This window comes from Synchiropus splendidus, chromosome 10, assembly GCF_027744825.2.
Source record: "Synchiropus splendidus isolate RoL2022-P1 chromosome 10, RoL_Sspl_1.0, whole genome shotgun sequence".
In the NCBI taxonomy this organism is placed as follows: domain Eukaryota; kingdom Metazoa; phylum Chordata; class Actinopteri; order Syngnathiformes; family Callionymidae; genus Synchiropus; species Synchiropus splendidus.
The window spans coordinates 18,046,540-18,190,718 of NC_071343.1; the positions used below are offsets into that span (position 1 = coordinate 18,046,540).

At 41.6% G+C, this 144,179-nt stretch overlaps 3 protein-coding genes across 11 annotated transcripts in view; 1 reads left to right on the forward strand and 2 right to left on the reverse strand.

Moving 5' to 3' along the window:
- The window catches only part of LOC128765662 (poly(rC)-binding protein 3), a 58,258-nt gene extending 57,635 nt beyond the window's left edge, over positions 1–623 (reverse strand). For 3 of the 6 annotated variants that reach the window (XM_053876576.1, XM_053876583.1, XM_053876575.1), the window contains exon 1: positions 324–621. The gene's annotated coding sequence lies outside the window, so the exon portion shown is untranslated. Of the gene's footprint in view, positions 1–323 lie in introns of all 6 variants that reach the window. The other 3 variants (XM_053876577.1, XM_053876580.1, XM_053876584.1) reach the window with 2 other exon arrangements.
- Positions 624–18,522: 17,899 nt separating this feature from the next.
- col18a1a (collagen type XVIII alpha 1 chain a) lies at positions 18,523–80,255 on the reverse strand. 2 transcript variants are annotated; one of them, XM_053877594.1, is made up of 41 exons: positions 80,138–80,255; positions 79,978–80,051; positions 41,736–42,274; positions 39,835–39,918; positions 38,308–38,370; positions 35,209–35,275; positions 33,391–33,506; positions 32,914–32,940; positions 32,603–32,809; positions 31,757–31,783; positions 31,580–31,642; positions 31,437–31,514; positions 31,322–31,372; positions 31,100–31,222; positions 30,959–31,021; positions 28,276–28,320; positions 27,699–27,830; positions 27,029–27,100; positions 26,515–26,541; positions 26,045–26,143; positions 25,744–25,779; positions 25,538–25,627; positions 24,673–24,708; positions 24,544–24,603; positions 24,383–24,460; positions 24,027–24,062; positions 23,905–23,958; positions 23,457–23,528; positions 23,261–23,335; positions 23,151–23,181; positions 23,019–23,072; positions 22,900–22,934; positions 22,706–22,822; positions 22,480–22,633; positions 22,353–22,417; positions 22,156–22,284; positions 21,814–21,846; positions 21,436–21,741; positions 21,176–21,373; positions 20,679–20,794; positions 18,523–19,720 (listed from the first exon to the last, which is right to left on the reverse strand). In XM_053877594.1, the coding sequence occupies exons 1-41, from the start codon at positions 80,140–80,142 to the stop codon at positions 19,507–19,509; spliced, it is 3,951 nt and encodes a 1,316-aa protein (XP_053733569.1). In that variant the 5' UTR covers positions 80,143–80,255; the 3' UTR covers positions 18,523–19,506. The 2 variants fall into 2 exon arrangements, with proteins under 2 accessions (XP_053733569.1, XP_053733568.1); XM_053877593.1 differs by lacking the exons at positions 79,978–80,051; positions 80,138–80,255 and adding an exon at positions 48,050–48,556.
- Positions 80,256–80,567: 312 nt separating this feature from the next.
- On the forward strand, positions 80,568–120,814 carry LOC128766495 (obscurin-like protein 1). Of its 3 annotated transcripts, XM_053878212.1 has the most exons (29): positions 85,411–85,591; positions 86,508–87,604; positions 91,734–92,003; positions 92,069–92,329; positions 92,408–92,719; positions 92,805–93,071; positions 93,150–93,425; positions 94,024–94,299; positions 94,484–94,759; positions 95,032–95,295; positions 100,853–101,131; positions 101,233–101,508; positions 104,856–105,131; positions 105,207–105,479; positions 106,130–106,405; positions 106,473–106,748; positions 106,829–107,104; positions 107,190–107,465; positions 107,566–107,835; positions 107,930–108,196; positions 108,268–108,537; positions 109,867–110,133; positions 110,930–111,196; positions 112,451–112,563; positions 113,304–113,457; positions 114,172–114,333; positions 115,946–116,050; positions 116,992–117,258; positions 120,003–120,814. In XM_053878212.1, exons 2-29 carry the CDS (start codon positions 86,590–86,592, stop codon positions 120,278–120,280), a joined length of 7,845 nt encoding a protein of 2,614 aa, XP_053734187.1. In that variant the 5' UTR covers positions 85,411–85,591; positions 86,508–86,589; the 3' UTR covers positions 120,281–120,814. The 3 variants fall into 3 exon arrangements, with proteins under 3 accessions (XP_053734188.1, XP_053734189.1, XP_053734187.1); XM_053878213.1 differs by lacking the exons at positions 85,411–85,591; positions 107,566–107,835 and adding an exon at positions 80,568–80,683; XM_053878214.1 differs by lacking the exons at positions 85,411–85,591; positions 106,829–107,104; positions 107,190–107,465; positions 107,566–107,835 and adding an exon at positions 80,568–80,683.
- The last annotated feature ends 23,365 nt before the right edge of the window (positions 120,815–144,179 follow it).

Here is a 144,179-nt window from a genome sequence, read left to right on the forward strand (position 1 = left end):
TATAAATAGTCCCATCTAACAAACATAAACAGAGGATGGAATCAATTAGAGAACGCACTGGCGTGAGGAGAAAAAACAGCTTGCGATCTCTGTAAACTTGAGCTGCAGGGCAGAGTCTCGCCGACACTTCGCGGCTCGGAGGCAGCAACGCAAGCGGCTTGTGATGTAGGGATGAAGAGATAAGTTATCAGAGCTCAACATCACAGGAAGTAGATGCTTGACCTCGTCTCTTTGATGCACTTTTGAGCCGGAGGGGAAACTCCACAGGAGGAGGAAACACGGTCGAGGTACCAGAAGTTGTGAGAGACACAAAGAGGTCTTACCTTCTGAGATGTTAGTGGGACAGAAGTGAGGAGAGTCAAAGGGTCCCGGGGCGGTCCAGGTGGTTGGGGATCTTGGTCCGGCTCCAAGAAAGGGCTGGAGAGGGGAGGAAGGATGGAGTGGCAAGGAGCAGGGATATGGGGGGGAGAAGAAATGCTTCTCGCCTCTCCTCTCTCTCTTTATCTTCCACCGATGTCCACATACACACACACACACAAAGACAGACACACGCGCTCGCAGGCAGACACCAAAACCCGGAGTCACTCGGATAAGCAGAGAAAGAGACTTTACATTTACACGCTCTGCCAGAGGGAGGATGGAGAGAGTTCCCCTCCCACCCACCTTCAGGCGACCAATGGGAGAGGGCCAAGAGGTGTCCTGGCAACCAATGGCAGCAGGAGCAGCCGGTGCTCTGCCCGAGCCAGTAAGTGCAATAGCTCATATCCAGTTGGAATAATGACAATATGGAAGGAGTCATGAGAAGCCTCCCCCCTCTTTGAAGGACGGGCCGAGCGGCGCAGGCAGTGATTTAGGGAGGCATCAGACATTAGAGTGATTAGATTCTCTCCTGCTTCTTGCCACAGAGCTGGCAGCCTCCCTCTCCGCCACACAGGCGCTGCAGGGACGCGCTAGTCAGCTGGAGTTTGACAGTTACTCATGTAGGAGCGGAGCAAAGGCCAGAAGCGTCACATCATCATCATCATCGTCGTGCACAACGCGGCCCATCTGTCAGATCACGCATTAACATTTGTGAGCCCGGTTGTTCGCATGTTTACCACTTCACTTCCAGGAGTCTTATTTTCCACCCACTCAATCGATGGCGGTGGCAGGCACCCAGCCTGATGACTGATCAATGGGAAGCTGTCAGGTTGAGAAATGAGAAGCACATCACATCCCCGAGTTTCCACAGGCAAGCGAACAAAACACCGGACGTAATGCAACATCAAAACCTGACCGGAGACTTGTTCTGTCAGCAGGACAGACAGTAACAGTAAGGACAGGAGGTGTCTGTCAGATATTGTTCCACATCAGCGTGAGGTGAAAAACGTCACCGACAGGCTGGCACACTTTGTCGTCTGGCCAGAAGCTCATGCTCAAACACAGCTCAGCTCAATATGTTTGGCATGAAGATGAAACACACATGGAAACAGAGGCTGCACTGTGTCTTGACAGCCCTTTTGTTTCAAGGTGATACTTTGCATTATTGGTGTCCATCTAGAGATCGAGAGTTCTTGAGATGTTCATCGCTTCATGGTGGCTACCAAAGGACGTAGTGGAGGTGTTGTGATAACATTTCCTGTCAGGTCAGCATCTGATGCAGACGATCTTGTGGATGGAGAATGTAAACAAGGCAGGTAGCAGTTTTTTGCCAGGGATAGTTGAAAATCAACACTCAATATCGGTAGTTTCCTGCACTAAAATAACTTACTTCTGCTTCTTTGACAATGCTACAGTATGATCGAGAACCAAAATCCTCCAGACTTCTAACCCTGAATTCTTGCAACCTCTACAACATTCTTGACGTTGCTTGCACAGTTACTTTATTCCTCGTAAAGGACAATATGAAATACAGTGGCACCTCGGTTGCTTGGGGCTAAACATCTAACACAACCTGAGTCACCAACCAGCTTACAAATAATTTTCTTTTTTAAATCCAGACTGTGCGACTGCATTGGCGTCACAGAAACTCAGAAAAATAAACATCGAATACATTTCTTTAATAGTAAAAAGGCTTATTGTGTGCTCTTCATCACTCCTTTTGACAGGCCACGAGAGACCAAACACCACCAGTATCCATTTCAACATCAGCTTCCACATCTTCAAAGTCTCTTTTATGGCCCATAGAATGGCAATAGTGAGCATTGTTTTTGTTGTGGGTCAGAAGATCAACATTTTGTGGAGCAGTCTAACACAAGATTGAAATTCATTTGAACTTCATCTATAAAAAGCTCCTGCGAGTCCCTTGAAATGGCTTGGTGGAACTAGGTTTGGCCCCCGAGCCATACCTTTGACACAAAGAAGCATAGAATAGAAGAATAATAATTAAAAAAAACAAAAACAAAAAAAAAACCTTTTGAAACCCAATTGCAAACCAGTGTCCAAAAATGTAGTTGAATAGTTCTGGTGACTTATGGTCAATACATTCTCAAGTGATGCGCTTCTGCAGTCGTCCATCAGTCTTAATGACGATTTCCATCATTGTGCAGCGCAGTGAGGATATTAAAGATAAGGTGATTAGATTCATCTATTATTACGCCATCTGCTTGAAAGTGATGTATATATGGAGCGTGAAGATCTTCAGCTGTTGAGTGATGGCATGCAAGAGCGCTGGAAATCAATAAGGCTGTCGATGCTTGAGTGGATTATAACAGAGTCGGATGTGCAGAGTGCAAGTGTGACATCAAACTGTCAGCAAAGTGCAGAGCGCAAAGCCAGAAGTGTGGGATTCTTCCAAATCAATACGCGCAAACAGCGGCGGCTTTTTAGGCCACGCATGCGGGCAGAAAGTCATTTCATGGATATCTAGTGTATTTGGGATGATCTGGCGGCCTGCATGCGCGCGTCTCCGCAACAACGCAGCCATGACAAATCCAATCGGCGTGAAGCCGACTGCCGAGCGTTTACAGGCCAAACAGTCCAGAAGGGTCACAGATTCCAAAGGCAACACTGTCGCCGTCGACTGCGAGGTGGTTCGACCCACCAGAGCTGATACGAGTGCCGTCTGCGTGTGAGTGAAAGAGGAAGAGACATCAAAAATTCATTAGAAGATGGAAGGAGATGTCACATCGGATCTGTAACCAGCTGCAGTGACGGCTGGGTGAAGTGAGCTGTGAGGGGAAGTGGCAGCCGAAACACTGTCTTCTGTCCTGCCGAGGCTCCGCTGTAGTTCATCGTCTGTTGTGCACTATTTCTGACATCAGAATTAACATGAACATGAACATTTACATACAATTATTCTTGTCCTTTAATGAGGTTTTAGTTTTTGGGTTGTTGGCGTGTTTCGGAAAAGGAAGCAAAAACAAACAATTTCATCAGGAATTTAAAAATATTGACTTCAAATCTGATGTTGATTCAAATACCCTGAATTTGTAACGGAAGTTAGCGTGCTCCATGGTATCGTCAGTTTGGGTGAGAGTTCGATACACAAGTGCAGGTGAACTGTATCAACACACACTGACGTCCCTCCTGTTCGCATGTCACTTTTATGGTAAACATCAACGTTTTTATTTATCTTGCAAAATAGAATCAGCTTAGAGTTTAAAAAAACAGTTCATTTCAGCTGATCCCATCCACCATTTTTGTAGTTCTTTTTCATTCTTGACAGTAATTCGATATAAATAGAGAGTTTTGAGCCAGTCAACCATTTTACAATATATATAAAATTTCACTTTGATGACAAGCGACACTGTACCTGAGATTTCATTACTGAAAGGGAAAAAAATGGGTTTTCAGTCACATTAAAAAGAGTTATCCAGGCCACAGAAGGCAGTGACCGGCTGGTGAAGCTCCATGAAACAGTGGCCTCATTTTCAGAGCCCACTAGTTGGCACTCTCTGCTCTTAACGCTATGGCTTTGAGAAAAAAAAAAAACTTCCAGCTATTGAGCTCTGAAATTGAGGACACTGTTTCATGAAGCCTCACCAAACCATCACTAACAGAAGGTGCTTCATGCTATGAATTCCATGCTACTAGCAAATCAAATGCGAGTGTTTATTTAACGTAATGTTTTTCTCTAAAAGAGTCAGGAGAATTATGATGTAACAAGTTGTGATTTTCAAAGATCTAACCATAACAAACCATGTGCATTATAGTTTACTTGCTGCATCGAAGCAAATACTTGAAAGTTTCATTGAAAATATCTGGCACTGGCAAATGTGTTGCAAACAATCTTTTGTCACACAGATCTGTCAACAGGCGTCCTTGCTGCAAACACACAAGAAGCCAGTTTTGAGGGAACAACAGCTTGTGACCTTTAAGAAGAATATCGTCTTGTCAGTCGTGACAACCCATAATACTGCAGTGCATCAAGGGATTTTCACTGAGGAAACTTTTCAGGATTTGTTGTGCAAAACTGTGGAGTGAAATTGGGTTGCTGCTTGAGTGAAAGGAATATTTCCAAAAAGACAAATGGTGACTTCAACCTCCATTAATAATTCAAGCAGCAGATGTTTAAAGTTGCAGTGATTGGAGGTGTTGTTTTGGACTCTCGCCAACTCTGGTAGGTTTCATTTTTTCGTCCCTTGAAGGCGCATACCTTGGTCTATATGACAGAAGATGATGCTTTCAAAGCGTGACTCCAAACGTCGGGATAATCCACGCCACATAACATCTTCCTCATCAAATATTTAAAGACCAGAGAGAGGGGAAAACTAATCTTAAATGCCAGCGGATTCACTGGGGGATTTGAAGACTGGGAGATTGTTACTCATTATCCATCTAAATGTCAATGAAATGTGAAAGCAGCACAGGCAACTATCACTGCTAACCAACTGCAACCCAAATTTTCCTCTGGGCCTTTTTACTGCTCTTTTAATGCACAGAGAAACATGTTGGCAAGTGAGCAATCCCCACTATCGTCTTTCTTGAGCTGCTCTTATTTTCATTCACCAATATATCTGAAAATATAATGCTTTTTTTCTTCTCTACTGGGTACAATACCTGTTTGTTTTATGGTTAAAACAAAACTATATATCTCATATATATATTTTTTTTTACTTTTTTTCTTTTACCTTTTTTCCATAGTCAAATAAATGTTGAGGGTCTGCGTGGAGAGTGCTGTTTATGCTTGTGTGTGTTTCATCCAAGCACTGTAGTGTCCCCTAAAATCTAGAAAAATAAATAAATAAAACGGCTTCCCCAGGCTCCAGCCCCCTGTTTAACATACAAGGAAATAAACTGAACAAAATGAATACAATTATGCTTCAGCTGGATGTCCAACAGTCAGCAGTAACACTTGGGTAGTGATGGATAGACGAGGTATCGTGATACAATATTGCAGGGTTGATGAAACTGTCACTAGATGGCGCTCTTGGTTTAGAAATGATGTGAGGTGTCATTGAATTTGTTGTGCAAGTCCAAACATTTTACAGCAGACAGTGCCATCCGGTGGCCTCTGAAAATCAGGACACTGTTTCATGAAACCTCATCAACCCAACACTAATACTTGGTGTTCTACAAGCCCAGGTACCAACATTAGGCCTGTCACAACAACACATTTTTCTGTAAACAGCAATGACGCAGTCGATGGAGAGTTCCTTTGACTCAACATCCAGTTTGCTGTCTCATCCATGCAGGTTTTGGATCCACTCGTCCTTACAACTGCCTGAATTCTGCAGTTCTGCAGCGACATGAGGGCTGGACTCAGCAACACCAACCATCCAAGTGTGCAGCCTGCACTCGACTCTTGCATGGAAAATCACCATAGGCTTGAATGGAGCCTTTCTTAGCCGTGGTGAGTGCAGGTCCTGAGTAGAAAAGGATTTCTCAAACAGGACCACATCAATATTTCTCCTATTTGATGACCAAAACAATACAGTGCTCCTGGCAAATTTGACTGGCACCAGCGGCGTCACACACAGTTCAATGGAATATTTGAAGGTCTTACACCCACTCATATTAGATCTGTCCATGGAGCATTCTGAAATTCCTCACCGATGTAAAAACTCCATTGACCAGCTAGAAGACCAGCGCTATGTAGGACAATGTGATACACCATTTAAACCCACTGACCAATCTAATACGCATGTTGGTCTGTTTGTTTTCTTTGAGGTTTATCTTGAGGTTTGTTCAATGTACAGCAATGTGCAGAGCCTTTGGTCGTTTAACTTTTCTTTTGTTCGTTCAATGGAATTTAGTCTCGGTGAAAACTATCACATTCAACACCAACTCCATGATGTTTGTTTCGATGTTTCCATTTTGTTTTAATACGCTTGATAACGTGAGATGTCATTGTTAAATCAAGCTCATTTTTCTGACCCATATAAACTTGCGTGGCTCTCACCACCACACTAGTTTATACATGGTGGAAACCCTCTTGTTGCACCGGTGCGCCCCGTCATTAACATATTAAATGTGAAAAAAATAAAAAAATCCAAAACGTCTTGACTTACCAAGGGCTAAGCCTGCAGTAGTCAGGCAGAACAGCGCAATAAGCGCTGGAATGTAAACATCTGTGTTTGCCCATAAAACCCTCTATCTGTTTCAGCCACAGGGTTCAGACAGCAAGAAAAAGGTAGCACTTAGTCTGGAAATTACTGTATGAGTATCCAAGCACAGGAAGCATACAAGTCACGGTCAACATGAGGCCAGCTGGATGGCCTCGCTGTCCCCAACTCATGATCTGATTGGCTATCGCACTATCCATCAACTATGTGTGTTGGTTCAGTCTGAGGGCACCTGCACTTTCGATTCTCAAGGACTGGCAGCTAGCTCAATTCTGATTGGTTAAAATCTCAGGAAAAACAGCACTGGGATGTTCTATGACGTGAATATGATTATACAGTAGTACCTACAATCCGTTCCAGACGGCCGTTCGAGAAGCGAATTGTTCGAAATCTGAATCAATTTTTCCCATTACAATGAATGGAGAAAGAAATAATGCGTTCCAAGCCTTAAAATAGTCTTTTGTAGGAGTGAATGTAGAGTGTCTGCTGCAGGTGCGCTGTTCCTCTATGTGTGTGGCCGCTGCATGTGGGAGGGGTTGCCGAGTGAGTGAGGTCTCTCCAGAAGTGAAGAGGTGCCCGGTGCGTGTCCAGCTCTGAATGTGCGCTTCTGTACAGTTTGGCTGTGACAAAGTCATAAACCAAGTAACGCTCTGTCCCAGACTCGCCTCATCCCTGTCCCAGCTCCAGCCCATAACAGGACATCAAACCCTGGAGTGAGCTCCAGCCTCGGAGGTGTGGAGAGCGAGCACCTGTGACACTCTACCACGGTCCAGTGCGGCGACAGGAAAGGCTTTACACCTCAATATGAAGAAACAAAAGTCAGTAAATGTAGCTAACGGGACACGTCTGCATACAGAGGCTGCGTTATACACCATAACAAAGTGGGTCAGCTGATCGGTCCGCACACGTTCCAGCGGTTTTTCCAGCTTTTTTTGGGTGCGTTCCAGTTCTGGATTTTCATTTGAAATCAGAAGCAAAAAAACTCAACATTTTGTTCGAACTCCGATATGTTCAATGTCCGGACGTTCGAAAACCGAGGTACCACTGTATATACATTTTAGGAAAATACATTATAAATGTAATGAACTTTTGTCATAAATAAGCTCATGATTTCTGGTTATGTTAGGCCAGCAAAGAAGGCCTTGCTGGCCTTGATGGTCGGCCACTGCTATCGCGTGACTTTTATGCAATTGCCTTTTATTTCTCACTGGTATATTTTCAACCATTGTAAATGAAATGCCAAGAACTTTTAAATCAGATTAAAATCAAGCACAACAAAATAAATAAATAAAATGGAATTAAATAGATTGATGCATTGCCTTTCTCTGTTGTCACCAACACTCATTGCGTTGCCAAGCCGCGGTTGAGGCTTTTTTACTGTCACCTTTTTACCTCAATTTCAACAACATCATTTTGCATTGCTCCGCTTAAGTCTCACTAACTCGCCCGCCGCCTGAACTGAGCACTTTTATGCTAGTATGACAACTGACTCTGAGATGACTGACAGGACAGTTTGGATGCAACCTGGGCCAAAGTCAACCCTGTCGCCAGTCACCTCACTCATCGTCGCTGATGGTGGAGTCAGAGGGCTGCAGGAAGTGGACTAAAGACAAGGAAATCACACATGCAAACAAGAATATTCAGGCCTCCAAGTGTGTTTGTCATAGATCCACTTTGGTTTTCATTGATCCAGCCTGAATGATTCGCACAACTCGAGACTGACCAGAGGTCCAAGCATGAAAAAACGAAACAACCACGGAACTGTGCAGAGGCTGAACATCACACCACTTTTGAGAATTTCACAAAGGCAGCGCTCTTGTGGGAAGACCCGAATAACAGCCACGATGCCCGGGTAACGCTTTCAGTCCATTGGCCAGTCAACCAGTCGCACTGGACAAGAATCATTCAAGTTAGCTGTCACATTTAGGTGGGACAACATGATGTTTTGGTTTGAGTTGAGTGAAGTGATTCACTGTTGGCAGCCTCCACTCTTTGTCTTTGGTTTTGAACAACGATTTGAATGGAATTTGATCATATTTATACCAATAGCGGCACCATCTGATTTCTGAAAACGAGGACACTGTTTCATGAAGCCTTATCATAATGTGTTTTAGTGTTTTGTGATTTCGTCAGGTCTGCAGATAAATCTCAGCAATTCAAGAAGCAGGTTTAACACCGATGTTCCGACTCCAGTTGTTTTTTTTAATGGTGGGATCAACCATTCCATCTTGGAAGGAGTTCCTCCATGAGAAGCTCTCATCAATGGACCGCAGAATACAGGATTCACCATGGCAACCTCCTACGTCTCCTCCGTGGAGACGAGAACATTCATGAGCGCATGTTGTGACATCCAATTCCAAATCTACAGAGGCGACAGCGACACAAAATGGCTGCCAACACTGAAACTATAATTCCCAGAAGGTTTCCACCCACGTGACAAACAATGAAGGACGACTGATCAGTGGAGATAGAAGCTGGAGAGTGGGAGAATCAGAGGAGGAGGAGGGAGACACTGTAGGAGACACAATACACTGTACTCACTCCTGATGGTACAATATGCAGGAAGTGAACAATAAGTTTAAGACAGATGCTCGAACCGCTGCACATCAAGGAATGATATAACAATCTGTCTGGATGGAGACCTCTTTGGAGGATGGTGACCATCTAGATGGAGACCTCAGTGTCTGTGCTTCATTGTGGAAACTCAGGATTACTGTACTTTGGGTTAGATACTAGTTAGAAGTAATAGATAGATGAGGTTTCATGACACAGTAATGAAGTGTTAATGATGTTTCATGAAACACGCTCCTGAATTTCAGAAGCCACCAGATGGCACTGTCTGCTGTAACATGTTTGGACTTGGACAGCTAACACCTAGCATCATTGGTAAAAGAAGAGCACCATCTAGTGGCCAATGTTCCCTCTAAGCTGCGCACGTGCGCAATTGTGCACAGCTGATACGATCTCAGCGCACAAAAATATCTACGCTGCGCAACAAAAATTCATCCTGAATTGAATATAAATTACCCCAATTTCCAGACTACAGGGCTTCTGACATCGCTACATACACAATGGGACGAACAGCTACTAGAAGAGCCGCTATTTGAAGTGAACGATTGGAGCTGGCTGATGTTTAAGAGCTGATTCCTCTTAAAGATACTCGTGATTGGTCAAAATGTGCGCATGCACTGAGCCAATTGGGCGGCGGAGTTATGCACAGGAGAGAGAAATGCGCAAGAGAGAGAATCATAGCAGCACAGGTGTCAGGTATCACTTCCGAGCGCTCACAGAATATATATATATATATATATATATATATATATATATATATATATATATATATGCACTGTTTCATCAACCCTGCAATACTGTTTCATGACACCTCATCTGCCCATCACTAGCAGTCAGGTTCACAGAGTATTGCCCGGGTTACTGACTCCCGAGGACCAGACCGAATCCGCTCTGGCTTCCGCTCTGGACCACATCCCGGGTTGCAGTGACTCACACCAGATCCAGTTTCTGTCTGGAGCGATGATGACCTGTGAGCACATGAAGACCCTAGCTAGTTATGCTAGCTAGCACTGAGTGTCTCAGCTACATGTTTATTTAAAACAAAAAGTCAAACCCATACAAACCTGACCAAGAGATTGTCTTGGGTGTGGGCGACCACAAGCTAAAGCAAACACCCGGCTTTATTGATAATGAACGGAGCTATTTTTTACGAGGCATTATTAAATAAAGCAGATCATCCCTGAGGTAAAAATCCATTACCAGGTCGCGGAGCAAAGCGGAGCGCTGCGGTGCGGGAATCGACGCGATAATTTGGGCTAATGTGACTGTGAGTCACCAGAGGAAACAACAAAAACACGGCCGCCGTCTGACAGGGGCTGCTTCTGCGTCCCGCCCCAAATGTAATGAAGTCCCTGGGTATCTGCCCGTCACCTTGTTGTATCATTAGCCCGCCAGGATTATTTCTCCCAACTTGCTTATTACTTAGCACCCACTAAATATAGCCTTCCTCAGGCAGCCAGCTGTGGGCTATTACATCCCAGCAGCCCCCGCGCGCTCGCCCACTTCACTCAGTCTTAAGTGAGCGACGCTCACACAAGTGGAGTTTTCTCCTCAGGATTCACCGAGTCCATGGAAGATTTGAGGCAGGCGTTGTCACGCTGGTTATTCTGTCGCTGCACCAGAGGCGAGTGTGTGACACTGAGCCCCCCCACTCAATCTTCATAAGCCTGATGGAAACTCTGCGGAGATGTTTGAGAGGCAGATTCCGATTAAAATGCGGGGGAAGCGTGATAATTTATAGATTAAAATGAGGAGCTCATCGTTTGTCAACATGGAGTCAAATAAATTGGACCCTGAATTAAATGTCAGGGATGATTCAACACAAATATTTGGTTAAGATTTAAAACATCACGATTGTTGTTCTTTGCAACTTCCTAAAGGTCCTTCAGAAAACTAGTGGAATATCATTATTATTAAAATAAAATAAAATAAAATAATAACCACTGGAAAATTATTACTGTAATATAACAATAATAATAATAATTACAAGAATAATACTGATACTAATATTAATACTACTACTACTACTAATAATAATAATAATAATAAACAAGTGGAATATTATTCCTATTAATAAAATACTACTGCTACTACTACTACTACTAATAATAATAATAATAATAATGATAATAATAATAATAATAACTTTTCCTTGCATTAAAGTACTAGTCTAGGAATGTAGGAGAGCTACATAAAAGAGGTGTAAGGTCTAAAATATGCAGTCATGAGACCTGGCCACTTATACACACACAAGTATAGTATTGTAGCTACAGTGGTTGTGAATGAAACACGTTTCATTTCACCTGCAGGTGTCCAAACTTGCCATGCAAAGCCTGAAACTAAACCATGTTAATTCAATGCAAAAAAAAAGTCTTCTGCCAGAGCATGTGTTCATGAATTAGTTTCATTGTACAGTCATTGAATGGGAAATACCACAAGAGTATTTTCCTGTCTTCAGATTGTTGAAGTCAAAACAGTTCTCTTTATTGGCTGGATCCTTCTCATACCCATAGTTTCATTTTAGATTCATCTGCGCATGTATGGCTGACATACAGTACATACGGCTTCAGTTAACCAGCGCTCTGGCCTGTTCAGGACTGTTGGGAGTGCTGGAGCCTATCCCTGCCGTCATTGGTTGAGAGGCATCCTGCCCTTCATCGGTTCCACCGCATGCGTTCAGTGCAAGTGTGGGTGAGTCCGAGGCTGAGAAACATATTACACCACACATTTTGTCCCTGATGTTTTTTTATACGCAATGGAATGCATTCAAAATCAGTTAGGTCACCCTGGCTACATGAAGCACATCCAGGTGGCAATAATGTGTGAGTGCCGCAGCGCCACAGTTTGTTTACGACACAAATACAAATATACAAATGTTTTTCCATGTTGTCTCTGACGACCGGTTTCAAATGGAATAGTCAGAAATCAGAGTCTGCCTCTCCAGCTCTCAGTACAACAGTATAACAACCAATCTTTCTCTGGACGTCCCGACACCCATTTGACCACAGCAGCTCAGAGTCCAGGAAGAACATGTGGTGTGAACATGGAGTAAGATTCCCACACTGGGAAGAGTCAAGAACCAATGAAGGACTCAGAGGTTGAAATGGCAATGTTTCTCTCGGAGTTCAATGTGTGCACCGTGGATCCTATGGATGTTATGAAATCTACAGGTGTTTTTGTAATGCTGCTGTAATGTGCCAGTGTGTGTATAAAACTATACTGTCACTGCCAGATCTGGTCCGGCAGAAATTCCAGTGCTGGAGTCAGAAGTTAGTAACGTGCTAGCACCAGTTCTACCGACTGATATTTACTAGTTTGTGAATTTTGTCTTTTTTTAATTATTAATAAAATAGTCTACATTTAACATTTTACGCTGTAAAATTGTGTGTTTGTTTTTAGGGTTTTTTTTAAATCCAACATAATTGAATCAATAGTCATTTCAAGCTCCTCCAATAGATTTGACCTGCAAAATGCGTTGCTTCCGAAACACTTCTCCTTATCTGTTTCACATAGATTCAAAATGAGCAGGAGTGAGCGCTTCTTCGCCGTTATACACTTTCACTGAACAAGGTTTCTGCAGCGACGGACCAGATCAAGCAGCGACAGACTCGACTGTGACAACGTGACAGCTAGCTTTGCCATTAGCCACTATTGGCTAGCGGACATTAGCATTTATGAAACTGAAAGTAAAGAAAGAAAGCAAGTTCATCAAATTTATAAAAGAAAAAAAGAAGAAAAAAAACCTTGATGCAAACTGTTGAGAAAATTGGAAAAACTGTACATCATGAATGAAATTCTGAAAAAAAAAAAAATATAACAAAACAATGTCAAAATCTTTCAAAACATTTTCTTTTTCATCAATAAACTAGTAAAGTAAAGAAAAGTGTAAATAAAAAAGTAAATAAAAGTATATCCATGATGTGTTCTAATTAATTATCAAAACAGTTTTTACTGTTGGGAGCGCCAACACTTTCTTTATTATTTCTTTTTTGTTATCTTCTTTTTTTTTTTGAGAAGTTGTAACACAAATTTGCAGCTGCTCAAGTCAATTCATTGACACACTACTGCCCCCATATGTGGCAATCGCTGGCATCACTGGTCTAGACAACTGGGCCGACTCCATGGTGGTGGGATCCAGTTTTACTGCAGTTTGGAATAACACTCTTTTACCAGCACGCTGCCAAAAACACACATTCTATAACTGCCCAGTGCCTGTCCAGCCCACATGGAAAGAACCTGGTTTGCCATGAAGGTCATGGCGACCTCAGCAGCTGACCACCGGACATGTGTCTGAGTCATCACCCGTGACTCAGATGTGTGATGGCGGGACATACTTAAGAGTGTTCCATACGAACTGCATGAATTGCCTCCTACAAAGACATGAATTATTAAAAAACACACTTACATTGTACTTAGATTTAAGTGCCTGCAACCTTTTCCCTTAGAACACTGGCGCCACACTTCCAAAAGTGTGGCCAAGGTAAGTCTTGCCATCGCTTCAGATTAGTGTCTAACTTAAGTACCAAACGTCCTTTTACCAATTCACCAACTTTAGAGGTTTTACAACACAAAAAATGCATGATGTGACCTACTTTCTACAAGAGAGTCACCGGGAGTCACTGGTCTACTTTTGACTGTTTCTTAGTTAGACATCATCTTCCTGTCTGCAGACTTGCTCTGTATGAATTTCACTCCTAACATGACCTGGATTCTGAATTTTGGCTCGTAGCTCCACACTGTTCTGTGGTGTGCAGAGAGCTATGTGACCAGCAACGATCGAAGGATTTCCTGAACTTGTCACCCGCCAGAAATGTCGGCGTTGATGTCATTTATTTGAGTCTTTCATCCTCATTGACATTCAAAGCCTCAAATACCAGGACCACAGCGAGCCATAATTCACGCTTTAACACAGACGCTACGAAAATATTTATTTATTATTTGACTTGACTTTGTTGAGTGACTTCATCTAATAGCAAACGCTTGCCAGCTGGAGACTGTGCCACTGCTCAAAGGGATGAAGCGCCAGGGAGCGCGAAGCTAATTCACAAATTAGCATTTCATAAAATATTTTTGAAACAATGCCTGGATGAAAACAAGCACATGCTCAAGCTAAATACATTTTAATGACATAGTGGAACTAAACGGTGTAAAAACTGGTCGTAATGAATCAGAAAACTAAGAGTGTAAAGTGAAATTGATTTTCATTGTTCAGTTGTTCAGTCTTCAGTTGAGGAGAAGGGACCAGGTGAATTTCCGTCTCAACACAAGACTGTGGTTTCCGTAGGTACGACATCATTTACCCTTCCAGTCTGTTTGCCAGGGAAAGCATTCGATCAGAGATTATGCTGTCTAACAGGTACAATCTGCCCTGGTGTCTAGCTCGAACTGTTGCCCAAACCTGGATATTCAAACCAGTTAAGGGGCGTTCCAGACTGTGAAAACAGAGACTGTCCATTGATGGCTGCAGACGGATGATATTTCAGCTCATAAGGGAGAAAGAGAGACAAAATACAGGTGATTCCTATTGAATAATGGCACCTGTGACTGAAACTGGTGAATTCAAAATCTGCTAAAACTGCCATTCAATAGCTCACTGCAGGAAAACTGCACCCGTTGACGCCGACACTCACGTTTGTCAGGGGGCAGCGTGTCGGCCCATTGGCACCTGTTGAATTTAACGCTGTTAAATTATGGATTTGTGTGCTGTACTGACTCAAAAGTGGGCTAATAGTGTTTAGATTCAAGCAGCGGCGGATTAAAATGGAGGCGGTTATTTTGAATTATTCATCGGTCCTGTGTGAAAGCACATGGGCAGAACTTTGTTTACATCGGGCACAATTGAAGGTGGAAGGGGATGCTGTCGAGGTCCAGACATTGAGGATGTGTCCTTTGACAAGACACCTGAACACCCTAGTGTTGTAACTGTCCACTTTCCGATAAACAGAGGAATTGGAATTTCAGCCTTCCATGACATCCTGCTTTGTACAGGATTCCTCAGGAATGAAAAACAGAGGTTGCAAATGGATACCTGAGTCCTGGGTCCTCGCTTGACCTGAACTATTTTTGCTTTCCAGTTTACCTTGTTCCTTACATCGGTGTATGAACTTTCCAACACATGTATTTTTGTGCATTCATGGTGACCTTGCCCGTTTTCTTTTTTTTTTTTCTTTTGTCATGGACCCTCCCGCCTGTGTGTGTTTTTGTTCTCTCTCTTGACGGCGTCAGGCGCGATCGGCGGCTGTAACCATTTTCCACTGATGAACCTCCCCCTCTTAAGGAGAAGCTGGAGGTTGATGCAGGGCCAGATTATGAAAGTTTCTACCATGTGGTTTGCTTATGCACTTCCGTTCTGAATATTTTTTTACTTCCTTGTATTATTTACTTCCTGGTTTGCCTTGTTTTTTGCCTTTGCGCCTGACAATTTCCGTCACTCTATTTTAGTTTAGGTTTTCTTGTTTCTTAGTTCCTCCTCACTCGGGCCCGACCTGTTGTCAGTGCGTTGTCACATTTTGACTTTTTCCCCTTCAAATGTGGGAGCGGCAGGTGCGACCTGTCCGGCCACTTCAATGCAATTCCAGTGACACATTTCAGTGTCATTTGTAGTGACAAACTCTCTCTGGCGTCAAGTCAAGAGTCCAGATTCTACAATGGCAATGCCATTCAAAACAGCCGAGGCGAGGGTTATAGGTACTACTGCAGTGGTAGATCACTGTGTGAGAGTGAGATGCTGGGATACTGTGCTGCTCTAACTGTCGTACGTGTTGCCGCGCTGCTATGTGCTACGGTGCCAGACGTGGCATAAAAACGTGGAATAAAAAAAAAAAAAAAGCATCTGCTGTCCGTGGTCATACGTACGGGTGGACGTGAGTCGGATGTTACTTGTATATGGATTTAACTTTGACTTGCCCTCGAGCAATGGAGCTAATCCACCTTAAATCAATTCATGTTGACCAAACTTACACAGTTGACCAGTTGATCTTAACCTATGTTAACTTGAGGCCCGTTTATGCTCTCTTTCTGTACAAAATTGTTCATCTAAGTTTCACATCATGTTACCGTCACTGACCACATTCTTTCATGCTTTCTTTTGCTGTTCACCAATATATCCACCAGGGGGAGCAGCCCAGCGTATTACTGATAACTTACCTCTCGTACAAAAGAGGAAAGCGGAGCAGCATTCTAGGAGGTCGGTGAGGGCAGTAAATATATTGTGATTGGAGGACGGACAATTTCTGCCATTGTTATGTCATCTTCATGTATCGGTAGTAACAGCAACACTGCACCATGGTTTGTGATGGTACTGCTCCATTTGGGCTGTATCAGTAAGCTTTGTGGAACCGTGCAGAAATATGGACAAAGTGAACGCATAGCATAGACAGAAGGCTCCGTCCACATCTGGATCTATATGTAACAGTGACAAACTTTCTAGCAAACAATCCACCTGCCATTCGCCATGATCAGGATCATCCATGAGCAATTGAGGTTTCTGCTCGGAGAAACTGCAAGGAACAATGGGGACCAAGTGGAAGAGGGTGCAGGCCAAAGCTTCTGCTACATCGTTGGAGGTAGAATCAAAGGCTCCAGCGCATGGAGACACCAACAGCATGTTTAGTGCTGTACGACAGTGTCTAAAGTAGCAATACCAGTCTTTACCGAACCTCGAACCCTGGTCTTTTTGGGGAACACAGTTTGTTTGCTTGGAATGCTGAGTACCTTCTCCAGCTTTTCAGTCCCTCTCTAGCAGCGAACCCTTCCTGCAGCCTCTCATACGCGTCACACACACACACGGAGTACACGTCAAGCTTAGCATCCCACACCTGACACCAGTTGTCATTGAACACCAACAAGCCGCCTCTGAAGGCTCGAGATGTGCGAGCAAACTGTAAACACAAAGAGACCATCAGGTGAGAATAACAGTACCACATTCTCCAGTCACATGCGTCAGGAAGCAAAGGAAATATTTATGATGTAATTTTACAGATTTATGGGAAACTATGAGGAAACGTCAGGCCAAGATGTATAAACACCAACGTGCCACCATCACTCAGCCTGACGGCCCAAGGGGATCCACAGTAAACTGCTTTTAATTTATTACACCTGACAGTGGAAACTCTGGCTGCTGCTTCCAGGTGCATCACTGAAGTGATGAACGATGAAATAATCAATACAGTTATTTGCATTCATTATTGAAAACATTCAACAATCCCTGAGGTTTGCTGTTGAAGCAGCAGCACTTCATGTTTCTCCCGCAGCATTACAGAATGCTTTCTGCATGGTTTCAAGCAAGCTAAATAGTGCGCCGCGCGGGATCCATTTATCCGTTCAATTGTTTTCGTCTGTCTAACTGAACACAGTTTGACCTCAGATCACATCCTGTCGTGTTTACTATCGAGCATGAACACCATTTCCTGTCAAGTAGCACAGCTCACATGGGCACTTCAGTCCTACTGTAGGTGCTCCTTCATCTTCATCTTCTTTTTTTTGGCCCTTGACTCCTCAGAACTTGGAACAGTTTCCAGTTGGGTTCGGCAAATCCAGGAGCAGGAATCACTTTCGTCTTTGACTTAGATTCCATGAGTTGTATCCACTTCCTTTGAGGCAACTGTAGATAACAATTACGAATGAATTGAGCTAAACATGTTTGGATTGAAGGGGTTTTTCCTTTTAAGCGTTGAACCCTCTGGTCACTCACAATATTGGGACATTGATCTCCAAGTCGCTTCCTTTGAGATTTCCTAGCTGGTCATTAAAGTCAAAAGACTGAATTAGTCTCAGCCTTGCTCATGGGAATCTGTCACCTAACCACAGGGAACCTTTCATATTAATGGCCTATTAGAAATGTCAATAAAAATTCCACATGTGGGAGGGGCTGATCACACACTCACGGCTGACACATCCTGTCTTCATGTGCGTATGACGTGGCTTCATGTGCATCCTACTACCAGATATCACTTCCAGATAAACATGACGCCGATGAGAATCCCGAAAGAAACATCATGTGTAATGACTACATGACAGGAATACGTCCGCTGCTCACGAAACTAAACTTCACTCCCTGGACACCTGATGGAATGGACTGGGGGAGGACATCTGAAAAACTAGCAATATTATTGTGATCAATTCAGTACATGTCAAAACTCCCCCTTTGCTTCCTTGTTTCTCAGTCGGATCCATTGTTGACATTCCTCCCACGCTACAGTTCAAGTCAGGAGCGGGCGACTCTCAAGTTTTGCTTGAAAATATTGTGCTCATATTACATTCACGATGGTCAGCCCTGACTGTTTTCAGAGTCGGTTATCGGGACATAACATTTCTTCTGTGCAAATACAAGTTCTGCCTGCGTCCTCCTTTCGATAGTATCTGTGTCGAAGCACCCTCTGGTGTCCACATGAGCTGATACGAAACACGATGCAGAAGTAAATCTCAGTCAGGTCCTTTAAAGAGTCCCAACTCGCACCTTTCTAGTTGAAAAGACTTTTATTCAGTGCCTGGGAGAAACAGCACAACGTGTTATTATACAAAACTGGAAATAGAAATACCACAGGTTCAGTCAAGACATCAGTAGCTCTAATAAAATTCCAGGTTAGTCTCTGAAATTTCATCACAAGGACTCCAAAAAAACAAAAAAAAACGACAAAATACTGGTTCTCGTGTCCCTGACAGGCGGGACTGCAGTCGCCTCAACAAAGATTAGCAGTAATTCCTTCCTGCTTCCTCCTCCACTTATGTCATCAATACTTAATTTAATCCCCCAAAGTTTCTTCTCATTATTGAAAAAAAACCTCCACCACTGGATGAGGGATTATTCATACAAGCACCATCTATTGGAATGACCTAAAAACAGAAGCTAAATGAATCAACTAAGAAGAGTGTGGTGTAAAATCCAGTCCCAGTTTGTCAGAAGGCACATGTGATCAAAGCCCTTATGTGTCGACTATAAATGGTGTCGCCTATTATCCCCAAATCATTTTTTTTACTCCTTACATAACTTCATTTAAAAATAAATACCTCTTCTTAAATTCTCAAATAGTCTTTTCTCTATACCCCGGAATAACCCACATGTCTAAGAAGAATTCTGAAAAATGATCCATATATAAAAATAAAAAAACAGAACCATGAATATAGCAATTTGAGACAGAAAATAATATCAAAAGAAAAACAAAACAATGACGACGCACATTATACAGATTTGTGTTTCTATAAAATGGAATACAAATGTAAAACTGGTTTATTGTAACTTTTGGTAGCCTTCAGTCAACGCCCCAGGGAAAACAGCGCCCTCTCTCTGACTCCGCTCTTTGGTGCTGGTCGAGGGGAGGAGCAGACGGTGCAGAGCGCCAAGGCTGTGCTGAAGCCACAGGGCAAGTTCATCGGACGCCAACGTGTTCACAAGAATATCAATTGAAAAAAAAAATAAAAAAATGTTGCACCTAAAAAATCCGGACGGCGGTTATTTTTGGGAGTTTGACGTGAGGGCGTTCTCAACGCACAAGACGATGTAGGAGCCGGAGCAGCTGCTGGACTGCTGCTGCAGGAGGCGGCCGCTCTGTAGCGACGAGGCCAAGCCCGTCACGGCGCGGTCGCTGGCCCGCCATGTTTCACAGTAGTGGTCAGTCTGTCTGTGGCCTTTGCTGCTGGAGCCGTGCCACACCATCTTCTCTGGCCTGGACAGAGAGAGAGAGTGGGGGGAGGTCAGAACACGGCAAAGACCAAAACCATTCAAATGAAGTATCAGACAGAAGTATTGTTCAAACATGAATGGGTCCTGAAGGGCCTGAACACACTGCGTACTGAGGCATAGACCATGATGTCTCCAAAGAAGGAAACTGGGTTGGTTTTAGTTTCAGTTTGAGGCTTGCTGACTACTTCAGTGACAGTCAGAGGTTTGCCTCGTCTGTTGGATCTGGCACTTAAAAAGAATGTATAGGAAAAAACAAACCGTATAAGTGGATTGATTTATCGAGATTTAAGCGTAATTCCATGTATATTTCCACTTTGATTTCCGTTTATTTCCCTTTATACTTTATACTTCCTTTTTCATTTTCAGACTTAGGTTTGGCAATCCACATTTTGAGCTTTCCAGATATCCACCAGAATAATGACTCAAAACAGAACTTCAAAGAACAGAACAGACTTTTGGCTTGTGATTTTTTATTTCAATTCTGATGAAAACTCTAAGAAAAATCTAATATTAGCACTAGTTATTTGACCGAAAAAAATCAGAATGTATATAAATAGATATTTAAAAAAAGTAATGGGTGAGTTTTATCTGTCAGTGGTTTGCAAAAAGAAATATTCATACATCCATATTGAGGGATACTGGTAAAAAATAAATAAATAAGAAAATGTAATCATGTAAGACTTTATGGAGAGGCTGCTCATTCTTTTCTGAGGAAATATGTCTGGTTTTTAATTTATTTACTTTCAGAAACATCCAGTGAATTGAGTATTTAGGCAGAGATGGTATCTGTTTTAGAAGTGGGTTTCAGGAAGTGAACATTTTGACACAGGGGCCCCGTTTAGTCTATGACTATTATGGCTATGACTACACACAGTCATAGTTTGGCAAGCTCTCGATCATTATATACCAATGTTTCCAAAAGTGAGGTTTGCGACACGCACCATGCACTGTCCCTGAGGATGTCCCGGCCATCGAAGGAGTAGATCGGAACATTCTCCCTCATTTGGTTTCCGTCCTCACTGAAGATCGACTCCCAGCTACTGAACAATGTTTGGTCCTAAGAAAACATGGTAAAGCGTAAATAACATCTTTCATAAACAACAAATGCCACTTCAAATGTGTATATATATATATATATATATCTATATATATACAGATATATATATATACCTAGTCAGATCACGTGTTCACATCAGGCATCTCATCCCAATAAGTCATGTTACTAAATCATATGTAACTTTATAGGGCTTTGTTCATTCATTTTCTTTGTCGTTTTTTTATTGGTTTTCTTTTCTGAATTTGTCTTGCAAATTGTCTTTTTCCTCAATATGTTATATATATGTAATATATGTCCGCCCTACTCCAGACATCAGTGAAAACAGTGAAGTACACCAGAGCTTGACTTTCAGACGTCGATCATCGGTCATCAGTTTCTCACCTTGAGGTTGACGATAGGGAGGCTGTCCCGGTCCGACCTGCGGACGATGGTGTAGAGGTCCTGCAGCTTGGAGGACAGGAACGCTCGGAACGTCCCCTTCAGGCCCATGGCCCGGGCCTGCTGGAAGCACATGAAGTCGGCGCCCCTGATGCCCCTCATGTTTCCAGTCTGCGGTGCGTTGAGAGCGATGAGGTGCAGCTAAGGGGAGAGACTCTTGTTAGCAACAGAAACCGGCTTTTTTAATGGTCAGTTCAGCTCACCCCTGACACAGATGTCCCGACTACCGGCGGCGCCACAGGCGGACTGGGTCGCCTCTGTGGAGTGACGGCGTATCTGTGGTCAGACTGCTGCGTGACCAGCCGTCCGTCCGTCTGACCCGGGATGCTCTGGTCAGGGAACCTGGGCTCGTACAGTGGAGGGAACACCGGGGGCCGCACCGGAGGCTCGATGGGTCTGGTGGAGGAACTTCCCTGAGAGTAGTGGCCTGCTCCATTGTTGACGGACCGGTCCTGCGGTTGTGGGTACACCACCACAGGCGGCGGTTGCACCTCTGCGACCTCATTCTCCTGGGAAGCAGATCTCTGTGAGCCGCAGTATCAAAAGAGAAACGTGGCAAATCCTGCGACGACAAAACTCACCAGGTCTCTGAAGAAGGGGCTGTAGTCACCCAACTGTGGGACACAGAACCGAGATTAGTCTGGAATACTGTTGCCATGACGCACTATGAGACTTTTGACTGACGTTTAGGGAGCATCTCTGTTCAGAGCTAACTGTTAAACACCAGTTCATTATCAAAGCCAGTCAAAGTTTCTCCTCAGTCATGTAGTTATGACTAAGACAAACAGATCTGAAGCATCAATCATGACCACTTCCTGCTTAGTTGCCTCATCCATTAAATCCTGCTTTTGTTGAGACAGAGTAGCTACGCTAAGAAACATTAGGATGTGCGATAAAAGAAAGAGTTTGGTTCAGCGTCGCACCAGGACTTGTCGCACTCCGTCGCGGACCCTCAGATAGAGGTCGGCTTTGTCGATGAGGTAGATGAGCGTCCCTTCCTGCTGCCGTCTGGCGGTGGCGATCATGGTCTCGTACGACCGCAGCACCGTCACCTGCGCATGAAGCTCTGTTAACATCTTATTGATGGGACAGCACAGTACCCAGCAGTGGTGAGCCTCACCCCGGATGTATGACCTGGAGCTCCAGGAGGACCAGGAGGGCCCGGTGGTCCAGGTAAACTCACAGCTGTTGAGGGAAAACAATGTTACACAATTTTCCTTTCAGAATTTAAGAACGTTGAACCTCACAGTGACTGGGTCTGTATGCTCCTGGTGAAGACCCCGGCGGCCCTGGTGGCCCAGGTGGACCGGGTTGTCCGGGACGGCCATCATAACCAATTCCTGGCTTTCCTGGAGGTCCCTGTGGTCCGGGGGGTCCCACAATAGACTCTCCTTTGGGTCCCTGACACACAAATCACACCGGTTCATCCACCATCTCAGGTGGGACTTTCTCTAAGCTTCTGTCGGCACTCACAGGCAGGCCGGGTTTGCCAGGAGGTCCAGGTTGACCCAGAACTCCGAATCTTGAATCATAAATCCCACCACCAGGCTCTCCTTTCTCTCCCTTCACTCCAGTTTCCCCACGTTCACCCTTTAATGGAGAAAAGGCAGATGAAATTTTTCAACAGGAACATTTGTAAAAAGGGTGGAAAACCGCCCTCCACTCACCTTGTATTGCAAGATATCAAAATTGGAGCCAGTTGCTGCAAAAATGTGGAAAATAATGGAGTCACAATTGCTTCCCTCGGAACATCAGTTATTTGGAAGAAAAACTGATCATAAATTACATGGGATTCCTGGAAGTCCAGGATCTCCTCGCTCTCCCTTCTCTCCTTTAATGGCTGGATAACAAAAAAAACAAAAAAAAGTCAGATGTTGTTTTCATTATGAGCTGACTGCCTCAAGCTGTTTCTCCTCACCTGTGTGACTCCTGGAGCTGTCATCATAGCGCTGCAAGCAAGAGAAAAGTGTGATAAGAAATATGAGCAATGGATCGCTGAGTCATCATTGATGGCTTTTTTAAACTTACACCGAAGCGATCGACAGGAATAGGTGGTCCTGGAGGTCCAGGTGGCCCTGGCGGACCTGGCAGTCCAGGGACTCCCTGTGAGGACAGTTATTTATTAAGAAACACAAAACTTTTTTTTCTCAAAGATGTAAAGTTTGTTGTATTTCAGGTTCGTGGTAATATGAGTTTATTTTATCACAATACAGTTCAGACTCACTGGGAAACCAAATCCTGCCCCTCCACCAGGCTCTCCTTTCTCGCCCTTGTATCCGTTCACGCCGGGTCGACCCTGAAATACATTGAAAAGAAAGAGAGTCACTTACTAGACACTTAGATGAGGTTTCATGAAACAGTGTCCTGATTTTCAGAGGCCACTAGATGGCACCAGATCTGCTGAAAAATGTTCGGACTTGAACAGCTAATTCAATGAAGCCACACATCATTTCTAAACCAAGAGCGCCATCTAGTGGCCTCTGAAAATTAAGACACTGTTTCATCAACCCTGCAATACTGTTCCATGAAACCTCATGTACCCAGCAATTCGACACACGACACTCAATCCATTCTCCATAGACACGTGCATATACTTAAGACCAATAAATCAATTATATTAACAAGAAATAATATAAGGTTAGTGGTTGTTAGTGGACTTCCTGTTGACGTACCGGTCTTCCTGGCATTCCGATTTCACCCTTTATGCCGGGAGGTCCGTATGGGCCCTGCACAGAGAGCTCAGGTCAGTGACTGTGATGAAGAGTACAGCTGATGGTTTGACAACTAAACTCACGGTTGGTCCGGCGGGGCCAGCAGGTCCTCGCTCTCCCTGTACCATCAAGCAACACAAAGGTCAGTGTGCAACATACAGAGAAGGTGTGTGTGTGTTCCAGGTTTATCTATACTTGTGAGGACACTTGCTTTGTGGGGACATTTTTGCTGGACCCACAAGGTTAAGTCTCAAATTGAGGATTCAAAACCTCAAAATAACTACGTCCTTATAATTGGGTTATAATTTGGTTAAAAGTCAAGGTTATGTTTAGGCATTTGTTTTGTTTGTTTAGGTTTAGGGTGAGAGGCTGGGGAAAGCATTATGTTCATGAAATGTCCCCACAAAGAAAGCGGTATAAGTGTGTGTGTGTGAATCACCTTTAGGCCCGTCAGTCCATCCAGGCGCAGCATGTTTCCATCGGGTCCGATCACTAATCCTGGCTCACCCTTCTCACCCTGGACATCAAAAACGAGGTACCAAAAATGAGTATTCTTATCTTCTTTCATTTCAATAGAAGAATAGAATTCAAGTCTCGCACCTTTATACCATAGCCTGGAAGACCTGGCTCGCCCGTGTCACCCTTTGGTCCAACTGGTCCCTGGAAAACACACACGGTTTAATGGCGTTTCAAAACAGTGGAAGAATTACATTTACACTGAAGACTCACAGGAAAACCTGCCTGGCCTGGCAATCCTGGACCTCCCTTCATAGGACAGAAAAAAAGATTGTCAAGTCAGACAAATCAGAAGAAGTTGTTAAATGAACCATATAAATTGCACCAATAAGACTCGAATCTTTGGAATCCTTACAGTTCTCTGCTTATTTCTGAGACAATGTTCCATTCCAACATATGCTATTTACCGTAATTTCAGAATAGTGGCTGCACCCACTACATTTAAGAAGGAAAACAGATCTTGTTCATACAAAGTGGTGCAGTGGTGCTGACTGTGCCGTGGAAAGTTCAGTGGTGCTTAAAAATGCATGAGGATCACTTCTAAACTAGTTTTGAAAAAAGGGTCCAGAATTGAGACTGACTCATGAATCAAACTTGACAATGTTCTCTACTGGAATCATGAACTCTTCACATCTTTTATGTTTTCGCCCAAATGTCCAAAGTTCCGACACCACAGTTGGTCTCAGCTGCTGCTTCACGTCTCTGTACCTCCAGGCTCTGTTGGCAGAGCTGGGGACACGCAGGCGAAAACAGCGCATTTTGATTGGTGAATAAAATTAATGTGAATAAAATGCCTGTGATTTCATCATTTTGATATGACAAAGCACAATAAATTGGTGGCCGTGTTGTTGTACAAGTCACAGGGTTGAGAATGCAACAAAAAAGTAGCAGCTTGTAGTCTGGAAATTACAGCAGTAGTTTGACCGATTGTGCGTAAAATGAACACTACGCAGATTTTAAAATGGGTTTAAGACAGAAATGCTCAAAACATTAACTCAACTGAAATCAGAAACATATATACTGGATACGATGATTCCGTTCCTAAGCAGCATTTCTGCTCGTCATTAATATTCCTTACATTCCCAGTTGTCGGGTAGATGATCTGTCCTGGAGGTCCAGGTGGCCCTGGTGGTCCAGGAAGTCCAGTTCCGTCTCGACCTGGCTCTCCCTGAAAGCACAGACTCGGTCAATGCGGGCTTTGCAGTTATTGAAAAAGGAAGCTTTTCCGAGCTAGCCAATGGAAAAAATAAAATAAAATAAAAAATAATACACATAAAGATTTACCGTTTCTCCTTTGTCTCCTCTGTCACCTTTGACACCCTGCAGAATCAGAAAATGTATCAATTGTTGAGTACAAAAGTAAAAGTAAAACAGGGTTAAATAAATACAAAATAGTGCTAAAAAATAATAACAGCAACAACAACAACCATACTACTTAATAATAATGATAGCAGACTTAATAATCACTTTTGAGAAGCATGTCTCAACAAAACCTAAAACGGACTGCACATACTTGCAACGCTGGTCTTTTTATCTTGTGTAATTTGAATAATCAAACCTTGAGCTCCCCAACTGATCATCTCACCTGAACTCCTGGGAATCCATCCAGACCTGGTTGACCATCTTTTCCTTGTGGACCTTCGCTGCCCTTCTGACCAGGCATCCCAGGGAAGCCAGGTTTACCCTGCACAAGAGAGTTTTACGATCAGGAACAGGAGCCCTGATTTAAGCGTCAAAAACAAAGCTAATCCCACCACGGGCACACAAGCTGTTATTAAGGCGCCACTATAGAATGCATGTACAGTTTACTCAGACGACTGTCTCAGTTGACAGGAGAGAAAGCGCCTCTTGTCCTCCTCGTGTGTGAGTGTTTATCTGTTGCTCCAAATTCCCTACAGAACTCTTTTTAACACAATGCTGGGACCTCATTTCCCCTCGGAAATCAGCTTAGAAGTCCCAGAAAAACAAACCAAGCGGAGAAGTGACAGCAGAGGAGAAACTCGGATCAACCTAGTGAACTCCAGTGAACTCATTTTCATGACGACCAATACTTACAGGAAGTCCAGGCAGCCCGGGAGGACCCTAGAAGGAGACACAAGCTTTCCATGAGTTTCGCTTTAGACCAGATGAATATCACCTTCTGGCCAAACATTGATCCCTCTGTCACTGCCTTCTATAGTGCCGGTTCTATGGCTGCCAGAATACGTAGACCAGAACCTGGATTTTTGGGGACTAACAGGATCACCTATTTATATTTACCAAAATATGAATGAAAACTGAAATTTGTATTTAAATGATGAGCTGAATTTAAATCATCCTTTTAATGGTTTGTATTTCTAAATGATAAACAAAAAAACCATAGAAATTTTTAAATTGTGTTTAGCAGCGTCTCCTGTAACACTGCTTGTATAATTTTAGTAAAATCACATTTTCTACACACATCAGATGAGACACTAAGAAAATCAATGCAATAGACATATTACCACGTCTTACAGATTCAGACCATCACTACTTTAGCAGTGATTTCTGTCACTAAGGTGGTCTGTAAAGGTATGAGAAGAGTGCTGACCTGTGGTCCCTCTGGTCCACGGACACCAGGAAGTCCATTAGAGAAGAATCCACCAGAGCCCTCCATGTCATCCTGCAAACACCAAAATCACTCATCAGTCGGCAAGATCCCCCTTCATTCTATTCATCGACTGTAAAACGACAGCCATTCAGTTCAAAGACACAAAAGAACCAGTGTCTGGAAGTACATACAGTACATGGCCACTACTGTTTTCAACTGGTTTCAACTATGTATAAATGATGCACTGCACCGTAAGATCCTTACTTTCACGGCTGCTTTGTCTTTATATTGCAGGGGAAGATTGGACATTGTTTTTGTGATGATAATATCGTGAATGTTTCTAATTTGTCATATCGCAAGATAGATACGACAACAATATATCAATCATCCCTAATATCAACCACATACAAGTATGAAAATACGACACGACTTGAAATAATCTTGCAGTTGAAGTTACTGACTGGCTTCAGATCAATATGTCTTTATTTATGAATATTATAATAAAAAATAAAAATCACATGAGGCAGTTGTCATTTTGTGTTGGAAAAACGATTTTCAAACAAATTTTTAAATTAATTTTAAAACTTTTTTTCTCTCGTATTTTTTTATTTTTTTAATATATAACCTTGTAAAAGAAAAAAAAATAATGATGTAAAAATGCGGCACTTACAAAACCAACCCGAAAGCCTGTTCCAGGAGGTCCGGGCGGCCCAGGGGGTCCGACAGGTCCCATTGGGCCAGGAAGGCCTGCAAGGCCTGGTTCTCCAGGCGTTCCAGGTAGTCCAGGATCCCCTCTGGATCCCTGATGAAGGGGGGAGAGTTGCAAGAAACCATCAAACACTTGACATCACACACACAAGTGTTAGTCAGGTGTCACAACAGATGAAAACCACTAACAGGAACACGTTAGTCTCAATGCTTTTGAAGACACAACTCCAACTGAAAGGTGGTGAATCTTAGATTACTTGCAGAGAAGTAGGCTTAACACTAGATGAGGAGGAAAAGGGAGGCAGGAGACTTGAGAGGAAGGAAAAGAAGGAACTGTGCTGCAGAACAGAGGGGGGGGGTGGGAAAGGCTCATAGAAAGACTCTCATCCAAACTGACTTTCATCCTGCTGGGTACCTCTTTTTCAGTCATCATGACCAACATAAAATCACATGATCAAAATAGATACAGTTGTAGTATGGGCAACCATTCACGGGCAGAAAGTGGCTGATCTCAAACAGAATAAGTCAGAGGCAAGTACCTTTTCCCCAACAGCTCCAGGAAGTCCCAGCTCACCAGAGTCGCCCTGAAACAAGACAGAATGAAAGGCAATTAAAAGTAATGCCATTTCAACTGAAAACAAGAGGTCTCACTACTGTGTCGGTGTAGAATACACGTACGAGCAGATGAAGAGGTAATAACCTGCCAGAGCTGTGGGCATCATGCTGATGAGGAAGCGAGTAATGACACAGACGCGCCTGATGTACGTTCATCATCCCGTTAATGGAGGGGGATAAATAAATTACCTCCTGATGATGGAACACCGGGGCTGACATGCTATTAGATTACGAGCAGCTGACATTATAATGTGAGTTTGTTATGTGCAGCTGCTTTATCGGCTCCAGACAATCATAACCAACAAGAGTTATCAGCACATGGTGCCAGGGAAGGGTGAAGTTACACAGAGCAGTCTGTGACAAGTATATCTGACGTGTCCCACTACAAGGATAGTCAAGGTGTGACCGGCCGACAAGTTATTGGCATACTCTTGATTTAAAGTTTCTGTTTGGTTCTGATCCGAAAAAAGCATCTTAGTTATCTAGGTAACTAGCTCGTGTTTCTCATTGGCTTCTCTGTTGACCACTGCAAATGACGTGTTTCTTAACAAGATAAAAGAGACTTAGATTTAGAAATCCGTGCTTAAAATGTATCTTATTTTAAGCAAGATTTGATATTTCTGGATTTTATCTCAAGCGTAACCCAATCTTTTTTGTCTACAATAGACAGGGAATCTTAAAATGAGGTAAATATCTGGTAATATATGATATTTTACATCGCTGCCTCTGTCTCATCAAAATAAAACTTGTTGCTTCATTCAAGTGGTTATTGTTGCTCTTAGTTCCAAGCATGTTGAGATACAGCCATATCACAACTCATCATCAAACAGTTATTTATTTCACTATTAAATTTAGTACATTGTAGCGATCCAGTCTGCCTATGGAACGAAGGATTATGGGAGCAGGGTTGAGGTATAAAAAGGATTGTTTGGATAGTTGTGTGTTTGTGTGAATTATCTGTCCTGTTCTTATTTGGGATGTTTGCGTAGAGTGTTAATGTTTCCCTTCCTTACAAATACAGTGAGCACCGTAAATTTGTAGGATATGAGTGGAGAGGACATGTGTTCTGTTACATTAAGCCATACCATACCATAAGCTTGAATGTATAACCTTGTTTTTGATGTCCCATTTGCAGTATGTTTTTTGAGAAATTCTTATTTTGTAATGAGGAAAACTGCTTCAGATTTGCTTTATCTTACCTAAACTAAACAAACATTTCCCCTTTATTTTGGAATTCATTACCTTGTTACTAGTCTTGATACAGAGACTCACTTTAAGTGATATATATATTGGAAGCTAGTTTCAATTTGCCACTTTCAGGGCGAATTTCAAGTACTTATTATCGAGAATTCAGTTACATACCTTCACCATAGAATTCTTATTTCTAGTCCTGAGCTGGCTTGTTTAAAGAAGAAAAAAGTATCTCAATGGACAGATAATTTCACAAAAATCAAGCACTTTTACGCTTCACATCAGTGTTAAAATCTTAAATTTGAAGCACCCTTTTTTTGAGTGTGTTTCTCATCTAATTTGTGCCGCTCTTGAGAGCATGTTTCTATATTGCTATCAGTTTATTGTTTGCTCACTTGTGATGGGTAGCTGAGGTATCACAATACAGCATTGCAGGGTTGATGAAACAGTGGCATTATTTTTCAATGCCACTAGATGGCGCTCTTGGTTAGGGTAGCATGCAAGGTCTAAGGTCTTTTGTTCAAAGACACGCATTGCACGACAGACAGTGCCATCTAGTGGCCTCTAAAATTCAGGACAGTTTCATCAACACTGTAATCAACTGTCAACTTTTTGGTTGTCCTGGTAGCCACCTAAACTGGTAAGCGCTGTCTATGAATATTATTATAATACACAAGTCGTTTTTCTGATAGAATAGTAGCGATAACTGCAGTAGTATGTCTGAGGGAAGTGAGTTGTGCCTCACTAAACCGAAGGGCCACTTTCTTACTGTCCTCACATACTTCTGTGATTCTCTTAACTTTCTCATACAACACCACACTTCCTCTCTGGGAACTCTGTCATCCAGAATCCATCAACAGCACAACCCCTTCTGACCTTCTTCGTACTTCTCTATCAACATCCTCAAAGTGGCTCTCTCCCTTAAACACTTTATTTACTTGACTATTGAGGGTACAAAGACAAATGCATTCATGGGAAACACTGTTGTTTATAATGTGATATGCATATACAATATCAATATACACTAGATATAATGTATGTATTTTTATAGTATATAAGATACAGGTGAAGGCGTGAAACTAAATGAATGCAACAATAAATCAATGTCAATGTACGAGGTGGATGAAAAAAGCCAAACATAAATATAATTATGTGACCTGAGGCAGGCGGAGAGGGCGGATGCTGTTGACACCAGATGATTTTTTTTAAGACTTAAGGCTTTCTGAGCATTTATTTTAGAGACATATGCTAGAAAAAACAGGGTTTGCATTTTGTACTGCTTTTTCTGTGCTGCGATTTGTGTTAATTCATTACAAAGCAGTGGACAGGAGCGTCATATGTGTCTCCACTTCATTGTAATTTTAATATGCTAGCTAACAAAGTATTGCATCGTTTTTGATAAGAGAGGGTCAATACCTTTTCTCCTTTGGGACCAGGAAGTCCGGGAAGTCCATCCACTCCTGGCATGCCAGGTAAACCCTAGTGAAGAACGGGATTCAATTTATTGTAAAATATTTGGATATACATGTACATAACATAAGTCACAATGACACTTACTGGTTGACCTTGTGCTCCATCTTTTCCTGGTGGTCCAAATGCTCCAGAGCTCAACGCTGTGCCTACAGTAGCAGGTCCAGGAGGTCCAGGAGGCCCAGGAGGACCTGGTGGTCCAGGTAAGCCCTGTGACGACAAAAAAAAGTGAATTTAATATTTCTTCATGATGATATTTTAATGGGAAAAGATTTTAATCGATCAATTTCAGTCTATAACGGCCCTTACCCTGATAGACTCCAGATCAGGGAATCCAGAACCTTCCATGTCCACAAATGTCTGCAACGAATGAAGGTAATGCTTCAGGTTTTACTTCATAATTTTATATTATATACCTACTTACAGATCTAACCCCCGGTCCTGGTGGTCCTGGAGGTCCTGGGGGACCTCTGGGTCCAGGCTGACCTTCGCCCCGGTCTCCCTACACACAATTCTCATCAGTTCTCTCAAGTCTTTCTTCAATAATCTTAAACTACCTCAACTCACCTTCTCTCCTTTAACTCCTGGATCACCTGGAGTTCCTGGAAAACCTGGTGGTCCCTCAGGGCCCTGAGTGGGAAAGAAGCCAATCAAAACTATAAAATGATGTAACCGCAAATGTTTTTATTAATTGGATATTTTATCTTCTATTTAATCCGATTAAAGTGAAAGAATAGGACTTACATCTTTTCCATCCTCTCCAGGATCACCCTGCAACATAGCAGTACACACATTAACCAAATAACTGGTACCGACCAGTGTGTCTTGGGTGGCTTGGTCACGTCAACCCATTACAACCCGGCAAATGTGCCTTAACCTGCTTGAAGTCTAAAGACAGTCTTTCACATTCCACACGAACCAAGGTTGTCTTGGAGGCTTTCTACCGCCATCTGGTGGTGGACTCATGCAATAGGCCAGGTTGATGAAAGCAAAAGGGTTGGCTTCCTGAATATCCTGACTAACAGCAGGAATTAGTCCACATTAAAAATGAACTGATAAGGAAACATATATTTGCATAATGGTGTTACTGCAACAGATATACGAGGAAACATCATTTGTTTGTCCCATTTTTCACCACTTTAGGCAATTAAAATGCACAACATTGAATATTAAGATTCCGTAAGATTTGAGAGCGAGCATAATTCCAGTGCACCTACACATAGATATTCCTGTCCAGATGAAATATGTTGGAGGAGAGTCTGGAGTAAAACACATTTCTAAGATCAAGCACCACTAAATAACAGTATTTTAGTGCTGTCCACCGCCCTGTACTTCACATGCTGATTTATCTCCGAACTCAACCTCTCAGGTAAATGGACGTGCCACCAAACCTGCTTTGAATCTTTAGCACAATCTTAGTAAATCACATGTCATGCCTGACTCTGCCCTTTGCATAAACCTCTACACAGCACGAGCAATTTACTAAACAGTAAATCATTCCCATACAACCTTTTGTATGAAAATGTCAATAAAATCAAATTGACTCCTCAAATTATTGGTGCGTAAAATATCAACTAGAGCCACACTCACTGCCTCTCCAGCCGCTCCTGGTGTACCGGGAGCTCCAGGCACACCTTGAGGTCCAGGTGGTCCTCTTGGTCCAGGTGCACAATTGGCAACTGAGCCATCGGCGCATTCTGCAAAGCCAGTTGCTTCCCCTGGAGGACCTGGTGGACCCGGAGGGCCAGGCACGCCAGGCTCTCCCTTCTTTCCTTGGTATCCAAAGCCAGCACTGCCCTGAAAGTGATAAAGTGAAAGTGAGATAAAGGATTTTTTTTTTTACATGAACATATGAGTGTTTCCGAGGTTTTACGTTTTAATGATATTTACTACAGGCTTACCTTTGCACCTTTGTCTCCTGGTTCCCCCTGAAATATAATAAAATAATCAGTTCATATCTGTTCCATCCAGCAGAAATCACTTGAATAATAAATAGTGGTAATCGATACAGTTCATCATTGTTCAATTATAGTAAAAAATCCACATTTGCAGTCATATGGGTTTAAGTACTTGCAGGACATTGCAACACAAATTATGATCAAATGGTGACACCATGTGTATCGTATCGTGCAGTTCTTGCCATTAGTCAACAACCAAGTTAAAATATATGTTCCTATGTCCAGCAGAGCAGTTATGTTCACATTTACGTTTATTTTCTTGTTTTTTTTTTTTTTTTTTTGGTAATAATCCATCCATAATAGTTCCACAAAAGTACAATACGTTTGTGAAGGGAGAATACTAGGACATGACGTCCCATCTTATTCATGACCGTCTGGCTCCACAATCACACAAACATCTATTACAAATGAAGTCCGTACCTTCTGTCCATGGCTTCCACTGTGTGCCACTGAACCGCTGTCACCCTTTGGCCCGATTGGACCTCTGTCTCCTTTCTGTCCCCTGTCTCCTTTCTCACCTTTGACTCCAACTGTGCCTGAACCGGAACACAGGAGGGAGAGGGTGAAAACCAGGCAACCATTCAACAGGCACTCTTTGACTAAATCTCTCTACGTGAGCGTCATTTGGCCTGCAGTATAGTCCATGTCGTCATACAGTATTATGATGACATGGAGTCACTCGCCTGCCTCTAACTTCAGCAGCAAAAAGATACATGCACATGCAAAGCTAACACAAATCCCACTTCAATTGTGGGAATGGGAGATTTACTGAATAACTTAATTCTGCTTGACAGTACAGCAAGAGTTCGACTAATCCCTGATATTTTTAAGTATGGCAGAACTTGCCAACTTTTCATTCGTCGCAAAAGAAAAAATAACTTTGGGGAACCACAGACTAAAAAAGAGATGACCCGATTTAACATGTATTTGTACCTCGTGGAAAACATCACAAGCGTGATCTGAAACAGGTAGAAAAAAATTTCCACCTGCTGTGTCTGTGCCTGAGACACAAAAAGCCACGGAAGCGAAATACAAAGGGTTAAAGAGCATGGATAGTGATCATTTTCAGAATCAGACGGCACTCTCAGCTTAAAAGGCTTTAAACAAGTAGTTCAACAAAAAACGTGCACATCTTTCAACCAACCTACTACCTAGAACACTGGCTGGTGAAGCTTCATCTGCTCATAACTGCTCCATTGCAACTAAACAACTATCTGAATGGATAAATGTAGTTTGATCGTGACCATTTTTTAGGTTTTCAACCATATGTCCACATTCAACGGCTGTATTTGCTCATTCACTTATAAAATCAGAGTCTGTTTTCTGCAGACTTTCATACAGTAATACAGCAGGCCAAGTAATTCCACTTTCACTGTTAAATGTCACATGCACATCCCACACTAGATGGCGGCCTGGAGCTAAAAACGACCCAGCTGACTTATGGAGTCTTCCGTTCCCTGATGAATCAGAAGTCTGATCATTGAGTTAGCAGACAGGAAAATAACTTTGGCATGTGGAATCATGTACTGCAGGGAAGGAATCGAGTGGAAAATGAATGTTGCTCTTGCCCAGCCAGGTTGCACTGTTGCCACAAACAGCAGATCTGAAATTCTAATTTCTCTATTTTTCTTCTCTACAGTTATGAGTTTTTATTTATATAAATTCATTTCATGAGTAAGGACACTAAAACTGTGAATACAAAACACAAACAAAAAGAAAAATAAACTTCTAAACATTTTTAAAACGAAACTTTGTAAATCATTATTTTTTTTCTTTTTTTGTTTTGCATTTACCTATTAACCTAATGAATAGTGATGATGATTGTGAAAACATCATGCAAACATTAAAAAATGCATCGATTAATACGACATTTCAACCTGAAAATACTTTCATATGCAACTGATAATGATCACTGGTGAGTTAAGAGACTGTGGCCTTATTTTAAATGGACCTAGATATACACATTTACTGAAGAAAATTGGCTTTTTTCAACTATGATAGAAAAAATGTTGAAAATTAAATATTCAGTTTCCTACAAAGTTCCTTGATGCGTCAGACAGTGAGCTTGTAGAGTGGCTTGTGTTGAGAACCTTGGAGTAAAACACATTGGAATGCATCTGCTTCAAAGTTTCTGTGAACCTAAAATCCCACTAGAGGTAGACATGTAGCAAGTTTCCTCCCTTGGAGTTGCTTCTTCACTCGCACACGTTCTCAAACAGACAAGTTGGGTGAGCTCACCTGAGTGACTTCCTCTCTCAACAATTGGTGGAGGCTGGATCGGTCTCAAAGGTGGAGAAGGTGTATACTGGTGGAACCAAAGCAGAAAAACACACATTAAAATGTAGGAACAAATCACAATTTGACAAAAGTGTCCCAGTTTATTCAAGTGTCTCCCTTTCTCCTAAACATCCCTATCAGGGAAGAGGCGACATAAAAGTAGAAATAACCTCCCACCCCACCATTCTTCCCCAGGGACACACCTTCAATTGTCACCAGTGGAATTCCAAAAGGCCCTGAGAAAGAGAGTGTAGGTGACTGAGTGAGGGGAGGAGGCTTGAGAAGCTGCTCCCCCTACTGCGTCACTCAATGCCAAACATGTCAAGAATGCGACCGCAGCATTATTAAAGTTGATGAATGCATGAACGTGACACAGGATATGCCACGTTTTCACTCCATCACCATAACTGGGGATAATGGAGGGAGAGATATTTTGAGGACAGCGATGATGGATTTTAAACACACTTGCTGCGTGAGAAGCCATAATGGATGCACAGTGCAGTCTTGGTTGGGTTGTTAATACTAATAGCAATACTTTGTTTTTCCTTCCATTTCATCGCTTGGTGATGAGTTGGATTGAGAAATGAAATGAGTGAGAACAGACGTGTCCTTAATAACAGGTAATAAACCACTCTCACATGAGTCTTATCAAGATCAGATCCAGAAATATTCCATGTACGGACGCAGGATGAGACTTTTCCTCTCGCAGCGTCAGGATAATGGATAAGTGTTTGTCGCCTTTCATCTATGAGAGTGAATTCCTGGATTAGAAAATGAAGAGTTTCCCCTCGCCTCTTTATCTCCTGTCTGCCCCGACATGCCTTTGCAGCGCCGGCTGGACAGTTGTGGAGGTTGCACTGTCGGTGAAGTGGAAATAAAACATGGGCAGGTAGGTATTAAGGCGCAGCTGTTGCCTCTTACGTGACATTAAACACGACGCTGACGAATGCCAATTATCAGATGGTGAATTCCACTTGTAAAAGTGACAGGAGCTCCAGACGGAGTCAGCCGAGGTGACGACAGAGACTTCCGACAGAAGAGGCGGTCTGCTCCGGCCTGCTCCGTCTCCTGCCTCTTCAGAAATCGGTTGCAGACGGTTGATTTGGAAACCAGGCGACTCGGATTACAATTGACATCTGGTTTCGTGTGCGGTAATAGTGAATGTGTGCACGCACAGCAGATGTGGAGCGTGCAGGGGAGCTGGGTGACTGCGTCAGAGTGAAACAGACTGAATGCAGACTGTATTTTTTTACTATCACCACCAATGGGAGTTAATAAGGATATCTATCGAATCTATCTGACATTACCCTTGGAAGAAACCTGCAGTACCGGTATCCAACAGAGAGGGAGCTGCTAAGAAAAGTTGCCTGTGTAGAGCCAGTCATAGCTGGTAAAACAAGGGATGGAAATTTTTCCCTTTTCTTTCTTTTTTTTTGACATAATTTGAGATTTTGAATCTTATTTGAAAAGCAAAAGATTATTTATGTAACAGTTCTCTGCTGGCTAGATTTACTACCAATACATTTATGAAACAAAGGAAGTGAATGATGTCGAGACAATTTCACACGGTTACATGTAAAGCAGTCAAACAAGATGGGATTATAATCCTCAATAAGAGAGGGATCAATGCTAAGTAAGTAGGTATATATGCTGAACACTCTTATCACTCATCTTAAATCCAATCAGAGTGGATTTACAATATTATAAATGAATGATAGATTAATGTTTTATTCAACAGCGCAGCTGGTCAGATAGCCAGTTATGTAGATTTTCTTCTCAACTCCTATATGGTTGTTCTCAGTGCTGTAACGCTACTGCAACCTGCTGAATGAGTTCATTGCAATCACCGATAATATATAAACTAAATGTTGGTCAATAATATTGGGTTTGATAAAACAGTGTGGGTGGAAATAATAATGGGTAGATGAGGTATCATGAAGCAGTATTGTACGGTTCATGAAACAGTGTCCAAATTTTCAGAGGCCACTCGATGGAGCTCTTTGTTTAGAAATGATGTGAGGTTTCATAGAATTAGTTGTTCCAGTCCACACATTATCCAGCAGACAGTGCCATCTGGTGGCCTCTGAAAATCAGGAGATTGTTTCATGAAACCTCATCTACCCATCACTAGTGGCAACGCGATACTTAAACTCCTTTGAATTGCTTTTTTTCCTGAGACAACTAAAGACTGGTCTGTCACCATAAAAATGACGACACAGTATCGTATTTTAATGAAATAAATGTGGACTGTTAATATCTGTAACAAATCAGGAGCATCTGGAAAGGTCAAACGAAACATACACCAGTACCGAACATTGTTAGGAAGACACCAAGTTTGATTATATTGTGCTTCATGATTGTAGTATATATGGAAACGCTGACCATCAAATGAATCCTGAATGCTAACTTGTAGTTTAAACAAGGGGTCACGAAACATTTTAGTGATTCCTGTTTTAAATGGTCATGATGTCCCACAAAACAGTTTTATTTTTGATTTGTTTATTTGTCAAATGCAGTCATGAAATTTAGCTAATGAAGGCAAGATGCTACTGTGGCTTAACTGTAGAAAAAACATATTTAAAAACTGGATAAAATTGCTCAAATGATCTTGCAATATTGGACAAATGCAAACCTGAAATCGGGTGAAACAGTCATAGTTACGGATGAAATTACTCATCCACCTGGAATGCCATGAATAAATGATAAATCACCTGTGTATTTTTATTTCTCAAAATTGACGGATTTTCCTCCCAGTGTCAACTTCCTGCCAGAAACAACTCTTTTTTGTAAGACAGCTTTGTTTCCAAATGTAAAAGACAGAGACAGCTCCTCTCCAAGACATCCACTCAGCAGTTTTTAATCTCTCCGCAGGGATGAAGGTTCCCTTCACTTCAGTCGAGTAATTTGAAACTCCAGTTGCACATCTAACTCAAAGATCTGTCCTAAAATGACTCAGCCACCGATGTATACGTCTTTGTCAGCAGGTATATGAAGTATGTTAATCAGATTAAACGCCTGTGTGACCAGGGCGCATTTCACTAAATCGAAGGCACGACTTACAGTTTGGGTCTGTTTATTCACAGTTGGTCGGGTTTCCACGTAGCCACTTCCTTCCCCTGAAGCCTGGAAAGACAAATCACTAGTTACAAAACCAGGATGCAAGACAAAAATCATCTCGAAAGTCAGCTTCTTGAGAAGACAACATGAGCCTCAGTGGGTCGAGAGATAACCTTGAAGCTGATGATGGGTCAATGAAGTTTCATGAAGCAGTGTCCTGATTTTCAGAGGCCTCTAGATGGCAATGTAAAAACTTTGCCTTTTAAACTACTATTTCAATGAAGCCTCACATACTTTCTAAACTAAGAACACCATTTAGTGGCCTCTGAAAACTAGGACACTGTTTCATCAACCCTACAATACTGTCTCCTGATACCTTATCTACCCATCACTATTAGATGCAGAAAGACATTTTTTGGGAGACATCCTGGAATACTTATTCTATGAGAATGAGTTAAGGAATTGAATATAGCGATGTTGTTACAGAAAGATAGAAGCTTATCGTCGTCATCGAGCCTCTCTTTAAACCATGGTTCAACTACACACTGATGTTTGTTTAACGGTGACATGACGACTTGTGTGAGAGGTGATCGTTTGTGATGAAAGAACATCCTGCAAGATGAAACCCCTCATTTCCACATGGAATGTCTTTTTCCCCATGTAATCCCGTGAGTGTGTCAAAGACACCAAGATGTAAAGCTCTGTCAGAGCAGACCAGGCAGTCAAGAGCAGCAGCTGTGGGGACTGTGTTGTGCTCAGTGACAGTAAAAAAGCTGCTGGTGGGCCACAGAGAAGCACCTGTGTTTGTGTGGGTGGTCAGGGTCAACCGGTCTCCTGATCCTATTTACTTGGAACACGTGTTCTCTGTGCTACCCTGCAACATTGTTCCGCTCTACATTATATGAAGTAAACAATGGTTTGATGCGGCTAAATATTGCTTTATTTTCATCTGGCTCAAGCATCTAGTTCAGTCAACAAAATATATAGCAAGCGTTCACAACTTCACTAAGTATGCAAGAGTTTACACCAACTTCAAGCACTGGTGACGTTATATATGCTCTATACCTAAGCACCATGCTCATTTGTCACAAGCTAAAATAAGCATTAATTCAGAATTAGGTCCTATATTCAGCATTTATCAATACAGGTGACAATAAACAATTGGCTTATTGTCCCAAAGCAATGACTTCTGTATGAAAAGAGATGCAGTGTCTTCATGATTATTTGAGTTTAGACTCTCCACTATAAGGGCCACCATATGCTAATGCTATGTTGATACAATATGATAAATATGCATTTGAATATGATTCAATATCACAGCATATTGAGTTGTAAATGTTGTCTGTAACAGACAGTGTTTTATGCCATTCATCAGGTTTACCACGATACCAGCATTGAAGCAATAAACCCCTAAGTTGATGCTGCAACAGCAGAGGTCATGGGGTGATATTCAGATGTAGTACAATCAAACCAAGGACTACATGTCAAGAGTTTGAGAATGGAAACCTTTATTTTTAATGGGTGACTCACCATATCCGAGTCATCTTCATCCTCCTCACAGTGCCTCTCCGCAGCGCGGGGGTCTCCCACCACCCGCAGCTCTCCGATCACCCCCTGTTGAACACCAGGGATATAAAAGTTAGACACATAGTGGCACATTCACGCCTCCCGTCACCCACATGCCCATGAAACAAAGCAACAGATGAAAGCCCAGTCTGGATTATTATCACGTCAGTAGGGCTGATAATATTTGGAAGGGAATTCCCTCACAAGAATGAGAGAAACTATTGATGTGAAAATGACACTTATCTGTAAAGCCATTACTCACACGCAGTCTAACATGAATGCTATCTTCCAGCCAATCACAGAAACAAGGAAGTTTCCGCTTGGGTCAGAAAATCTTGACAATAAATGTCCATCACACAGCTTTGAAGATAAAGGGTCATCGATTTGGCACTTTAAAGACTGCATTAAAATCAATTTGACCATTATAGGTCCAGGACACTAGTTCAGGGAAGATGAATGCAAGATATTCAGAGACAGGAAAAGGCTTTATTAAATCAGGAAGATGAAATCCACAAGGTCTGTAGCAGGCGAGGGTCAATGCAAACTGCATGCTAGTTAGCAGTGAGAGGAAGAGGAAACGTATCTTTGTCATTAAGCAACCTGCCCTAAAGAGCAGGACGACAAACTGGATTACAATCCAACAAGCAACCTTTTAATTTCAGAGGGTTCGAGGGTCTTTGAAAGAAGGGAATGTTGAAGCTGATTAACCTTTGGTCACCAGTCGATCCCAAATGGGTACAGAAATGAATGATCACAAAGAAGTCTCAGACTTCAGAGGGCTTCATGCTTCTTTTATGATGATCCATCAGTTTGAAATTTTTATTTTTTTTCTAATTATTGACGTAACAAAACACTTGGATGACTTGGCAATAATAAAAAAAAATTGAATAAATAAATAAAATAGCTTTGTATTTTCTGCAGCACCTCAAGACGCATAAAAAAGTGATATGATCTTCCGCTACGTTCATTTTCACTTTGTAGTTCCGCTGTCTTGCTTAGCTAGACAGTGGACCTTGCGACCAATGTGCATTACGTTACACATGGAAGAACATTAGAAGCATCAACATCACCAGCCAGACAAGGAGTATGAAATATTCCCTTTTTTTTTTTTACTTGTGCGACTTAATGGAGGTTGTTTTTAGCTAAGAACATGAAAGTGAAAGACGTCCATTTATCTATCTATTTATCTATATCATATGCAGCATAAAACCTGTGGAGTTTAAAATCTTATAGAAGAGTGTGACAGAATTAAAAGAGTAATTCTAAAAAATATTATTTTATTTGGATTAGTTCAAGAAATCCATGTTGTAAATATACTTACAACACCAAAATATATAATATTGATTCTCATCCCAACCATTACTTGTGATGTCACTTTAATGGGATTCTAATGGCACTGAGCCGTCAAAATAGTGCATTTCTCTGTCAATTTATCAACTTGTTATGAGAACAAAAACTTGCTTCTTAGGAATGCAATGCAATGGTATTCCTCTCTGCAGCTAACAAGGGCTGAACTGACATAACCCTTGAGCAGTGGAGGTGGGCAGCTGTTGGGGTCAAGTCCTGTGCAGCAGTCAAATGACAGAAGTTAATGACGTCCCTGCTGCGAGGCCTCCAATTATGAGCAGAGGAGTCAGCAGAGCTTGGTGAGATGATGTCTGTGATTAAATTATAGTTCATTCAGACCTGCCTGAGCCAGGAAAGTTGTTCTGACATTCAACTAGTGGTGAATGTGCCGACATACTTCATTTTAAGATCGGCTGCCATTTAAAAAGCTTTGCTGTTTACTCTCAAAGAATTTCTAAAATAATTTTCTTTATCATTTGAATCACTTTTTTATTTTAAAAAATTGCTTGAGTACCCACCAGGAACTTGTCGGGGTCAGTACCTCCAGCTTGCCCGATAAAGACCCCAGCACCAGCTTCAAGCTCCATCTCATCAGGGGACCTTTCAATCCGAGTCGTCTGAGGGTCTGAGTCGCAGTTCAGGAAGAACATCACCCTCTCATCCCTCACACTGAGGGCGAAGCGGGTCCAGGTGTCCTTCATGGAACGCACAGGGAACCTGGCTGCCTCGTAGGACCTCTCTGAATCAGGCTCCGTGTAATATAGGATGACGTTCTGGTAGCCGCCCTGCACAGCAGACAGCTTCACGCCCACATACATGAGCTTCTGGGATGAGTCAGTGATAGAGAAGACCACGCCGCCTTTGTCAGATGTGGGCTTCAGGTTGAAGATTAGAGAAAAGTCCCTGTAGAACGGGCTGGGGAAATGGGCGCGTGCCAGCTGCCCAGTGTTGGCGTCAGGGCCGAAGACGTAGCCGGGGCTGTTGTCGGGGCCGTAGACCTGCGTGATCTCGCTCGGCGGTGGGTCCCCAATCAGCTGCAGCAGAGTGACTCCGCTGTCTATAGAGGAAGGAAACAGGAAGTCAGAAACCACAGGGTGAAAGTCAACAGCAGGTGAGGGGACGGGCAGCATGACAGCCGAGTTAGTCAGGACTGTGGTTTGTGTCAAGGGATGGAGGGAACAGAAACTCTCCTTGACCTCATCAATGAAGTCATACTCTAAAAACTTTGACTAGACAATTGGCAAAGTACCAGCTTTACCAGCTGTTCCATCAACGTTGACCGCTAATTCTAAAAACAAACAAACAAGCATTACGTTTCAGGAGATAAGCTCAGTTCCCATAGACATTCATGGATTGTTGTCTTAATTTTGGGGTGCTAAAGGTTGGCACAGGAATAACATCATGACAAAGGCTGTAAAATAAATGTGACTCATTAAAATGTACTATAAACAGCATATAATGTATGTGACTTGAATGTGATGACAGTTAAAAAAAAGAAAAAAATGGTCTTCTCAGCTCATTGACATGTAATTGACATGAAATATGTTCAAGTAAATATTCAACTACCTTCTTGTATTTGTTGTTAAAATATAGTTAATATATTATTCCACTATAAATATTAATCCAGTTGAGAAATTAATGTCAAATACAACGTATTATTACATTTTACACGAAGCCAACGCAGACTCAAATATTAGCCAAAATAGTCACTATACCTGACCAAAATATAGATTCAAATTTACTCAGAAAAAAAAAAACAATTATCAATCTATTATTTTCAATCCAAATTTAAAAGCCCCACTAAGCAAACTGTGGCCAATCGCAAAGAGAATGTATGCAATATTATAGCACATTCTTTTGCCCACACAAGTGAAAATTCGGGGGTTAAAAGCTAAATTCCTGGCGCGTGACATCTGCTGTGACACCACAGGGATCGACAACTAGCATTACTATGTCCCTGTTCCCATCACCGTGGCGACCAGGCCGCATAATTACTGAGGTCCACTTGCTGACATGCACGCTGAAAGAAATATCACTGTTTTTGTTAGAATGCTGGCCAACTTCAACCTTCATCCCCCATTTCTTTGATCAACTATAACTGTTCATGCTGTTCAAGGAAAACCACAAAAATCACTGTTTTCATGGCGGGATGCTTTGTATTCTTGTCTCTTTGAAGAAGCCCTTTTTTGGTGTTACCACCTGGTGGCTAGTGTTCGGGCTCAAAGCTTCCCCGCTGCCACGAGTGCTGGAGATCAGGGAGGTCAGCGGTCGGCTTTGTTGTGGGCTTAGACACACAAGGTGTTTAGCTGAAATCTTTGTGACAGCAGGCCGTCACAACACGTCTAAACGCCCAGACTGTTGTCTCACAACTAAAGATGCTTCAGAGATGCCGACAGAGAAGCAAGTCAAGCAGGAAGGCCAAAAATACACAGATGTATTTTCAAAGAAGACTTTTTGGTCCTTTATAAATACATCTTTTATTTCAGGTATGTCAGTCAACCTGTAGTGGTATAAAAATATATATATGTTTTTTTTTTAAATAGGAAGAAAAAAGATTTTTTTTGTTATGTTGTACCACTCAAACTGTTAATGACTAATTTAATGTCATAACACTTTAACAAAAAAATGTTGGCACTAATGTGCATGAGGTGAAATAAAGTTTGCCCTGAATTGTTTGTGTCAGAGGCATCACACTGACAATGAAAGTCTAATCATAAATCGGGTGATTTCGGACCATGTTTCTCAACTTTCCAGGAACCTTGGAAAAGAAGGTGGACAAAATCGTGTCAAATAGAGCTGTGGCACAGACATGGCTCACGGACATCTTGGATGTAAAAAATAAATAAATAAAAATGAATTCTGTCGAGCCCCAATTGGATCTGCCCCATGTCTGACTCAAACACTTTAAAGGTGTTTATTAGCCCAGGACTAGCATGCATCTAACTATACCCTTTCAGTGGCTCCTTATTTAAAAGTATTTCATTGTACTTTATCTGCAAAAAAAAAGGCTTTCCATTTCTACTGCATGGCATTTTATGAATCCCTTTCATCACCTCATCTTTTTTTTCCACGACACACAGACTTCCTCCTTCACAGTTGATCCCGCCGTCCGAAAGCCTATCATTACACAAACATCTCAGGATGACTCATCGCTCTAAACAGATGTACATTTCTGAGTCTTCAATCACCGAAAGGAACTTCATGACTTTCACTGACTTTAAAACACACCCATACCTGCAGTATATCACCCTGCACTTCTTACAAATGTCTACACTTGCTTACAAACTTTCTGGAAATACAGCGGACAGGAAGTAAAACACAGACTATCGTTCCAGTCGCCAATGAAAGCTGAAACACCAATAAAATTAAGGAACTGACAGATGATAAATAGTCCCAGGGGCGCATCGTTTTCATCCCCGAAGCATTCCTGGAGGTCGTGTCACAGTTTGTGATGCCCCGTTGATAAAGCTGTATATACAACGCCAGACTGTGTACACAGCTTTGGGAAGCTCTGGATCACATGTAATCCACAGGAAAAACATTGGAACATCTGGAAGGTCCAGGACTCCTTTGAGGTCATAGATGTTTCAAACATGCCTGGATGCCTGCTGGGGGTTACTGTGAGGCTCCAAAAATGATGTACCCAGTATGTCAAGCCTGCTAAGCCTAATGCGTTTGTTGTGTAAACTTTCTTGGCCAAGTTTGAAATGTGTATATTTAATAAATATAGAGGGCTGTCTAATGGTTTCATGGGCTATTTGTCTGTACTCTAATCTTTCGTCTGCCATTTATAAAAAAAATGATTTTTATTTAGCATCATTTGTAACCTCGCCATGACCAAAACACATTCTTCACCGTGTGTCTATTTGATCCTAAACTAAAACGTTGAAGACAATAAACAACTTACAAAAACTTTCATTGATTCTATGCCTGCCACTTATTCTTATCCCAAGGTGGTGTGGCGCGGTAACCCATCGCAATGCCAATAAGAGCTGAGGTGCACCCACAAATGGATACCGGGAGGGAGCTGAAGATTAATTTGAGAATACAGCTAGTCATTTGCAAGCCTTGCCAGTATTCTGTATATCCAAAAACATTCACAAATGTACTGCTGACATGACACAAGCAGGCCATTAACTGTTCTCCTGAGCTTCGCATCGTCAGTTCTCGTTTTGAAGCGGTGCATCCCGCACCAGTCGGGGTAATGAGTTCCTGGCAACATGGAAGTCAGACTCAACTGTGGCCGTAATTGGAACCCTCCTGGGAGCCAAATGATCCCACCGTCAGTCGGCGTGCACAACTTGGAAACCATCTCTCTGTCATGAGGTAAAGTACCAATCCAGGCTGAATAACACAACACGTTAAGCTGGGCTCACGCAAAGACCACATAAGAGACAAAATGTGACACAGATGGCTGGTAATGAGCAGAGTGTACACAAACAGGAAATCAAACATTTGATCTTTTTGGGACCTCCGCTGTTGTTATTTAATTTGCCTTTGATTTAACAACCTTCAGAGCCCTTTCTTGCACAGCTTGCAGCTTTATGTGCGAAACCCAACCCAAATAAATTGAAGTTGACCTCTGGACCCTGATATGAATGACTGCTCATCTTTGCAAGAGGACTCTGGTCGCCATGGAGAAACATCATTAAAAGGGCTATTGTGCTTTAACAGCCCTGTTTCACCCCTGCAGGAGCAACCACCCACGACTCCCTGTATCAAATATGTCAGATTGCTTGCCAAAATATGACTAACAAACACATGCTCCTGCAACCCACACAAGTATGACAGCATAAGAGCTGGCCTAAAAATAGACGCTCAGATGTCCCAATGTGCAGTGATCAATACAGAAAATCCAAGAATTAGTTATCAATTTGAGATCATTTCGATTCCTTATTGCTTATTGTTATTCAAATGTTTTCGGCGCTTAAGTTTGTCGCTCACTTCATGTTTGAACAGTTGTCATACACCATTGCGCTGACTCCAGGAAAGTTTTACAATAAAATCCAAGGTATAAAGGTAATTTCACTTCATGATCAGTGAACATTTGTCAGCTAAATACCAATAAACAAAAAACCCCAACTGTCCATTTACTTGAAAACATTCACAACAGATGTGCTAATGTGAAAACAAGGCTGACCGTGACTTTGAAATACATGACGCAGAGTTATGTTATTTCTTAAGTTGATCATTGAGAAACATGATCTGCCATTTTAGAAGCAGTGTCTCGCTCTCCTCTGTCACTGACTGCACTTCTCTGAGAGATAGTGAAGCTGTAAAAAGAACATCTCTGAAGTGGCAGTGATAAAAACTCAGTAGAGCGGCATTGATGATGTGAAGGCTAGAGTCGGCTTCTGTTGTATTTGTTCTCAATAGTTGTATTAACTCAGAATCTTTATCAACTTTCTGCCAACAATTTACTGTTTCACCAAGGGTGCTATTGGAAAATACTCCAGTTCAACATCAGTCTCACAGTACAAATCAACAACTAACAGACGCTCACTTCAGTGAACATGACAGTCCTGCGTGCATGACAGGTGAATCTGTCCACTTCCTGGGCAGGAAGCTTAGCATCAAACCTGCCTGCAAGGAACTTGCTGTCAACAAAGACTTTCAACTCTCCTGACGTCTGTTTCCGGCTTTGTGTGCTATTTGCCGCTATCCTCCACAGTCTGGATGACAAAAAACTCATCTGACTCAAGTCTTATTTCAAACTATGACAACTGCTCATCGACCAGCAAACGTCTCTGTTTTTTGCATGCATTTAACTCAACGGAAAGGACAGGAAAACACACATGCAAAACGCTGAAGGAATCATGCTTGTTGTTTAAGGAAGATTAATATTTCCGGGGAATATTTATTACCCAACTTGGTGCGGACTGGGACACAGGGTTTTGGGTGGAAACACCAGACAAACTTGGGTGTGAGGGCTTTTCCAAATCTGGTTCAAAGTAAATGCCACGACTGTGGCATTTATTTTGAAACCAGTGATTACCTTTCTGGTTACTGACAGACAAGCACTGATACCCATCCTCCTCCTCATCTGGGAGAGTGTGGCACTCCACAGGGAGGCGTCCCTCATCCAGCAGGGTCCAGCAGCTGTCCCGCAGGATCTCACAGAAACTCCGGCAGGGAAGTGGTGGCACATGGCCGCACTTAGGCACCAAGAGAAGGCAGAAAAACCACTCCAAGCTATGATGGCAATGTGAATTTAGAAGCCAGGCCCACTCATGTAACAGCAGGTCCACTTCCGCGGAAGTGCTCAAGTTTAGAAAATTGGGCACAGCAAACATTTTCCCAGCCATTGAGGTGCAAAAAGGAGGAGTGGAGTGAAGCAAGGCACACTTCTGAGCATATATGGCACCTCTTAACTGCATCCTACTTGCATCATGAAACTCATCAATTGCTGTAACTGGAGTAGATGCCACCAGAGTAGTGACACTTTTTTGATCTAACATTTCATGGATTGTCACTGAACCTCTGCTAACCAGTGAAAAAGATCTGGATGATTCTTTCTGGTTAACAATTGAATCCCCCTTTGGTAACTGAGTAACTTCTGCAGCTTTGTTTTCCTTGCTGGTATGGGCTGTTCCTATAGACCTGTCCAAAACTAGTTCTTTTAAACCCCCAAAGTTTGGACTTTTTGAGACTGTGCCTTCTGGAGCTGATTTGGTAAGTTCATTGTTAAAACTTCTGTCAATGGGAAACAGTACTGCTGCTAACTCGGACCTCCAGCTAACTCCAGATCTGGTTGCAGGTGCAGACTTCAGTCCCAAATCTTGCACTGAAACACTTCCTGATAAAGTGAAATTAGATGCTCCGGTTGACATACCCTTTAGGGGAGATGCATCGTTACCCAGTGCATTTGCAGAAGTCTCTGTTGTAGCCTCCACTGTTGTAGCCTTCTCTCTGGTTACCTCCTGTGTGGTGACCTCCACTGTTGTACCTCCTGCTGTGCCTCCTGTTGTAGCTCTTGTTGTGCTCTCATCCTGCGATTGTGTCGGAGGAACAATCGCGGTCATGCCAACTGCCACACTGATTGCCGCCGGAGTTGTGGTCAACTCTTGGAGTCCGTGTCCATCGTCAATAATCTCAGCAACAACAGTGGGAAAAGTCTCTGTTGGCATGTCTCCACTGCCCACTTGACTTCCAGACCCCTCAGGATCCATTGTAGGGGCCAACGTTGTTGTGCCGGTCCATTTCCAGAACCAAGCCTCAGAGTGGATCACACAAAAGGCCAACAGGAGCAAAAGCTGAGTCCTCATTTTGGGCTAAATGTTGTCCAGCCACTTGTCTCTCAGTGTGACCTATGACATGTCCTTCCAGCCACTGGCTCTGTCTCACCACACACTCCAACTATGCGGAGAGATAAAATGAAGAGAGACCCCATTCAGGGGGTAAAGGCGGAGAGCAGGAGGAGGTGTGCTCCTTGCTGGCAATATTTCCTAAGCAAACTCCTCCTTCTCCTTTTGTCACTGTGGTGAAAAGCGATCTCTCCTGCTGACTGATACCTTAGAATTACGGCAGGGATTCCTTTTTAGTGCACAGTACTGATGCTTTCAGTGTCCCACTGAGAGGGGCAATTTGTCCCCCCTTACTCGCTCTCTTTGTTATAGGACGATAGTAAGAAACTACTGATGCAGCAGAAACAAAATGCAGATGTTGTGAGAAAGTAAAGGACATTTTCAGCATTCCTACAAGTCCTCCTTGTCACCCCCTTTTAGTCAAAATATTTGTACTTTGTTGTGGCACTATTTGTTCTTCCATTCAGTTAAAACCCCCTGTTTTGTCTGAGGTTACACCGAGGTAATCCAGGCCTCACTTTCTTGTCCAGACTGGTCTCTGCCATTGCCTTGAGGATTGCTTGACAGAGACCCTCAACAATGGCAGAGCCAAAATAAAAGCAGCGTATATAATGATAGGGTTGGATATCGAAGAAAAATGTTGTAATGTAGTCTGGTGCCATCACAGTTTAACATGCTGACGAGTTCATCTTGCCGTTTGGGTCGTGTCCTGGGGTCAAAAACTCAATTTTCTGCCTGCTTGGTCAGACACAGAGGAAATGAAGCAAATCCTAACAAAGACTTCTGACTGGTTAACTTGGTTAACTGATTAACTCAGCATAGCAGAGAAATGCTTCTGAGATTGCAGCAATGGCGGAATGTAGAAAAACTGAAGAAATTGGTGATTTAAACGTAAAATTTCAGATGATGTCAGGTGCACGAAAACTTGGAAAAACATAAAAAATAAAGTATAAATTATGAGAATATCTATTGCTCTTCCTTAAAGTCATAACAAAAGATTTTTGTTGTAGTTTGATTTTGAAACAAAAATGAAAAATAAAATTGATTTTTCTTTTCAAAACAGATTCCATAGAACAAATCACAACTCATTTCTTCATGCAGCTTAGGCAGGAAAACACAATAATGGTCCATTTGAAATGAAATGAAATTCAATTTTCCATGGACTGATGCCAAAAATGAGCGATATGCAGTAAATCTAAAGCCTTCCCAACATTGTACATTGAAGTCTTGTCCACAAATATCAACAGAAGAATTGGCAACCAGCAGAATAGCTGACAAGAGCCCAGCCACAACCTTCTCTTGCCACAGAATTGGAGTGCATTAGAAAGGGTCTCATCTATATAAGTCAACGTACCCCAATCTGTATGGCCAGGACAGACTTAGGTTCCACATTGTGTTGCATTTGGAAACATCTAATTTGACTCAACAACTTTGTATCCAAGCTACATTGCTTACACAGCAGCCAACTCAAATGATCCACACAGATGGTGAAATGCTATTGACTTTTCCTCCAGTGGATCAAATTTAATAACAGCGTTTATTTATTTAAGCCTCTCAGTGCATCAATAATGTTGCAATATAACAAACTACTGCTTTGGCAACATGAATATGTCATTAACGTGCACATATTTTGACATTTCAACTCTCCCTGCCAGGGGTCTCAGTTGTCGGCCCTCACAATAGACAGAAGCATGTAACCTTAGACCAGGAATGTGTCTGAGCCGGGACGTCAATGACTGATCGGCTAATTGCAACACCAACAGAACCTGGTGCACGTAATCCACGGGGGGGCGACGCGACTCTCATCCATCAGTAAAGGCTGTTGTTTCATTTCCTGACCACAGACACTCTCATACAGAGGGTGTCAACTTCATCGCAGGTAACTATAACTATTGCAGATGATGAATCAGAAGGATCACTTACATGTCTTTCATGTCTAACAAGACGTGCAGCTGCAGAGTCATCACATACAGAAAACGTGTCTCTCTGACCCAGCGACTGCTGTACAAACAAAGGGGCTTGACACCAGACGTGGGCTGACGACACAATAATAAGTCTCTCCAGTCTTTGGAGGGGCTTGCAGGGCCTTTTGGCAACCCCCCCACCCACATCTTCAAACCTGTTTTTTCAGCAAGCCATGGTCATCCAGCACTCGCTATGAGTCACCGTCGACTCAAAGCAACTTAAAGATGACTTTTTTGGTGACAGCATGAACAGCAGGTGGTAACAGTTGTCTGTCGTGGTTACACTCACGTAGACCACAAACACGCCGAGTGTCACAGCTGAGTGGTAGCAGCAACAAACACTTTCTTCATTCTTCTGAAATTCTGTCTTTTATCTTATCTGCCAACTCATCAGATGATTTTGACAATGATAATACTGCAATTTCCTGCACATGTTTTGTTGTGTATTATGTGAGAAATAAACAAGATTACAGGTAGAGGAAATACCACAATGCAAGGTTTTTGAAACCAAAATATAACTTGTGTCCAAAACCTTTTTTTGGATCTATGTCTATGGGAGTATTTCTCGTCAAATAAATCCCCTTCCACATTTTTGGTAACATAGGACAGATTATTATTATTATTATTATTATTATTATTATTATTATTATTATTATTATTATTATTATTATTATTATTATTATTATTATTAGTGTTATTTGTTGTTGTATGCTTTTTTTAAATAAAATAAACGTTAATACATTGTGACTGAAAACAATAGTAAAAATAGTTGCATTAAAGTTGAATTATTTTAGAGATGTTGTGAGCACTGAGTCAAGTCTGCTCACTTTAGGTGGTCATGTGACCATGAGCTCCTGTTCGACCCAGAAAATCAACGGGGGAAATTAGAAATCCTTAGTGAATCTGAAAGGAACCTACAGTACAGAACACTGCCATACCATCACAAAAATTTCTGACCAACCCTGAAAGTTTAACTGAATATGAAATGAAATGTTTGGTGTTATTCTGTTTACAAACAAACAGGAGAACATTAAGACCTTGTCAAAAAAATATTTAGTCACAAAATAAAAATAAAAACACCAGTAGGGTACAGCAACTTGTTAACTGTATTTCCTGAATTCAAACAATGAATCTCCAGATAGTGAATAGCAGGAGTGGGACAGTACGCTTGCCCACTAAATCATTGTCACAAAACTTAAAAACATGAACATTAAAAACTGAACTGCAAATGTAATCGAGATTACATACAATCCTATATTTCCTCTCTGATTTTCTCCCACTCTTTGGGATCAATGGCGTTTATATTATGCCGGTGCACGTGTAACAGTTCCAAATGTTTTTACAGCTGAGCCATTTCACCATCCAACTTAAAGCAATTTACTCTATATTTTCATTCAATCATCCGGTTGAGTGGATACACAGGATGGACCACATGCCTCCGGACTGCCACGCCACACTGGCTCGACCGAGGGGTCTGGGGGAAAGACCCTAATTCAAATGAGATCCACTGTCACATCTATGAGATCTCAAACCAGTGAATGTGAGCCGCTGAGTGTTGTAGGCAGGCGGAGAATGAGAGGGTGGGAGAGGGAGGGCTTCAACAGTGGAGGTCAGAAGGCCACAGCTATCAGATTAGGAGGGACAAGGTTCTGCTTCGCACTCTGGGACACTTTCCAAAGTTGTGGGAAAGGCCTGCAGCGAGAGGAACTCACCAGAAACTCACCACTGTATTTCTTCCGGTATAAACATTACTATATTGATAATGTGGCTTCTCTACAGACATGAACGTCTTTATAATAATAAGAAATATGATTTTTTTTTCTTCATGGAAATCACATGTATTACTTTACCACCGTATTCAATGAGACTCATTCATTCATAGTTTTGTTCTGGAGAGTCTGGTCACAGTTGTGTCGGTGGCAGACTGCGATTCACAGGTGTCTGCCAAGATATCCTCGCACAGAAGAACAAACAGCAGGAAGAGCTGACTTAGTGAGAAGGCTGCTGTTTGTGCTGCCGAAACAGATAATTAAAGCGGATGTAGATGTGGGCTCTGCAGGTCTTTTATTTAAAAAAAAAATCACTTGGAATTATTATGTACAGTATGGAGGACATTATTACCAAAACTAGATGGCTCCATTAAGACTGAGTGATCGTGGACACAATTCAACCTTTGTTATGGGGGTTTGTGTGACATGATCAAATATCATAACTCGATATTCATGCATGAGATGCAGTATATGATATTATATGACTATGGGTTTGGTGGAAAACATTTGCTTTAAATAAAACAAGATACAAAACAATAGAGAGGGGAATATCGAGATACTTGATTTCGTGATGTTAGCATATTTAATGTTCCAGTCTCCATATAAACATGATAATATATTGTTGATTTTTCCAATATTATTATATTGTGAAGGTTCATAACTCATAACGATATATCCTTCAGCCCTCAGTTTCAGTTTGCCAAAACTAGATGTCAACCGATATGTTTTTTTTAAGGGCCGATACCGATATCAATATCTGAAAAAACGATATAAGGCCAATTTTCTGGGGCACTATTCATGTCAGATTTGAGTTTGAAATGAATGAGAAATGAATGGCTCATTGATAAAAACAAGAATTAATAAAATATTTTTTAAAGGCAGTAGATTTAACTTTGCCAAATACACAGATACACGGCAGGCTATATTCTAAACCCAAAGGGGGCGCAATTGGACAAATCGGGAGGGGCCGTTATGAATGAGGCAGAAAACAATGTTTCCCCAAAAACGGCAGACAATTAAATAATTTGGCTAGTTCCTCTAGCCAGAGCGTTGTAAACAAACAGCTGTTCCAAAGTTTGTTGCAAACTAGTCCGGTCATCTCTCTATGTGCTGGCCATTCATCCAAATCTTCAGTTTGATTCCAGCACCCTGAGGCATCGGACTATACCAGTATAATGAGAATGCATCACAAATGACATTGCATGTTGATCAGCTTCAAACCATAAGAGCATCAAAGGAAGACACTTGTCTCAACCTGACTCCAATGAAGCGTCGCACACTGGCAGCTATGGAAAGTATAGCATCAACTTTACTGGGCATTTCCACTGAATGATCCCGTAGAAAGAGACAGACAGTGAGACAGAGCCCTGCAGGGTTCCTGCCGGTCCTGCTCAGGCAAGCAGAAACACCTCGGCTGTCAGTCTCAATGAGACACATTCCATGACAACAGGGGAATATGTAGCCTGTGGTGCCTAAACAGCAGTTACAGTACAGGAAAGAGACGAAAGGCGGTGGTGTGATGTGTGTGGGAGAAAAGGCGCCCTTGCTGGCTTTGCCCTATCTGACGCATTCAGGACGTGTTCTGAGTAAATCATCAGCTGAGAGGTCGGCGCTTTCATGCACTGTGGGAATACGTCAACGCTGAGCTCCACTCAGTCTGAACGCTGTCATGAAATACACCAGTGACCAATTACAGCCCGCTTACACTGAGTGTTTGAAGAGCCAACTAACTACATACACAAACAAAACCTTCAGTTTCCCGTCATTCAGATACAATTCACAACAAGCATTTTTTTACTCAAACACAATGAGCTAAGAGGGGCATCAAAAAAGAATCAAGTCAAGGACTTATTGAAGTAAACTCTTAAGATAAGCGGAAATGTCAGTTATAAGGGGGTGACTTCATCTATTGACAGAAGAAGAGGAGGTTTTGTTAAGCCTGTGTACCACTGCAAGACAGGAGCAGCATTGTCCTAAAAGTGACATTTGATGGAGCTTTTGAAAGCATGATTACACTTCATCGGCTGCAAGGACGTCATTCAATGAGAAGAGTCCTGCAGACGCATCAAAAGGCAAAGAAAGAACGTTTGTGCTGGGTCAAACAGTGCCCCTGCTTTTGTAGGATAGATGAGGGGGAAATGTCGCCCTCTATAGGCAATTATTGACACACTTTTTTTTTCTGCATCAAATTAAAAAAAAAAGATTTGAATAATTAAAATTGAAGGGAGCCTAAACACAATCTCCCAGACTAAAAACAGTCATGTTGGGAAGCGCAGCTTTGAATTCATTTTTTGACCTATGAGTCTACCCATTAAGTTTGAGCTGTTTTGAGGTCAATGAACTGAGGGCACAAATTCAGAACTAAATGTTATTACCTTGTACTCAGCACAGAGTTGTACCATAGCCATTTAAATTGCAATGAATAAATCTCATAATCCAAGAAAAGAAAATGAATGCAGGCTTGTTCTTCATGCAGTGCACAGTTTGGGCCAGTAGATGGAGACCAAATCACTGGTCAGGGAGAACCTGGAAGTCCCCAGTATTTAGGTCACAAGTCTGTCATTATCACCCACTCCCACCCACCTGAACACACACACAGCACACAGATGAGAAAGACAGGTGGGGCACACAAAGTCCAGCAGGACTGTTCAAGGTCTGGCAGCCCACCTAGACCCACCCTTGTGTTCTTAAATCCCTAGCATGGGGCCAACACTAAAGAAAGGCGTGTTATGATGAGTCAAGATTTCTGTCTAAACTTGGTTTTCCAGTCCACCACTTTGCTTAAATTGTCTCTGGTCTGGGAGTACAGCGTCCCGCCTACATGGTTGTTCAACTTCACTGCTTCAATATTCCAAAGGGTCTCAAGTGGCTGGGTTACAAAGTACACCGGCCTGACGTGTTGGAAACACATGACAACACTTGCTGATGGCATCACTGGAACTTCAATAATATCAAAAATCTACTTTGCAATGTAAAGGGACAGCAACAATGTAACAACGCCAAAATCTCAAGGAACATTAAGACTGTTTCGTAGCAACGGACTGGGTGCAACTTTCACACACAAGTGAAACCATCAAAAAACAAATAATAAAATAGCAAAAGATTTTCATGAATCAGTGCCAGAAATATTGTGCTGATAGCTTGTACTTCACTCTCAGGCCACTTCTATTGTCTTAACACAAAAAATCAATGTACACATGTTACACATGTAGCCTAAGTTAACATGTCATTTACAGCTATGACATGTAATGACCTCAAAGCAGAGGAAATTAACAGTAATCCAGGTGAACATACGATGGGGATTTTCAATAAGGAGACGGCAGCGCAGCCATAAATCTCAATTTATTTTCTAAAAACTGGACTGGTGTGACGAGATCTGATTGGAAAACTTGGCCGGAGATGTCTAAAGTCTCAGGCAGCTGACGGTGGCAGATGTTGTGGCAATACTTCTGCAAGAATGAAAAATACTTTTGATTGTGCAACTGCTCATATTGTGAATCTCATCTGACCAGTCTTGTTCTCTTCAGTTCCTAACCAAATCAGGTCTGTAAACCATCACTTCCTCTTTCACCTATAAAAAGAGGCAGACATGACTAATGATGAAGGCATGGCAATTCTCTCTTCCAGGTTTATTTGATTTAAATTTGTTTTCAACCAATGTGTTTCCTGTTTTCTGCTGGGCTGAAGTCAGCCTCATCCTTTTCAGGCTTACATATTTAGGTGCATGACTGACAATGACTATTGAGAAAGAGTAGGCGGGACCAAACTTCAAAATCTTGCATTTGAGCTGAGAATAAAGAACAATATTTTCTCCTTTTACAAGTTGCAGATGAGGTTTCATGACACAGAGTCCTGATTTTCAGAGGCCACCAGATGGCACTGTCTGCCATAAAATGTTTGACTTGAACAACTAATTCAGTTAAACCTCACATCATTTCTAAACCAGTGCGGCATCTAGTGGCCTCTAAAAATTAAGACACTGTTTCACCATGGTTTCATGATACCTCATTTACCAATCACTACTTACTACAATGCTCCACTGGGGTCAGATATAAGCTCCCAAATGATGACTAAATATTACACACATACTACAAATCTGATGGCAACTAATGTAACAAAGAAAATATACTTTGTTTTAACAAATACTCTATAGCACTACAAATGTCTTTTTGGACACTTGAACACTTGGCTGACGTCAGACAGCAAAGGTAAATGAAAGACTGACATATTTAATTGCTTATAAACATAAACTCTTCAGCAGCAAAGGCTCAAGCACTTAACCACAGGTCAAGTTAAAAATGATTGAAGAGTGTTACTTTGATCAAGACAGCAATACTAAACTGCAAACCTTAAATAAATACATAAATAAATAAATACAACTGGTTTTTAACGTTTGGTTTCTTCAAGTGGGGAGAATTGTCATCAGCAAATACTGTTCATTCCTGTTCTAATGTGATATTCTAGCTTGGGGGTCCTTTTGACCAAAAGAGGCGAAATATATCTACATGGCGCTCACACAACGGAATGGAAAGTGCTGAGCTAACAACTCACGATAATAATCATAATAGCAAAGAAAAACACTGCCTTCTAAGATATTGCTGTTGGCCATTTTTCATCAACAACAAATCTCATGGAGTAAATGTTATCATGCTGACTATACTGTGGCTTCAGACTGTTTTGTAAATAAACAACGCTTCATTACATCTCAATTACACCATAGCTGTTTCCCATCCAGACAGTTTCCTCTCATAGTTTTGAATATGACAAAAATGCTCACATGCTAGCTCACAAGCGTTTCAAGGACAGCGACAACAGTGTAGTTCAACTTCAAGAGAAGGGTCACATTTCTCTGACAAATCATTTACCTGACTCCCACACCTGAAAATAATGGAAACGGGACTCTCCCAGAGCTGGAATCCACCAACTGCCTGTCTAACATGAATTAGGTTAAAGGGTCAACATGCTAAAAAGGGTCTTGCCGCTGATATCGGAAATAACATACAGAAACCAACAGATACTATACACAATGAATAACCTGAGTTGAGTTAATATCTGTGGATGCATTTGTAGGAGAGCATTCCCTTCCACAGGGCTTTTAGCAGAGTCCAGGTGGCTACAGGTCAGAGGATTGTGTGGGTCACAAGACCAGCTGTGGGAAACCAGTTGTTGAGGTGACGGTGTTAACCTTTTGACAAATGCACATTTCCTATGGTAAAGAATCTCCACAAAGACCATAGAAATTAATAAGCTCTGCCTCATCATCTGTCCGTCACTGTGCGTATACATCACTTTCATTCATGTATCCATCCACTGCTTCTCATTTCTACTTCTGTCTGGAGGTTAAAAGCACATACCAGCTGTTTCCCTGTGACTGTCAGACAAGTCCAAACGTTTTCTTCTCAAGACATATGACATACAATAAAGAGGCTCAGGGTTCACGTTTAGGGGCAAATGCCATGCCAGATTTTATCGCCCTGTTGACACATAAATACACTTCAGCATACTTTCCAACAATATTAGGTGGTAACAAAGTAACCTCTATGGGAACAAGGTCGCTAAGTGATGACAAATTGCCATTCAAACTTGCAACCAAGATGACACAACAGCGCGGATCGGAAGTCCAGAGTAAGAAGTGTTGACTTTGGGGATTAGTATCCATAACCGGATGAGCCGAACAAATCATCCAGATACTTCTTTGAGAGGCATCTGGATACCACGGCGAGGAGATGGAAAACAGAAACTGGTATGAGTTCTCTATGTTTGTCGTCACCAGGAGTTTGGCTGTGTATGTTTTAGCAGAAGAGAGACCAAATACGGGGTGAGAGAAATGTCAGGGGAGGTGTTTACCACATTGCAAGACAACAGTGTATTGACACAAGGGATGAGTCCACTACAGAGACACAACCTCCATCAAAATGAAGTTAACTAGAGTAGCATACCAGAAAAAGCTGTAGACCTTAGTCACAGTAGTCAACAGGACGAGAAAATGTTGCAGGTCAGAATATCTGCAGGGATGTCAGTGTTCCATTTGAGCCACCAGTGGGATCACTGCACACATGATTATGATGCTTGATGGTTTCCCACACGTACATGAGTACAACACAAATACTGCATACATATATATAAAACAACTTCCTATTAAGATTAGCATTTTACTATTACTGTTTTTTAATCTAATGCAAAAAGCCATGCCTACATTTTCACAGCAACACAGAACTTGGATTTCTCATTTTCTTCATTTAATGTATTCCAATACACACTTCTCTAATTATAGTCGTACATACTTTCTATTTTGTTTACCTCAGCTTGACTTCCTTATCATAAATGTACAAATGGATTTGTTGATTTACTCAAGAGAAGAAAGTCAAAAATGTATTTGTCAATCTCCGACCTGCCATATCATCTAACCTATGTTGGCTCAAAATTAAATTCAGGATCATATGTCAAAGAAGGTTTCGGAGTTACCTCAAATATACTCGACAGCAGCATTCACTTTAACAGGTTTGCTGCAGTGTCATCACAAAAATACTTGTACTAATTTATCATTTTCACATTAATGTCACATTTTTTCAGGCCATGAGCTTGACCCTTCGTATGATTGATATTGATACCTATTGATACCAACATTCCGATGTCAAATTCAGAACTATTAAAGGGAAAGCATTTGAATGTAACCCTATCAAACGATGTGCTGGTTTGTAACTGCAGTACTGGTTTGTTTTGGTTCCTTCACTTAGCAGTTTATCCTTCTGTTTGGCTAATGCCAAATGGATTGGCTGCCTTTCAATGTTTGGTGGTGATGGATGGAAATACAAACCCAAAATAAAAACAGTCACTTACTTGTGTATATATATTTAATAACAGAATGAGGTCAGAATTTTATTCACTTTTGAAACATTATTAGTGTCTCCATTTATCTTTATTTCAGTGGAATAAACAGACTCAATAACTTGACAAACATGCTCATCGTTGCTGTAATTTGGAGTACCAAAGTTCAAAATGATGGCTGAAGTTGTGGGAAAGTACAATCAATACGTGCTTGACAGAAGTGCCTTTTGGAAAACCTCACTGTGTGAAATAAATGGAGCAAATAAATGCTTGTGTGATATCCACTATGGGCAGCAGTCACAGCAAAGCAGCCCAGACTTCCTTCTTCCCAGAATCTTCCACAGCTCAACTGAGGGAATACAGAGGTGTCCACAAGTCATCTGAGAAAAACTGTCAATGCCCAATGGAGAAAGTGCACTTTCTCCATTGGGTGGTGCATTTTTCCTCAAGTATCTGCGATATTTTGGTCACTACCTAAGGTTTGTGACAAAAGCATAGATTGACAGTTAACTGCGATTTAACTTTTGGCCTGGCTCCGAATTTTCTCTTCACTACAACATCGGCAAAAAAATGTTCAAAATAATAAATAACAGCTAAAAAAGATGTTTTCCTTCATCCTATGTAGGAAAATAATTCTACCAGCTGGAGCTCTTGTTTTAGCGATTTCTTCTCACAAAGCCCATCTATCTTCTCCGCACAGTTTCAACTTCAACTGCGTAATAGCGCTCTTCACATTACTTGAGAACTTCCTGTCACACACCATCATTGTCTCGGGCGTATTTGATGGTGGGCAACCCTCTAATCCTCCGCGTGCACGTCGTCAAACTGTGGAATCAGATTGACAGTGAGTTGGAGCTAGAGTCTGCACAAGCCTTTAAAACAGAAGCCAAAAATGGATCCAGACTCTCATAAATAGCTTTCATGACATTTTCCCATTTCCCCTTTCAGTTGTGGTCTTTTATTATGACGGAGTTTACCTCACCTCACAATTTAAAACAATTAAAAAACCCTGTCCGTGTGTTCCAGATTTAAGGGACGCCTGTCTCAGAAGTCTCTGTTTCTCACACGGCTGACTCACACTGGAGTATAATGGCATGAATCACGATAAGCTCCGGTGATTTGGAAATATCTCCTGCGTCCTAGGATGTGGAGGGGAAGTCCAGACGCCCTCTTTGCCAGACGATGTGCGACCTTTCGTGCAATCAGTATTTGCAAAACCCCAACCGATACAAACATTTACACCATCTTTGGAAGAGTTTAGAAGCACACACAGCTTTCATGACACAACAAAATTCCCAAGCTAAAAACAGAAAATGATCTGTTCCTTCCTGGGGTTTGTCGGCGTACGTTTGTGACTCTTGCATCTGCCCCGGCTGATGCCAAAGAAGCAGGAATTAAGCCTCAGACTTAACAAATCATTGGGTAATTCCGGCAATGTCAACCAGGCCACTTCCTCGGGCTGATAATCCTAAAGCAAGCGAGGCATGTGTTTAAACATCAAACGGTTCAGAGACTGTGGCTGTTAGACCACCATTCTTCTGTGACCGTGCTAAAGAAAGGGAGTCATTACCAGAAGCTTTACTCAGCCGGCCAACCGTGCAGTGTCCTCAATTCACAGATTGGGACTAAAACCAGCACAAATTAAAGTGCTAAGGCTGACTAACAAGAAAGCAATTGGCTCTGTATTTCTATTTGGAAATGGTTGTACGACGTGTTAGATAGCAATTAGCCTGTGCCATGTAGCTTAAGGAGACAGTAGTTACCACTGCACAACAAATCATGTGATAAATAACTCATAATCATGTGTTTTTATATGATCACCTGACTTTATTACCTTACCAGCAAGGTGTGTGGCAGGAGTCCTAAAAAGATTTCAACTGACTTCTCTTGATGCGAAACAGAAGCAGAGGACCTTTGAGTCTCTCCCAGGTGACTGAACTGTTCACCCTGTTTAGAAGAGGAAGAGTCCAGCCACTAGGGACAGAAAACTCATTTCGCCATTTGTGTTGACAATGACATCGATCAACCAGTGAATCAACAACTTTTTTTCAGCATAGCCTTTTCTTCACCACAACAGAAAGCGTCTTCCTGAATGAGGACATTCCTCCATCTTTCCATCATTTGCGAACACTGGATGTCATGAGGCTTCATGAAACAAGGACTACATTTTCAGAGCTTAGTAGGAGGCGCTCTCCGATTAAAAATGGTTTGAAGCTACATTGAAACGGTTGTTCAAATCCAATGATGTTACAGCAGAGAGTGTCGTCAAGAGGTCTCAGAAAAGACAACGTTTCATGAGGTGTCAAAAACCCAACACTACCTATAACACGCTTTTATTTTTCTTCAGTCATTTTCAACCTTTTATTCCGTTGTAATGTCAGAGCTACAGTAAAGAAGGGCACCAAGAAGAGCAGGTATCTTTTAGGGATCTTGGAAACACCAAAGTTGTCTTAAGCTTGATCTGACCTCCCACCATCTTCCTTTGAGGCTGCAGCATTATTTGTAAGCCACAATCCTTTTCTGAAGAGTACACGGTTGTTTATTTTAAAGTAAAGCGTCTTCAGGTCAAAGTCTGGTCATGGCCAGAGGAGACGTGGACTAGTGATGATGCTGACAGATGAAACGAGGAAGTAAAAGAAAGGAAGGATCATCCATCAAGAAATTGGACAAGAGCATACACTGGACTCGCTTTGACATGTTGGCTAGCTACGGGAGAGGCGGAACAGTGCAAGAGATCCCGGGAAGTGCTGGTGCTACTTGACTGCTCAGTCAAGTAGCTTGACCTATATGTGGTTGTTACTCACCTGTGTTCAAGTTTACTTTTTCATTAAGCAGTTGTATTCAGAGTAGAACATTGATGGACTAAATATGTAAGCACAACCGCAGAGCACACGAAAAAGCCAAACAAACGCTGGTCTTGAAGAGGCTGATCGATGTTCCAGACGTCACTGGTTCGAACTGTTCCAGAAACATTGCAGAAACACATGTTATATCAAAAGAAAAATGAGGCAAAGTGCCTTGAGGGGCACTAGCTATTCAAAATATTCACACACACTGCCAATAAACATAACAGCTTTTCAAAATTTGACATTTGAAAGGGTAGTTTGGAGATGAACAGCAGCAAAGGAAGGACAGGCATGAAAAGGGGGGGAATCCTGTGAGTCAACACGGCTTCATTTCCATAATCAACAGCAGTAAAATGACTGGTAGGAGATGAGTGTCCTCATGCAACACCACACTAAGGAAAAGGCTTCTGTGGCAGCTAGCTAAGATGATGAGTCAGTTCAGACCTTGTGCCACGATTGCTCAAAATCCTAAATCAGATTCTAAATCAGAAGATAACGCTTTAGAACGCTTTATAGTATTGAATTTCAAGCCATATTATTAGAAACACGGTTGTGATCACAGCTTTTGAACTCAACCACTTACTGATCATGAAGTGTGTTGGAACAAAACATGACTTGGAAGTAAAAGAAAAACCATGACGACGAATAATATGAATTATTTGAGTCAAAAAACAGGTGTCCCTTTGAACACACTTTGCTGCAAAATTCCTATTTATTTAAAATATACAGAGTACATATCGTAGTTAGGGCAACACCAGTGCCAATGCAGATCCAGCCAAGTGTGACTGTACTGACTGAGGGACAAGTCTGACACCGATCCCTGACCAACGAGGCTCTTGACAAACTCCATCTCTAATGTCCGTGTTTGCATTCCTCAGTCACGACCCCAACCACCCCCTCGGCCCCGTTTATCCCAAAGTGAAAACATTCCAACTTAAATCATCTCATTAGAATATACGCAGCACTACAAAAGATCGAGGCCCAAAAGACAGACAAAAAGCATTCCTGTCTTGTTGGTTCAGGTTTCACAATACCCCAAAATACTGCATCTGAATGAGGAATGGAAGACAGGGACACCAAAAGCACAGCCCGAGGCTGTGGTCAGAAGGAAAAGTGTTTCTCTTTATAGACTACTGAAGACGGTCAGATCTTTATCTCAAGAAAAGGAACTCATTCTTGTATATACACTCCAAGTCTATACTTTTACTACTTCCTACATTGTAGATACATAGTGAAGACATGAAGCACGTTATATATGGAGATATGTAGAAAGATTAAAAAAAATCTAAATATGAGCTTCACCATGTGGTCACCTATTGGTTTACTACATATGTTCTCATTCGTCACCTTGAAATAGTTATTTAACCATGAAAACGATGAACCACTGAATGAGAAGTTGTATCTAAACTTTACTGTATATGCCAAGAAACTCTTACACATCGAGGTCATAATAAAACGGAAGTTTGAGTCAGACAAGCAACATCACACTTAAGGAAAACTAAAGTACCTTTATTCTGCAGACTTTCTTTCCAAGCGTGGGAGACTTGGAATAAAGCATCACTGATTGTTTCTACACATCTAAATGACTTCTGAGGGATTTGAAAGAAGGAACAAGCGAAGGTGTTCAGCCCACATGTGATTTATTTCACATCCGTAACACTTTCATGCGGGAAGTGTGGGCGGAGAGAGAGAGACAGACGTGCAGACATCCAGCAAAGAAAGTGGATTAAAACAGGCCGTAATACCTCCAACAGACGTTCATGGATTTCCTGGTTCGCATTAAGATCTGAACGGACCCCAGTGGTAGAGATTAAGCTAAGGAAGAGACTGTCAATTTAGATTAAAATGAATCACTAACACATGTTATCGTTTCCTCATGTATAAATGAATTCCCTAATTGAATGATGTTAGTAACCAAGGACTTTATTTTGGTCTTTTTCTATGCATTTACAAAGGTTGTCTTATTATATACACACAATAACGGAATGCTGAAATTAGCCATTTGACAAAGTGAACCTTAAAATAACCTACCTTAAAATATGTATAAATGAAATCTGTATTTAAAAATCCCTTTCATTTTAAAGTGGCATTAAATCAAGTGTCAAGCACCAGTGGCCACGCTTCAAACAATGCGTAAACGAGAGATAAAGAAAAACTGAAGTGTGCAGTTGTTGACTTAAAATAAACACATTAAAGAAGACACTTCAAACTGTAAAGTAGCAGGAGGCTGCTCCACTCTAAAAACTTACAAGATGTCTGTGAAAACACAGGAAGTGTCCTAAAGAATCGTGTCATCTCAACACAATGCTACCTTTTAAAGGTCTGGGCGGGGTGCTCATGTCTGGCCATCTGAATACCTGTCCGGGTCCCTTTTCCTGACCCGTGGAAGTTAACTTTTATGACCCTATCCGGGGAGAAAATGCAAGGTTTGATGGGTGTGGAGGGCACTTAAATGTACACAAGCTGTCCTTGAAGGTGAATGACAAGATGGTGGAGCAGAACCTTTCATCCATGACTTCAAAGTTGGTGAGAAACTGGGGGAAACTCATCGGTGGGACTATGTGGTTCAACCCAAAGCAGTACACATGACATCTTTCTATCTTGTAAATCCAATGGCATACAATATATTATAAGAATGCCATGAATCACAGAATGTCAAATGTGCATTTCAAGGATTTATGAAGGGAAATGCAAAAACATCCAATAAATATATGTCATTGGCAGTCAATGTCCCTATAGCGATTTTTTTTAGATCTCATGGTGGCATCTAGAACTTGTTGTGTGTTGCTGTCCCAACTTCACTTCACCACGACTCCTCCCATCCGAGGGCCTCTCACATCTGCTTCACTATCTCTTGAGCAATTCTCAGAGGCCAATCCACCCTCTATGAAGGATGGCCTTCACAATCAGATTGTTTGTTGAGCAATGTCTGGCACTATTGCTGGTGGCTTTGTATCTGTCTTGACTAGTCATACAGACCACCAAAAATCCAGCTGATAGGCTGAGTAGTCTTAATGGTCTAATGGTCTCAAGGGAAGAACAACAACCACTGAAATTAACTTGCCACTCGAGTTGGTATTCTGGTTTAGCTTATCAATATGAAATCTGCATGTGTGGTGAAGAAGTGGGAATTTAACCATCAACCTTACCATTTAATTAAACGCGTTACTGGTCCATTTTATGAAGAAAATGATAATAACAAGCACACAAAAAAAAATTCTTGGCAGCATTTTAGTCGAACACATAGTCATTATTAATTACTTGCCTATTCATTTATTATTTATCATTCCTACATAAAATGTAGTCCGCTTTCACATTTAACTATTAATGATAAAGGAAGGATGAAGGTTGAAAAATCTTATTTATTTACCTTACTTATCTTATTTTGAAGCACTTGATGCACATGGAATTAATCTTGGTTGAAATGTTCACTCAAAACAGTACAATATTCATGAAAACTGCCGCAGACACATTCTTGCAGAAAACCATGTATAGAATTGACCTGCTGCACCATGAAATCAACCACATAACAAATATTCCTCGATCAATAGGCAACCAACTTAGCTGCTTAATGTAGCCAAGCTAACAAGCCTCCATCAAACTACGCACCTTCAGCGGTGACCATGGGTCTAAGCTGTTCTCACGGGTCTCACAATTCCAGCATTGGCCTAATTATTCACTCAGATCTGTGTCACAAGTGGCCAAAGTCAGCTGGTGGCAGACAGAGAATGGAGCATCGACAAGATCCTGGGGGCATGTGGTGTTTTCCTTGGACAGCGAGTGAGGAGGGATTCAAGATTATTGTCTGTCCGGCGGCATTCCCTTCCAGCTCACACTGCTAACCAAGGAGACTCGTCAGTGTGTGGACTGGAAATTAGTGGAAAGAAAGAACTCACAATACATGATGATATGCAGGCCGTTGAGTCAGGACAGTCATTTCAATAGCCCATGAGCTGGACGGTGTGTTCAAGTCTGAGACACGATTTACCATTCTATAACAGTACGGGAGAAAAGCTATGAAAGAAAAGACATTCAAGTCGCCATTGCTAAATTGTTGGGTTGCATTTTCCCAAAAAACATTTTATCTGATCATGACAATAATCATATTAAAATCGACCTTTGTTTGAACAGCTTTATATTTTGGATGAATGTAAAGAACACGTCAGTGTCTGCTTCCTCGTCCGACCTGAGAGAGAGGAAAGGGAAAAGGTCCCTCAATAAAAACATCCAAACGTTTATTTCATGGATGAGGATTCTCCAAATATTTGAAGGAATCCATAACCAATCGGTGGGTCAACAACATGTTTTATTACTCCGAAAACAGAAATAGATTTAATCATTCACAGATTTATCTAGTAGCACACTGGTTCCCAAACCTTTTTTCTTTCCAGAAAACATACTGTGAAGTTCGATTTGAATGGCTTCATCAAAGTGAATGTTACAGAGCAATGAAAATAGGGGGAGCTATGGGTAAAAAAGATTGCATGAAAATGTGACAAAAAATGAATGAGAGCTCACATTTTTTTGCTTTAAACTAGGGACATAAAGTCGTCTCTCTCCTGCAGTAATTGCACGTGGAGAGAAATAACCATGCTCACTTTCAAATATTGAAGAAATCAGACGTTTAATTTTCATGTCAAATACAAGACAGTGCCAGATTTCAAGTGACAGGTGCCAACTGTATTTCACCACACTATTCCAGCAAAGCCTTTTGCAGTGCTATGCTCTCATCTTATTCGTCGGTTTGGAATTTTCTTTTTTGTCTTTTCCCCTGAGTGGGGGGCCACAAGGACCAACCCAGCTTTCAGTTTTGCAAATTTAATGCTTTAACAGAATCAGGAAATAGACAGCTGACTCAAGAGCGCATGGTAGAAACTAAGCATTTGGTGGCTTCACTGTGCTTTTATCTGAATCCCTTTATCTGAAGAAATATTCCTTAGTTAATCACTACATTTGGCAGAAAAGGAACATATTTTTATCATTGGTTTTGTTGAGTGTGTTTGCGTGTGTGTGTGTTTGTGGCCTTGTTTTCTAGTTTCTGACAAACAAAGCACCATTCAACCATGGGGTAAATGTAAGGACACTTCTGACACAGCAAGAAAATAAGAGATATTCTGAGAACACAGAAGTGGTATTGTTGTGTTTGTGCTGACCTAAATTAGGACACAACAGATTAAGCCTTTCCTAGTGGGAAATTTCCATTGCTGCTTGAAAATAACAATGGAGGAAAATATCTACAGTTTTATTACTGAATTAATCATAACGTTCCATCCATATTGTCCTTTACATTCAGGTTAAAAGAGAGGCGTTAAATGTGCTTGTTTGAACACTGTAAATTGTCCTTTTTGAGTGTCTTCTGTTTAGACCATATGTGGAGCGTCAGTCAGGTGAGGAAACTTTGCATCATCTATTGACACAGTGCACCACAATGAACCTCTTCAACTGTGGTGGTGTCTTTTGAAAAATGGTCCGACTCATTTTGTCAGACGTGGTTTGTTACTAGCGTCCTCTCTCTTTTGTTGTTCTTCAATGATGTATAAAACGTCTGGTAAGTGGCAAGCCTCTTAAAGTTGAGCCGTGAGGACCCCCTAAGCTTCACCCCACCCTCCAACACAAACACACCTCAGTTATTTTTTTTTTTAAGGACACACACAGAAGCCTCGGGCGAGAGTTTCAAGGGTGGGGACCTGAGTGGTCTGGCTTGCCCCCAGGGTAAGCATGGATAGCAGTACAAAATGTAAAACAAGCCACTGCCCTGTAACGTACAAGAACACCAAATGTTTCAATTGACGTTTTTGCTAATGTTTCATGGAACATTCTCATGGACCCAACTGGAGCATTACCTGGGGGTGTTCACACTTGAAACAATGGCTAATGAACAAGAACGGGAAACCACTCAAGAGTGCTAATGGACAGATACATCTGGCAAAAGGATGCAGCCGTTTAAAACAGACAGAAATAGTGCTCCAGCATGCAGCAATCTTGAAGCAGCTCTTTAAACAGCTGTAGACAAGTTGAAGCCTGTGAGATGACTGGGGAGGGACGTATGCCTCTAGACTAACACTGAACCTCTTACTACTGAGCCAGAAACACGAGGATCTAATCCAATCCTGTAAATCACAATCAAATTAGTATTGCACGGACCACAAGCCCAGCATCCAGTTTAATCACCCGCGCTTACAAGAATGCACAAGAGGTCAAAGAGTTGGTCTCAGCTTGTCCATAAAATATTTGAAGGAACTGACTCTGGATTAATAAGTAGCCAAGAGGTTAGTCACAGATTTATCAGAAGGAAACATTTGTATAGAAGCTCAAATAAATGAACCACACAGTCACACAGTGACTCTTGAAACAGTAAATTTCAATTGTGTCACAGAAAATATTACTGGAGGCTCAACACCAGATTAGCATGCACAATTCTGTTAATTTAACAAAGCACATTGTACAGATCAAATGTAAAATAAAGTGCAAAAGCTGAGGGATAGGATGAATGATAAAGGTTGACCAATTGACACAAAAAATATTCTTTGGATCACAAATAGGGGTGTAACTGTATACATCCTCAGTTTGCATGTCGACTGATCCAAGTACACTCTGAACTTAAGGGCTTTAATCGGTGTTCCCACAGTGTCCGCAAAGTGAATGCACACAACAGACCACAAGTGGAATAGCAACCAAAACAAATCTGGAAACTGTACGATCAACCCGCAATGCGTCTTTTGCGTCAAGACTTCGATACGTGTAGCGAGTAATGTGGCGGGTGTTGTGAAGTGTACACCAAGGCATGCTAAGGTGTTGGTCATGGATTATTTCCAGGTTTAAGCAGCAGCGAAACACAACAGAGCTTCTTAACTCTCGCACTGTTGAAATACCTTTAAATACCCCCCACAGAGGGTTTGTTCACACATACAGAAGAGTGACGTCACTGTAATGTTATGCAACAACAGGAGCACTGAGACACACAAATGTATAATACTGTGCGAGGAGGCGGCTGTGTATGATCTCTCCATTAGTGGAACTGGTCTCCAACGTCCATGAATCATTTTGAGCTTAAATATTGGTTCAATAAAACATTTTGGTTAAAAGTTTAAGAATTATTTTTATTTATGAATTTATTCATTTACTCCCCCGAGGAAGTTTTTTTGGATGGATTAGACTGTTTTCAATGCAAAATTAAACGAAACATGTCCATGCCTAGACGAACTGTATGAAACTGTATGAAAATGCATCGCTTTAAAACTGAAGACCATACGGAACCAAACTATGAGTCTTTTTTTTCCCAATTTTTGTCGCTGTATCAATGCGCCCACTTTATTATTAAAACAGTGGGGGTGGAATGACACAGAGGCTGCAGAATGAGACCTATTATCAGGAAATGTGGCTGCTCTGGTGTGAACTACTCCCTCAGTATGCGCTAGGTAACTTTTGTGGAGTGTTATCAGTATTGTTGCTATAAAGGTACAGCTGCAGAAAGAGTTGGCCTCATAGTATCGCTGCACCTGCTTCTTCAACGTGATAAGTAAGAACTGCAAAACCTTTTTTTCCCCAACAAATGCAGAGATATTCAATTCATCACTACTTCTCCCCAGACTGTCACATTTCCTGCAGCACATTTAATAGCCTGCTGTTGCTTGATGGCTCCTTAAGTCCAAAGTACAATCACAGTCGCTCTCATGCTCATATCTAATAAAATAGAGGCCCACCTTTTTTTTCACCGTGTAGACCGTCGTGGGCTATCAACATTCTTCAGATTCCCCTGTCAGTCAAGCAGGACAATTTACTGACTGACCATTTTACAACCTCAAGGAAACGCTCCAAACCAAAAAGCTCCAGATTACCGTCAGATTAATGATAAGGCTTCAGCATTTACTTAAATATGTGAGGTAGGGTGGTTGATCTTTGAAATGGTGGCTCGGTGAACCACATCTATGGGACTTCTTTATACTGTGCTGCAGATAAATGTATGGAGACTCAATGCAGACAAAATTAAAAGTGAAATGAGTTTCCATGTTACTGTCTGTAATTTACACCTCCTGTAATTTCAGAATCAGATTAGAACCTGTGTTGCCCAGCAAATGCCGTTTTCCTGTACTTAAAGCACCATAAAACCAAAGCTTTGGACAAACCTTTGATTTTTTTTAAAGACGCCCATTCCTGTCAGACTCAAAGGATAGTTTGGATCACTTCCGGAGATAAGAAAATGAACAGATACGCAAACTTGATTTATATTATTGTCTGGCTAATAAGGTTTTTTACACCATTTTATTTTAAAACAATAAAAATAAAATTCAGATTAAGATATTTTACTTCTTTCGTTTCAGATATTTTGTAAATTATTATAACATAACATTGTTTGTGATGTGAGGCACAATGCCACGAACAAGTATCTTTGGTGAATCATTTGATACCCCACAAAATCATCATGAAAATCAAGTATAAAAAATAAATTCAACAATGAAGTCCGGTAGCTAACCCCTACTCCCAACCAGCATGTTCTGTCTAAGTGACACACTGCCTGCCGTCAGTAAATGCCAAAGAAGACCAAACATACTTGTGTCAACATGTGTAGATGTGTCACATTTGGATACAAAAATTAGTGTATTTGTATTAGACGTTAGTATTAGTATTTGACCTATTAGGAGCAAGAATCCATTTCATCTTGGCTTTCTCCTAGACATCTCTTTCAGGTCACAGAAAAAATATTGTACCACAGCTCTTCAATACATGCATATAGTCACTCTAGCAAACAAACCAAATCATGTGTTAGTAATCTTAAAGGATGTTATAAATTTATTTCTATGTGCAAGTGTGGAGCAGTGCTCTTTCTTGCACATATATGCAACTGTGATGTGTCCAAATTCCTGCTCTCTAGTCTGAGTCCAGTGCTGAGATTGTCCACTACGTGGGAGGAAACAATGGAGCACTCACACCAGTCAAGCAAACTATTTTGGCAGTGTACAGTGGCTCAGTATGAGGATCCATTTACGATGTGGGTTAATGTAATTTAAATATGTTTGGAAAATCCCATGCTCTCCCTTGTAATATAGACTATTTACAATGATTGATGGGATTTTTCCCCACAGGAGTCTGTGATATTTCAAGGTTTATTGCTGCTGTTATGGATCAATTAATGTTATGATGACGCTCCTAAATTTAAAGGCCCACAGGCAGATTTTTTTTTTCAGCTTCTGTTAAATGTTTCAACTCTGAACTTGCATGCATTGACTTGCAAGTGAGGAATGTCAATACAATATCAAAGAAAAAATAAAATTATAATTGAATTAAATTATGATTTTGCTTGAATTAAATGTTTATAGATATAAAAAAAGGAAACTTCAACCACATTTTGGAGCCAGTCGACTCTTTGACAGGGAGATAAACTTTTCAGCCTCTGAGGAACACCTTCAAACATCCCCCAGTCAATCATATTGGTCAGCTTATACTTCACCTTCGCCTGACACTGTAATCCCCTTTAATGAACGGAGACAATGGCAGGACGGGTATGACGTGATGCTTGCGTCCACATCAGAGGGCCCCAGGGATACAGTAGATGAAGAGAAGTGAGTGCTACAAAGAGGGCTTTCATCAACAAGACAATATCAGGGCTGTCAATTAGTAGGGGGCAGATTGGGGTCCATGTTGCGCCAGCATTCATTGTTCCCCGTCTGGGCACTTCAGCAGAAAAAGCTCACAGGTCATGCCTCTTCCTCTGATTCAGCTTAAACCAAGCAAAGGCATGTTATAATCCGCGTGATGGGGCTTTGGAAGCTGTTACACCAACTTGATCTAAAACAAGTGAACTGAATGAACTGGTTCAGAAATATTTTGACCCCCCAGGGGACATTTGTGACTTAAAACGAGGCTGGCATTTAAGAAGCAAGCATTACATAGCCATGCAATGTTTGACCGTCTGAAACGAATGTAGAAAGTCAAATATATTTGGATACAAATCACAAAATACGAGAAGAAAATACTCTCCAAGTCACGAGGTTAATGTAAACGCAGCATGCCCAGCCAGGAGTCTTCAGGTATTCTGACTGCAGGGCAACTTTTTGGAGTGAGCTCATCATGTTTCTAAGAATCACAGTTAGACACAGTTGTATCAACATGCAGGATGACGACAAAGGCAGTTGCAAGACTACTACTTTCATCCACTGTCCACAGATTATTTGTTGTTATTTGTAATCATTTCTCACAAATCCCAAACAGTCGAAATGTAAGTCACAATGGCTTCTGTAATGGAGTAAACTTAAATGTACTTCGATAATAATTTCAGACATATTAGCCATTTTGAAGTAATCTCTAGCTAACATATTACATATTAATAAATGCTCAGACATTTGAATCATTGGTTAAAAACTGTCTGATTTTTGTGTTTTTTTTTAAGATATTCATTAGAATTAAATTCAAGACTTAAGGGCCATATCAGGGCTGCAAACTTCACTTTATGAAGCCAGAAAATTTTAATACAATTTACTGTAAAGAGCACCAAATCTAAATCACCAACAAAGCATCATGAGTAAAGATTAGGTTAAAGCTTTACCATCCTTAAAAGTGGGGATTATAAATGTCAGCGATTCATCCAAAAATCATCCGAACAAAATGCTGCAAGGAATAGGAATTTGAAAAAAAAGATGGGAAAGCAGATGAATGGCTGTGCTTCAAGTAGAAAACTGTTGCCAGCGTTATGAAGGCATTTTGAAACTAACCTCAGAGAAGCCTGAAAAAGCCCTTAAATCGGATTCTGTTCTAACTACTGAGTCATGTTTGATATCATGTACAAACTATTCTGTTTTAAAGCTTCTTGATTTGATGGCTCAGATCTGCCCCTAAAACAGCACACTGTAGTCAGCCCAAACTATTGGACTCATCAATCGTCTTTCGTCTTTCAACAACAATTTGTGACAGGAAACATGAAGCTATTCAAGCGCTACTTGACAAGACCAAATAACAAGGTTGCACAGCGGCGCTGTGAAACCACAGGGTTCTGTTTACCCTGCCCATAAATTGGTTTCATTAGTTGCTTCAAATGTCCAAACAATGACAAAGAAACTACATCAGTACACAAACAGTTTTTTTTCTCCTCTACCTCCAGATACGTAAATATCCCATAGTTGGCTTACAGTCCTTAAAACCTCTCAATGGATGGCACTGTGCCACCCAGCTTGCTACATGAATCAAGTGAATAGAGGGCGCCCTTTGTTGTCTGCAAGCTCATGATTCACACCACAATTAGCCGCTTTCAACTTATGAGCAAGTGAGGCAGTATCTTAGGAGAGAGATCCAGCACCAGCTCACCTGGTATCTATGACGACACCACAACCAAGAAAGCACTCCAAACAGTACATGCAGCAGGAACTTAAGTCAACATATGATAGCTGGACAGTAGATGCTGTGATGTTTTGGCACATATGTGAAGACATTCTTTCCTCTGGACAACGACTATTTTGAATATTTATTTAAACATTTTAAACATTATTCCATCATGAGACTTGTTTAACTGCAAATAATAACGTCTTAGTTCAATAGCTTTCGTGACTTGCATAACAACAGAATAACCTTCCTGGTGGATCAATGATATTGTATGTAGTCAAGTGTGTAGTTTGGCTAAAATTACAGCCTCAAATGAGCTGGGATTCTACTTGAGGAACTTGTGCCTCACCTAAAATTCAATCCATTCATTTTGACTTTTTTGTTACGCTTCAGATTATGGCAGATGTGTTACTATAAATACACTACTTATTTGTATGCGTATAAGCAGCATATTACCAAGCAATTAGTAATTGTGAAGCGCTTATTAGCATCTAGTTTTTGCCTCTGTATAATTCCCATTAGAATGTTCAACCAAGGTCACCTCTAAACAACACCACAATTACTGACTATTAACAAGTTTGTGAAAGGTTCATTTGTGTTCCCCATTCTAAAGAGTAACCAATACATTGGAATCACACTTCATTTAAACATAGTAGTGTTTAAGGGTTAACACCAGAATGAAAGTTGAAGTTTAAGCTGCAAAACAAGATTGATAATTCATGAATTAGTATGTACTTATCAGAGCATTTGTGTCAAGACAGAAGGCACTTCAATGTTGCTTGGAGAAAGTATTCAGCATTGCACTGAAAACTACTTTGTTTATAAACTTCTCACCAGGTACAGTAAGGGAAATGGCACGTCATGCAATGCCAAACTTCAACCATGTCCATCTTCCGGTGTATAAAAGTGGAGGACTCAGCAAATCCCTCTTTTGTCACAGAAGCTCTCGGCTTGATGGTAATCTCCCCGTCCCACGGGATTCTCTTCAATTCCTCAATTCACAGCCCCATGGTGTGAGATTTGTGAGGGGTTAAAAAGAGGAGTGCCTACAGACATGGTGGCTCTTGAGCGATGGGTGAATGAGTGGAATTCAAGGATGCTCTGAAAAGCGGCCGGCACGTCATGAGAGTCAATCAGGAGATAAGGAGACGTGGAGAGCAAAAGAGAGAGGGATAAAAAGGTAAAGTGAAGTTTGGAAACACACAATGGCATGCCTAAAAGGGGCCTCATGAAATCCTGAGCAGTCTATTCATACAATTAAAATAAGCAATGGGCGCTGGCTGGTGCTGTATTGACCACTATATTGGACTTTTAAATATATATACATATTGGAGCTGATTTTCCACTTCAAATAGAGCCGCAACCATCATTTTATATGCTCAGAAAAGACTTTGATGAAGAGTGGGGACGTCATGGTATAGATTTCTTTGTGCATGAAAATGTGAACGGTACAGCTTCGATTTCATGAGTCCTTGTGTTAGCAAGCTGTCAGGCAGGACAAGAGAACACTCCCTTGTGGTGCGGACAGAAGCAGAGTGCCAGGTAGGGAGATCCAGTTTCCACTGTTACAGCCCAGTACACCTCTGTGGTGGAAAAATCTGCACCTGGTGGCCATGGAAACCAGAGTCCTGCCAAGCCTTCAGACACACTGACCACATGGATGCGAAGAAGTGAAAAGCTATTGTCTACAAGGTTTCATAAAGCTTTTCTTTTTTTTTGCAATGGTCCTCTGGGTGGTCGACGGGTCCAAAAAACAACAGCTGAATTGGGGTACAGTGCATCACTGAAAGTCTGTTGTGCTCAGCAGTGACCCAAATCCACCTGCAGTCTTTGCAAGCTTGCTCCAACATGCACAGCTTTATGCAACAAATTACAAATATAAAATTCCATAGATGTAAAAGCAGCTTTGCCCACAGAAGCTTTTTTTTCCCTATCAATAATCCAAAAAGATGTTTTCAAGGTTGTTCAAACAACTTTCCCACATTGTATTATTTGCAGAAATTATTACAAGTATTAAGGCTGGGAAAGACAAGCAAATAAGTGAGGGTTTCACCGCAAACAGGAAAGAGTTGCTGAGAGGTAAGAGGGTTCTCAGTATACCATTAGCAAGCAAGATGGCTGGGTGTACAGAACCACAGACCCTTCAAATGCTCTTCTCCTGGAACACAGGCAGTAATTATGGCATGCCTCTGTATTTTGACACTGTCAACCTGGCATTTTGACATCAGGGACAGCATGAGAGGACAGCCGAGCGCACCTGAAACACTTTGGTGGGAGCACATAAAAATACAAATAACAGCTGTCAACAAAAAGAAGTCTATGGTATGCTCTGGACGGGATGATGAGAAAGGAAAAGAAATATATAAAATATACAAGCCGGCATCTTTGTTATTGTGTCCGAAAAAAAAAAAACAATTACTTGTTGACGTATTTGAACTGAAAAGTTCTCAACTAATCTACTCAACTACTCAATTCATGTTTGATTTGTGCCACACAAAAAGTGTATTTGGAATTAAGCTACTGAGGTTTTAACTCGGTCGTGTCAAACCGACACAAAAAGGTTAAACACAGTACGTCACGGAAAAAACAAAGATTGGCAGTCCTTTAACATTTTGAGGCAACTATTTGTTTTTTAAGCTCCGGAGGCGGTTTAGAAAAACTTGGCGGGTCAGTGTTGGCCCCTGGGCCATGAGTTTGACAGATGCTTTCATGTATTGTTACTGATACAGCAATAGCGTCTAAATATCCACCGGGTGTGACGCTGAAGTAGAAGTACTCATGTCTTTGTCCTGTAATTGATGAAATCGCAGGCAAAATCTACACAGGCATCTCTAATGTTCTTGTTATTGCAGTAACGGAAATAGATTCCTTAACAGCACTGGTTGAACAGTGCAAGCAAAGACATATCATATCTCATCTTTTTGATGTGGTTTAAACCTTCCGCATCTGGAAGAGATTTGGGTGTTCGGTGTCGGCTTGAATGCAAAACGGTAGAAAATGGTGTAAATGGAGTCCACACATGAAACACAGCATTCGGTTATCTCACAAAAACATATTAAATTGGCATACATGCGGCGCTGGAAACAGGAGAACAGTGTTTTCTCTGTGTGTCATCTCATTGAGACGGTGTGTGAAGAGGCAGCGGTGATCCTGAAATGTAGATGTCCCACACAGATAAACAACTGTTCGGAATCACTGCAGGATACAGATGGACTAAATTAGGTTACCGAAGCAGGATATCTTCACTGTGGTTTTCAAACAGAGACACATCCTCATTTACATAAACAACACCAAACCTTGATTTCCTTTTCAGTCTCTGCACTGACTGTTGAGACGATATATAAACAGAGCTGTGCTGTGTTTCTGTGTGGTCCTGTTGTGTGCTTTATATGCCAGGTACGTCCCAAACTCTGTCTTTAAACATTGAACAAGACTTTGAAAAGAACAGGGACAACCTACTTGACTTAAATGTGAGAAACATGCAATGAACGTAGGAGAAATTGTGATCTGCTTGTGACATTTCTGCAGGGAGAAAAACAGACCACCTGATATCTAAAATGACCCACCACACAGCAGAGACCTACGGCACAAGTCAAGTGAACTAGACACTCACACACCACCTTCCTCACTGGGATAAGGACCTATTAAATGAAATGGTGGAGATGAAGCTTGAGGGCCTTGATATGTGGCACCTCCCGAGATGCCGATCGAGAAGTGGGTTTACTGACTAGAAAATCCAGGGATTAGACATCACAAGGTTCAGTGGGTGAACAGAATCCATGCACAGTCACTCCATTTATCCTGTTAGGAGCAGCGATGATCCCAACAGTGATACCAAAAAGGACTTCACCAGCGAGGATCATGAAATCACCTGGTAAATATTTGAATTAAAGACATGAATCACCAACAAACATTGGACAAACTAGCTTCCAGTGATTTGGCTTTAGTTACTTTAGCCAAAGGGTTGATTAATTAGACCCTCCAGACAACTAAACTTCAGGAATAAAAAGGACAAACATAATTAGGTTGAAGTATTTTCCCAGCAAGACCCAAGAGTCTGACTCACATTCCCTTCTACACAAACATCAGAGCTTTTGCAGCGCTGGAAGGAAGCAGATGTTTTCCTTCCAGTGTTTCAAGTATAGATGATGAGTCAACAGATGTTTGCCAGAGGATGCACCTACACGAGACCCCCTCACCATATATTATTATGACACAACTATAACCGAGTCAAGTTGCAGAACCTTCAGCCAGTAGAAGACATAAACTGAGCTTCATTCTCCAACAGGCAGGAAGCTAAGGGGGTCTTTTGGCGTTCACCACAAACTTTCTGACACTGACAGAATGATTCTGTCACAGCGTAACTTGAACACCACTTGAAATCCTTCAATGGTTTCAAGCAGAAACTGCTAAAATGTACAAGTAAATGAAAACAAAAGTTAGTCAAACTGTGCCTAAGTAGAGTCAACACAATTGTTTCAATGTAATTCATACAGTAAGTCTTTTCATTTGTGATCAGTGACATCTAAGAGAATTAATGATGAAAGATCTCTCAACATCAACAAGTCAGCCTCTCAAAAGCTACTTGATATCATCATGGGTGTCAACAGCCGGAGACTGGAAATATAATTAACTTCAGATGAACAGGACTCAACATTGAAATGGAATGGCTTGGCCATGACAGCCAACTTTTAGACTCAAGAACAGATATTTTACTATCACACAGTTATTGCAGTTGACAAGTCAGATTGTGCCACTCTGCCACAAGATGCCACAACAATGGATTGTGTTGAATTTAAGATTTGAATCTGGCTTCCACAATTGCATCAAAATACCTTAAATACATACTTAAGACTGGCAGTCATAAGGCCCACCAAAAACAAATATTTATGGTGGCCTTTACAAACAAATGAACACTGCAAACCTCACTTCAAGATGATCAAACATGACTCATACGAATGGAATGAAAAGGAAAGTTAAAATAGATGTCGCAACAATGCAACTTCCCAAAAACAATCTCCAAAAGCTTTTGTCGTTCACCACAGTTTAAAGACTTTCCCGTCCCTCCGACATGCTCCTGCTGGGACAAGAAGGAAAAGCAAAACCAGCTGTGATTTTTAATGTGGCATCTAATTCAGCCATTAAATGACCCAGCGGGGTGTCCCCTTACAGCCGTGCCCCTCCCCCTCTGTCCCTGTCCAGCTTCCTTCGGGCAAAACCACACCGGGTGCATGTCAAAGATCACATGACAATAGGGATTCCTGACCCCCACTGGGGGACTGGGAATGAATCAGACCTAATTCAACCATGTCGCATGCAGCCAAAGGCATCAGGCCTGAGCCCAAGTGGCAGGCCTTTTCAACAAGGACACACACAGACAGCATGACATTTGTGGGAATGTGTCTTGGGGATAGGTTGACTGAGGGTTGCCCCAAATCGATATGTAAGATCACATTTGGTCAACAGAATAGTTTAGTTCTAACCAGGATAAAAGAGAATAGGACACAGATTTGTACAGGGTCAGTAACCTTTACAGCACAAGGGTCTGGGAAATGGATCCCAGGTTATACTAATTCAGTGAATGTGTTCGGATTGCTGATGTTTGTGATTCATTTGAAACTCGAGTGCCTCCCTAACAGAAACAATCCCTCCCTGGTCCACTTTCTGTCCAACAAAGTTAGTGTAATGTAGACTATATTTAATAAAAGTAGCAAGTTGCTGAGTGTCTCTATTAACTGTTGGAGACAATCATTAAGCGACCTCAGGACAGCTGGAAGCATCCAGGATTACTGTCTTAGCTTGTCCTGCCTGCAGGGTTTTTCACAGACGAGAGCAACAAAAGTCTCAATGCTGAGCTATGGTCAATCACCATTACAAGCCTCTGGCTTCAGCTACTCACAAGGCAAACACACAAATACAACAGCTGTAAGAAACACAGGTCGGAGCTGAGACGATAGACACTTCGCCCTCTGGGCCATAACAGTGTCATTACAGCTGATTCAGACAGAGAATTCAGCAGAGAAGATGCACAGAACAAGGAGATGAGTCAATCACACATCTAGTCTCTGGCGGTGATGTTTGCTTGGATGTGTTTTCAATTAGATAGTTAAATAGAAGAACAAGCTGTTCCTGGTTCAGTCAAAATTGAAAAAATATGGCGTTTTAGCAAAGTTATTTAGAATTCGTTGTTGATTAATCGAATCACAGCAGCATAACTTCACATTTGTGTAAAATAGGTGTATAATAAGTTAATGTGATATAAATGTATATATTATATGTTTCAGCATTTTAACAGCTATCATCATTTAATACGTTCAGTGGTACTTTACAACTAAGCTGTATGATAACACATGAAGTCACATGTCAAAGATGAGATCAGTGTGGTCTTTATGAGTCAAGAGTAAGTTTTATCAGGTAGTTTGTGGGTTACATTTACTATAATGTATGTCACTTCCTGAAAACGAGCTCTATGGCATCGCTGTTTTTTTTTTTTTTACAGAGGTCAACAAGTGCATGCTAACCTGGCGAAATATGACATCCAATTACTCAGACTCATAAGACTAAATGTGATTTTTTTTATTTTTTTCAAATATAGCAACTGCACGTCAGTTTCAACATTATTCAAACTATTAGTTTATGTTGTGTTTTGTTCTTCAAATAATATTAAATAGACTCACTGCAAATGACAAACGATGTTTCAGCTGTTATCTAGAAGATAAATCGGTTTTGTTCTTACCTTGCCATTGCGATGCTGCCGGGGTGACAAGAACAAGGAGACAGCAAATGAAGCGTTCCAGTCCAGAGGAACACCTGCAGAGGTAGCAAGCAACCATTCATAACTTCACCACCCTCCTTCAAAACCTCCCAAAAATGCATTTAAAGTTCTCGCAAAGTACCTCATCTTCTCGTCTTTTCTGTGCGCTATCGAGAGGGGATTCTACATGGACTAGAGGCACCAGCAGCAAGTGTCCACGGTCCTCGGCTGCGCGACTCCCACAGCTGATGGAGGCAAGACGGAGCGTGGAGAGAGGTGACCTGCAGCAGCGGCTGCTGGCCACACCGACGGCCTCCCCCAGGTCCTAAAGAGAGTCCTTTCATCAGTCTCCGAGGCCACAAGAGGGCAAAAAAAATCACGATAATGAAAAAATGTAAAACCTAATTCAACCTGTCGTGATTTTCTGATATTTTTTAAAAAGCATTTTCATATTTATGTTTCTTTTTTTCTTTATTTTTTTTTTTTTGTGTGTGTCAAAACGCCACATGTCAATCAATCTGAGTTAGCACCAGGGAGCTGTTAGCTCTGTTAGCTATTTCTTAGCAGTATTGTTTTTCAGGAAGTCCCCAGCTAGCCACATCATTTGCCAGAAAACATTATAAATGGAGTGTATGAGCAGTTAAAGTGCCACTGTTCAACAGCTGCCTGCACTTACGCCACAGTAAAGGTAACGCTTGTACCGCATTTTTGTTGGGTGTTTTTGTTCTTAAATTAACAGATATATTGGTGACAACTTAACCGACATAATGCAGTGGCAACAAAATATTTATGATACGTGTTTGTTGCTATGTCAGTGAACATGGACGTTGTTTCCTCTTCAAACAGGAATGTGATTAACCGCAGTACCAATGACATGTACTCAATATGAAATTTATATATATATATATATATATATATATATATATATATATATATATATATATATATATATATATATTAGGGGTGTGATTTGATTTTAAAAAAATCCAATTAAAGAATTTTCCAGAAGCCACATTCTTCAATTTCAATGAATTTCGTACATTACTATCAAATAATGGACCCATACATACATTTAAACAACAAAATATCGCTTATTCTGCATCAGTCTAACAATGGCACAATAAATCACAATGGTGGCTATATTCAAGTTTTTATATCACCTTTTTTAAACTAAAGTCAAGAATTTCAAGTACATTCAGAGTAGTGGAAGCCCTGGCCATTGTGTAGTGAAAACATCCAAAAGCAAACAGATGCTTTTGTTTGCTTTTGTTCAGGGATTCCTCTATGTTTGTTGTTGTTGTTATCATCCTAGCTGCCACGTGTCTTGTGCATCAGTGGGATCAGTGGACCAGGAACTCCTGCACTGACAAAGGTTCCTCGTTGTCTGGAGTGCAAACTGTAAATTAAATTAAATTAAAACGATTAATTGCGATGAAAATATTTTAATGCGTTAATTTGTTGTAATTAATTAATCGCAATTAACTCATTATATATAATTAACCACACACACATATATATAACAAGGACGTATTTGAAGCCTTTTAAAGTACACTACTTATAAACATCTGTGCACCCACATAAACATAAGCAACACCACTATATATCGACAGAGAATTTGCTATTAAAGTAAATATAATGTAAAAAATATATATAGATTACTTGAAAGTGTGTCATTTTTATGCTGAAAAATATTTTTACTTTCAGATTTTGTCACTCTCGGCTCAATAAACCTTCACGAAACTTGACTACAAACATGTGTTAGGGTTTTAGTTGAAGCTTTTTTACATTTGGATTAGATAGACATTGCTATGAAACAGAAGGCATCTTGTCCCCCGGGTGCTCCCTGTCTCTCAAACTTTGTAGTTCTAGCAGCTTTGTTTACATGACGTGAAGTGGATGTGAATAGGTGAAAAAGTACAACATAAGCTGTGTAAACCTCACTTTTGCACCGGAAAATCTTCTGTCACTCAGCCACAGTTTACACTATCACTGCCTTCTCCAGGTGTAGAGAGCCACAAGAGAGGACTTGACAAGTTAATGACGGCATGTAGCTTGTAGGCTTATTTGCTTTTGGTTTCTGTGTCCGAGAGGTAAGAGAAGGGTGAAGTGGAAAAGAAGTATTTGTTTTCTAATGTCCAACTTATTTTTTATTTTGGTTTTACAAAGTTGTATTTACACAGAATCACCACTAGGGGATGAAGTTGGTATTCTTTTGAACATGTCCATGCACTAGGTTTTGAAATATAGAAGGATATATAAATATTTCATCTTGTTATACAGTGGCAAAGAATTTATAGACTCTTATCATGAAGGTCATGTGGACTCACTTCTAAAATAGCAATACCCAGCTTGACAGCTTTTTAACTTATTTGAAGTTATTCAAGAATGTGATTTTTTTTATCACTTTGGATGGCGATGCTACCAACACAGCCGCTGTTGTATTAGCTGCCTGATCTAGGAGCTTTTAGGTGTCTGTCTGAACACGTCCACAGGTCTGTGAACGTCTGCTTTACACACATTCCTGTGTCAAAGAAAAGAAAGGCAAAATTGTCTGTTAAATGCTACGTTGCCCTACAGAGTGCAGGCGGGGCTTGATCCATAAACGTATATCCTATTATCCTGTTGCTCTATAATGACAAGTTAATGTCAGTCTTTATTTTTCATCAGACATGTCTCACAACGGCAATGACGCTAATTATTTTATCCCGCCTCGGTATTCAGTGCAATGAAAGAGCCTGGTGCCACAGTAATGCCAGAGCACTCTTTCAAGTGTGTTGAATGGAATACCTGAGAATTTAAATTGTGTTTGGCTTTATAAATTATTGGGGATCAGGGAATGTATCTGTAAAATACTCAGGGCAGACAGCTGGTATGGGTGAAATGAATCTGACTTGTAAGAAAATGTCAGTGTATTTGTACTAGATCATTTTGTGTGAGTCACTGATAACCGAACATTCTTACATATGTAGCTTATTTTGGGTTGTTACAGTATATAATATATGTCGTATTTAGAAACATACATCTTAGTTCAATGACATGAATTTATTGCAACTATAAAAGTTGTTTGTTTCCACTCATATATAATTGTGGAATTTTCTCATAATTGTTTGAAATTAGAGGGCATGGTTATCTTCAACAGTAAAAATTTGTCGGGGACTTTATGTAATAATACACAATGCCCAGTGTCATATCTCTTTCAGAGCTGCCAGTAAAAAAGTAAAAAAATAAAATGGTAAGAAATGTGCTGAATGTTGCTTTGAGCCTTTAATTAAGATTAATTTAGTTGCTTTTTCCCATCAGCCTATCATTATTGAGAATAGATATTGTTTGTATTTTGTAATAATTGTAAATGTTATTAATCATTCTATAGGAATTTGCCATAATGTTTTGATGCAATCCATTCAAGAATGGAGAGTGCATTTGCAAGAGAGTTTAAAAAACTAACTGTGGACACGTGAGCTCAAAAATAACCTCGAGTTTTTTGTCACGCTCTATGGACAAAATGTTTCATAACCAGCCGCAGGGCAGTAATATCGTATTACTTCCAACAGCTGAAATAAAGGAGCAGGGTGTGTGGAGCCACTAAACAGCTGACAGGGCTGTGGGGCCAACCACAGGCTCACACAGCAGCCCATGTGCTGGTCAAGCCAAGCCCTCCTGAGAAGAAACTGACACCCTGTGCATTAATATAAACATAAAATTAATAGGAGTGAAAAATGTATTATCCACACGCAGCACGTGTAATACAAACACAGCGGTTCTGAGATGGGCTAGTGAAGAGTCAAGAGTGGTTGCTATAATGGAGGTGACATCAATAAGGTAACACTTTTCGGGAACACATTAAGCTATTACAGTAATAAACAAATTCCTTGCTTATTTACGGTCAATGATTAATAATTATGAAGTTGTTATCAAGACATGAACATTCAAGATATTAATATTGTAAACATCCATCCGCAATCCTTTTGAATCATTTTGTTTTTATAGTATTTTCGTATTGTACGGATATCAAGATATACGGTGTAAACTTCTAAATATTACATTTTATCTATATTCTTCAGCTGTGCTAGAGTACTCATTAGCATAGTGTTGCATTAGCATGTCTGGACACTAAAATTGTCAAGACATGCTAAACTCTAAAAGTGATGCAGTATTTCTGACATCTGTTTCACCCTCCCAGCCGTGAATGGGTTTTTATTTTGACTATTTATCAATGCCACCTTCATTAAATGTATTTTTATCATTGGTATTAATTGTCTCCCTTTTTCACTTTCCATTTGAGATACCTCAAGACTGCTAACAAGAACTGCCTTTCTACAACAAGTGAAATATTTTTGACAGTTTCTTGTCCCCCAAATTAAAAATACAAAAAAATAAGGTGTTTTATGTTTTGCAGGACATTAATCTACCATTTCAATTGCTGGTATGTACATATTTTTGCTATATATTGATAAATAATCTTGAAATAAATGAAAACATAGTGTCATTGAATAGTTTATTTTTTTCTATTTTCTGTTGTTGTTCTTGAAGTTTTTCTCTCAAATCAACCCCTCAAATTAAGGTTGATCTTTTTCTATACATCTATTTTTAAAAGCCCCGCACAACAGTCACAGAACATGAAGTGGACCCTTGGTAGATTTAATTGCCCAAACCAGTAACTGCCGATTATTAAAATGTGTAATCTGTTTATTAATGCTTAATGTGCGTTCCCTTATATAAAGCATTATCAACATTGACTCTTGTTAATCTCAGTTACAGCAGGTTGTCACATATCAAAGCATTTCATACGTTTATGTGCGAATGTGCCATGTGTGCTGTATTTCCTGTTTCAACAGCTGTATACAGCTGAATTAGTTGGCCATTCTCCTCAAAGATACGCAAACTAATTTCAACAATGATCACACCTAACAACACACAACGCTTATAACACAAGTTTGGTCAGTGACAGTGCCTGGATGAGTTTCATGTCTCTACTTCTACCTAGTTACAATTAGATGAAAAATAAAGGTTGATCATGACATGGACAATTTGTTTTGTTTTAAAAACTTAACATTGGCTGCACTGCAGTTGTTACCCTGTATTAAATAATGAATTCCTCCCTTGTGTACAATGTGCAAATCACAGGTAGTGAAGGTCCTCTGTTGTTAGATTTAATTGCAACACCTCTTGTAAAATCAGTAGTGTCCCCTTGGCTGGTCACCTCAACTATCTTTAGCCCCTGCTGGCAAGTGAGTGGAAGTGCCTGACTTATCTACACTGCTGTCATCGCGGCTGCCAGTATTTTTAGGGGACAGCAGCAGCTGCAAAAGCATTTAACGGTATTCCACGAACAATGACACTTGGGGTGTCCACCGACTGAACACTGCAGAGACAGAGTGACCATTCCGGACTAGTTCAACCTGGAGGAGTCATCTATCGATCAGTGCAACTGGGAAGATGCCGTAGAGGAGCACTTGGGACGTTTAAAGAGAGCATGGGTCACGGCCTAACGCTTACTACATAGTCTTTCAGTGGTGAGAGACATTGCTTCGAAACTCAAAGCATGATTGCTACTGTGGAATGTATGTTGACGGTCGTCGTTGGCAACTGGAGCGAGGTAGGTCATGTGAGGGGTACATGGCGCAGCTTCACGAGGGGCATAGGTCATTCCAATTAAATGAGACGAGTAAACACAGGGGTTAATCTTCTCCCTTCAAACTACTACAGGGAATCAATGATGGCTTTCAGCATGTAATGTAAAATGTGGGTTCCTAAAATGTGCTTGTAGCTGTCTGTGTTGAATGACTGTCAGTGAAAATGAAGAAAGCACTTAAAGAATTATCTGGAAACTCTGGAGAAAGTACAGTGTGAGAATTTGTTACAGTACCTAAATGTATAATGTATATATTTATAATGAATGCTTTTCACATGCCCACTGTACCTGGATGCCTGTACCTTTCGATGCTGACAGACGTAATATTTGACTCTTTCCTCATCGATTTTACCCACTAGATTGAATATCTCACTGTTATGCTATTCAAACTATAAATGATTTCCACCGTGCCATTAAACAATGGAATATCTGCCAAGGCTGGCTCAAATAGTGGCTCGGCATATTTTGACTACATGGTCTCTTGGGCAGGCCGTCACAATTTCTACAGTGTTTGTGTATGCACGCGGGTTCGAGAGCCCTCTTTGTGATACCTGACACACTCCCTCGCAGGTCTTTATTTAGGATGCTCTATATTAAGGACTTTCCCACTGAAATACAGCACCAGCTGTACAGGCTGTGTGTTGTGGCTGCTGTTGAAACAAGCCTCCGCTCGCTGCTAGGCTGGGTCTTTTGACTCATGCGGACAGATCTAATTCAATTAACTCTAATATTCATGCCATCCGTTTGTGCTCAAACACTGTAACTGAAATGGGCAAAGGGCCAGCGGTCACTTCCATTCATTGCTTCTGAAGTACAGTTGTAGAAATTCACATTTAAACGTGACATGAATGATTTCCGTCATGTGCTTTTTGTCTTCCAGATATTTGCAGTGCCGAGTGGGACCATTGCGGCCCAGGAATAAAATTCACTTGATTTGACCTACCCTTGAAAAGGGCGCCGACATGGATGTGTTTGGTGGGGCACCCCGTTTTTTTGCCTACCCAAGGCCTGTCGTGGTTCAGAGTGGCACAGACGCCGTTTTAAAATGTCAGATCGGTGGTGATCCAAGACCTGCCGTTATTTGGGAGAGGAACAATGAAAAACTTGACCCACAAGGACGATACCGCGTTTTTGAAGATGGGAACGTTTACAACTTGATCATTTCCTCAGTGACAATAGAAGACAGTGGTCAGTATATATGTAAGGCCAAAAACTGCATAGGGGAAACCTACGCTGCTGCCACTTTGAAAGTGGAAGGTGAAGCACAAGAGATGGAGTTGCGAGAAGAAAACAAGCCAAGATTTCTCATCAAGCCCTTATCTACTCGTGCCGGCCGTGGAGAGGACGCAGTCTTCTCATGCAAGCTCTGGGGAAACCCCCGACCAGAAGTCGTCTGGGAAAAAGATGGCAGGAAACTCAATGAGATTTTTGAAAGCACACATTTTAGTGTGAGCTACCAGGATGGAGGGTGGTTCCATCTAAAGATCTTCAAGACCCGTGCACCTGATGGTGGTGTGTATACCTGCAAAGCCAGGAACGAGTATGGGGAGGCACTGGCAGGTGCTGTGCTACTTGTTGATGCAGGCCCAGGACACGAGGACGATGGGACTCGCAATGGCTACACAAATGGTCACTGGAAATCTCACCAGGGCAAGCAGAGGACTGCAAGGCAACTGTCGAACCGCCTCAAAGATGACACAGTGACCAAGTCCACAAGAGTAAAAATGTTTGCAGTGACTGAAGGCAAGCATGCAAAATTCCGTTGCTTTGTAACTGGAAAACCAAAACCGGAAATAATTTGGAGGAAAGATGGCCGACTGATACTTTCTGGTAGGCGTTACCTGCTATATGAGGATCGAGAAGGATACTTCACGCTGAAAGTTTTATACTGCAAACAGAAGGACAATGGAGTTTATGTTTGTGCTGCATCAAATACTGCAGGACAAACTCTGAGTGCAGTGCATCTTTCTGTAAAGGGTAAGTAGAGACGTTTCAATATTCTCCAAATGCACGCATGATGTACACTGCTCAAAAAATAAAGGGAACACTTAAACAACACAGTGTAACTCCAAGTCAACCACACTTTTGTGAAATTGAACTGTCCACTTAGCAACAACAGTTATTGACAATCAATGTCACATGCTGTTGTGCAAATGGAAAGGTGGGAATTATAAGCAATGTTTTGGTCACTTTTGAATGCTGGCGGTACTTTCACTCTAGTGGTAGCATGAGACGGAGTCTACAACACACACAAGTGGCTCAGATAGTGCAGCTCACCCAGAATGGCACATCAATGCGAGCTGTGGCAAGAAGATTTGCTGTGTCTGTCAGCATAGTGTCCAGAGCATGGAGGCACTACCAGGAGACAGGCCAGTACAACGTGGAGGAGGCTGTGGGAGGGCAACAACCCAGCAGCAGGCCCGCTACCTCCTTCTTTGTGTATGAAGGAATAGGAGGAGCACTGCCAGAGCCCTGCCAAGTGATCTCCAGCAGGCCACAAATGTGTATGTGTCTACTCAAACAGTCAGAAACAGACTCCATGAGGGTGGTATGAAGGGCAGACGTCCAGAGTTGGGGGTGGTGCTTACAGCCCAACACCGTACAGGATGTTTGGCATTTGCCAAAGAACACCAAGATAGGCCCTGTGCTCTTCACAGATGAAAACAGGTTCATACTGAGCACAGTGAGCCGTGGAGAACGTTCCGCATGACCGGTTTGGCAGTGGGTCAGTAATGGTGTGAGGTGGCATTTCTTTGGAGGGCCGCACAGCCCTCCATGTGCTGAGGTAGCCCGGGATGACATCCACAGACCCCTTGTGAGACCATATGCTGGTGCGTTTGGCCCTGGGTTCCTCCTAATGCAAGACAATGCTGGATATGTGGCTGGAGTATGTCAGCAGTTCCTGCAACACGAAGGCATTGATGTTATGGACTGGCCTGCCTGTTCCCCAGGCCTGAATCCAACTGAGCACATCTGGAACATCATGTTTCGCTCCATCCATCCACCAACGCCAAGTTGTACCACAGACAGTCCAGGAGTTGGTGAATGCTTTTTTGAGATCCGTCAGCAGAACATCCGTCACTTCATCCGGAGCGTGCCTAGGCATTGTAGGGAGGTCATACAGGCACGCGGAGGCCACACACTCTGCTGGGCCTCATTTTTACTAGTTCAAAGGACATTAAATCAAAGTTGGATCTGCCGGTAGTGTGTTTGTCCACTTTAATTTTGAGTATAACTCCAAATCCAGACCTGCATGGGTTGATACATTTGATTTTCATTGATATTTTTATGTGATTTTGTTGTCAGCACATTCAACTATGTAAAGATCAAAGTATTTAAAAAACATATTTCATGAATTCAGATCTACTTCAGTGTTCCCTTACTTTAGTGTTCCCTTTATTTTTTTGAGCTGTGTGGTTTTACTAATTTATATATTGTTCTATTCTCCTCAGTTTTACCTGTTACAGGAAGCAACAAAAGACAGATGCGTAGGATTGAGTAGCAACCACTCACACGTCATGACCCTATGAGCAGACTCACAAAAATATGTATACAATGAACGATATACTGTCAGGAAATATAATTCAAAAACTCTCAACAGTCATTCTCCAATGACATTCACATCTACTTTTTAAATCTGGTAGAGATTTTTTGTGACAACTTTGTCTCATCAATTAGCAGGGCGAAAAGGCAATCCTGACTGCCACTATAATCATTACTCACACTACTGAAACATCTGTCGGTAACATCCAGTTGTGCAGCAGGCTTAAAACCTCTGTGACAGAATGTCTGATATAATCGGTTTACAAATATTTGGTTGTATGGCACATGCTTTGTGTGTATGGCACATGCATTGTATATGCCGCATATAAGTAACAGGTCACATTTTAGTCACATCTAGTCAAATAAGATGGCTTTTTTGAAAATATTATTTAATTTAATAATTGACTTTCCTTTTTTTTCTTTCTTTCATTAATGTTAATGGTTTGCTCCTTCCAACATTTCAATTAAACTCTTAAACAGTGCATCGCTGACCTCTATGGAAAATGGTCCCTGAGATTAAATTACAAATGTTCTTGAATGTGTTAAGTAAAGCTGCATGTAACTATAAGCCTATTCCGAGGTGTTGACCCCTTCTAGAATGGTCTAATCCCACAATTCTTTATTTCTTCTACTGGCCAAACACACAATCCAGATGAATCTCACTCGCCAACGTGTCATTTTTAATTTGTCCGTGAGAAAAAATGCTTACTTTCAGTCTGGCTTTTTAACAAGGAATACATGTCAGCGAAGTGTGTTTTGTTAACGAAAGGAGTACAGCTGTTCATATTAACAGGAATGAGATAGTACTGCTCAAGTTAACAAGGACCTGCCAACAGACTACTTACTTGTGGATAAAATAAGCTGTCAAAAAAACCTGACACCATCAGCAGCATTCAAAGCAACTCAATCTCTGGTCGGTTGGATGATTTATGAAACGTAACAATGATCTGAAATACGACCGGAGAGATATGTGCATGAAATTGATTTCAACAGCAGTATCTGCAGACTCTGATAGCGATAGCCTGTGTTTGGGGCAGGCTGTGGCAGTGACCATGTGACCGGTGCCCTCTGGAATGAGGGTCATATTTCTCACAAGGCTGTGAGGAGTCCAAAGCAATGGAGCACACTGTACAACAGACATATAGGAAGTCATTATTAAACACGGTTTGTTTCTATATTACCTGTATTAACTTGTTTTAAAATGATAAAAACATGAGTGTTACTTAAGATGATACACATTTTATGTTTGTCTGGTGGCAGAGGCTGTCAGACCAGGATCTGTTGCGATGATGATTAGCGTATTTGGTTAATATGATACACAAAGGCACTGCCAATACGATGAATTTGCAGGTGCCTTAGACAAGTTAGCAGGAAAATTCTGAACAAAACAAGGTTTACATCTTACTCCTTAAAATAATTTTGTTAGCTAAAAGTTTTGTCGGTTGATAAGGCATAAAAGTATCAAAAATTTAGATTTTGATGAGTGATTTGTGCTGTAACAGACTTTCGTAGATGTCCTCCACTTGTTGTATTTGGTGAGTGACATTCCATGAAAGACGGTAAAATATTGAACAGGGACAACAACACAGTGTTGTTGGTCAAACCAAATGTAAGATCAAATCACTGAATACTCGGTTATGTGGTGAACACAGCAGACCAAATATAAGAAGCAAACACTTTAATAACGTTGCACATTAGGAAAGGTTTCTTTATGTCTCTCATTTCATCAGAACTGAAACAGTCTGAATGAGAACTGGCACTGTTGCTTCTCTGCTGTGTGGTGGTGTGGGTGAGAGCAGCTTATTGGATGACTGCTCTCCACCAGAGAATCAGATGATTCCGGCCTCTCACTTCCATCACCCACTTGAAATGGTTTTCACTTGAAATGGACTTGTTATGAAATATAAATCAGTTTTCCATATACTTTATTTTTCATGACTTTAATAGTGTTAGATAATTTTGTTTATAATTCCACTGAAGTGCAAAGAGAAAGCTTTTTTGTTTGCATGTGTGTAACAGCGTATCTCTCCTAGTGAAGTCCAATTTTGGACCCCCTTGTGGAGTTCATAAGCATTTGTGACACCCTTTTTGCTGGACCCCACAAGACTAAGCCCCAGTTTGAAGATGAAGACTTCAAATAATTTAATTTCAGTTTGATCCAGAGCCCTGGTTAGGTTTCGCCATTTGTTTTGGATGGTTAGTTTTCGGGTGAGAGGCTGAGGAAAGCATTATGGCAATGAGAAACCTCCCAATGTCCCCACAGGGATAGCAGTACAAATGCCTGTGTGTGTGTGCATGTACATTTCTCCTTTGAGTATTGTGTTCCAGTATTTCAGAACATGTTCTTTTTACATTTGATTTTCAGAAGATAAAAGTTGTATGTAAAGGATACGTTGACTTCATGTTGGGTCAAATGGTCATTTTAAATAATTGTAAATCTACAGGTACATACTTTGGTTATACAGTAAAATATGCTGATAGTGATTCCACCGCGCTGAATGTGATATGAGTATAAAAATACTCAGAAGTCATTTTAATGTTTCTCTTTTGCCCTTCCTGGCAGAACCACCTGTGCGGTTCAAGCAGCCGCTCATTGATCTGGAAGTATGGGAGCGAGATTTGGCAGTGCTGGAGTGTGAAGTTCCAGAGGACTCGGTTCCCATCACATGGTATCTAGAGGATAGACGACTGCAACCAGGAGCCAAATATGGAATGGAGGAGTGGGGAACAAAACGGCGATTAACCATTCGTGACATCGGCGTCGATGATGATGGGATTTACCTTTGTGAAATGCCAGATGGTGGGAGAAGCATCGCAGAGGTTGCTGTGAAAGGTAATCTCTCTATTGCATGTCTGGTGACCCAATGTTCATTTTCTTATTCTCACTTTACCATCAAGGTACCATCACAAGGAAGTTGCCCAGAAAGGTTGACGTATTAGAAGGTGAGAACGCTGCCTTTTGCGTTGAGGTGGAGAAAGAAGAAATGGACATCCATTGGTACAAAGACGGGGCAGAACTGCGTGAAACACATCAAACCATCCTGAAGTCATTCGGTCGCACTCACATCCTGGTCTTTGTCAACACAATGCCACAAGACTCAGGTCTTGTGACTTTTCTTGTTGGCAGATCGAAAACATCTTCTCAACTCCGGGTTAAGGGTAAATCCTCTTAATTTGAATGATGTTTTCTGCACTTTGATTTGGACATTTTAACTCGTTTCGGATTGTTTTTTTCAGCTGCCAAGCATTGCCCACCCAGTTGTCCAGTGGGTGTTCAGATTAACACAGAGCGTGCAAATGCAGCACTTTTATCGTGGGTACCTGCTCAGGACTCGAGAAAGAACCCGCCTTCAGGCTATGTGCTTGAGCGTCAGGAAGTGGGTACTGGCTCACAGGAGTGGCTCCAATGTCTCACCACTGACACCGCTACCTCTGTGGAAATCCTTGGAGACAGCGTTCCTTGCGAAGCGGATTATAGATTCCGAATTTGCAGTGTGAACAAATACGGAAAGAGCAACAATGTCGAGTTCCCCAGAGCAGTTCACTTGGGTAGGTTTGGGGTTGTCTTCCAATCATTTGGGGGTCCTTCATTTAGCCTGATAATAAATTGTGTTTAAATATCTTTCTGCTCTAGTTCCAGTTGCAAGAATACAAGCTCCTCTGCAGGATGCTTTGGTGCCAGAAGGACAAGATGCTGTCTTCTCAATTGAGCTGTCTGCCTCTGTCATTGGCTCCTGGTTCTTAAATGGCACTCAACTTCAAGAGGACGAGCGCTATTCCATGAGGAGGTCACGGACACATCAATCTCTACGTATTCAAGGAGTGCGAGACTCAGACAATGGAGCTGAAATAACATTTATCGCCTACGGGATACGTGACTCTGCAGCACTTTACATCCAAGGTAGGTCGCATCACGTACTACCTAGAAATATCCTGCAGTAAATGTGCATACTCAGTGTTTTTCCGGTTTTGCATGCAGCTCCTCTTGTGAAGTTTTCACCTCTGTCAGAAATGGACCGAAACAAATTTGTTGAAATTGGGAACCCCATTGTGCTCTACTGTGAGCTGTCAGACCCTGTGGCTCCAGTGCACTGGTACAAAAACGGAGTTGAATTAAGCACAAAGGAAGGGCTTCATATCCAATCAGAGGGCACCATGAGAAGAATTGTCATCCAATCAGCAGAGCTGTCACACTCAGGCGTGTATTGCTGTGATGCCATTGATGATGTCATAAGGTTCAACGTGGAAGTAGAGGGTAAGTCTTTTGTTGTTGTTTTTTTATTTTTTTATTTTTACTAACCGTCTTTTGTATTGACATTTACCCATCTTGAGTTCTGCCCTAAGATAATGCGATTCATGAAAGTATCTTGATATCTTTAGCCCCAACTGTGAGGTTTTCAGAAATTCCTGATGGTGAGAGGAACAAGACCATCCAAGTAGGCTGCCCCATTGTTTTGCAATGTGTGCTGTCAGATCCCTCTGCCCAGGTACATTGGTTCAAAGATGGGGCAAAGCTTCATCCTCACAATGGATTAGAAATTAGGTCTGACGGTTTGCTCAGGAAATTGGTGGTGCATTCAGCCAATTTTTATCATTCTGGGCTGTACTGTTGCAAGACAAAGGGTGACACCATCACCTTCACTGTGGACATCAAAGGTGACTACTCACTACATTTTGCAGTTTTAGTGATTAACAAGCAGCTTCTGCAAAATGACTAACTGAAGCTTTGTTTGGGTAAGAGCGAAGCACCGCATTTTCATCTTTGAATAATTGCTTAAGGCCTGTAAATCGCGCAAAAAAAGGTGGCCTGGATATTGCTCTGAGCTTGATGCCGGTTATAACTATGTCCATAGCTCCTCCTGTGAAGATTTTTGATATTCCTGAAAATATGAGGATCAAGTCGATCGAGGAGGGCCGCCCTGTGGTACTACAGTGTGAAGTGTCGGACCCAGCTGGCCCAGTATGCTGGTACAAGGATGAAATACTGCTAGCTACACAGCCAGGATTTGAGATTTCTTCGGAGGGAAGAAAAAGAATATTAGTCATTGAGCGTGCACAGCTGGTCCATTCTGGTTTGTACAGATGCAGCACCAAAGATGATACCGTGGACTTTCAAGTGGAAATCAAAGGTGACTTCACATTTTGCTTTCTTCTTAGTCTTTTCATCCCTTCTTTCTAATGGCCACTAACAAACCCTGCTTATAGAAATCATTATGTGCGTAGTTCTCTGACAAACCTCTTGGGTGAATATCTTTGCAAAGCCAGCGTTTATGGTGTCCATTTTATTTAGCTGTTCTAAATTCTCTATGATAGCTTTACCTGTGATCCACCCTACTATGGCTGAGATTGAGAGAATCAAGTCGCTTGACGTTGGCAAACCATTGGTGATGGAATATGAGGCTGTGGACACTACTGTGCCAGTGTTCTGGCATAAAGATGGTGAACAGATATTTCCATCCAAAGAGTGGGAAATACAGCGTAAAAGCACATTGAGGAGGCTTGTTATCCCATCTGCTGAGCTCTTGCATTCAGGGATATACCACTGTGAAACCCCTGATGACTCTGTCCGCTTCACAGTGGATATAAAAGGTGATTTTATTCAATCTTATGCTTTTTCGAGCAACTGAGCAAGCTTTGCAGAGGTCAGGATGGACTAACAAAAGCAATATTTGTCTTGTTCAGGTTGTGTTTTCTTTGACGTTGTAATCGTTTGTCTGAACTAATCTCTACTGACAAAGTGGATGTGTATATTCTTGAACATGTGAGTGTTTCTTCTTTGAATTGGCCTTGTATGTTTAACAAATAAGCAAATGAACAAACACGGTAGAGTCCACGGTTTTGATCTGAGTCATCATCTTTAGCGCCACCATTGCCACTATCACCGTCACTGAAGGTCACAGAGACCCCGTCGCTTGAATCTACAACCTCTTCTGAGCCATCACCTCGAGTCTCAGACAGTCCAATCAACGTCTCATGGGAAGGGGACTCTCCTGTGAGAGACTTTGACTTGGAACATGAAGCCAACAAGAAGACACTGGTTGTTGAACCAACCCATCCTTCGACTGCCAAAGAATATTATTGTGCGACAGCCGATGATGTTACCCAACTAACAGTAAAAAATGAAGGTGACTTTTTTCTCTTTCTCAACGAAACGGTATGTCTGTCTGTGTGTGTTCTGCTTAAGTGCATTATGCTTCAGAGTTTATTCATTTTTAATTGAAGCCTTCGCTCTTGAAACCTTGACACACATAAGTGTTCCCCTTTATTATCGATAATGCCACCTGTCCATTCTTTACTTGGCTCAGATGTTGAGGACATCAACGCTCCGGTACCACACTGTGCAATTGTTCGGCAATTTGAAATATCCGACCCCATAGCCAAAGCCTGCTGGTATAAAGATGGGACACTGATCTACCCAAAACACGAGGCTGCCTTTGAATCCGTATGCAGTGGCCAAGCATTGTCCCCCCAGGTGTATGACCTGTCTGCTGATGGAAGTTTTGGCTCTGAAACGCCTTGCAGTGCTCAGTCAAATGTGGATATGAGAGGTGGTGTTGCACACTACATTTGCACCATTGAATTGAACAAAGCTACCCGTCAGCTCATTGTTTTCTCTTGGATTTGTCCAAACAGCAGAGCTGTGTCACACTCATGAAGAGATGGGTGAAGTAGCTGAGGCATCTGCCCAGTGCACTGTGGATGTTAAAGGTGATTTGATATATTTCATCATCAGTCATCCATATTAACTGCAACACCATGCAGCTAACAGTAGTAGTATATTCTCAAAATTAATCATCCAAAAGCTTCAATCCATTTTTTTTGCCAAATTCGCTTGTTGTCGTTGTTGGTCCCCTGTCATTTATTTTGCTTTTTTTGGGTTTTGCCAGGATGCTCCTCCACTTACTAACTGTCTTTGTCTCTTCATATAAACTCTTATTGGCCATCTTGGCTCATAGAATTTTACTGTGGCTCTCTGAGTCCGTCTTTCCTGCTCATCTCCACTTGATCCTCTCATTCCCCTTGCTCCTTGAAAATGTTATCCCGTTGCAATGACAACACACTCTTACCAGATGAACAAACCAGTTCATTTGTTCAGATGACACAAATAAGGCATAAATGAACAGATTAAATATCTTGTGGTTTCAGGTGCTTTAGTTGAAGTGAAAGAAGGAGAGCTCAATCACAGACCTCTGTTGGTCGCCTTTCTTACTTGTCTTTGCAATGGATTATCCCATAACTCCATGCTAACCCTCACTGATGTGAAATGTTGTCATGAGAAGATCATCCACTGAAAACCTTTCTTTGTGTACGTCACAATGCCTATAGCTTTTCCACTGACGCACCCGATTGACCAAGAGAGGGACATGTTGGCTGAAGTGGCAATTCCTAATGAAGCTGGGAGACTTTCCTCGAAGTACGAGTCAGGCATCTTTGACACCAGGACAGAACATACCCAGACATATGAAGAACATTCCAGGCATTTAAAAGCTTCTCAGTCATCCACTGGGTACGTGACTGACTGGACACCAAAGGAAGAGACGGAGAGGGTCTCCGACTTTGAAAATGAAATTGAAGACAAAACTATTACTGCCTCTGCGAAGCCCGCAGGAATGGAACATGGCACAAACTGTCTCATTAAAAATGGCCCAGAATCTCCAGGTGAGGAATTCATTTACTATACACAGCACGGAGAAGCCCCTAATGAAGAGAGTGTTGCTGCCTCGCAAACACTTGTCCTGCCTGATGACGTCTGTCACTCCCAAGACTCTGACACTGATACATCAGTGGAATATAATCTTGATGCTGTAACTTTGCGACCAAAAGGCTGTTCCAAATCACAGCAGATGACTGTGCTGTCAGAGCAAGTTTCACCCCAGAAGATATCTATGATCCTTTTGGAACAATCTTCCAACCACTTACAGGTATCAACTTCCAAATCAGATGAGCTGTGTGATGGGAAAGAACACGGTTTCCTCCAAAGGTCTCTCCAGAATTCACAAGCGGATGATGTACACAGCTGTGCACTGCTGCCAGAAGTTCAGTCTGACAATCTATCTCATGATGTTGAAGCTCAAATCCGTCCATTGGAGGTCAGCGATTCCTACAATGCTGAAAGCGTCCACCATGGATGGGTAACAAGTAAAGAGTTGGAGACTCTCACCAATATCCCTACTACATCTCATCAAACAGTGGAGTCAAACATGCCTGGAAAGACTGCCCTATCAGTGGATTTACAACAACTTTCTGCAGTTGCCAAATCAGTCAGTGTTGCTCTGCCTGAGGACACCAGACCTTCCCAACTGGATCGGTTTAATCAGACCAAGCAAGAACCAACGGGGCAAGAACCTTCTTCCAAGAAAAAAATGGAAAAACACAGTACCTTTATCTTTGAGGAAACATCTTCTTCTGAGTTTTCAGACGCTCAGGCCAAGCAGAGCGTTCAGTCGGAGGAGATCTATCTATCAAGGACGTGTGACAGTCGCTGGGGTGACTATGTCACGACTAATAAGGTGGCTGTTGAAGGTGATTTTAATGGCTAGCTTTATCAGAAATCAAGACCTATTTTTTCTATATTTATGCCAAGACAAAGTCGTAAAACGTTACATACAATCCTAATGTTAGCCACTATCGTTTTAGTTTGTTGCCTAAAACAGTTGTATTTACATTTAATTGATCTATGTTATATATACACTGTTGGTGATAGTGATTACATTTTCTTTTGATGTTGCCTCAAAGCATTCCCGGTTCCACTTGTGAGAATTGCAACAGTCTGTGAAGCGGAGAGGAGCAAGGCTTTTGGAGTGGGTGAACCCCTTGTACGGCAAATGTCACCCCCAAATGCTCAAGTTACACAGTACAAAGATGGCGTACTGCTACATGAAGCCGATGGGCGAGATACGCCAGCAGAGGGTTCTGTTAGAGCACTGGTTGTACCGTCAGGTGCACCGTGTCACACAGGGATTTACAGCTGTGAAACATCAAATGATGCGCTGCAATTTCACGTGGACTTTAAAGGTGACACCAGATCATCTCATCTCATATCCTCTGTGGTTTGAAAATGCTTTTGCTTTGCTGAAATTTAAGATTTTATTATTATCTTATTTATTATTTTATGGATTTTGTATGATTTTTATATCCATGCTGGAGCATTATGTCTGTTGACTAATAATGCTAAATGTGTTTTTACACATTAGGCTATTTGGATAAACACTTTCACTCTTGCCCATGCAAACCAATGCGCTGTCATGCCAGGGCTAAATGTTTGAGACAGTTTGTCATCGATGAGACAAGGCTGCAAATTATTTGCCACGACAAACTGGAGTATTTAATGGCTGCTAAAAGCTACTAAATTAATTAGTCAGTCAATAGGGACCAATGTACTGGCATTATTCTGTATTATAATATCCATTTTGGTATCTATTTTAATAGTCATCTAAACTATAATTTTAATAAGGTTAGAGGCCACGCATCTGTCGACGTAACCATTGAAAATGAGCTGCAAGCTCAATAGTCATTCTGCTGCCTCTTGACCCTTTCTCTTATTAAATGATACAAAATTCATTTATTTTTACTGCTAACTAATCATGAGATGGTGCTTCATGCTCGGAATTAATGTTTGACCCAACAATTTCTTGGGAAAATATACATGCTTATTTTTATGATACTTGATAAATGTACATTTAATAATTTGTGTACATTTTATCCTGTAGCGCCGCCTCAAAAACCTTGCACAAAATCTGAGGCCATCCAGAATAGGACTGTCATGACAGACTGTCCCGTTGCTCTAAAACGTGAGCTGTCAGGACCAAGTGGACCAGTGGGGTTGCTCACTGATGGAGTGATACCCGTACCTTCAAACGGAGTATATGTCCAGTCAGAGGGGAATTCCGGGGGCCTAGCTGTCCCAGCAGTAGAGGGTGTTCGCACTGATCACCACTCAAGGTCAAAGGATACTGACATCCATTGTGCTGTGGAAGTCAAAGGTGATGCTCAGCATGCTTGCAGTGCTCAATCTGCCTTGTACTGCTGACTAACTGTGGAATAAGACAAATACATAATACCTACAATTTTAATTAAGAGATAGATAAAGATCGGTGTTCAATCAAAGATACATATTTGGTTTTGTTGCCCAAAGTCAGAGTAGCTATGTTCATTGTTTTATGACAGCAGAGAGAATTACAGTTGCCTTATATATATATATATATATATTGTATGTCTTGGTTCAGTGTCTACATGTGTTTGGCAAATATGAACTTGCGTAGGTAGTGTAGTCCCCATATAAAGGAGTCATGCGATTTGAAATAGAGGTGGTGGTCAGAAGGCTTCTAAAGGAAGTCCCCTTTCGGAATTGACAATAATTCCGAGGAACATATTGGAGAAATGCTATCCCCAAAGTAGCTTTGATACATGTGATGCCACAGTTCTGGTTGCAGTTCTTCATGTGAGGTGGCAGTCCTGTTGCTTTATTAAGATAACATTATAATGTATTTTATATTTGTAATGGATCATTTTTATGCCCTTCTGAAGTTTAGCTATAGAAGAGGAACAATGTTTAGACGATAAATGTAATGTTAAATTTGTTCATAGTTCATTGTCATGGACCTTTTCTTTTTTAGTTACAATATGATTGATATAGTGTATACCTTCTCATGTCATATATTTACCTTAAAGATTATATAATAATCAACCATAGAACTGGGTTGGTGCAGTGGAGACACTGTGTGAACATCATATTTTATTTTATAAAATATATGATTTTTTTACACTGACAATGCAACATTTGATTGTCCCTGAGAAGCAAAGTTTTGTCTTTTTTTCCAGAAACGTCATCACTGAAACCTGACATGGTTTTTTTTTAATCAAGTTTGTATTGTTGTGCTGCTTTTATTTTTGGGTGGAGATGACCTAGGGAAGTCATTTGATCATTGCCCTGCACCATACCTTTTATCGAAATGAGTGTTACAGGTTACCGTATGATCTTTCTTTAGTATCCAGAACAGTGTTGTCTGCAATGTGGGTACACACACAGTAGCAGTTTTGGTTTTGTGTTTTTCTGAGAATAGATGATTATGCAATATGCAGATTTTGTTTTGCTTTACAGGGATATTCAAATGATCTTTTCATTTACAACATCTTTCTTGAATCTTTGGAAAGTATGTTGGACCCAACCTCTTCTCTCTGCTGTCTCTCTTGATACAATGATGCCCACCTTTGATCTGGACAAACAGATAACTCCAGTCTTGTGGGTAGTTTCATGTTATCTCTTAGATGAAGACCTTCTCAGTCCTCATCTTGAAGTTTTAAATGGCTGCTGCCGCCACAACTGAACTAATCTTCCAGCCTTAGTTTTAGCTCTCCACTTATGTAATTTTAAATTCTTTTTTTTTTTAATTAATTAAAGTGTAATGAATGAAAGCTTATTTTTGCTCTTTTTTTAAATAATCTTCTGTACTAATCTAAAGAGCTTCTTCAGCTTCGAATTCAGTCGTGTCTCCTGTTTGTGCTTCTAGTTTGTCCAACTGTACATGTTACACTCACATCTTGTTCTTCTCCTGTGTGTCCTTTATGTTGTCTCTCTCTGTTGAGTCCAGTTAGGGAAGCTGCTTATCAGTTTTAAGGATTGATTATGTTTCCCTTTCAAGTGTACTAAGACAGTCTTTTTGCGGTATCTGAAACATGTAGCTCCTCCTGCGAGGTTCTCAGAGCTTCCAGAGACAGACAGAAACAAGGCCGTTCAAGAAGGCAGTGACGTGGTCCTCAGCTGTGAGCTCGCACGAGACCCCTTGGCTCAAGTCTGTTGGTACAAAGACGGGGAAAAACTTCTCCACCGAACTGATGTGGAAATCCAGTCAGACGGCCTTAGAAGAACTCTTGTCATCCCTGCTGCTCAAAGCATCCACAGCGGTTTGTACAGATGCTCCACAGCAGACGACTCCATCACATTTACAGTGGATGTAAAAGGTGACTTTTCTGTCTTTTTATGCATGAATGTCTTTGTTGTTGGTTGTTGAGTTTTTGTCCCTGTTGTATGTCATTGCCTGGAAATGTTTTCTTCCCTCCAGCGCGTGAGCCGCAGATCAAACCTGTCCCTCTATCAGAAAAGTACAAGATGATTTCAGTCGGTTCTCCGATCATGCTCCAGTGCGAGGTCACCGATCCTGTCGCTCAAGTTTCCTGGTTTAAAGACAGAGTGGAACTTTTTTGCAAAACTGGCTTGGACATGAAGAGAGATGGCAATCTCAGAAAACTAATGATTCATTCTGCAAAGGTGTCTGACTCTGGCCTGTACAGCTGTAACCTTGCTGACGACGTCGTGACGTTCCACGTCGACATTCAAGGTGAACTTCTTCATACTGCTGAGCGACTTTGTAAATACTAAGCATGAAGGGAAAGAGCAGGGCTAACTTCAATCAAATCTAAATTTGGGATGACAAATTCTCACAAGATATAATTCGAGAGAAGATAAAGTGAGTAAACAAAAATAATCGTATCGTGACACAGATGAGTGAGATGGTTGGTTGGTTCTGTAACGGTGTCAAGCACAGTGGCTTCTTATGAAGTTATCAGAGGTACTGACTCAGAGTGTGCTTTAGCTATGGAAGTTGCGAGCAAAGATTCGAGCAGTTTATCAATAGCTTTTGAGGAGGACGAACCAGCTCATGCCAACAAAGGATTAAAGCCCTATTCATTTGAACCACATCCTTCTGGAAGTAAAGACTCGCACTTCCAAGAGGATGAAGGGTCAGATGTTGAAAGATGAGAAAACAAAAACCAAGAAAAGATCAATAATTTATTTCTTGTTTTGAGCTGATGACTGAACACCACCAGTTCTGTCTGATTCTATATCTGATCTATTTGACACTGATGCTACTCTCCTCCTCTTTGATACATTGGTATCTCTTTAGCTGTTTGTTTTTGTTTGAGGCTATGACAGTCGATTTCCAAACCTGTTTGTGACCAACTTCCAGGCCTGATATGAGTGTGCCAAAGATGGTCCTTGTTCCTAGTCCCTTGATCATGTTTTGGGGACGCACTGCCTTACTCTTTCACTGGCACAAATTATAACATCCTGCCACCACTCAACGTATCTTTTCTTCACTGACATTGGAGCTACATCCAATCTAAGAGCCTGTTTACACTGACACCACACAGATCAGCCGGCAGGCTGTTCAACAGAACCAACCTCATAGACGATATAAGATCATTTCAGACTGCATACTTATGCATTGTTCAAGAACCTTGTCAGAGACACTTTAATTATACACTGGTTACGCCTAAAATTCACTAAGCAAAAAGACACAAGCCTATTACTGGGTTCAGTTCGAGTCCAAAAGAATGAGGTTATTTGACATCCTGAACACACTAAATGACCACTACTTCTTTCTTCCATGATCCAAGATAACTTCTGACAGTGAAATTGTTAAAGAGTGCAGCATGAGGCTTAGTTTTCACAACAACACCTTAAGCCCATGAGATCTACAGTGGTCAGACGTTCTCATCATTGATGATCTTGGCTCAGTGCAATGCTGGAAATAAATCTAGTGATATTAGATAAGCTGCAATCAAAGCTATAGACTTCTTCCTTCTTAATGTACATAGAACGAGACCCTTTTTGAAATGTATTTTTTAAATGAATTCGTTATTTTTAGAATTTTGAAATACATTTTGAGCTACATTTATATTTTAATCTCATGATCCAACAAAAAAAAAACTGTACCGTTCTTCCAAAAAAGGCTGAAACCTATAATTTCAGAAAATAGCAAACTATTCTGAATTTGCAATTATATTTTTCATCGAGGAGTAATGCTGTTGTTTACTTGGATGGCTTCTCCACATGACCATCATGCAAACGCCATGCACTTCATCTCCACTGCAGCTACGTCTGTGAAGTTTGCAGCTCTCCCTGAGATAGCAAGGAACAGATGTGTTGAGGCCGGCTGCCCAGTCGAGCTGCAGTGCGAAGTCTCAGAACCGACAGCCCAAGTCTATTGGCACAAAGACGGAGGAGAACTCCTGCCGAAGGCTGAATATGAAATCCAAACAAACGAAAATCTCAGAATGCTGTTGATCAAGTCAGCTGAAGTGAGGCACTCGGGGGTGTACAGCTGCGAGGCTGCAGATGACCATGTAGAATTCAAGGTGGATGTTGCAGGTGATTTACAAATTTTGACTTACGTTTAAACCAATAACTATTTTGCTTCTTTTGGGAGATTAATCAATTAATGTCAGCTACGATGCTTTTAATAATGAGCACTAATGGATAGTCCTTGACCACTGCAGCAACTTAGATATGCACAGATATCTTCTCAATATCAGTCATAATGATCCTCAGCTTGTCATTCATATGATTTGGCTGTGCAGAGTTGCTCAGTTCATTACAGCTTCATATTCTAACCGGCAAAATTTCTTTAATTTTCTGCCTGCACCAACTGTTTTCTGCTCGGAAAACAGAACCTTGAACTAATCTACAATGTATGTGAATGTTTTTTGGGGAAGGTTTCTTACAGCTATTACACTTTTTTAAGGCAACAATCGTAAAATCATCTGATTTTATGTGTCGCAGAATTGATGCTTGCTAAATGGCTCTTTATTACAAATGCTGTTTCATCAAAACACACGCACAACTCGACATTTTGGGCGTCACTCCTTTTTCCTTTTTGACCAATTTGTTTTTTTTCCCCCTCTGTTTTCTCACCTTTGTTCTTTTTATTCCTCCATTACTGTTCTGGCTAAAGGATTCGATTAGATGCCATTTTTTCAGACATAAATTTTATATTTAGTTTGTGATAAGTTTAATCACTATAAAATGGGACAAATTAAATTTATGGCCAATAATCATTAATTTTGGTGACTTACACTGGATAAAATTAGTCAAGGTATAACAAGATACTATGGGTGTTTTTTCATGATGGTAATATACTGTACGTTCCCTAATCTAAAGTGTGACCCAAACATGTGCATTGTTTCTCTCCTCCAATCATACACAGTTTTATTTTGTGATTTATTATTATTTTGTGATACATTTTTCCTGACTTATGCAGATTTATTTTGACATAGCAGCACATGAAAAAATATTTACATACATTCTTTATCGTTTTTGATATGAAATTTCGACACCACTGGTTTGATCCTCAGCAGATCCAGAGGTTGTGAGGAGGGCTTCGGTTAATGTGCAAGGTCAGACCCCTCCGCTGCGTGAGATCCCAGATTGCACAAGCAACTGCTGCCCAAAGGATGCAGAGACCTTGTCGTTCTCATCAGGAGCCAAAATGGATTCAGATGAATCCAGGAGGACAGTGGCGATGTGCTCAGCTGTGCACACCAACTCTCAGTTGTACACTTGTAAAACTGGCAAAGACTCAGTTTGCCGCAAACCCTTTGCAGAGGTGAAAGGTGATGAGCAAAGCTTTTTCTTTGCTAAACACCGTCTCCATCAAGCCCCATGAACTTCACCTAAACTTTCATAAAAATGCTTGTCTTCTGAGACAACCGATTAACGCCTCGCTGTCTTTGTTCCTGCCATTCATTCATGATAACATGTATTCTTTGCTGCTATTAATCCTGTCACTGTTTCACATGTGAATTAACACATTGCTGCCTCAACTAAAAGCTGCAACTACCACCATGATGAAATCTAACTAAGAGAGACAACTAAAGTCCTCTGTGGTGTCCTATTTTTCTACAGCCCCTCCAGTCACATTCGCAGATTTACCAAAGGAGGAGTTGTTCAAGTGTGTTGTGGAGAAAACTGAGCTGGCTCTGTCGTGTGAAGTGTCCAGAGCTGATGGAGTGGTGCAGTGGTACAAAGACGGAGCGGAGATACACCAAAGTAGCAATATTTCTATTAAAGCGGAGGATATGAAAAGAAGCCTGACAATCCATTCGCCTCAGCTGTCAGACACCGGCATGTACACGTGCCGCGCAGGCGATAATGCTCTGATGTTCAAAGTCTACATACGAGGTGAGGAAACATTTAGAACCAAGTGTATTGGTGGAATAATTCTCAATAATTCATTCCTTTTATTCCCCTTTGAAGAGCCTCCAGTGATGATCATTTACCCTAAGGAGGATGTCCATCTTGATCGCCACGTGCCTGAAGAGATCATCCTGAGTTGTGAGTTGTCACGGCCCAATGGTGTCGTGAGTTGGTTCAAAGACGGTCAAAAGCTGCAGGAGAGTGAGAACATCAAGCTCAAAATAGAAGGCCCCTACCGACGGCTGAAGATCATTTCAAGTGGCGTCGAAGATTCTGGAGAATACGTCTGCGACACAGCTGACGACTCCATTTTCTTCCACCTTAACATTACAGGTAACATGGGAATATTATTTAAATACATGAACAACCATTCATGAACATTGCGTTTTTGAATTATATTGGAAATATAATGGCTGCTATTTTGTGATCTGGAAACACTGACACAAGAGCTTTTCCAGTGAAATGATGTCCAGTATATGCTGCCCAATTTTAATGGAGGTTTGTGTCTTATGACTAAGCTCTTTATTCACTGAATTAAAGAAGCCAGTCACATAGTACAACATGTTTTTCAATATTTTAAACCCATCTACATGAGTGATGACAAAATATACTTGTATTTTTTTTTTTTTTCGATCCACTGCACTGTCTGACTGAGTCAAGACACTGGACAGACAACAAGAACTTCAAATATCAGTTATAATAAACTGCTCTCTTGCATGTACTCAGTAGAATCAGGCTAGCAAGAGATAACACAACTACATCTTACTGTTATTGTTTAAGCCCATGTAAATGTTGGAATCTTTAAAGCTGTTTGATATCAGTCATAATACCAACCCAGAACATTGCATTAGCCAATCCCTAGCCTTGTTCCAGACCTTCAACTGAGGACCTGGGTCACAGATTTAGTGGAACTTTTCATCATTCATCCAGTTATTCTCGGTGCCTATATCCTTTAACATTCCCCATGCATTATCTACTACCAGAACCTCCAGTCAGGATCGTCTCCCCCAGTCAGTCACAAATGGAGCTCTGCCAACAAACCTCAGAGAGGATGGTGCTTAGCTGTGAGATATCTCGTCCCAACGCTGTGGTACGCTGGTATCGGGATGGTCTGGAAGTGGAGGAGAATGACAACCTCATTCTTGAAGTGGATGGGGTCTATAGAAGACTTATAATACCAGAAACAACAGTCAAAGATTCAGCTGAGTACGTCTGCGATACCGCTGACGACTCAGTGACATTTTTCGTCAACATAGCAGGTAAAGACATGGTGCGACTGAAAGTTGTCCAAATGCTGTGGCTCTTCTAATTCTTACCTGTCTGTAGAGCCGCCAGTCCGCTTTGTTCGCCCGAGAAAAATGGCAAGTCGGGTTGAGAAAACGGTAGGGGACTGTTTGGTGCTGGACTGCGAGGTTTCCCGAGCGAATGCTGTGGTTGTCTGGAAAAGAAACGGGGAGGAGGTGGAGGACTCCAGGAAAGTCACCATTTTTGAAGATGGTGTCATGCGACAGTTGACTATTCACTCTGTGACGGTCGAGGACGCTGGCCAGTATATCTGCGACGCAAAGGACGACGTGATGGATTTCCATGTGAAAGTGCAAGGTGGGTCCTCGCTCCAAAATGTCAAGGCATCTGACATGCAATGTGTCCAGTCCAAAACTGGTTCTGTGATTCACTTTCAGAGTTGCCTGTCAGAATTCTGGGGAAAACTGACGCGAAAGCAGAAAAGCAATTTCTAGAGACAGATGACATCATTTTAGTCTGTGAGCTCTCAAGAGCAAATGCCTCAGTCAGCTGGTACAAAGATAGCCAGCTCATAGGTGACACTAACAAATATTGCATTGAGGAACAAGGAGTTTTCCGCTCATTGGTTGTCTTGAACGCTGGTCTGGCCGACTCTGGAGAGTACACCTGCGATGCTGGGGATGATAAGATGGTCTTCTATATTACTGTTAAAGGTAGCTGCATTACAGTACAAGTCAATACCAGGCCTATTTCTTATATATGGAAATGCAAAACAATGGTGTTGTGTTTTATGTTTAGAGCCACCGGTGAAGATCATTGGAAATTCGGGCCACCCGGAGCATCATATCCTGCTAGCAGGAGATGACCTTATTTTAGAGTGTGAGGTGTCTCGGCCGAACGCCATCGTTCAGTGGTTACGGAATGGCGAGATACTGAAACAAGACACTCGGGTAAAAATTGACAGCTATGAGGTTGCAAGGAAGCTTGTTCTCTCTGGACTTCAGCCATCAGACTCTGGAGAATATATTTGTGATGCCGCTGATGACAAGCTGATAACAATTGTAGAGGTCCAAGGTGAGATTAAAATGAGTGAAATTGTTTCTCCCAACAGTTGTTGTTTGGAGTTTCATGTTCCGGCATGGAACTTACAAGCACACCCACTCTTTTTTCACAGAGGTGCCAGTGAAGTTTCTGAATAAAAAAGACAGTAACAAAGTATTAGCCTATGAGAATGAAAGTGTGACTCTGTGTGCCATCGTGAGCCGAGACAGCGCTAATGTACGCTGGCTGAAAGATGGCCAACTCCTGAACCAGGACAACATTCACATCTCCAGCGTGGGTCACACCCACAAGCTCACCATTAATCCCCTGCAGCTGTCTGATTCGGGACAATATTTCTGTGACGTAAACACAGACAAAATGTTTTTCACTGTTATAGTCAAAGGTAAGACTTTGGCGCTGAGGATTAGGAAACATGTCTGCGAAAAACTTCAGTGTGGAAACTTCAGTCATTAATGCCCTATTTCTTTTCTGATCAGAAATGAAGGTGAAAATAATCAGACCACTGGAGAACATTGTGTCTGTTAAAGGGAAAATTGTTACTTTACGTTGTGAAATCAACAAGCCAAAGGGGGATGTCCAATGGCTTAAAGATGGTCAAGAGGTCACCTCAAACAGACACCACACGATCCGTGCTCAAGGTCGGGAGCGGAGCCTGACCATCCATGAGCTTGTAGAAGAAGATGGTGGTGAATATGCATGCGAAACCACAGATGACAGAACAACAGCAACTGTCACTGTTGAAAGTAAGTAACTGCTTACACGTGGAGACTGGAATGATTCTACGACTAACTGAGCTGAATGCGTTTGCCCTCAGCTCCCCGTGTTGTGGAATTCATAGCAGAGCTGCGTAACATCACTGTCTGCGAAGGAGAAGACGCAGTCTTTAAGTGTGTGGTGTCTCCAGAAGACACTGAATTGGTGTGGCGTTTGAATGGCGAAGCGGTCGCCCCTTCTGAGCGCACTGTAATTTCCAACAACGGACTGTGCCACATGCTCTGCATCCACAACTGCATAGTTTCAGATAGCGGCAGGGTGACAGCTGATGCAGAGGGCCTGGTGTCAGAGGCAGAGCTCCAGGTTCAAGGTGAGTTGGAAGACTTTTAAGTTGAGTATATTTGTCACAAACATAAGTTAAACAATAGTCAAACACGCTTACAAAGATTATCGGCCACTTTTAAATGTTTTTGTTTGTTAGATTCCATCAGAGATGAGCTTGTCGGGCTGTAGTTTTATGGAGGGAGCCATAAACGTTTTAACCCACATGAACCTTACATATATATATATATATACATATATATATATATATATATATATATATATATATATATATATATATATGGAAGTGAACATTCATTAGAAAACCACACTTTGGTTGCTGGTTGTTATGTGATCCGTTGTCGTCACCAGAATTCTTGGTGTGGACTTGTTAAGTACAACGCTCACTGATGACAGTGGCTAGGATTCTTTATTAATCTGTTAGTGTGAGTTTTTGGCGGTAAAATTAATTTCTTTCTGTCTTTTTTTGGTAGCCCACTCACTGTACTGCACTGTTTATAAACTCTCAGCAGGTCTAAATCCCTTACTTATCCTCTTGAGGTTTTAAATATACAATCTTACTATAAGTATAAGCCAAAAAAGCCAAAGGAATTAAGATTTCAAAATCTGATTTTTTATCTTGTTAGTCTAAAATAAGTTAAAATTGTATTTGTGTTCCGTTTCAGCGTCTATCAGAAAATATACTTTACTCCATCAATTCTCACTTCAGGTGTTTTACGGTTGGGACGAAGGGAGTCTGACCATTAGGAAGGATTGTAAAAGAGTCACTCGAAGTGTTGGGTAGATGAGGTATCATGAAACAGTACTGCAGGGTGAAGAAATGTTCCAAGCGAAACACTGTACAGTGCCATCTAGTGGCCTCTGACTGTTTCATGAAACATCATCAACCCTTCAGTACTAATTGAAGAAAGCGTGTCTATCCATCAGCCGTATTTGATCGATCGCTTTAACTCTTCAAGGATCAGATTGGCGAGCACCTCCGGGATAATACCTCACCAGTTTTCAAGAGCAGCACGTTTACGCATATGTTTAATTTGAAATAAAACTTGCGTTTAATTCATTATTGATTTCACCAAAACGTATAATATTTTGTAAATAATGCGGCACCTCAGACAGACAGTCTTTAGTTTTTAGTAGTCTTAGAGTAGGGATCGGATTGGATTTTGGATTTTTCTTTTGTTGGTCACCTGACAGGCCAGCAGCAATTATTATTCGACTGTTATATTGTACCAAGTTTAAGAATTGTGGTTGTGTGTTTTCATGTGTGCTTAGTCTTTGGCCAGGATTTTTGAAGTTATACAGTGCAATGTGGAATGACAGACGCTGCTTTCTAGTCACTCCGTATATTCATTTTTAGAACAACAGGTGTTGTTCACCAAGAAAATGACGCCGCTAATAGCTGAGGAGTACAGTGAGGCCACGCTAGAGGTGGAGGTGAGTGTGGATTCAGGAGAGGTGCAGTGGATGAGACAGGGGGTGCTGATCCACCCCGGAGCCAAGTACACCCCAAAACACCAGGGCCGGAAACGCAGCCTCACCATCCATAAGCTCACCATGTCTGACCGGGGTACCTACAGCTGTGAGAGCCTTCATGACCGCACACAGGCCCAGCTCACAGTGGAACGTGAGTGCACGCGTGTTCTCACTACGCCCTGTTGTTGTTTGTTTACCACCCTTGATGACCCTACTTTGTTGCTCAGCTTCTTGTGCTGAATTAACCCAGTAATTCTTGAGCATAGTGGCACATGCACACCAACATGATGGCGGCAAACAGGTGACTCTCAGAGATGAAACTGCCAACCCGATTCATGGAAAACCTTTCTAATTCAATGATTAACCAACTGTGTTCAAGGACTGCTAACACAATCTAGGGATTTATACATGTAATATATGTACATTAAAGACTTTTCTGTCAACACTGTGTTTGTGGGAAGGGGAAGTCAGGACTTCACGCTGCTGGCACCTCCCATGAATTTGGATCTCCTCTCGTTGCTTCTAAATTTACACACTGGCCTTCAAAACTAAGGTTGTTGTCATCATGTCTCCAAAATAAACGTATCCAAAATATACGCTCTTGTTTTTCTCCAGGGAATGCTTGCCTAAGTAAGAATAAGTGCAAAATGTTGGCAGTGTCAGCGCTGGCTTTTGCAGAAAGCCTGCATTCTGTTGCTGGCTGGTTGTAGATGTGTACAATGTGTTTGCAAACTACTGCTGGTTTAAATGAAGCCAGGAGTTTCCTGTATAGCGGAAGGCCGTGGTTGTGCTCAGTATTGGGTGCTTCTTTGCATAATGTACCTTGCAAATGTAACTTTTTTGAGTGCTTACTGAAAGTACTAACTATAGTACTCACACTGCTGCAGCTAATGTCGATGTTTATTAACTTCTTTTTTAACCTTTACATTTCTCTTTTGTCTTATCAGCTCGGAAAGTTGCTATCAAAAAGGGTCTAACAGACATCAGAACGACAGAGAGAGAGACTGCTACGTTTGAGGTGGAGCTATCTCATCCAAATGTGCCAGGAGCCTGGATGAGAAACGGGATCAAGCTGAAGCCAACAAATGACTTCCGCATGAGCGCCAAGGGACAAGTCCACAGTCTGACCATCTCCAACCTGTCAGTGGAAGACACCGGCACCTTTGTGTTCAGCGTGGAGAATCTAAAGACAACCGCTCGTCTTGTTGTCAAAGGTAGGGCTGAATTGTATCAATAGACTTTATTCATTTATCTTTCAGTCTTTGTACTGCTTCATGTTTGAGAAGATTGTAGGTAGAAGTTCTGACAACCTTGTGAGGTTGGTGTGGCACTCTGAAACAGACCATGTAGAAATTCTATGGTTTTCAGTGATCCTATTTCTGACATTAAAGTATGTATTTTGATGAGTCGATACGTTTAAAACTATATTACACTGCATGTTTAGCCCCATGTATTGTTATGGAACAATTGCATTTTGTCTTTACCCCTTCAATTTTTTTGTCCAGTGTCTAATTTGGTTTTGGTCCTTTCCGCAAAAAAAGAGTGCTCGCAAATTCGTCTGCGAGTGATGACGTCACACACACCAAGCAACACTTGGGTTTTAAATATGTTTTAAAGAGCCTGAGAATATGGAAATGAAACATTTGATGGCACTTTCTACCACCATTTGGTACCTACAATGGGAAAATCCATCCTATATTTACCATTTATCCCAAAAATACATTGTTTAATGTCCTCACGGCACACTACTGAAAATCTAACTGGCCTCTGACACCTTCACATTGCTGTACTTGCACCAATGATATTCTTTTTTCCCCCCTCTCTTTCAACATTCCCCATCAGGGGGCGCCAAATCAATTCAACTTCCTCCTCCTTAAGCAATGTAGATCGTCCTGAACCAGTCTTGATCGAACCTATCTTCTTCATGCCCTCCTTCATGTGCCTCTATTTATAATAGTTTACCTTGAAAATTATTCATGTCAAACACATTTTAAAAAGTAATTCACTCTGCCATACTCTTAAATAATCAAAAACTGAACTGTACTAATTCTATTGTGACCCCAGGCTGGTATTTAAAGTGGCCCACTCAGACTAAACCCAGTGCCAGCCAGCGGGTGCATGATAATGGAATGGCGCTCACTCCCGCTACTGTCGCCTTTATCTGGGCTCACGTTACCAACGCAAAATAGACGAGCGCGGCCCCATGTGTCCAGCCTTTGCTGTCAGGTGCTTGTTTAACCTGACGCTGTGAAAGAATGTGCTCAATGCAGAGTCACTCAGTGATCATCATCCCCTTGAGCCAGGGAGCCAAATGCTGCAAATGATGCCTGGATGAAAGTGTCATCACAGAAAATAAGTCTGCATAACTTCGTGCGACTACAATGTGTTCATCATGCGAGAGTTAAGGTTTGATAATGCGCTGACGCTCACAGCCACTTGAAATCCTTTTTTTTTTTGTCGCCTCACAGAGCCTCCTGTGGCGATATTAAGAAAGCTGGAGGACCAACAGTTTCCTGAAGGGGCTATTATCTCTATTGAGTGTGAGCTCTCAAGACACAATGTTGACGTGAAATGGATGAAGGTCAGTTGATTTACACTTGTCCACATGTTAAGCAAATATTCTGAATGTTGCTGCATCAATTTCACCTTCACCAGTCACAGGATGGCATATGTATTAGTCGTCTCTGTTTGTTTATTTGTACTCCAAATAACTTGTCGATGTCGCCACATAAGTGCTGATTCAAGGCAAAAGGTCAGTTCCCAGACAGGGACTGGAACTGTTGTGTCTTACCATTATAGCATCAGGCAGCGAGGATGGCGACAGTCTCAAGTGTCTTAGGAAAACTAACCAGTGTGTGTGAATGCTAAAAGAACCAGCTGATGAAGATTGCTAACACCAGTTTGCACGGACCTGTTTGTAACAGAAGTTTGTAATGAGTGAATGAACGAATGAAAGAGTGTGTTCCATTCTACTTCTACAGTTCTACTTTACTTTACTGAAAAGTTTACTCAACTTTTAGTCAAAGGTTGTAACAATCGACCAGACAACAACCAGACATGATGAGTGAACCTCTGTTCTCGGAATGAATGTTCAACACACGGTGGAAATGAACAGCATGGCAGCGGTGTGTGCACTCATGAGTCTTGTCTTCTTCTGGCAATGCTGTGTTTGTCTGCTTGGTTTCATCATCCTCATGTGAAATATATACAGATTTACATTCTCTTGACCCAAAGTACAGTTACAGTGTAGCACAAAACTTGACAGCATAGTTATTACTCTCATTGACTACGTTTGTGTATGTGTTTTTTTTTGTCTTTCAGAATGGTGATGAAGTCAAACCAGGCAAGGACCTGCGGATTTACGCGATGGGACGAAAACGTTTTCTTCAGAAAATGAAGTGTCAAGTCAGCGATTCTGGCATGTATACCTGCGATGCTGGAGACGTTGCGACTTCCTGTGCTGTAGAAGTGTACGGTAAGAACTGCTTGATGGTAGAAAAAAATGATATGGGTTCTTAAGATTATATGACTCATTTTATGTAGGAAAATCAACATGTTATGTACGAAAATCAACATTATAATTGTTTTGAAAGCTCTATTTGATTCATTGTTTCATTGATTCATTATACAATTATGTTCAATCATATATAAATATACAACTAGCAAGTTCTAAAAGAAGCTCTGCTCCGCTTTATTCTCTTACCTCACATGTTTTGACACTGTTGAATCATCAAGATGATCAAGTGTTATTTGATGCTTTATATAGAGCAATATTATAAGAAGCACGATGCTAAGGGACTATTAAACTTGTGTTGATTATTTTTTAATAGTTTTGGTGAAATTCACTCTAATAGCATGTATTTTCTCCTTGTCAATACATATTATAAATATGATCTGTAGGTACAGGGTTAAAATACATCATTTAGAACTTTAAACTCTTTCTAAACTCATAGGTTTCACTAAATTTACGGTGCTAAATATTAATCATTCCTATGCAGTCACTTCAGAAAGCGCAGTTATTTACTGTGAGCTGTCTTCGCTGGATAGTATTATTCCTGGTTGTACATACAGTACTTGACTTTTCAGTTTAGCTCAATACTGCCATCTGCCTGTTATGTAAGGTACTCGCAGAAAATGAGCTGCAATGCTGAGTATGTTCTTATAGGTCCTGTATGTACTGTGTCTGCAGAACGTGAACTCGTGATCCTGCACAATCTCGAGGACTTGTCGCTCCAGGAGGATCAGAACGCCGTGTTTGTGTGTGAGGTTTCGGTTGAGGACGTGCCAGGGGAGTGGTACAAGCACGGGGAGCTAATACAGCAGACCAGCACCATCAAGATCCGACAGGAAGGTTGGCTCCAAAACAATTTACTGTGCCCACTATTCATCCTCGACCACTGCGTCCAGTGTTCACTGAAAATAAAGTAAAATAAAATAAATGCTGAATATCAAACACAGAGAAGACATATATATATATATATAATAAATGAATAGAGTCACAATATTAATCCGACAAATTATGACACTAATTCAAAATAATAATAATAATAATAATAATAATCATAATAATAATCATAATAATAATCATAATAATAATAATTCACAGGTTTTTAGGATGGTTTTGATGTGTGATAAATAAAGTGATTAATTAATTCGATGCACATTTAGTTCTGTGTTTTAAATTTTTTTAAAATAAACATTCATGGACTGTGCGCAATTCAATGTTGTGGATGTCCTAGTCAGCACATACACCGTGTTGTACATCTTCAGATTCATAATTGGCTCCTCCAAAGTGGTGTTCTAGCATTTATCTGTCTGTCTGTTCGTCCGTCCGTCTGTTAGCAAGACAACAGTAAAATAGATTTCGCTTTACTCGTCAGGACATAGTTCGTTGAAATCTTTGAAAAATGCACCCGAGAACGCTACTGCCACCTGCTGTCCAAATTAATACGGCTTTAAATTAGATTAGCTGGCCTTTATTATTATAATGCGCTTTCAAAAGTTTAAAAAACAAATGTAATCATTAAGATGATGTAGATGTGTGGAATCAAAACCATTTTTTAATCATAAAAATAGTGGCTTGGCACAGGTCTGCTTTTGTTGTATTATATTTTGACCTGGTCACGTGACTAAGAGACGCTTTGTCTCTTCACTCCTGGACTGAAAAACGAGAAGAATAGTTGAGAATTCATTATTGTGCTGTATCATTTTTATTCTTTGAATTTATGAGGAGCAAACTCAAACAAAGGATTTAGACAATATGCGACACGACTCATGTATCCTTGTAATTATAATCCAAAATCAAATAATGACTTCCACAATTTAGCACGTATTTTCACCCGGTATTTATATTTATCTGTAATTTCCCAATACATTCAGCTGTGTTTCACACTATGATCACTAGGTGGTGACAGAGAGCTTTTAATCCATCCTGCTTGCTTGACTAACCAATAGCTGTTGCTTTTTTTCAACGCTAACAAAAGGAGACTTTCATCACATTTCCATGACACTATCATACCAACCATCAACATCATGTAAACATCACCATCAAGGACAGCAGAGGATGTGATCCATGTTGTTTAATTTGCTAGATAGTGAATGGCCCACAGGCATATTTTCTGGGTCTGTAGTTTTACTGTTCAGAGGGCCACTCTTCTCCACAATAGCTGAGGGGGGACTGTATTGTAGTGATGGGCAATGAAACAGTGTTGCAGGGTTCATGGAGCAGTGTCCTAATTTTCGGAGGCCGCTAGATGGCGCTCTTGGTTTAGAATTCATGTGAGGTTTCATTGAATTAGTTGTTTGAGTCCAAACAATTTACAGCAGCCAGTGCCACCTGGTGGCCACTGAAAATCAGGACACTGTTTCATGAAACTCTGGTATTGTATAAATCAGGCGTTGATGCATTTATTTTGTCAGCTTGATGTATTTGTTACACATTTCATCACCATGTACCTTGCCAGGTACCAAACACTTTCTTCTGATGTGCAACGTGCGACCCGAGGACTCAGGAGAGATCAAGTTCGTGGCCCGAGACTTGGAGTCTGTGGCTCACCTAGATGTGGAAGGTAAGGCCCAAACCTTCACACCACATGACATTGGTGTATTTTTGGAACGGGAGTGCACTTGAATTCCACTGTATCTGCCTCCTAGTATTAATTATCGGAATATTGTTGTCAGGTAAACATACTCTTATTGTCATATGAGTTATCTGTTTTTAAAACACAAAGCCTTGATCCCAAAATGTCACTTTTGTTAAGTATATTATTTTGATAAAGTTACCAAACGTCAAGTCGTAATTCCTCTTTAGAAGGAAAGGTTCTTTCATTCTCAGCATTGTGCAATCATTCTTTTAATGAAAAAAAGTTAATTTTATATTTACAATTTAAATTATTCTTGACCATATTGTGAATTATTTGAATTCACAATATTTTGTCAGTTTCAGACTTGTTATTTTGCCCTCTCTGTTGACCCCATTGAACCTCAATATCCATTACTGTTACATGAGTATGGAAGAGTTTTAACCCTCACGCTTAAGCTTTAAAACTTCTCAATATCTGATATTTGATTTCCAAATACATATTTGGAACGATTGAATTTTAAATTCAACCCTCTCCATCCTTCGCTTTAGCTGCTTGTCCATTGCTTTTTGTAACCGTGGTCAAGCGGTTTCTCCAGGGAGGCTCAGACTGGTGTGGCCATTTTGGCAACTTAACAGTCCTGTAAACACAACTAACACAGCTCGGATCAATCCCATTTCACCTCTAAAAGAGAAACCCATCTGATTGCTACTAAGTCGAGGGTGCTGATCCTCATCCCTGTAGTTACTCTTGATCTCATAAGTGCTGAAGAGGAACTTATAAACACCCTCCATTCACAACATCAAGTCACCACACTTCCCTGAGTCGAATTCACCTTTCAGTTCTTCAAGCGTGTATCTTGTCTGCTCGTGCAGGCCACAGGTCACATTCATTGCTAAATGATAATTTTCATAAAACATTGATTTCAGAACTTCCCGTGAACATCGTGAAGCCCCTCCAGGATAGAACAGCCCTGGAGAAAAGCCGGGTGATGCTGGACTGCACAGTGTCCAACCCCAGAAGCAGCATCCGCTGGTACAAAGGCTGCAACGTGGTCCTGCCCTCTGAACGCTTTGAGATCTGTAGCGAGGGCTGTTTTAGAAAACTGGTCATCCAGCAGGTGGCGCTAGATGATGAGGGCACCTATAGTGTGCAGGTTGGGGACTATTCTTGCTCTGCTAAACTCACAGTGGAGGGTAAGTGAATGGAAAGGACGGACGAATGACTAACACTCATGACACGACTAAAGGATTCATGTAAAACCACTAATGACACTTGTGTCGCCTTCATGTTTAAGAGGATTCATGTCAGGTAACTGGACTGGGCTTTGGATCCAGTAACAGGGACTCCCTTGTCTGATAAGGAACTGGAGGCACACAACAAAAAGATAAACATGCTGAATGCTACTGTAACACGCATGTATCTTTGGGCTCATAGAACACTGCTTTATGAAGCTTCAGCAGCTCATCACTAGTGACTGCAGGCCCTGTTCGAGACATATGCAAAAACCAAAATTAAAAACACAAATAATTTTGCGTCAGAGGCCAGGTCTGACCAGTGGAGGGCGCCATGGGGTGATTTCCATACCATGGAGAGCTGGACCTGCTTGACTCAATAGCTTCTTTAAATTTAGGGTTGATAGTTGTCCAGTAGCTAGTGATGGGCTGGTGAGGCTTCATGAAACAGCGGCGCTCTCAGTTTCTAAATTACATGACGCTTCTGCGAAATAGTTCCTCAAAGATTTTAGAGCAGAGAGTGCCATCTAGTGGACATCTAGTGGACTTCATGAAACACTGTTTCATGAATCCTCACTGTCAGTGGCTCACCATTAATATCTGGAGTAGTCCAGCTCTTGAGCTGTCTTGAAACGGCCTCCTTGCAGTGCTGAGTAATAGCAAGATATTTCTTGTCTTACCAACTTATTTTTCCTCCATGAAGTCAGCATCATCCAAACTTCTAGCTGCCTTGTACAAGTCCCAAAACTAACAACCAACATTCCAAATGAACATATCATGTTATATGGTCCCCATCTAGTGGCAGATGGTAGTACCACACATACATTAGCTTGGCTATTTTAATTTTTTATTTTATGATTTATTTATTTACTCACCAAAGCAGTGCTGAATATGCATCAAGCAAATCACATTTTAGAGATATTAATTTAGGTATATTACTATTATCTTTCTTCCTGTTTCCATTGCCTTTTGTGTTTAAACACATTCAGGAGTTGTAAACAACGCCAGGATCTTAAAGTTCTGTGGACCAGTGGAGGTCTGTCATCATAGGTCCTCATAGAAACACCTTTTAAGTCATCCTCTTGTTCCGCTGGCATTTCCTTTCATGGGTTACCAAGTCAAGTCAGCCTTTCTCTACTTGAACCTAACACACCTATTCATTTCACGTCCTCCTCTCATGAATCTGCCCTGTTTTCTTCCGCTCCTTATTTTTCATGGTCCTTCCATTTCAAACAATCTTCATCCAACTCGTCCCTTGTTTCTCATCTCCATGTGTCCATGAGGCCAGACTCGGCCTCACCAACTAACCATGCATCCAAACGTCTCCACATGTCCCTCTGATACGCTGCTCTCTAATCTTCTCCTTCCTAGTCAATGAAACCCTGAACCTCTTCAGCTCTGCCTCACCTAACTCTGTTTTGGTGTCAGAGGAACTCTCTAAACCTTCCATCATGGAAGCCCTGGATCTCAACTGTCCTAACAAGCTTCTTTCCAGCTTCTCCTCCATGTCTTCCTTAGTCTCACTGCAGATCACTAAACATCATGGTCCACTGAGACTCCTCCTGAACGTCATCTGTCAGTCTCTCCATGACCAGCTGGCATGGAACCACACTGCTGCTGCTCACGTCTCTTCTGAGCCTGGACTCGACCACACTTTCCCACACCTTAATGGTGTGACTCTACAGTTCCTCCCTTGTTCTTCATGATCTGCCTCAGGAGTCTATTCCTCCTCTAGGCTTCCTCTCAGCCTTCTAGATGGCATGGTCACAAAGTTCAGTCCTAAACACTTCAACACCTCAACTGAGAAGTTGTCCAGGCAACTGGCTTCCCACACTTCATCATCTTAAGAGCTGCCCTCACTTCCACCTTTATAATGTCCTATACTACCTGACCCACCATCTCACTTCTATCCATTCTTCTGTCCCTCTTTTCACCATCAACACTGTTTTAAATAAGAAAACTGGCTCACCTCAATACAGTTCAAAAGCCGTCACCTACTTATAAATGCACTTCATTGTTACACAGCATTTTATTAGCACAGATTGTTACTTAGCTCAGGGAAGAAACCGGTGAGTCTGAATCAAGATTTTCTTTCTCGCAATTTGTGGCAGACAGGCATTAAATTTAGGAGGTAAGAAAGATGTTGAGGGAAGATACAATGTAGTCACGTCGTGGTTGTTGTTCAGTGAATCTTATACCCCTAGACTCGGTGCTGGACTGTAAAACATTGTAGTGAGCAAACTATTCGGCAGGTGTTAATAGTGTGATGTCATTGTATTATTGTTGTATTTTAATACCCAGAGTGAAGGTGAGCTCAATGAAACACTGTCATCATTTGAGCTACAAGATGGCCTGACCTAAAATATTTGGCAACAATTTTCATGACGCTTGCTTTCAACTTAAGAGCACCACCTACTGAATATGAAGACGCTGCTTCATGAAGCATCATAATCACATCTCTAGTGATGGACCAGTGAAGCTTCATGAAACAGTCTTCATTTTCAGAGTCCACTAGATGGCACTCTCTGCTCTAAGATCTTTGGCTTTGAAGAAATATGTCACAGAAACATCACATCATTTTTAAACTGAAAGCACCAGCTCTGAAAATGAGGGCAGTGTTTCATGAAGCCTCACTCGCCCATCTGAATATGCATGTGGTAAAACGAGCGCTGTGCTAACTGCCTGTCTCACTCCCTGTCTCTCAGCCCAAGCCTCTTTGATGGTCAGAGAGCTGCAGGACGTGGAGGTCGTTGCTCCCAACGACGCCTGTTTTGAATGCGAGGTGTCGGTGCCGGTCCTAAAATCCCCGACCTGGACCCTGAATGGGGAGCCTCTGCAGCCCAGCTCCAGGGTGCTGCTGGAGAAGATGGGGACAGTGCACAGACTGACTTTGAGACAAACCTCTGCAGACATGAGTGGGGTGATGGAGTTCACGTCAGGGAGAGCGAAGAGCCGAGCGGAGCTGAGAGTGATGGACAAGTGAGGGAGCCTCCAGTGAGTGACTGCTCCTTGAGGCTTGGCTCATGACGGTATATGTAATTTACCTTAAACTCGCTTTCATTGTGTATAATAACTGTCTTTTATTTATTATTAAAAAGCAATTCATAGCCAGTTTTTTTTTTATTATCTTCACCAATATAGCCATATTTCTGAATTTTGAATTGCAGAAGACAAATGAATCCTAGTTGAGGTCATTACTAGTGATGAGCTGGTGAGGCTTCATGAAACAGTGACTTCACTTCCAGAGTCCAAGAGATTGCACTCTCTGCCCTGAAATCTTTGGTCAGTGAAACCTCATATCAATTTCCCCACTGTGTATGAAGCCTCATCACAAAGCCTCAGCAGCCCATCACTAATGATGGTGGGATGAGGTATCATGAAACAGTATTACAGGGTTGATGAAACAGTGTCCTAATTTGTGATTTATGTGAGTTTTCATTCAAATAGTTGTTCAAAGTCAGATTATACAGCAGACAGTGCCATCTGGTGGCATCTGAAAACTCGGCCATGGTTTCACGAAACCTCATCAACAGAAGTTAATACACAATATTCTAAATACTACACGCAAAATAAATGCCTAGCGCCTAAAAAAGCATCTTAAATTTGCTGTATACATTTTAAATCTGGAAAACATGACATGATAGTATTGATTATTTTTCAGTATTTTTAGTATTTAGTAGGTTTTATATTTTAATGCATATGAATATAATATAATTTAGTATCAAGAAACATCAAAATGCAGAACCTTGCTGGTTTTATTTCTTGTGTTTAGACGATTGTTCTTGAGTGATATTTTACAACGCACACGAATAAACTGATGTGAACAGACTCGCGAGCAACATATTTGCTTTAGTTGCTAGACTTGTGTTTCTATTCAAGTGTATGTGCCTTAGTGCCTTCAGGCAAACCTTTGTTTGCTTTCTAAACCAAAGTGACCGAGTCTTACTTTTGCCTTGTCATCAGTCCTCTCCCTCAAAGTGTTTTTCGTACGTCACTCAGCTACTGTAGGTGTTAACATGGTGAAGAGTCCCGCGTGACTTGGCAGCGCACGAGCAGCACACCTCGGCCAGCGCTGTAAATATTTCGCAGTCGTGCGTGCAGCCATCTGTAAATAATTCAAGAGCGTTTATGAAGCTCTGCTTTTAGAAATGTAGGTCACGTGACGCGGCTATGTTCGCAGAAGTTTTGTTTTGATTAATATCTGCTGATATTGTCTGAGTTGTTGTCTTCTGTTTGGATTTAAAGTCAAAACTATCCCATGAGAGGAAATAAGAGTTGTGTGAGCAGACCAACAGACATTCACATACTGTACTCCGACATATCAAAGTCTGTTGAAGCAGAGAAACAATCTTTTAGTATTTCTGCTCAGTAACCGGAAATAACATTCTCATAGAGTTTGCCGTCCTCATTTGCACAGCTCAGTAGGTGGCGCTCTGTGTTGAAAAGTGATGATGAACAGTCATTTTGGAAATTGTAGAGCAGAGAGTGCCATCTAGTGGGCTCTGAAAATGAGGACGCAGCATCATGATGCTTCAACAACTAAACTAGAGATGAGCTGGTGAAGCTTCATGAAACAACGACTGCATTTTTAGTGTCCACTAAATGGCGCTCTCTGCTCGAAAATATTTGGCTTTGCACAACTATTTCAACAAAATCTTACATTTTTTTTTTTTAAACGAGAGCTTCCACTACTGCGTTCTGAAAATAAGGACATTGTTTCATGAAGCCTCAGTAGCCCATCACAACAAGGAACAAGCATATCTGGAAGAATTATTTTCGATAAATGATATACATTCAAGTGCTCAAGTGCGAGTTTTTATTGCTGCTCAACGCTGCAAACTTTATGCTTCACATAAAAGTAGATTGTATTTTCAGTCAGGCGGTCATCATGTCATGGCTGGTGTGAGTCAATTTGTTATAAACTGTCACGTCCCACTGTCATATTCCCAGTGCTCTTGTTACTTCCTGTCCTAAATTGAAGATGAAAAGCAGCAAAGAGTCAAGCGGTTATTTTAATAAAAACTTGTATTGACGCTCGGTATGACACCTGATTTCATGATGTCGCATCTGTTTTTATCTTGCTCTTGCTATGTTATTGAACACATGAAGGTGATCCATGTCATTTCATTGACCTGCTGATCTCCCACCACAGACAAAGTGTTTTTTTGTCAAACTTGTTTTACTTTTCGACAGAGCGAGGTCACGTCTGTTGATGTCGGATCGGGACGCTGCTCCAGTTTCTCCCTCAAAGTCCAGCCATCACCTCCTCTCAGACCTTGGTCATTTGTCTTCACTGTTACATGTAGAAAGGGAAACGGTAAAACAGGGTTGAAGGCTGTATTTCAGAGAACTGTGTATGGAAAAGCTGTTTTTGGCAGGATGGTCTTTCAAGCAGTTTGAATGGACGCGCGTGTGTGTGTTTCTGCTCCAACATGAACTGAATCAGTTGGTTCGCAAACGTGATATCAATTTTATATTTTCTTGACTTGTGCTAAAAATAAACTCGACTCATCCCATCTGGATTTCATCTTCAATTCATTTGGAACCGATGGAACCTCGTCATCCTAGAAACTTTTTGGTTTTTGTATCATGACAAGGAAGACAGGAAACGAGAGAACATGGTGGTACTTGGTCACATGACCTCTGAAAATGTGAGGCCAAAATAGTGAGCGTCACCTACTGAGTTCTGAAAATGAAGACTGTTTCATGAAGCCTCACCTGCCATCACCACCTGTAGTTGTTCAAATAAATCCTGTCAGTCATGCACTTAAACATGAGCGCCAACTAGTGCACCTCTTGTGCACTACACCAGTGTCTTGAGGCTACACCAGTGAGCTGTGTTTAAAATTTTGGACCCACACGACACCCAGCATTGTCCCTGTTTAAATCAAGTTACTCAAGTACAGTGGTACTCGGTTCTTGACCACAATCCGTTCCAGACGGCCGTTTGAGAAGTGATTTGTTCGAAATCGGAATCAATTTTTCCCATTACAATGAATGGAAAAAGAAATAATGCGTTCCAAGCCTTAAAATAGGCTTTTGTAGGAGTGAATGTAGAGTGTCTGCTGCAGGTGCGCTGTTCCTCTATGTGTGTGGCCGATGCATGTGGGAGGGGTTGCTGAGTGACGCAACGTTGCAAAATCATGAACACAACAAAGCGGATCCTCACCCAGTGTGACCAGCAGAGGGCTAAACTAATCTCATAACTCCTGTTTATTGGTGTATTTAACAACATCATAAGTCACACAGTACAAACATTTACATATTTATATTTGGAAACTAACAAACAGAGAAGACATGTTGGGCTCAGAACATTTATAGCATGACTTCACCGTGAAGACTTCTCAAACAATATTATCGAAAACAGAAGACACATAAAAACAGTGAATCATAATAAAAATGAGAATTTGTGTAAAAATAAATTACAATTTACAACCAGTACAATAAAGAGCTTGAGTATAGATCTCTGTGTGTGTGTCACCAGCGTTTCCTCCCACCAGCATTGTCCGTTCAGTGATGTGGCTGGATGAGATGTTGAAACATTCCCTCAGCCATCTACTTTCATGTTCACTACGTTACTCCTTATATGGTCATAATCATCACAGCTGTTCTGATGCACATGGATTTGTCATCATATGGCTTACCATGGTGTCAAGCGAACTTCACACATTCCAACTTTCTCTCTCTTTAGCATCAGAAGCCATGGCATCATTTTGAGTACACAATTCTGATGATAGTTTGTGAAAAAACTGCAGTTCCACGTGGTGAGAGCGGACTGGACATGTAATATGAAAACTGCAAATAGAACACAAACTTAAAAATAAATTCAGAATAAATTCTTCCTCTGTGTTGAAGTAGCTTCTCTGAAAACCTGATTGTGCAGTCTGGTCCTCCAGGAGGGGATGCGGCGTGCAAGCGCCGGCCCCCCACCTCCTGCCCCCGTGGCCCCGTGACGACAGCTGCCTGGGGCTGCTGTCATCCCGTCCTGTCTTGTCCTGAAGTCCTCTGCAGCTTGAGCGTGTCGTAGACATCGTCCATGCCGCTCAGCCTTTCGAAGAACGGAATCAGATCCAGCAGCTCGCTGTCCGACCTGTCGTCGAACCAGGACTCCACCGGCACCTGGGGGTCCAAACAGTCTGTGAAACTTGAGGGTCTTGTATTTACAGAACAGACTTCAAAAACGTATTTGATGATTTTAGATACAACTGTAGCAGCACGTCACGAAAAACATTGAACTTCAGGAAAGTGATGATCGAGCCACCGACTGAGCTGTGAAAATGAGGACACTGTTTCATGACGCCTCACCAGCCCATCACTGGGAAGTGCTCCTTTATTTCTACAGTTCCTTCCTGCTCCCATTTTATTGACTGGTTTTTTTTTTATTATTACTATTTCTTAGTGAAATTTTTAATTCTTAAAGTTGTGATTTTCTGTTAGCAGCATGAATAAAATATTAGCTAATTTCTATCAGTGCTTTTATTGTCATGTTTCGTTTCTATTATGCTTTTATTTTGTTAGTTCCTGTGTTGTTTCCTTTTCCTTCTCTCTCTATGGCTTCATGGCAGCGCAGCTGGATCCCATTCCGCTGATCAGACTCCACTGATTTCTACACCTGGGTTCCAGTCTGCACTGCCAGATGGTTGCTTTGCGTCCTCACGGTAAACTCTCTCAACCCTCCATTTGTTCTCCTCGCTCAGTTTTCTGTTTCTCGCTATTTGATCGTGTGTGAGTTCTTTGTATAACTCACCTTTTGCTTTACTTTTGTCCTAGTTATTTCCGTGTGTGTGTGTGTGTGTGTGTGTGTGTGTGTGTGTGTGTGTGTGTGTGTGTGTGTGTGTGTGTGTGTGTGTGTGTGTGTGTGTGTGTGTGTGTGTGTGTGTGTGTGTGTGTGTGTGTGTGTGTGTGTGTAGAACCACCACTGATACCGTTATTTTGACCTCATGAGTTAATTTCTAAGTGTATTTGCGTTGTCCCCGTAAGTTAGGCTTGATAATAATTCATCTCTTTCTGTCCCAGGTCTTTCCCCTGCCCTTGAGTGTATTTCCTGTTCCGTGTTCTGGTACTGTGCCCTTTGTTCAGCGTTCCAGTTCGTCTTTTGTGCTCTTGTATAATTAATAAACCTTGTTAAATCTACTCTCACCTTCTGTCAGCCTGCAACAATTCAGCAACTGGGTCTGATCCCACAGACAGCCATGACATTTATATTCATTTTTAACAGCATTAACACCTCATTCCATTTATTTTCATCAGGCTTCCAAAATGTAGATAAATGCATGAATTCAGGGACTAAAATATTTATGGCACTCGTGGTCTGAAACCAAACATGGGCGACTCACCGCGTTGTCTGGGTGGAAGATGTATGAGGCGGGGGAGTTGTCAATGATGATGACCTTGTTGAGGTCTCTCCCTAATCGACTCAGGTCTTTAACGTAGTTCCCTCGGTGGAAGACGCACGCTTCCCGAAACAGACGACTTCGGAAGGCACCGCATTTGTCCAGCTCGTCCGACACGGGGTCGGCGTACTGAGGCAGAAATGGAGGTTCGAGTCAGGGGGTGATGAAAGGGACATTTGGACAGGCCAAAGAAAAACATAGAGGGATCAGAATACGTGAAGAATACATGATAGAACACATTCTCTTCCTTGACTTTTAAGTTAAAAAAAGGCACTTAAAGGGTGCGGACCTCCACCAAGCTAACCAATGTTACTGTTCTTTGAAGGCCAGTTTGACATGAGTCCACTGGGACAGCGGGTGGTTCCAACGCTCGCTGACACAAGCCAAAAAAATGTCACTTAAATGGGTCGGTGGCTTGACAAGTCATATTGCGAACAATATGGTGGGAAGGCTGGACACACACTACTGTATCATCACATCAAGCCGAAGGAGATGACGCAGGCGCTGATGGATCACAGCAGCAAGTGCACTTGCAGATCAGATGGCAGAATATTTATTTTAGATTTCATATCATCCTCCATCTGGCAGGGATTCATGTTTTTGCAGCCACTTTATGGAGCGCAGCGATGTGATATTAGCCTTTTCAAATTTTACGTGGAGTCATTCAAACTTGACTTATGTAACGCTGACTTTTGGGAGCTTAAAAGGCATGAGACCAGGATGCGTGTGCGGTTAGATAAGAGTGTGATGTTACTTTGCGGTGAGTCATGAGCGACCGGATGCTTGTCGACGCTTCGGCTTAAAGCAGTTTGGAGTGCGAGAGGTTAGAATCTCACCGCAAACCTTTTACATGCATCTTAACGTCAGTCACATGAGAGACTGCTTCCCAGCGTCTGCTGAGACTTTCACATGGGTTAGTCTGTTACACACAAGGAAAGCATCGTATGTCTGAGGTACAACTTCTCACCTTGGACAAACTTGCGGTGAACAACACGCACTCGAACAGTTCTCCCATCCTCTGAAGAAATGCATCAACGTGAGGCCTCTTCAACACGTACACCTGAAGCACAACACACAGACAGAAACCGCTTTAAAATTCAGCAGGGGGCGATAACGTACCCGAGGGTTGTTACCGTGATGGGCTTTTGATGCTTCACGAAACACCGTCCTCATTCAATCCAATGGGAACTCTGAAAATGTGGACACTGTTTCATGAAGCCTCACCAGCCCATCATTGGCATCACATTATCAGTAGCCACTCTATGCTCTTCAGCCTTGTGCTACATAACAAAAGCGCACATATTTTTTATTCAGACAGCGCCACCTACTGAGCTTTGAAAATGAGGACACTGTTTCATGAACCTCATCAACACCTCACTACTGTTTATGTTCTGTCACTACAGAAAGAATACAGCAGATGAAATACTGGTACATGGAGACATGTACCATCATGATAACAAACTCTTCTGTGATCAAACATGAATGACAGTGAAATGTCAAAAAATAAATAAATAAATAAATAAATATATATATAATTTTTTTTCATATTTATTTCACACCTGATTTATCACCATACTACAGCTACTAAAGCACAGGTGTCAAATCCGAGGCCCGGGTGACCAAACGCCAGTCGCTGAGCCATTTCATGTGGCCAGTGAGAGCTTTAAATACACATAAATGGCCCAACAGCAATCGTCAACACGTCAACGGAAACTTCCAAAAACCTAGAGAAGTTAAGCAGTAGAAGTATATAGTATAGTCTAGAGAAAATTGGAGGAAAGAGGATGTAAGTATGTGGATCAAGGAGAAAAAAACACAATGGTTGTGTGAACAGGAAATGCTGGTGATGAAGTACAATTTAAAGAAATGAATATATTAAAAAAAAAGTCCAACCTCAGTTTACAAACTTCATTGGAGCTTATGCAGCCACCAAAACGTGAAAACGTATTTGTTGGTAAATTTGCTTTCTCCGCTATGTACTTGAAAAAGACACATAACTGGTGGGCATTGTAGAACATTCAGGGTCACAAAATAAATGAATAAATTCATAAGGGCAGGCTTCCTGGTGGCTATCTCTGCCAGTTTGAAATATAGAGACGTGTCTGTGACGGTAACTGCCACTTCTTTATCGCCTCCCGTCGGCAGATTCCCCTTCAAATTATTTGGCCTTTCACGGCTTAAAAGATCAGCCACATCAACAAGTCTCTGTTGGAACGCTTAGACAACAGAGAGCTGTTGCGCTCACAACACAACAGAGCGCAGTTGCCATTTAAAGCCAGCAGGGAATAGTGGGCTAGTGAGCGCCGCCGCCTGAGATTGATGGCCAGTCAGTTCTGAGAAGCTGGGCCAGGGTTTTCTCATTCCGTCAGGCCCCTGAAATAGCCACCTGCTGCTGAGAGCCATCAAGACCGAGAGACACCGCGCTGTCAGGGTGCGAGGTTCAGCTAAAGCCTCATAGCCGACTGCTCAGAAAGGAGAGACCCGCCCGCAGCCGCCATTCACACTGTGAGGGGGTCAGAACTGGATAAAAGTCTGAAAACCCCAGTCGTACCTGGTGCACCGTCCCGTCGATTTCCACTGGAATGATGAAGTCAGCATTGCTCACAGGCTGTGGACACAAACAGAGGATTGTCAGACACGTGCGACAAAGAGGTGGCGAGCACGTATAGAAATGAAGCCTGCAAAGCCATTAACAGGATGCTTGTCACTTGGTTATATGGATGGAACGTGGGCTCATAAACATCTGAGTTATTCAGGCAGGTCTCACACCTAGTGCTGCCGTCTCCATATGGAGCACAAGATCATGGCCTATATACGCAGAGCACATACTGGGTGGACTGGGCTGACAAATACCTAACTGATGTCTTGTCTCATACACAATTTATATTAATAGTACTGGGTTTACCCTGGGTATTATCAAGGTTTGAAAGCCTGTGATGAAGTCATTGAAACATTCAGTGGCAGCGGAAACATACTCATCATTCTTTTACTGCAAGAATTTACAGCAGCAATTTTGGTACAATAGCTGATGTAAACTGCATTTTCTGATGATGGGAGATGGGATCATGTTGATTCTACTTGGTACTCAGATGCTGAACTCTCAGGGGAGAATCTCATATCAAGCAACTTAGTCAAATGTATGAAACTGACATATGTTTGCACCACCATGTTCTGAGTCATTGTTGGATAGTCTGGTTTCAGTGACCTCCAGAGGGTTGTATCCAACTTCATCCCAACATCCTTACTGCTGAGGGAGTAGTAGTGACGGGTGGATGAGGTATTGTGAAACAGCACTGCCGAAACACTTCTAAATTTAAGAGGCCACTAGAGGTGCTCTTGGTCTAGAAATGTTGCGAGGTTTCAGTGTCAGTGTTCAAAGCCAAACATTATACAGCGGACAAATCAGGACACTGTTTCATGAAACCTCATGTTTCGATCACAAAGGAGCAGCATCACTATCATGCTGGGTGGCATCATCCGGAATAAAAGGTCTGTTTTCTGGCTGTTTGCCATTGCCCTTTCCCTCGATACACATTTTGAATATTCTTCTGCACAGTTGTGTTCTGACTAAATTACTGATGAGCCGATGAAGCTTTGTGAAACAATGTTGTCATTTTCAAAGTTAAATAGGTGGCAAAACGCGTTGCTCAAAGCCACAGATCATAGGGCACAGACTGCCCATCAGGAAAGGTCTGAAAATAAGGGGACTGCAACACGAAGCTTCGTCAACCCATCAGTTGTCGAAATGTTCAGTAGAGAAACACATTGTAAATGAGAAGAAAACATATGGATGATGAGGGACAACTGATCAATCTGTAAAACAGACAATAGATCCTTGTAAATAAAACCACTGCAATGAGACCTATGTCTACCTCAGACACTAAGTGATCTAGGTACAGGTCCTGACTTGCGGATGCACCAGAATAACAGTCCGCAGCTGTCAGGAGTGACACTGAGAGTCACACTTCCTCCTCTATTTGACCAAGTATTATCCAAAAGTTGAAAGTATCTCATGCAGAAAACATTTTTTCTTAAGTGTGTCAAGGGGTCCCAAGGTGCCTTCAAGTGAAATCACATGTTCTTTAGTGCTCAGTCGCATTTAAACGCACATCTGAAATGACGAAAAACAGAAACATCATTAATGTATTTGGGTTGAATTAACATCAATTCAGAGTTGAAAAACTTTTTATCTTCTTATTTTCTGTCCTTAACAAATGTGTTAAATGGTATGTGGTATTTTAAAGGGCTTGACATCGGATCAAAGTTCAATGGTGCATCAGTTTGTCCACATCACCTCGTTCACTGGTTCATTCTCACATTCACACATTAATAGCAGGAGCGGCTCATCGTCAGAGGCGCAAGAATCTAGCAGCGGCGCATCCCCGCACTCCAGTCACCGAAGGAGCCTGGGGAGGAGCCAGTGACCTTTGCAAGAGAGGCGATCGCCCGCGGCTCAGGTGACTTAACACAAGTAAATCAGCTGTAACCAACCCAACGGGGACAAAGTCACATAAAAAGTCTCCATGTTTCACTGCTTCTCTGAGCCTGTTGAAGCGACTCTCACCACTTGAGGGAATCCTGGCACGTGAACCACCATAAAACTGCTGTTTTAACCACTTTCTCTGCTGTCGTTGAGCTGTGAGAAACCACAGCTTCAGTTTGTGTTTTTACAAGAGCGGTTTGATTCCCTCAGGTCAGTCACCACCATGTGCAAGACGTGAATAAAAGGCAGCTCACCGACTTGTCCAGCTAAATATAAGCAGTATTTATGTAATCTGGCTGTAAATAATATCTGGGGATTGAAACGTTATTCAATCTGACATCGGTGTTTATTCATCCACCATCCTCATCCTGCTGAACTGAAACTACACCCTGCTCAACGTCTAACCTTCCCAAGCCAGAGGAGAGAGACACCTGGTACGCACTTAGTGAAAGAGCTTCCGTTTAGCTGAAACTTTTCGTTTAACAACTCAGTACTGAGATGACTCCTGAAGAGATGAGAGACAGGGAATGTATCGGACAAAGACATGGAGGGGACAACCACAGAGGGTCATGCAGGTGGTGTTGGAAGCTATGACCATGATAGGTGGGGCTATAGAGGATGATCCAGATACGTTGAGGTGGAGAAGGAGGACTTGCAGTGGCCTTTTTACTGCATAACGTTTATTGACCTTTTGGGGAAGCCATGTTTTCATGCAGGAATTCACATATTTATCATAATAAATATCACATTTTTTTTCCTCTACATTACTGTCTGTAGGTTTAATCTACGCACTCTCAATATACGGTAATATAACTGCAGCATGCTTGGTTGTGCAGTTGATAGATCCATTACTACATGTCAAAAGTGGATTTTTCATTTTGGAAGCAACAAATTTTCTTAGATTTTTGTCCATTAAGAAGGGACACAACTTCCCTTACTAGACTAGTTTGTCTCATTTCTTCTCCTGGTACTTCATAATCATAAACCTATCATCTGTCGTCTAAACATGAGTAGGAAGTCAGGTGCGGGATTTATCCGTCTAGTTTGTTTCCATCTTGTTGTCCAAGGAGATCTGAGCATGCGAACGCCCTAAATAAAGCCATTGAAAGCGGAGACTTCAATCAATGAACACAAACTATGCTGTCACATCTTTGGTGCCAGCGCGACTGCATTGCCAGGCGGTAAATCAAGTTTCACTTTCCTGGAAGATTTCAAGGCAGACAAGTGCGGAGTGAAAGCCAACTAACCAATCTAAATGCCAGTGGTATCATGATTCCAGAGACCTTACATTGTGAAAACAGCATAATGTTGCTCAGGTATGTGTTCATGCCACCGGAACATTACTCTCACAAGATCCTTTTTTTTTTTCATTATTCAATATTTGGCGTCAGTCAGTCTCAGGCTGTCACGAACTAGAGCATGATTCATGACGCACACGACGGCAAATCTTTGTTACGCGAGGCTATTTTTAAGATGTGTGTCAAGCTAATAGCAAGTTTTATTATCCACCCCGAGTAAAATACACGGTTCACAGAGTCCAACCCTGTTTACATGGAGCTTGAGGCACTATCCAGTGACATGCTGTGGGACGGTCTGCGACCCGAGAGGGTCTTAACACCACATGGCATCCATTACATAATTTGTGGGGACACAGGAGCCACGACCGAGGCTTTCATTACTTTATTCCCTCGAACCATGCCTTAAAAGGTCTTGAGCACTTTCAAAAGTAGCAGGTTATTTGTAGGCGCAGAACTGGACAACAGCATTCGGCATGTCTCTGGATCTTTCTTAAAGTCATGCAGGGGGCGACTCAAAGTGGCACCATTACCCAACATTCTATTTTTAAGTGAAACGTAAACGGGTTTTTATGTGTGGCAATCATACACACAAGTGCAAAATCGACGTGTGGGGGAAGTAAGTAATAGACTTTGCATATCTGGGGAATACCTGGTTTGAGTGGCAACAGGATAGTTTTTTCCCCAAAAAAAACACGACACCCTGTCGCTCTCTTGATATGCTTATTTCTTTTAAAATGATCAACCCAAAGCAAAGTTTCAACATTGATATCATGAAGGACGACAAAGAGACAACAAGGTTCTGGGTCCATCGATTTGACCATGTTCATTTTCCCTGTCTTGTTCAGTAAATGCACATCATAGCTGTACCAAGATCAACATTTGGTGGTGGCACAGTTCCTATTTTACCACCTGTTACGAGCTAACAATGACAAAGCAGCACTTGATCACTTGTAAGCCAAACCAATATGGCACAGAAAACCCTACAAGATGTTTCAGTGGAATATCTGTATTTTTCATTTTTTTCGGTTTCAAAAATGTATTTGAAACTGCGTATATGAACCAATTTGTACAGTATTGTGTCGGGTATAAGCTAATTTGTTGACCATCTAACGCAACAAACTTACCTCAATATGAATTTCCATGCTTTATGTTATAAAAACTAAAAAATATTGTAGCATTCAAGTGGGAAGTCAAAGCTGGGAATGGCGTCACACCTGAGTTCAGGACATTCCAGTTATCAAAGTCGGGAAAAGAAGTTAGTGACGTCCACAAAAGCTATACTCTGGACAAATACATTTGCAAGTAGAAAACACACCAGATGAAGAGGAAACACACATTTGTGGGATGAGTTTGATTCTTTTGATATACAAGTACCATCCGACTTAAGACCTGCTCGACTTACAGAAGATGCTTATTTTTATTTTGTTATTCAATGTCTGGCACCGCAGCACGTAGCAACCCGGCATCACGTACGACAGTTACGGCAGCACAGTATCCCAGCATCTCACTCTCTCACAGTGATCTACCACTACAGTAGCACCTACAACCCTCGTGACTAACGTCCAATCCGACTTACGACCGGTTGGTCGGAACCGATCCCGGTCGCAAGTCGATGTTACTTCGTTGATTCAAAACTTCTGCTTCCTGTTTACATACTCGGCACCAGTGTGGCATAACTGGTCCAGTCATTTCCCAGTTCCTTGTACAACCGAAACACAGCAAAAGTCTTCATTCCAAACATTAATTGCGCTAAACTAAGTTAAATATTTTTCCACGCCTCTCCTTTGCCCTCCTCCTCTCCAAAAATAATCATCAGTTAAAAAATGATTTCACAGGCACTTACTTTTAAACAAGGTCAATTAATAACATCAGACCCATCAGCAGCATTGAACTGCTGAATTTGCGTTTCTAAAATGCCAGCGCTGACACGGCTGCTTTCAAAATGCCTTCTCTTTCCTAAAATAAAGTGTCCAGCCTGAACCTGTGGTCTCTGATGTCTCACTTCACTTATGTCATTAAACAGTAATGCCAGCATAAACATGTGAAAGCAAAACTAGTGGGTGTATAAGTGATGTATAATGTGTCAAAGGACTGTAACGCTTTCATTAAAACGTCCAATAATAAACGTTTCAGCAGGCAACGTGATCCCCTGGACTGATCGAAAATATTTAGCTCCTATGTAAAGCGCCACAGCTGCTGCATCGCAAAGTGAAAGGTCTTGTTTTCTACTTGCCATATTGACAAGCAACAGAAACACGTGAGAAGCTGATCATGAGACGCTCGCATTACTCATAGAGGCAGATGTGTTTCACAAAATAATCTCTGGCCTTTTTTTTTTTAAAGCTATATTCTTCAGGTAGACATGGTGGAGGGACCAGAACAGGCAAAGAAGTCTCAGGTCAAACACATCCAAAGTGACACGACAGAAAGATGCTTACCTTGAATGAACTGTGCACTAGTGTTTCATCCAAATCGATAACAACACAGATCTTTCCGGTATCATTGGATATCATCTGTGGCAGCAGGGGTTCTGGGCGCTCCTGTAAACCAAGACAGAAAAGAGGTCACTCGCTTCTCCAAGTAGGTCCAGGGGGTCGAAGATCTGTGCCCAATGTGTCACTCAACGAGCGCGACCGTGTGGTTCAGGAGGATGTAGAATGCCGTGCCGTGTTTATGAGGCGTCACAGGAAACATTGGATGCCACGTTGATGGAGCATGTACAGTTCAACCCAGCTGTGTCGTGGCCTTCAACGCACGGTCAGAGATCAGGGTTCATGAGTGTTGCCTCTGATGCTAAAAACAAGTCCAGCAGACTGGTGACACATGCTTGTGTTGGACTCCCAGAGCAAACCATCAAGGGTAATGGGCTCAGACACTGACACAGATACCAGACAATCTGACAGTCGTGGTGTTGAAAAATTGCAATTGGGGACCACGTTGACAGTCTGATCCTCTTAACATGGATGTCACTGTTGTTGGAGGCAAACACAGGGAAAAAAGTCAAGTAAACAGGGGGTGCATCTTCACCAAAGAATGAGCCCCTCGTCCCAGAATATTCTAATGTAACAAATAGTACCTGCCTCTAGAACGTACCGAGGCATTGAGTATTTGTTTTCGATTTTACTTTTCATGCCTTTGTGCTGTTTCATTAGCTCATACTTTCCTGTATTTACACTTCTTTGACCTCTCTAAATTGTAGCTCATGTCCAACTCATTTTTGGAACATTCTATATTGATAGTTTGGTGTCATTTCGCCAGCTAAATGGGACCTTTTACTTCCAAGAAGAATGTTTATGCTTGTGTTAGTCATTTGTTTGCCAACAGTACAATTAAAAAATGCAATGAAATATACAGTATATTGTTTATATTATATATTTATTTTATCTGGGAGCTGTTAGTCACCAATAGGTTAATAGACTTTGGCCTTATGTTGATGTTCCATGTGGCAGTAGGAAGGTTTTTAAGGCTTCCTCATTCACTTGAATGGCTCACAGATACAGCTCCGATCACAACTGTCTGAAAATCATAATCCCTGGCTGAAAACACAGCATACAATAAATTCAAATAAATCAAATGTCGCCAACCTAAGTTTGGTGGTTTAGGTGAGCCAGGGAACTTCATTTTTTTGAGTGAGTGCTGTTCATGAACCACAGAAGATATAGGACTGCATTGATGGCATTCTGTGTCATGTGACCTGAGTCCCAGAGCTTTTCTCATTTTTGATGTATTGGAGCCACACCAGGAACCTTGTGTTCTCATCATAAATAAAAAAAGTACTGTCTACTACTTTAAGCAATCGTATTTTCAGTCAACCTTGGACCTATTGTCTCCGTCCACATGGCATCCATCCCCTTTACTCACACAGTCAATATCAAAGTGAAGATTAGAACAGTGACCTTCTGTAAATTGCTGCGTTGACTTGAGGAAAAAAAAAAATAGCTGCTCCAAATTCCCTTGCTGTCCATGTTCTCTCAAATGAATCAGCTGAATTTTTTAAGGTGGTTTGAGATGAGCTAAAAAGCACAATTATTCAGGAGTTCAACCACCAGAGTAAATACCAAACCAATACATGAACAGACCAGTACACCTCTTCATTCTTCACCACAATAAACGCCAACACCTCAAATGTACTTCACTCTTGTCACACAACTCTCTCTCATTTTTGAATTCACAGTAACTGAGTGCTGCTGCTGACAAAATAAATAAATAAATAAATCACTACCTGCTCAGATGTCGGACAGCAGTACTCGCATTCACACTGGTCACTGGACTCATAGTCACTGTCCTCCTCTTCGTCTTCCTCCTCTGTCTTTTGCTCCTGCTCAGTCTTTGTGTTTTCCACACTGTGTATGATATTTGGAGGAGCAGTCGAGGTTTTGTCCGCTTCCTCACTGAGCAATGTGACCTCTTCCTCTTCAGTCACTGTGCAATCTTCAGGCTTTGGTGTCTCGTCTCCTTCTTCTCCAAGGGAAGCATCATGAGCTGATCTTTCTCCCAGAATGAAAAAACTCAGTGTCTGGTAGGATGAGGTCTGAAGACTTGTAACCTGACAGGAATAGTACTCCTCAATGTCTAAATCTCTAGTCTCATTATCATCTAGAAGGAACCAGTAAGGCTCATTCTCTGAACAAGCACTGAACATTTCAGTGTAGAAAATGTGAGGCTCTTTTTGAGGCTGTTCTTCATCATCATCAGTGATCTCCTCAAGGTCGTAGCAGCGAAGAAACTCGGCGATGTTGTCTTCATAAGCGTCGCCCTCAAAAGAGATGTCGTCTGCAAATGGTGCACACATATGATCTTCATCGTTCTCAACTGGTACATTTGGTTCCGATTCTCTATCGCAAGCCTCTTCGTTTTCCGAGTCAGAGCACTCGCAACTCTCACTTTGGAGCAGATTATCTTCACATCCATCCTCAACAAGATCGGATTCTGATTCTGCTTCGTCTTCACACTGCTCTTCATACTCATTTGTACCTGAATATTTATCAGATTCCAAACCATGTACACCATCATTTTGGGAATTTTTCTCACAATTCTGTGATTCTGCCTTCAGCTCTTCCAAATACAGACGCTCATGGATATCCCCGCCATCGAAGCACGAGATGTAACGCCTACTTTTTGCAAAGGTGTAAGTGTAATCATCTGATCTGTCAAACAAACCAAAGTAGTCTTCGATGACGACCTCAGGTTCAATGTGCTGATTTCCAACTGAGGTGTCTACATCATCTTCGAATGACTCCCACTGCGTCTGCTCATCGCAGGAATCTTCCAGGGCTCCTTTTTCCGATCCGTCAGACGCTTCGGAGCCCGGTTCCGAGGGTACGCTGCTCCCCTCGAGACAGGTCTGGAAGGACTTGGACTCAAAGGAGGAGCATTCTGAGGAGGAGTCCTCCTCGATATCGTAGGCTTCTTCATCCTCTTGATACGATGTGGAATCATCCTCTAACATTTCATGGTGACACGTGCCATCATCCAGCTCGGTTTGTTGCTCATCCGTTTCTTCCGAGTCATAACCGTCGTGGCGCCACAGGTCAGTTTCATTATCTGCCGCTTCAAAGCTGTCACAATTGTCACCTTCGCTTCTGGTACCACTTGAGATCCTGTCAAAAAGTTCATCGCTACAGTCGGGTAAGAGGACTGAATCATGGATGTTAGGTGTGATGCCAGCCTCCTCACATTCCTCACAGTCCACCCTCAATTCATCTGGCTTTGAGTCAAAGCACTCGCAAGGTGAATCAGCGCAACAATGCTTGTCTGACTCTGCAAAAGCAGGCATATCAGACAAGACCAAGTTGTCAGTGTCTACATTCAAATCTTGAGCCTCATAAAGACAGGACTGTGGATCGGCGGTTGCGCATAGCTGAGATGGTTGGAGGCCTCCTGTGCAGTGTTCACAGCAAACAGATAAGCTATGATTAGCACCCAGATCAGGGGACTCGCGAGCATTAAAACAAACACAGTGTGGACGACATTCGTCAGATGGCTGGCTTAACCTTGACGCCTCACACTTGTCAGGGGTGTCGTCTGATTCGGAAAGGTCTTCACTCGCTGAGTCCTGGTCGAAAGCAGCTTTGAAATAAGGGAAGGATTTGAAGTCTTGGCTGCCTTCGCAAACTTCCACGCACAGGGCAGAATGGGTCATGACATGCTTGTCAGTCCGCTGGCTGTACTCCTCCAGAAGTTTCAGGTTGAGCTCAGTAAATTCTTTTGTCGGCTGAAGTAAATCGGCATCTTCAGTAAATTCAGGGAGCTGGCACTGTTCAGAAGGCATGGCTCTCACTGTTTATGTCCCATTCATCCGGCTCTCGGCAGCATACACGTCCAAGTCCAAATGTCTGTGACGGGACTCATGCAGAGGAGATAGTGGCACCTCCGCTCGGGGGGGAGTCAGAGAGACCACCTCTCTCTGGAGAGTAACAGCAACAGGAGTCGCGAGCACGATGACATGACAGGTTGTCACAACCAAAACCGAGACTTGCACTTGACTCCACCCCCTCCCAATGCCAAGACCAAGAAACTTATTTTGGGGCCTTGGAAAGACGTGACAAATAACTTCTGGAATATCAAATCTCAATAAATGGCTGAAGTCAGACATAAATCTGAAATGGACACTTTATCACGCGATCTCCAGTCAAAACCACATAAAAGTCGGGATGTTTTTTTAGGAATCAGATGCAATAATCCAGAAGCCTTTTGTTAGATGACTAAAGGGAATGTACAAAACATGTAAACGTTGTAAAATTTTCATTCCATTACAATAAATAAATCATCTTACCGCCGACCATTTACCATCACTTGCTTGGAAACAGCGAAGGTCTTCCAGGGGGACGCCTCAGACTCTATTTCTTCTGGTGACATCGGCTAACTTGATTGATGGCTGAACACCAAGTGCTTTTCGACACTGCCACATATTATCGCAGCGCTGAGTCTGGGAAAGAAGCGGCTGAGCGGAGAAAACATGTGTTTTTCACATCACATGGATAGCACTCACACGAACCACATGATGATCAAAGTCCGGGAAGGAAGAGTACATGGAAGCTGATACGCTGAAGCAGAGAGAAAAAGTTTCCCTCATATCATCACATCCTATGTCAACATTGTAGACATCAGTAGAAAAGAATGTTTTGTTTTTTTTGGTTTTTTTATCACCGCTAAGTTGTTTATCAGTTAGATCGAAATAGGTGGTGCCGTATATCACGGGTGGCAGCAGAGTACAGAAAACAGCAGGGGCCCTTCACTTGTGTCAGCCGGGCCCCTGCTGTTTTCTGACATGTTGCGTATGTCTTCTCTACGGTTATTCCTGTCACACAGCAAGAGGTGAAAAGACATTGCATAACAAAGTATAGGTCAGATCTTCCCCAAAAATAGTTAGCTGAAGACGTCTGTGATCAGATTTTGGGAACATGAGGTCTCTAATCACAAAAGAAAAGTACTTGCACCCCCGCAAAAACTTTCCACTGTGAAAATAATTTCAAAAAAGTTTCAGATACATCGATGACATTTGACAGCAGCAGAGCCAGAAGGTTGACATGGAGAATGAACAACTTTGGTAGGTGAGATCACCTTAACTATTGGTTAGCTACAGCTGCGGATATATTTTTACTTCAGATCAAAGTGCTTTGGAAACTCCATACTTACATTCTCAATTCTCAACTGGAATTGCCAGTGTGAAGATTTTCATTCTCTTGTGTTTCATTCTGTTCTTTGACCTTCCACATTGCGGATACACATTGAAGACATCATCCATACAAAGCAGGCTATGAGAGTTGTACAGCGAAGAAGAATTGCTCGATAACATGAGTATACTTTAAGTTTTACGGTGCTGAAAGTAGCCTCCCTTTGTTTTGTGGGCAGGTCTGCAAACACTCGACCTTCTCTCTATGAGCACCACGATGTAGTCAGCAGAAATGGTGTCCACTTCACAGGTGGATAGACAAGTGTTACAAACCAATTATTCAAGTATGAAGAAACAACGTGGTTACTGACAGAACTGAAGGTTAGTCACTAACAAGTCAAATTACAAAATGTGTCCTTAGGTGCATTCACAAAAAACATCAAGTGCCAAAGTGTAAAAGGCAGGGGTATGCCAAAACAAACAAAGAAAAAAAATGAATTGCTAAACATCGAATGATTCTCATTTGCTATGATTCCAAATCAATTTAAGATGTAGCAAAGTCGTTTTTAGGCAAGGCACCCACACAAATACCAAATAAATGCCAGGGAATGAGGTCCAATCAGCTCTGTTTTTGTTAAAGGCTAAAGTTTGGTGTCATTTCAGATTTGACCAAAAACACTGGACAATACAGAAAAAATCGCAAAACTAAAATGAAGCAGCTCGACAACACAAATGCACAAGTGTGCATTGCGAGGCACCATTCCGACACACAGAACCCGTACAGTTTTCACTGAGATTTTGTGTTCTACAAAGAGACTAAAAGTCACCAGTCAAGACACTTTTAATTTAAAAGTATGAATGAAATTGGAATGGAACTGAGTCATGTGTAGTCAGTGGTAAGATTTCCGCCCACAGTAAAAGGCTCACGTGACCTCAGGTGATGACTGCCACAGGAGAGTAACAGTCATCCTGCTGATGAGGATACATTCATTCAAGACAAAGGCAGGTCTGACTGGAGCCCACATACAGAGTCCTGGGAGCAGACGCATCTTCATGATGACTCAGAGATGCTGAGCACTTGTCAGCCCTTTTATCTTGACTCTACCGTCCATCCCAACTGAAACCTTGCTAGTTCTAAAACTCACTCACCATTGGAGTTGAGTTTTGATCTTCTTGCCTCAGGTGGTCCTGAGGACAGGAGCACTTGGAGACACAATCAAAGTTTTTGTACGTCTTCGGACTGACTGTGTACTGTACCAACCTGACTTCTAAATGATACAACTGACCCCACTGAGCTGGCTGGGAACTGCGCACATGTACTGCACCCTGATAAGCCACAACATAAGGTACTTCAGGAAGCTTACAAAGGCCTTTCATACCAACAAGTAGGGATGTGCGACTTGAAAAAAAATCTATCACTATATGTTCCGTCTTGGATTACAATAGTTTTTCATAAAAATAACAAAAAAAGAAAAATACTGTACTATATATTAGAAAAATACCCTACTTTTTTCTCTTCCTTTATTTCCAAATGACATTCAACATGACTGTCACAAATGAGGCGACTGTACAGGAGTGCAACATGATAAAATGAAGGGAAAGCGCAGAGAGGTAGATGAACAGTACTTATTGTGTGTGACTGGATTTAGTCTCCAACATCAACTCAAAAATGTGTTTGTTTTATTATTAATTGAATTAAATCAATATACATACCTTGTCAGTTAACCAGCACTTAGTCCAGTTCAGGGTTGCGGGGGAGTGCTAGAGTCAATCCCAGTGAGGCAGAAATACAGCCTGCACAGACCGCCATTCATTCTATGTCATTCTATTCAAACCTTTTAGTGGAATTTGTCTCCAACATCATTATTTGCATATGTTTAAATATAATAGTTAAGTGTCAAGGTGAGAAATTCAGTGTTTCACGTCTCTGGTAGAACCCGCTTGTGTCTGACTGTGCTCTGCCAGCTTTATTTAGGGGTTAAATTTAGCCATCTGTCTGCTGTCCCCAATGTACCTCATGTCTCTTGACATCTGGACACGTTGCCATTGAAGAAATATAAAAAGCATGAATGAATTATCGTTTAGTCATATTCTATTGTTGAAAGCGTCCTTTGACTAGTGTGATGAAATTTTCACAAGTCGCTCTTCTACACGGAAGAGGATGCCACGGCCAATACCAGAGCGGAGCTCCGTCCAATATCCAACTATTTTCACCACCGTGTTTTGCCGAGGCGCCAGTGCAGCGGGAGACCTGCATGTGTTGATGTGAACCAAGGCAGAAAACCTATCAGGACCACCCCGTCCAATAAAATAGACACAAATCCAGACACCCAAAAGTTTCCTGTATTGAAAATAAGTTTAAAACTACCAGTTGAACCAATTGTCCACCACACTCTCTACAACTGCCACACGTCGCGAAGCTGGAGCCCTCATGGTCTCGTCGTGTTCATGTATACAAGTCCAATGCAGCGAGTGTGTCGCATGTTTATCGAATTTATCGTGAGATGCAGAGTTCTCATTGCAGGTATTATTTGTGGCGATATATCAAGTACGAGAAGTTATCGCTCATTCCTACCCGGATGTGTGCGTAGCCTCACAGTAACCGTAACCGACAGTGTTCTGCCAGTTTTACTTTGAGGTTAAATTGGGACTGTTAGACGGCCAGATGTTTGAGGCTTCGTGGTGACAAGCAAAACAGGTGGTGGAGATATTGTGTATCCAGTAAACTGGTTGCTACTGTTTTGACGTGATATTTTTTGGACCATAGAATCGTATTTTCTTAGCAGGAATAATGGCCTAAACCAGCGGTTCTTAACCTTTTTGGTCCATTCAAGTGACTCTTCATTTCATTTGTGATAACCTTATTTAATCTACTTACACGTAAACAAACCAAAACCTTGTGAAATAACATGAAACCATGTGATCATTGCAAAGATATTCATTTGTCGTTGAAAAGTCCAGCCAGCAGCTGAACCAGGCGCAAGTCATGTTCATCAAATTTACTGAAGAAAAAATTTAAAAATAATACACTTGATGCAAACTGTTGAGGAAATTGGAAAAAAAAACTGAATAGAATTCTGAATAAAATAAACCATGTCTAAATATCATAAAATAAAATTGTAATTTTTATTTAGAATCTAAAGAAGATATAAGTAAATGAAACTATGGCCACAAAATGTTCAAATTCATTTTAAAACTGCTTGAACAGGTGCTTTCATGAACAGTTACTGTTGGGGGCGCCATCACTTTCTTTATCATTGTTTTCTTTTCAAGAACTTCTCCATAGTTGTTAACTATGGAGAAGACAAGTCAGTGACACACTACTGTCGCCACACATGGCAAATTATTAAAACTTAAAACTGAGCAAAAACACTTTTAGCGGCCCCCTAGGAGGCGCTCGCGGTCCAACCACGGGCCCCGGCCCCATGGTAAAGAATCACTGGCTTAAACCACACAGCAAAGTCACTTGAATTGATGAAATACCAGATGGGAAATGACAAGATAGACTTTTCTATTGTGCATACGATATAAATCGCCCACCACAACTGACAAGTTTTTGCTTTGTGGGGACGTTCTTGTGAGTCCCCACAAGGTTACGCCTTGAGGGTGAAAACCTTCGAGTCCTGGTTCAGTTTAGCCATTTGTTTTGGAGCTACAAGTATGTGTGTGTAACTATTCTGCTCTAGCTTTTCAAGTTGTTGCTATATTTAATCAAGTTTGCTGACTATACAACAACGTTTCATTCGTTTGGGTTGTCATCACGGCTGTAGCAACCCACACCAGCATTAGCGGATACCAACGTACACATGGGGTTTATCAAACCACCGACGCACGAGTGAGTGCTGAGAGCATGTGTGCGGGAAGAAAAGCAAAAAAAAACGCTGACAAATTAGCACAGACCTGACGCGCAGTCAGAGCTGTCAGCCCACGTATTAGTCTGCCACTCACACCACACTCAAACCGAACCTTCACTTGGGACCTGTCAACCTGATGTTTTGACGTGAGCAGATTTAGAACTTTAAAAAAAAAAAAAAAAACGTGACTAATAGTAACAAAGTTTTGTCAATTTAATGATGAACACTAGACGCATTGCAGACGCCTGGAGTTCCCATTCAATTCCGTAGCTTCTTGACCTTAATGCTTGGCCTACTTAAAGGGTGCCACAAGAACAAAACTTGACCCGATTTTCAAGTGGGCGACTCGTGCCCTGTTGACCACATCTTCGGTCCAGGAGCTGAAAGTGGATAAAGCCACTGGAGAGGATCATTATAGCTGGGGCATGCTGGTAGCCACATTCCCTCTGGGTCCCGAGATGACTGGTTTGTATGCAAACACGTGTGAAGGAACGGGGCAGGTGATGCTGTCTTTTGAAATTAGCAGGCTTAAAAAAAGCCTTGTAGGGCAGCTGCTGACAGAGGAGCGCGACGATGTATGGAAATGAATATGGAAGTCACCTACTCTCTGATGCACGTGACCTAAATATAGCTTGTTGACATCGGCGTTTCTAAACTGATTCTGAGACCATTCATTCGCATTTTACTTATATATCACTCTTTAGATGCGCCACTCGCATTCGAGTGTGGACTAAGTGTTTTGCCTCCACCTTTCAAATCGCATTAAAAATGTAGGTCAATCTGCTGAGGACCGGATCTAAAGTTGGCGGACTTCTTCTTGTTCCATATGAACCATAAAATCTGGGCTGTGACTGGCGAATGTGCTGGTACTTGAGATATGAACTTGAGCATTTCACATGAGAAATGTCCCCAGAAATGTGTTAGTAAATCCACACTGACGCACTAAGCCTCGGACCACCTCAGCTTTTTGAGATGCAATACCTGTTCGATGGATGGATCATCTTTTGCTCACCAGATTTGTGTAAGTCTTCCGTTCATATTTTGCTCAGGGCGCATGAACAGACCTGCAACCTGCACACTTGCAGGCACGTTTTGATCAGCACACCGATGTTTGGTGAAACGGAACCGCCGATATCCGATAGCCAACACTCTCACACATCATGCCACCACCATGTTAGCGTCCAAAGCACAAACTGGCACATGAGGCACTTATTCCCGCAGGACTGGTGCCCAAAAATA

Excerpts from the sequence above, each read along its gene's own strand:
- col18a1a (XM_053877593.1), bottom strand. The coding sequence starts at position 48,482 with ATGAGGACTCAGCTTTTGCTCCTGTTGGCCTTTTGTGTGATCCACTCT. Across the intron at positions 42,275-48,049 it reads CGATGCATCTCCCCTAAAGG|ACAGCGGAGTCACTCTGCTG; the intron begins GTATGTCAACCG and ends CTTCCTCTATAG. Across the intron at positions 19,721-20,678 it reads ATCCTCAGGGACAGTGCATG|GCCAGAGAAGATGGTGTGGC; the intron begins GTGCGTGTCGCA and ends CTCTCTGTCCAG.
- LOC128766495 (XM_053878212.1), top strand. The coding sequence starts at position 86,590 with ATGGATGTGTTTGGTGGGGCACCCCGTTTTTTTGCCTACCCAAGGCCT. Across the intron at positions 101,132-101,232 it reads ATTTACAGTGGATGTAAAAG|CGCGTGAGCCGCAGATCAAA; the intron begins GTGACTTTTCTG and ends TCTTCCCTCCAG. Across the intron at positions 108,197-108,267 it reads AGCAACTGTCACTGTTGAAA|CTCCCCGTGTTGTGGAATTC; the intron begins GTAAGTAACTGC and ends GTTTGCCCTCAG.